This window comes from Acanthochromis polyacanthus, chromosome 13 (genome assembly GCF_021347895.1).
Source record: "Acanthochromis polyacanthus isolate Apoly-LR-REF ecotype Palm Island chromosome 13, KAUST_Apoly_ChrSc, whole genome shotgun sequence".
NCBI lineage: Eukaryota > Metazoa > Chordata > Actinopteri > Pomacentridae > Acanthochromis > Acanthochromis polyacanthus.
Window position 1 is genome coordinate 8602764 of NC_067125.1, and position 144179 is coordinate 8746942.

General features: G+C 42.5%; 1 protein-coding gene across 3 annotated transcripts; it reads left to right on the forward strand.

The window, feature by feature from the left end:
* Positions 1-21385: 21385 nt before the first annotated feature.
* epha4l (eph receptor A4, like) lies at positions 21386-84787 on the forward strand. 3 transcript variants are annotated; one of them, XM_022222527.2, is made up of 18 exons: positions 21386-21666; positions 23437-23504; positions 25942-26605; positions 48053-48208; positions 55543-55878; positions 62166-62290; positions 62411-62570; positions 64847-64958; positions 67649-67707; positions 68210-68323; positions 68911-69096; positions 72552-72613; positions 73791-74000; positions 74145-74294; positions 74701-74897; positions 77741-77899; positions 79303-80527; positions 83107-84787. In XM_022222527.2, the coding sequence occupies exons 1-17, from the start codon at positions 21570-21572 to the stop codon at positions 79415-79417; spliced, it is 2970 nt and encodes a 989-aa protein (XP_022078219.1). In that variant the 5' UTR covers positions 21386-21569; the 3' UTR covers positions 79418-80527; positions 83107-84787. The 3 variants fall into 3 exon arrangements, with proteins under 3 accessions (XP_022078219.1, XP_022078226.1, XP_051813822.1); XM_022222534.2 differs by having other exon boundaries at positions 67652-67707; XM_051957862.1 differs by lacking the exons at positions 79303-80527; positions 83107-84787 and having other exon boundaries at positions 21486-21666; positions 77741-77903.
* Positions 84788-144179: the final 59392 nt, after the last annotated feature.

Here is a 144179-nt window from a genome sequence, read left to right on the forward strand (position 1 = left end):
AAATGTGTGGCTCAAAAAGAGATGTGCTATGTGAAGTTAGATAGACTTCAATTTCAGACTTCCTGTCAGCATTGCTAACGTCTCACATGGTCCAATTGTTTCACACCAAGGTTACACTGGGCCCAAAATTGAGAAATGAGGGCCTTGATTTAATGCCATTTTTGTGGGGACATTTGTCATGACTCCGTAGGTTCCTACCACAAATGTGTGGAAGTAAGATATGATCTGTCCCATGCCTGTTAAATTACTTTTCAGGCTGATGTTCCATACTAAAGTGTTGGGTGTATATTTTAATATATTGTCTTTATTAGTTATTGCTTATTTTAGTAGGGGAGGTGCCTCTAAATTAGTTCAGTTACAAAATAATTCCTTTTTTAAAAGATCTTTCACATGCATTTCTGATAGTTTCCACTTATTGCTGTAGTCATGTGATGTCCATGTTATTTGGATTCAGTTCTTGTTTTAGCTCTTTTTTTGATTGACATGGTGGTTAATATGCTACATGTATCAATAAGCTTATATTCAGTAGATCTTCTCATCAGTTTTTTGTAAGATATTTTTCTGTGTATGAATGCAGACATTATTCCTGTCAATAAGCTGAAGCCATTTTGTTACATATCAGCATGTCTGTATGTTTGTCTGAAGAAGAGTGTTTATGCTTCAAGCATCACTATGAGGGAGTCATTTATTAAAGGCTCTTGCGAGCATCAGTGCTCGTGTGAGGACCATATTTTTCCAGATGTTGACTCGCATATATTTTACCATCTAGAACTCGTTGCCTCGATGTCCAAGCTTTTAGCTACACAGTCCCACATTTAGCTTGTTGGGATGTTGCCCTGAAATGTGCTTACGGAGATGCCAGACGCTAATGCTAATGATTCTGCTGACTCTGGACTTGACAGAAAGGCATCCCCACTTTGACTGCCAATGACTTTGGACTTCACTTGGATGAAGATTAAAAATTAAATGATAGAAGCGAGTGCAGAGAATCAATACTTCATTTTACCAACAATGGATCAATCAATCACTCAGCAGCAAATCATGCTCTGTGACCAGAAGGGGAAGCTCCACTGACAGCAGGAACTAGCAGCCAGAGGACAGATGAGACCTCAGATTATCACATTCAGATGTAGAAACTCTACTGTGGACAACAACAACAACAAGTTTGCTTAATGAATAAAATGTTTTGCATTCATTATAGTTAGAAATGGACTTAACTTAACCACCAGTTATTCTGCCTAAAATCACATTAAATTTGAAATAAGGTTGCATAATGTGCGAGGTGCATTTTGGATTTATCTGTAAAACATATAATAAACAGTTATTTTGGTTGCTCAGAAATGTTGGTCATGTCTTCTTCTTGTTGATGTTTTAGTTTCTGATTCTTTTGTTCAGACATCAGGTGAATAGATAGATGTTAAATACCTTACTTGACAGTTTCGGCGAACACTCCCGCCGAAACTGTCAAGTAAGGTATTTAACATCTATCTATTCACCTGATGTCTGAACAAAAGAATCAGAAACTAAAACAGTTGTTTTGGTTTCTGCATCAAAGTTCATCGAGGAGGATGGCCTGAGTTATGACTCCCATGTATAACATTAGTTAAATTACAAGGTTTCTATTGCTCAGACAAAGACCTTTATGCGTATTTTACCTGTAATGAAATATGTCCCTTTTGGTCTTATGTGAGATGGGATATTTACTTTATCACTAACGGACATATTAAGTTTCACTGTGGCTCACTCAGTGATGTCAGTCACTGTGAATGTGGTCATTTGAGAAAGGTTGCTGGGTCATGGCTGAGGGGAAAGGAGCTGAGTCCTATCTCTTTATCACCCACCTGCTTAACCTGAGACAAACATTAGCCTGTCACTGATTAACCAGCTACCGTTTACTTGTTATCATTTGGCAATAAGTGTGGACGATGCTGCAAATCAGGCTGTTGCTACCTTTTGTTACTTACCTAATAACATGATGGGGCAATATGTTGTTTGTTAGGTGGATGGTTCATTTATACGGTCGTTATACAGCATCTGTCATGTCCACATTTTGTTTTTAATTCAGCTGTTTTAACTGTTTTCAACTGCTTGTTGGGTCCCTGAAAGGAAAATATTGCAGTGGGACAAAAAGGGTGTGACTGCAGCCTGAGAAGAAGCAGGCCTTTAGACACTACTCAGAGCTGTGAAATTACTGCACGCTCCTCTACATATGTTCTGGTACGTTGTGCCCATTCACCTTCAGGAGGCTCTTAAACCCTCAAATTCTTCAGATTTGATGGGTATACATATTGCTGCAGCAGGTATTGTAATGAGCATTAATAGGTGGCTTTGCACTGCAGGAACTTGGGGTAGGTGTGAGATGGCACAAAGGTTTACAGGAACATCTTCACTATCAGCCCTTCCAGCTTGCACGTTTCCCCATTGTTAATTTATAGTGCGCCAAAACAACGACAAACCGTTACGGGACATAACTTCAGTTATCTGACACATCCTCTACTGTTCCAAAGTTTGGGGTCACATAGAAAAGTCCTTATTTTGAGAGAAAAGCTGTTGTTCAATGAAGATAACATTAAATGACTCAGAAATCCAGTCTTGACATTATTAATGTGGTAAATGACTATTCTAGCTGGAAACAGCTGATTTTTAATGGAATATCTCCATAGGAGTACAGAGGAACATTTCCAGCAACCATCACTCCTGTGTTCTAATGCTACATTGTGTTAGCTAATGCTGTTGAAAGGCTAACTTTCAACAGCTAACCTTTTTAGCACGTGAATAAAAGTGTGAGTTTTCATGGAAAACATGAAATTGTGTATATGACCCAAAACTTTTGAGCGGTAATGCAAGGAATAGAACAATGAAAGGTTCGTTTTACTAGTCTATGTGATGAATGTTACAAAGAAGACTGTGATGAGGGTATTGAGATTCCTCCTCGTCAATGTCAAAGCCCAAAAATGACTGGAGTAGGTTGTAAAGGAGCAGCTCTTGCTCCAGGCTGGCCTAAAATGTCCTGCAAGGTGCCTGCAGTAGAATACAGTCTGCTCATACAAAATTTAAAACTTTACTTTACTATCTGTATCTAAAACTGACTGGCACACATAGACTTCTCTTTCTGTACCAGTTGTTCGGTTCCTTCCAGCTGGAGAGCTCTGTAGTAACAATGAAGCCTGGCCTGTGAACAACTGTTGGAAAAACCAGTCAGCTCATCAAGTGAAACCATGACTTTAACACTGTTACGACCAATCTTAGGTTGGCTTGATGTGTGTTGCTGTGAGCAGCTAAGTTATTGTTTGTTCCCCAAAAAGTTAATGTGGCAGCAACACAAAGGCTGTAATGCAAGTAGAAGGAGAACATGAACTTTCTTCACTTAAAAATAAGTAAAAAGTAACCTTCCATTAGCATTTTCTTGTTTAATTCTTCCGTTATTTGCAACAGCACACAGCAAATACTAAGTATTAGCCTAATAGGATATGCCGTACTGTTAACGTTTGACTCCTACATACAGATCAATATTTTTTTTCCAGTTCAAGATAAAAATGTAATCTAATCTATGCTGAGAGTAAATTTGTACAATGAACATTCTGACATTGTGCCTCCTGGAACAAAATGAAGACATGGACAGAATGTAGTATTTTTAAGAGCCCTTCTGGGGTCAGCTGAGGAAAAAAATAATCATGTGTAAATCTGTACTCTCGGTTTATAAACCAGGCTTTCAAATTCATGCTCCACGCCCACAGATTTATTAAGCATGTGCACGGATTTGCAAACGACTTTGTAAAATGCTCCTTTTCCTTGTTCTGTGAGTAAAGAAGCAGATTGCAAATGAGTGTGTATGGATTATGAATCTGACAGCTCGGTTTATAGAGAATTACACATGGGTGTTTTTCTCTGAGCTGAGGAGAACTTTGTATTTTTCTCAAAACACTCTAACAGGGGCCAAAGATAGAGCAATGAAGAAAGGGACAGAAGGAAATGTATTTTTTTTTAATGATGTATCTTATACTAAACTGTTTGGTCTCTTATGAAAAACTTTTCAGCTGTGTTATTCTATTCTTGTTACCTGGCTTATGAGTGACATGTTTTTACAAGTGGCATGTTTCTACTCCGGTGAGGAGTTATGTGATGATCAGTGTACGTCTGTCTGTCTGTCTGTCTGTCTGTCTGTCTGTCTGTCTGTCTGTCTGTCTGCAACATTACTCAAAAATGGACAAACGGATTTGGATGAAATTTTCAGGGAAGGTCAGAAATGACACAAGGACCAAGTGATTACATTTTGGCAGTGATGTGGCTTATAGTCTGGATCCATGGATTTGTTAAAGATTTCTCTATCGCAGCAAGATAGCAGCATGGCGTCACTGTAACCATGACAACAAGTGAACACTACATCAGCCGCCTGCTTACAATCGTATGATTGTGATCCTGCTACAAATCCACAGCTGCAGACTTATCGATCGGAAATGATACAAGGAACAATTGATTAAAATGTGGGGGTGTTTCTGAGTCCATCAGTTCCTGCCGCCTGCTACACACTTAGCTCATGTGATTTGTTATCTGTACATAACACATGCATAACACACCTGTGCTCAGCAAAAGGTCATTTTTCTTACAGATTTCATCCGTCGGAAATGGTACAATGACTGAGCAGCCTCGGTGCTTTCGGAGTGCTTTTCTTGTCTTCAAGTCCTGTAATCAGTTCCATTCCAATCTGTTATATGGAACATTGATATCAGTCTATAAACCCAGCCTCCTCTGTTTATGTACAGGGTATTCCACATGTGTTCTTCTGTACATATTTGGCGAAATTAAGGTCTGATGAGAAATTGAAGTCATCGTCCGTGTAGGATGTTATTTTTCTCACATAATTATTGTGAAATAGAATCTCTCTTCTCTTCATACGCAACAATACACTGTGAGAAGCAACTCCTCGGGATGTATTTTTTTCAATAACAAAGACATTTCTATTCCAAATGTATGGATCTCTTTCCCTCGTTCCACTAGACTGAAAACACTTGCAATCTTCTGCCTTCACGACTGCACACACAAACGCCTGAACACACACACACTCTACTGCTTACTTCATCACCATGCAGATAAACCTCCTCAGCACACACACACATATACACACACACATACATACTGTCATTCTTTTTCAAATTGGATAGAGACACTGCCATGCTGATATTTACATAAGTAATAACAGGCGGCTCCGGGGGCCAGCGGCTCCTATCTCACAGCACAGGATGGGTAATTGCTATTTTGGCGCTGAGGTGCCACCTGTATGTGTGCTTAACTCTGAATGTGTGTGTAAGAAGGGATAATCTGAATAAGAATCAAAGTATGAGTGGTGCATTTGTTAGGGGATTTGTGTGTGTGTGTGAGTCTGACAGAATAAACCTCTTCCTGTTCTTCTTCTCCTCTTATTTGCAGCACATGTCTGGATGACTGTTTGTGTTAGTTTGGGTCCAGTGGGAGACAGCAGGCCGCCTCTGTAGCCCACAGCTCCTCGGCTTGATATTTGGTGTTGGGCTGGCGCAGTTTGTTATCAGCACATATTGTCCCATGCTGCGAGTGTGCTGCTGTGTGTTTTAGACAGTTCCCACTGCCTCCCCAGCTCGTTCGTTGTCTCTCTCCTCATCTGTGTTTTTGAATATATTCATTTCAAGCAAATATGTGGGCAGATGTCAGTTGCTCTGGATTCCTCTGTTCCTCTGTGAATTTGTGTATTTTGAATGAGTCTGTTTATTGTCTCACGATGTGTTTTTGAGCATGGACTGTGCGCTCGGCGTGTGTCTGCTTCCCCAGCATGCGTGTGTTGTCGCACTTCAATCCTTGTGAGAACCACTTGAACACCAACAGACGTTTTTCAGAAAAGATGCATTATGCTAATAATGGTTTCTGTTGCTGTTAAATCTGGCTTTGGTTCAGGTTTAAAAGTCATGTCAGAGCGTTAATGCAGCTAATGGAAGGTCTCCACAGGTATAGTGAGTCGCACTGTGTTGTGTGTGTAAATAGGTGTGTGTATTCCTCGCTGCTCTCGACAGCTCGACAGCTCTCCCCTCCTCTGTGCAACTCAATAAGCTCTCGCTGCTGTCACTGTGCAGCGACGGGACGCCATGGCAACCAGCCCACCTTTAGGTGATTACCATGCTCAACCCTACCTCACCCGCCTCCTCCATCAACACCCATGGTGCAAATACGGCCCACCCCGAGGAGGAGGAGGAGGAGGGGGAGGAAGAAAGAGAAGGAGAGGAAAAGAATAGATGGTCTGAACTAAATATTTCACCTCAGCATCTCTCCATCTCTGTACAAGATTAGATAGGCTCCTGCGTTGTAATTTTTACAGATATCCAGTATCAGGGGATGTCGGAGAGTAATGATGCTCAATTGCGTTTGTTTTGGAAACTCTGAAGAGTACAAGATTAAGGAGTAGACAACCATCCAAACCCTTTCCAGACATTTATTGCTGGGTTCATCAGTCACACCTTTATGTTATTCACACATAGGTTACTTTTACATAAATGTTCCTCACGGCTTAATTCAAACTAACCCACCACAGTGACAAAGAAAACCACCATATGCACACAATCAAGTGATGTATAAATGCTTAAGAATGCACCAGTAAACAAAAAACTAACCAGAAATGCACTCAGAGAGGGCAGTACTCCACCAAGGCTGCTCAGAGCTCAGCTGCATGTATGATTTCTGATGGATAAGTCCAGATAAGTCCACAGCGGTGAATTTGTAGTCGGATCACAATCGTGTGATTGCCAGTAGGCAGCTGATGTAGTATTCACTTGTTGTCATAGTTACAGAGACGCCGTGACGCTTTCTCACAATGATACAGAAATCTTTAACAAATCCATGGATCCAGACTATAAGCTGTATCACTGCCAAAATCTAATCACTTGGTCCTTGTGTCATTTCTGACTTTTCTTGAATAATTTATCCAAAAATGTCCATTTTTTAGTAATGTTGCGCTAAGACAGACAAACGTAGGGCCATCGTCACATAAATATAAACTAATAGGAATTTATCAAACTGTCCAAATGACCATCAGCACACTTTAGTTCATAAACACTATTGTTCAGACATTTGAGGTCACTTAGGAATGTGCTTCTTTTTGAGAGAAAAGCTGTTTTTTTCAATGAAGATATTAATTGACTCAAAAATCCAGTCCGGACATTGTTAATGTGGTAAATGACTATTCTAGCTGGAAACGGCTGATTTTTAATGGAATATCTCCATAGAGGTACAGAGGAACATTTCTAGCAACCATCACTCCTGTGTTCTAATGCTGCATTGTGTTAGCTAATGGTGCTGAAAGGCTCATTAATGATTAGAAAACCATTGTGCAGTTATGTTAGCACATGAATAAAAGTGTGGGTTTTCATGGAAAGCATGAAATTGTTGGGTGACCTCAAACTTTTGAACGGTAGTGTATGATGTTCGTAACACTGAAATTTCTGCTACTACTTAAGTACTACAGCAAAATAAAAATATCTCCACAGCTGTGATGAAGCTCAAGTCTCAATCTGAGGATGGACACTAACAAATGATTTCGACGCCACCAGTAAACTATTTGAAGTGAAGGAAAATACACATTCAGACTTCCTGTCAGATCACGATCAATCCTGTCTCTAAATTGGGGGATAATTTCTCATTCTAAATATTTGAAGTTGTGGCTGTTGTTGCAGTGTCTCCTGTTGCTGTCTATTGGTGCAGGTATTTAATAAACTCAGAGGAAAGACTCCTAAATGGCTGAAAGAAAACAAATGAAACTTCAACTTCTGTTAATATTTTGTCCAAAACCTGGATTAGAGTCATTACTGGTGACTCATTAATATGACCTGTTACAGATCCTGTTTTCAGCAAAGTAGAGTTTAATTTCTATGGACATTTCAGTGTGTAATAGAAATGAGAAAGGCGGTGTGTGATTTTGCCAGATTTTTTTGTGCTATCTGAGATGTTTTTGGATCATTACTGGTGCTTAAATGTGAAAAGTCTTCTCCAGATTGCTTCACAGAATTCATAGCTAAAGCCCTATTCGCACGGATTAGCATTACCTCGGGATGAATGGTGATTTGTAATAATTGTGGAGGATGTCTGTGAGCTTAATCTCGTGCGAATGTGCCATGTCCGTAATTTGTAAAGTAAAAATTCCACCCAAATTACCCACCATATTTCGCTACACACTGACATCCTGTCATAATATTAGTCCCGTGCGAATCTCAGTGCATCTCGGTGATTGCGGTGTATTTTAATTGTTGTTTCTATTATTCTGCGTCTTTTTCTACCTCTTTTCCGGTTGAATTATGGAGGCTGTGGTGGAAATGCAAGAGTAGACCTATAAACACAGGCCTATGGACCATTCGCAGAAACGGCAAAATCAAACCATCAAGAAGAGTGAAATTTCCGAGGCTATTGAAATAGATGTGTAGCAGCATGTGGTAAGAAACATTTTTCTCGGCCTATCTTTCAACAGGTTTAATTCAAACCTAACAAGACCCTGACAATAGCGCTGTTACAGCATAGGCTTTTAACAGTGACGTATAGGCCTAAGGGTTTTGGAAAGCACAAATTATGTTGTCCTGGCGACAGTGTCGGTTCAGCATGTTGGACAGAGCAGGTATCACACCGTATTCTGTGACAACAAGCGGATGTTGCGACGTGCGGATTTGACGTCATAGCCGGGCTGTAATGTCGGTAAATGCGAGTAAAATACAGACTTCTCTTATCCTGTGCGAACGCCTTCCAGTAAACACAAACGTAGGGGGTAATTCACAAATTACCAGACATCCCCAGGTAATGCTAATCCCGTGTGAATAATACATAAGGGAGAGGAGCTGCAACAAGTGTTTGAGACAGAGGGTGAGAACAAGTGCTGCAGCAGTGTACAGTAGGAGAAAGAATAACGTGTGTTTGAACAAATGAAGCATGTAAATATATTCCATTAGACCCCAGAAATATAATTATGTCCTGTAAATGAGCATAATGTGGGCGTAAAAATTTTCGCACTCAGAAGTTATGACTGAGGCTGAGAGCCAGAGGTGGTGGAACATCTAAAGCCTCGTCCTGTTAGCTCTGTATCAGATACAGTGTCTAAATATTGTTTACAGACCAGCAACACCGAGGGCTTTAATTCCTTCTCAAAAAAGATGAGGAAAGTTTATATCTGAACGTGCATGGAGTAAATACTGAATGAGAAACACACCCAGTATATTTTAAAATAATCATCAGTTACAGAAACAGCTGACTGATCATGAGCACCTTAGCTGTTACTGAGATGGAAGTCTGTCCCTTCCCACAGTGTGCCATTCTCTGGGACTGAGAATACAAACATGTGTGAGACACTGTCCTTCATCTGAATCGTTCTTTCTCAAGACTTGGAAGATGCCCCAGCTAGTAAAGTGAGATGCTTCTTGGCTTGTGCTGGATTTTGTTGCGTTAAAACGCAGACTTGGTGTGAAATGTAATGTCTGTTAAATCTTTACCGTCAGCCAGGACAGGAGGCTATACTTCTCCTACAGTAACAGCCAGTTAATTAGCGTTCTCTAACCACAGTAAATTGTAAATGTTTGCCATCACACAGATGGAGAGCGATTTCTATGTGTATTTCATATCAGCATTCCTGATACCTGTGCTAACACAGCAAGCCAAAGTGGAATTGAATCCTTATTTACATTTTTATTTTTTGTCATTTGAAGGTTTGCTCAAAGACAGAGCTGAAACACAAACACAACTGCCAGGTACACAACCCAACAACCAGGACAATTATTCAGATAAATGTTACAATTAGTTGCAATTTGAATTTTCTGAAGTAGGAGACAGAAACGCTGCCAATTTTCAAACTTATTATCACAAAACAACTTTAAAAAATCCGACCATATATTGTTGATTTTTTTTTCTGTCATTTTCCTGATCATCTCAGATGGAGAGACTTTCTCACATGTCCCTTGACCTAATTAAGATTTATTTTTTTGTGTGGACACCATTTGCACCAATCTCTGTAATGAATATGCAGATTTATGAATTCAGTCAATTAAAGACAGTGCAGTATGTGTCACCATTTAACATGAATAAATCTCCACATTCATTTACTGGCCTGTTGCCAGGTTTGCATGTTACTTCTTGCAACACTGACTTGGATTTGACAGTAAAATGTGATTGCTTTATGGCTGCAAACAGGAAGAAGGGGCTGTCCTGTCACCACAAAAGGACTGAAAGCCGTTTTTTTTTTTTTTTTTTTTGACCAACAACAATCTCTGTGACTGGGAGCCGCTGGAAAATGTGGCCTTAATTTAGCAAACCACTTCTTTTAACATCAGTGACACCACTGGCATGCAGTAAAGGCTGCTCACTGACCAGGAATTGATTTGTTTACGATAATTACACCGAGGCACCACGGTTCTTCACATAGCACCTTTCATTTGTACCAGTTTGTCTGAGAGTAACAGCTGAAGGGCCAAATGCTCATTGTGTGCTTACAAACTCCCACCGCCTTCTGTGCCTTCTCCTGATTCTCACTAAGTTAGGAGATGACATCAGCTGGAACACAAACTCCATCACCAAATCACACCGTCAACTTCCATAGTTCAGCCAAATGTCAGTTTATGCGTTACTGTGACGCTCGTGTCTACATCTGTGCTCTGAGTTGTAAACTACACAATTAAAACAATATCTCTGACTGGAGGAAGGTTTGTACAAGACTTTTATTAATGCAATGTGTACATTTAAGCATCAAAAATCTGTGTAAATATTCATATATGTGTGGTAATGTCCCTTGTAGAGACATACAAGCCTCTATATCTTCCACTTACATAAACTCACCTTCATTGCTGCACCTCCTTCCTCAAGCATGATGCTCCCAAGAGTCTGACACCGCGCCATAAAATAACTTAGAGACACCTTAAATCATCTCCCCTGGAGTGCTTATTCCCTTTTGCTGCTGCCAAACGTATTTTGCGTGTAATCTCTCACATAAAAATTCTAAAGCTGCCGAAAATTGGAGCTGATTTGTGGCTTGTGTTGATGCTTTAAGCACTGAGCGACTGCTCCGCTACAGACATCTAAATGTATCTAACGGCAGCGGCTTAATCTGGCAGCCAGATGAGTGTTTGCTGGATCGTTACCCAGCCCCCTAACAACCAAAAATGATGCCTGTACAACAAAACAGTAGGATAAGTGGGTTTTCATGGGGTTACAAAGAGTAATTTGTGACTTTGATATGACTTCGCTACCTTTACGCCTCATAAAACAACGCACAGCAACTTGTAAATCATACACCTCAGTCACGGCTTCAGAAATAAAGGTTGACATAAAATGTGCATTTCTTTTACAATTTCAATTTATTTCTATCAGGCTTTGCAGAGGAAGGCATACAACCTCGATAGGTCTTGATCAGAGAAGTTATATTACAGCGTGGCATTAGAGAAACGCTCTGTGTGAACAAATACCTCCCGCTGCTAAGTCTCAAACCAGTGGCATTTCCCACAACAACAACTCAGGACTGGAACATGAAGGGTGGTAAACAACAGGGCAGATACAACAACGGGCCGCTTTGAAAACCCTCAGGTAAATCTGAAACGACACAAAGGATCTCTTGCCGCTCGGTTGCATTTCCACAACCGCAGAGAGAGCTCGCGCCTGCTGGGCCCGACTGCTGGACCTGCCGTGATACTTATTGATTGACACGGTGCCGTCAGGGGGTAAAGAGCTGGGTGGCAGGGGCACGAATAGGTCAGAGAACAGACAGCAGCGTGGCGTGGGGCATTCAAGGGGATGGATGCTGCACGGTGGATGGCTTGCGGAGGGGTTGCAGAGTTAGCGTGGCAGTGCAGAGGAATGATTTCTTTGCGAGTGGTGGTGATCTTTACAGTCAGCGGTGACACTGGTGGAAACGTGTCTGTACATGTAAAACGTTTGCATTTTTGCCAAACGACTATTCAATTAGCCTCTCTGACAATCAGTCTACTGTCAAGGCGAGCATTTCTCAACATGCTAAAGAGGTGGAGCTACAGTTATGGAGATAAAACTTGTTGAAATGCACAAAGTCAGTCTGTTGCCACTTTGTTGCTTTTTCTCTTTACGGAAGCAGCAGATTTTATGCAATCAAACTGCCTCCCATGCAATGCCTGTAACCATGTCAGTCATGGTGGTGTACATAAAGATATAGGAGGTGATGACTGTATAAACAAGTTTGTCAGGTCCAAACTCAAACATTTACCTTCAGAATGCATATTTTCATAATGTATATTTCCATTATTTACTCTTTGCTAAAAATATCTACATGTTCATCTGTGAGATACAACAGGAGAGGTAGATTTTCTCAACAAATTCAGATTTTCACCATGTTTTTACACTTACAGTGCACATAAATGACATGCAGTGCTGATTGTAGGGTTCATTTTGTTTTACTTTGTTTTTTAACTTTATATTTTTTAAATTTAAAGATTGTCATGTGGCTCAGTGTAGAAGTGTTTGGGTTCTCTGAGGGAACTCCTCCCTGAGGGATGTCAAAACTAGGTTCCCTGAGTTTTTCCTTTTTCTTCTAACCCAACTCCAAAGAACCCTTTTAAAGAACTTAAAAGAGCCACAAATGGATTCTGTTTATCTGATCCAATCTGCACAACTGTGGCCTCTTAACTAGCTTACTACCTATAGCAGTTAGTGCGAGTACTAAACTAGTGTTTATGGTCTTAATATTATAGTTCTGGGTTTATAGTTTTGAAAAATAATAAAGGCTACATCCTGCCAAACCTAACCAAACTCTTACTTACTTACTCATGTCCCTCTTCTCTTGTATAATTTAAGCCCACATTTTAGGAATATAAATATTATATACAAGTATGAAGCTGCACCTGCATGGGTGTGATAAGCCCTGCCACTATTTTCTCTCCAAGTGAGGAAATAAAAAATTCACAGGTTGCAAAATTCAGTTGAAATTTATTTATGTTGTTTTTAAGTGCTTGAAGAGTCAGTCATCATTAAAGGATACTGTAAGTCAAGATCCAATAAAACCACAGGGAATGGTCAAAGTTGTCCTGACATTTAAGGTGTGTTGATTAATTTACATCACCTCATGCATTAAATAACACACAAGAAAACATTCCACCTCTAAAGTTTTGCTGCCAGTATCCTTTGAGCAGCGCAGTGAATTCAGTTATTTTCTCTGCCTGACTAACTTTAAACTAGAAGATGAAAGATGAAAAGGAGGCATAAAAATTCATCATTTACTCTTCTGACGCTTTCTTTATTTGTGATGCATTTGCAGGGAAACATTACAAAGCCAGCCTGTTAAACTTGGACAGCTTGTGCTGGATCCACAATGCCAGCAGGAAATGAAAGCTTGCTTAGATACATTTTCATAGTGCAGCCTCTTAGAAGAGCTTGGCCTCTGCCTGCGCTGAAACTTCTCTTCGGAATGGATATTTTGGATGCGGCTTCATTTGAACAGCATAAGTAAGTACAGGGATTCATTCAAAACACTGTTTGTGTTTATTCACCTATAATGCCACATTCATCACAGCCTGCTACATCTAAGATATCATTCATGGTGGTGAGTTTGGCTGTCCTCGTGTTGGTCTCCTGAAAGCAGGTGTAACAGGTGATGGATGGAGCTGACTGGGAACTAGAGGACAAAGAAAATCTTCCCTGATTTGATCGTCCACATAGCTCAGCTCTGGCTGAGCAGGTGACCCATAAAGAGGGGCTTTAGTCCCCAAAGCAGTGGCCTGGGTTCGATTCCAGCTCATGGCCCTTTGCTGCAGGTCTTCTCCCTACTTCCCTGCCTGCTTGCCTGCCGACTAATCTGTCTAATAAAGCCAACAAAAAGGCCAAAAACATACTTTGATTTATCGCCTATTTTACTCTAAGTGGGACTATAATATACTAAATGAACATCATGCTCTATTAAAATAGTCTTAAAATTAGCTGTCGTAATCATAAACACAATAGGAAAATGTTTACTGGGGTGACAAATCAAATGAGAAGTAGTGCCATTGTCTCATAAACTTCTACATAGTCAAACTTTTTTTAGCAAGCAGATGAGGCGCCCCCTGCTGGCTGCTAAACATACCTTATGTTGTTTACTACAAGTTTTTTTCTTTACTACTTGTTTGAATCACTTTAAATCACTGTGCCTTGAAATGTGTAACACATTCACTTTAGTATTTCTTAAAATTAGCAGTTTTTGTCAGTGTTAAGGTTTAAAACTCATTGTACTGTTTTAAAGTTTATAGTATTGTAGAGCATGCCTTTTAGAGTATATACTGACCTTTAATGTCAGTGTTTACCTTGTTACTAACCTGCCTTTTTTATTCCGTCAAGCAAAGGCAGAGTTATGTGATGATCAGCGTATGTTTGTCTGTCTGTCCATCCGTCTGTCTGTCTGTCTGTTCGCAACATTACTCAAAAATGGACCAACGCATTTGGATGAAATTTTTAGGGAAGATCAGAAATGACACAAGGAGCAAGTGATTAGATTTTGGCAGTGAAGTGGCTTATAGTCTGGATTCACGTATTTGTTCAAGATTTCTGTGTCATTGTGGGACAGCGGCATGGCATCACTGTAGCTCTGACAACAAGTGAACACTATGTCAGCTGTCTGCTGATGATCACATGATTGTGATCCTACTACAAATCCACCGCTGCGGACTGATCGGGATTTATCATCATACAATCATACAAGGGACAGTTGATTAATGATTGATTGATTTCCGAGCCCCATCAATTCCCGTTACATATCTAAGTCACACAATTCGGTATCCATACATAAAGTACACGTGCAGAACACACGCCTGTGCTCAGCAGAAGGTCGTTTTGTTGGTGGATACATCCAAATTAAATGTTCACATTCTATGATTTCTGCCACAAATTCTTTCAAGATTTCTGCTGTCTGAAATGATACAATGACTGAGCAGCCTTGGTGGAGCACTGCGCTCTCTGAGTGCTTTTCTTGTTGTTGTATGTAAGCTGCTGAATACTTTATTTCCCTCGGGATTAATAAAGTATCTATCATCATCATAGTACAGGTTTAGCACTTTGCAGGCTTCACTTTTCAGATCTGGAGTCTTTTTGGATGCTGACTTGGCTTCAGACTTGTTGGTTTAACTTCACTCTTTTATCACAGTATGATTTAGGATTTATCGTAGTCTATATTTAAGACCTGTTTACAGAATTGTGGTTTTAATGATTAATCACATAAAAGTTTGTAAAACTTTGTTTGGTTTTAGGGTTTGACACCACAGCTGATAAAGACTGACTGCAAGACTCACTATTCTATCATTATGTACAGTAACTAAAGGGAGCCAAACTCGGCCAACTGTCAGTCTCCTGCTCTTTTAGGAAACGGCCTTCAGACTGGCAGTGCTGCAAGAGAAAAATGGAGAAGGGAACACAAGGAGAGCAGTCCATCTGACTGGCTCCCAGCTTTTACCTTTAGTTAAACTGAAGGTGTTGCTTTAGCCGTGAATGCTGAGCAGGTTTGTAAATCGTTTTGGATAACAGCATCTTCCAAATGCCTCTCGTTTAAATGTAAATAGAGGAAGAACGTGGTCAAGCAGCAGTTTGGAAGATAAACACAGATATGATGCAAGTCAACATAATGTTTCACCACCGTTTCCAAAGGCTGTACCGAGGAGATAAAGAGCAAACAGCTGATGGCTGTTATGAGAGTTGTGACTGTGAAACAATAGAGGAAGCGCCAAGAAAAAGAAATGCTGGAGCTTAAAATGCTAACAATAATGTTTGCATTGAAGAAGAGACTTCGGTAAAGTATACAGAGCTCTGAAGGTAACTCAGTAACCCTCATTACAGACTACGGATCATTGCTAATTAACATTATCACATACACTTAAAATGAGTTGGCAGAAATTAACGGGAGATTTATGCCACTGCCTTAGGAGATTTGGATGATCACAGGCAAAGTAAAAACGAGCCCCGTCATGATGGATTAACACAAAACAAGTGTGTTTATTGAGGTCATAAAGTGTGCAAGTGTGTATCCATGTGTTTGTGTGAGCAGTATTTCCAGTCCAGTGGATTTGATCTCATCTCTGACATTCTGGTTGAGAGCTGCTCTCCTGCTGCTACTTTGATCCATGGTTCCCTTTTCTCTTCTCTTCTCCTCTGACTCCCACTCGCTCTGACCTCCAGGGACCGTCTTCCTGACTGCGGGCCGAGGAACACCGCATGAAGCAGGGGATCCGAAGGTGGTGGGCAGGGCCAGTAGCCTGAGGTCAGAGGCCAGCAGGAGGGACTTTAGATGGAACAATGGCCCCAACTGTAGTTAGAGGGGTGGCAGAAGATAATGGAGGGGAGGGGAATCAATAAATGTGTCACGCATTCACCTAAGATTGAGATAAGTTGCTTCTATGTGTTGGATTCATTTGTTAAGTTTCCGAAATCTGGCAGAAATAATTTGCGTTTATTTTTAGTAGATACAGCACCGTTCAAAAGTTTGGGGTCACTTAGAAATGTACACGAGAAACACATGAGACTAGATGGCACACAAAGGTAGAAATGAAGTATTACTGTTACTGTCTTGTCTCAGTGTGAAGGGAAAGCAAACCAATTTCCAGACATTTTTGCAAAACACTTTAGCTTGTGATGTTATCCAAAGAAATCCATTACAATTCTTCTTTTGAATGATGGCTGTGATAAGTTGCCAGCTTTATAAAACACATTCTCAGCTGTCATGATCGGAGGGTACACTACACGCAAAAACGTCCTACATACACTGCCATTCAAAAGTGTAAGGTCAATTAGAAACATTATTTTTGAAAGAAAAGCAGTTTTTTCCGTGAAGATAACATTAAAGTAATCAGAAATCCAGTCTAGACATAGTTAATGTGGTAAATGACTATTCTAGCTGGAAATGGCTGATTTTTAATAGAATATCTCCATAGGGGTACAGAGGAACATTTCCAGCAACCATCACTCCTGTCTTCTAATGCTACATTGTGTTAGCTAATGGTGTTGAAAGGCTCATTGATGATTAGAAAACCCTTGTGCAGTTATGTTAGCACATGAATAAAAGTGTGAGTTTTCATGGAAAACATGAAATTGTCTGGGAGCCTCCAAACTTCTAAATGATAGTGCAATACCTGATTCTCAAGGTGCAGTTTCGAAAGAAACTTCCAATCGCCATGTTACTAAGAGCAGATCAGAGCTGAAGCTTCAGTGGCTTAAATCAGCTCACTTTTAAATTCTGTGTCAGTTGTGCTAGAACTCAGAAACCGTGGTGCCATGGCACTGATGAGGTGTTTTGGATTTCCTACTTTTCCCATTTGTGCTTCCAGTTGGCTTCTTCTTCCCTGGAGCAACAGCAACCAAGACTCACCAGCTCTTTGGTACTTCAATCCCAACATGCCTGTGATGTAGGAATCATTCTGATATTAGACAGTATTACAACAATGAACGCCCACATATAGATGAAGTATTCTGAGAAACACACACTAATGTAATAGTATGTTACCATTAAGACTATACAGCAGCCAGCACTGTGCCAGCATTTTTTATATATAATGTTCATATTTTTACTCAGTTCTTTTGGGTCATTGTTTGACATTTAAGGTTGTAAAGAGTCGCCGTTTGGGGAAAAAGGGGCGACTGATATCACTCACTTCTCTGATATATGGAGTATGTCTAATACTCCATCCATTCTCTATACACCGCTTAATCCTCACTAGGGTCGCTGGAGCCTATCCCAGCTGACTCGGGCGAAGGCAGGGGACACCCTGGACAGGTCACCAGTCTGCATATACAGACAATCACACTCACACCTACGGGCAATTTAGAGTAACCAATTAACCTCAGCATATTTTTGGACTGTGGGAGGAAGCCGGAGTGCCCGGAGAAAACCCACGCATGCACAGAGAGAACATGCAAACTCCATGCAGAAAGATCCCAGGCCCACCCCGGGATTTGAACCGAGGATCTTCTTGCTGCAAGGCGAAAGTGCTAACCACTACTCCACTGTGCAGCCCTGCCTCATGCTCTCTCTGAGTAATACATATTTGAGTTGTAGTTAAAGTGAAGTACAATTTTGTAAGAAACACATTTATCTTTCTGCTGTGGTGATGACAGTTGGGGATTTAATCAAGTTGAAATCACACTTTGTTCCTTTGCAGAAAATGTGGAAATAAGGTTTACTGCTCCTTTATCGTTGCATCTGTGTTGTCATGTTATCCACGTTTCTTCAAAAAAATTTCTGCTGCAAGTCAACCACCATTTCTTTGGTTTTGATTAAAGGGTAACATGTTTTGTATTTTATATTCGGAGAAAGCAAATACTTGGAAACTAAAAGTTAACTTTCCCTAAAATTAAACTGCAGCAATTCCCATTTGATTTAAATACATCTAACGTAAACCAGTGAGAGTAATATTTTATATTAACTTAATTTGGATAAACTTAATTCACTTATGTGTTACTTATTCAACCATTTATTTTAAGATGGTATTTAATGATGGTCTGTTTATTTGGTTTGGAGAACTTATCTAAATCATGCAGCTACAACTACTAGATATTTGAAAGGCCACTGCCTCTGTATTTTTTGTAGATATGGCAGTCCTAAATGTTACACACTATTCTAAAGATGGTATAAAATCAGGTGCAATGTAAGGAACAGCAGCAAGCAAAGTACAAGGAGTAGTTTGTTGTTACAGGATAACATATTTTGCATATTTTGTTGGATTTAAACCATTTTTTTTTCATTTTCAGTCGTACATTCTGAGTGAAAAGTTACAACTTTCTTCCAAGATAATGGACTGATCTCTAATATTTAACAAATCCGATAATGGCCTGACTTATCAGTAAATCTTTCTGTAACACAAGTGAGCAAGTGAGTGAGCTCATGTGTGTGTGTCCGTTTGTATTGTCAGGCGCAGGATTTTGGAGTCGGTGTGCGTGATTGGCACACAATGCAGATGTGTGGGCAGCAGATGCCATCTGGAGAAAGCCGAGTGGGCTGGTAGAGGGAGGGGAAAGGGGGGAGAAGGGGGTTCCTCCACCGCTCCCCCCTCCCCCCCCCAACAAAAAAAAAAGCCCCTGGTTTGACGGGAATATAAAGGAAACGATGGGAGTGTAATCAATCAAAAACGCTGTGACTCAAATAAAGGGAGACAAGAAACACCGCCCGCCCACTGGCACCCCGTCCCAACCACCACCGCGGTCCGTCATCATCGGTTAAAACTTTGCTGCTATTGGTCAAAAAAAGAAAGATCAAAAGCGCCCCTCCAGGTTCCCCCCTCTGGCTCTTTAACACTGCCAGGCTTGTCATCAGGGGAAACAAGGGGAAAGTGGCTTTCATCTGTGGATGTAATTTTTAGAGCAATTGATGTTTGGGGGTAGTCTGGCCTGTTTTGATAGAACACCAGATGCTTTGTCAGCTTCATTACGCTGGAAAAGATGCTTTCACAGGAGAACCCCATAAAGACACATCCCAGGAGATCAACATAAACCCACACACCTCTCCATCTCCTCATTCTCTGCTATCCAAGATCAGGACTCCGGAGCTCCCCTCTCAGACCAGTCATACATTAAAAAAAACACTCTACTCTCTGCTTTTTGAGTGGTATCTGTGAGGAGGGGAACAAAGCCACTCTATGTCTGTGGAAGCATTTGAGACAAAGGCAGGTCTATTCGCGATGAGATCACCCGTGTCAGAAAACTCCGAGATGTTTCCTTGTATGGGCAGAAACAAATACATCGTAGCCAAGTCTTGGAAGCTTGAGGTTGGTGTGACAGCTAGAAAAAGGCATGGGAACTGGAGCGCCTGGGATCTGCCAAAGGTGGATGCTAGAGGCTAAAGATGACTTTTCAACACAAGCACACATTCATATGTGTATGATGCTGTAATGACACAAGCAAAAAATGCATCCAGACACCTGCTGAGCGAGAGAGCATTTCTTATAGCTTTAGCCCTCATCGGCTTGCCATCACAAACAGGGATTTGAATCCAAATAAAGCTGCCAAAACCCAAAACACTCGCCGCTTCATTTAAATTGTAAAGATACCAGATTTCACATTACAATATCGAGATACTATTCCGATCCGTGTGATCAAATTTTGTTTTGACTTTGCAGCCTACGAAAGAATCCGCAGCCCGACTGTTGATATGGACAGAGTGACTTGCCCAAGGACACTGAGGCAGGGTGCGTGTTTTCCAACTAAATCACTGAGCATCTAATCTGTAAAAGGTCATATTCCACTCTGAAGGAGACACAGTATTCAGAAGGTGCAGGTTGTGGTTGTAAAAAGCCGGTCTGTGGTCAGTAGCAGCAGCGTTTGGTGGTGCAGAACACCCTAACCTGCCCACACAGTCACAATCTCCTCTGCAGATCATTGAAAGGTTGCCTGCCAGCCACAGCAATGGTCACATCTCAGGGGAGCAATAGAAGACCTGTGTAGGAGGACATGAAAGAGACACAGCTGCCTTTTCTCAAACAGGAACAATGCAGCCTTTATTTCAAGAAAAACTGCAGAAGTAACATCAATTCCTGCGCATCACTCCCTCTTTTGCAACAGCAGCACCAGCAGCACAACAGCAAGGCCTGTGCTCTGCAAGCCTGCACTGATGGATGGACCTGTGCACACGTTTCATCATAAATACCCATAAAGCCTTGATAATATTAGAATAATAGCAAGTGACAATAATCCAATACAAGCTCGCCACCGATTCCAAAACGGGCATTGTCAATTTCACAAAGTGCAATACCGTGTAATGTTGGGGAGGTCATGCTCATGCTTGTTCTTTAATCCAATTTTGGAGGCAGAACAGGCGACCGGATCTCCGCTAGGTGGCGACCTTGGTCTGATGCGGCTCACCTCGGACGGCACTGCGCTTGACTGGAGCCCCACTACATGCAGAATCAGCACAGGGTTCTGCTGAGGAACACAGAGGACACAAAGAGTGACGCATTGCATTTCACTCATGCACCGTGCAGTTTAGGGGCAGCTTGTGTTGTTCAGTTCAAGTTAAAGCAGACGCCGGTGTTTCCCTGCAAACTCTGCGCGCGGCGTGTGTGGAATCCAAGCTGTGCGCGCACAAACACACTCTCAGCTCGTTTTCATGGGTGACAAAAAGGAGATAAGTCCTCCAACACTTTGTTTTTGTAATGTCAGTATGACACTCGCAGACACATGGTGGCTTTCACCTCGCCTGTGTACCTGCATGGGAAACGACTTGGAGAAATGCCACCTCCAGTAATCACCACCTCATCGTGTGCGTGTGTGTGTGTTTGTGTGACTACGGTGTCCGATGGTAAATGAGACAGTGGGATGTTTTGGGGGTGCCAAGGGGGGCAGTTAATGATTATTTGCCCCCCTCTTTGTCCATTCCGTTTCCTATATGGATTGACGGGGTCCGCGTCAGAGCGCACAGAGTAGACCCGCCTCCTGGCTGTGGAGCCGAGCGCTCGGTGCGTTTCTCTCCCCCTGTCCGCTTCAAACCCATATTCCGCTGGGAGAGAGAGAGAGAGGGAGAGAGAGGGAGCGAGTGAGAGAGAGAGAGCAGGACCTGGGAGAAGAGCAACGAAAGAAAAAGAGGAGAGAAAAACGGAACAACGACACAAATGGCACTCATGGCAGGGATTTTGTTCACGGCCACCTTTCTTATTTCTGGGATTTCTACATTTGTTTCGTCGGCACGGATATACCCCCCAAATGAAGGTAAGGTTGTTGGGAGTAAAGAACTGCCGCGGACTTGTGACTTCATCCCCGCTCCGTGTCTGTGCCTGTTTGCGCCGCGGAGCCTCGTTCCGTGGCCCCTAGTCGCGAGTGCGCAGAGCCACGATGAGTTTAACGAAGGAAAACACCGGCGGTCACCTTTACGCAGCCACTTTTGCAGGGTTTTTACGCGAACGAAAGTGGAATGAGAAGTGGCTGTCCAAATGCGCATCGGCTGTCGTGCTCTCGACTCAGGCTTGGATCGTGCCAGCTGCCGAAAGACTGGGAATACTTGTAGCCCCGATGCGTTCTGGTTTGTCTCGGAGAGAGAGAGAGAGAGAGAGCGAAGGTCAAGACGATCTTTGCCCAGAAAGCAATTTAATGTTGCGAAGCATTTACATAAACGGACACGAGTCGAAGAGGAAAAAAAGTGAATTTACAAGTCAGAGGGAGATACGCAAATCAGACACACATCCGACTGACCGAGCAGCTCTTAATCCATCAATTTCAGAATTGTTCGCAGTGATCGCTCCTGCTGTCACATTGTGTTGTCGTGGAGGAATTCGAATTTAAAACCAATTCCAAAAGTTGAAATGTGCTGCTTTGCGCACCACAAATACACCGAATTAGAGAGTCTTTACAACCAGTCAATAAAAGATTTCGACTATTCTCTGTTCTATGAATGTTTAGGAGACAGAAAAGCATCCAATAATAAAGAGCAGGATGTTTGAAATGTCCGAGCCTGGTGTGTCCTTCACTAAATAGAGCTCGGAGGGTTTCGGGACTGGGGTTGCCTGCACGGAGTCCCGGGGCGCAATGAAGGCGATCCAAATACGAAATGTTAGGCCCACTATAGTTAATATCTCACGTTCTATTGCAAACAGTAGTTAACTCAATATTTAGTTTGATTTAAAACAGCCTCATTAGATGCATGTCTGCGTCCTGCAGAGCTGTGCTTTTTCTGTCTGTCCTGCTCGGCGGAGCAAAGCTGTTTGAAAAAAGTCCCCAGCAATGCACCACGGGCTCAGTTTGTACATCTCTAACAAATATTTCAGTTTTCAAATCGAGTCTGCATTGTTCCTTATAATTTATTCTATGGCGTTAAATATCGGACTTATTTATTTATATAATCCTATACTGAGCAGTTCATTAAGGATTTTACGCGCACCGAATTCAAAACAATCCTAAAATTTTCAAGTGCTCTGTGCAATTTACGTTTAAATTAGTCAAAAATATTTTAAATTCATGCCTCACATGAAGAGTATTTTACTTTTTCTCTGGAGATAATTGTGTATTATTGTCCCTGTATCGGAGCTATCTTACATGCTTTTGTTCTTTAACGTCCAAGTTTGCGCACAGAGCTCCAATCAAACCCGCTTAAAGCCCATGGTGAGCAAATGGAAAAATCATTATTTGAAAGACACTGTTGGAAACGCCTTTTGTCATCTCTAGAAAATCGTTTTCTTAACGAAAATCAATCAAAACGACGTCTGCAGGACGCAGCGGGACATTACGCAGAACAAAACATCTACAAATACACCGTTTAAGTCTGTGTGGCCTGTAGTTTTCATTCTCTCCCTGCACTGATATTCATCATAAGGATATTTCCCTACTTGATAAATCGCTTTAACTGCTCTTTCTATTCATTAAAAAAATAGGAAGCCATTTTTCTCCCTCAGAGTGTTAGGGCCTAATTGGATTATATATGCCAATGCGGATGTTGTGTGGATGGTCTCAGACTGCATGCTCACTTCTCTCATTCTTGTTTTCCAGTCACGTTATTGGACTCCAGATCTGTACAGGGGGAGCTGGGATGGGTCGCCAACCCGACAGAAGGAGGGGTAAGTTCTGCAAAGAAGTGTCCCCTTGTTAGGACGCATGGTCCCCTATTGAGCAAAAATAGAGAGATAATATCCATTATTGGCAGGAGCTGTGGAGTGAACCGCCAAATAGATACACAGCCCCCTTTGATAAGATTTTGTCCTGGTGAGCCCTGTATGGGAATATCTTTGTTGATCACTTATTGTGCATGTGTCTGTACCGGAAGGATGTTAGCTCAGGGTGAAATAATTTCTTCTACAGTACACTAAAATATGGATGAATTAGAAACAGCAGTTTTGTTGTACATAGAGGCCCTCTGGAACACCCTCCAGGACCCCATGGGGTCCCGGAATCCACTTTGAGAACCATCAGTGTATAGGCACCCCCTCACCCCCAACCCCTGCTCCTCTTTCTCCCCGCTCCACTTCTCTCTAACCACTCTGTAATGGTCAGATGCAGGGGCCGATACTGCAGCGGGCGTCAGGTTTCCTGAATAGACGGTGGATTGAATCGGTCTTTGTGGAGAAACTTTATATCCCTTTCCACCATTGAGTTGCACAGAAAGAGGGAGCGGGAGAGAGAGGAACTTGGCAGCTGAGAGAGGGTCCTTTGGAATGGATGAATAAGGGGGAAAGTGCAGCGGGTTTCAGCTCTCGCTGCAGGACGACCAGCTATAAAGCAACAGGGAATAGGGTCAAGCAAATGCGTGATCTCTCAGCCTAATTGGGGTATCTACAGTAGTTCTGATAAGAGAAAGAATATGGGCTGCATTGGGTCTCACAGTGGCCACAGGCATCAAATATAGGGAAAGGCTCAGGCACATGTCGAGCCTCAGCCAAGTCTAAATCTGATCCTATAGAACGCCTGAATTAATAATTGTCACTCAGCAATCACTCCTCCATTTGTTCTACTTGCACAAATGTGATGATGAGCACAAGTGAGCCTTTCAATGTTTTATGAAAATTAATACAAATTAGCAACAATCATGTCAGCTAATGAGTATGAACCCAGAGGGACAGAATTTCACCGTGTGCAGCTGTTGCAGGCGCTGCTTGCAAGCCTTTTCCGAAAAGAACTTGGTCTGTGCTGCAGTCAGGTTCTCCCCTCAGCCATTTTATCACAAACAAGTGATTGACAGGGTCCTGGCAGCCCCGGCAGGCCTGCATTCACCCTCTCATTATGACCAATTGGCCTTATTCTCCCTCTTTCCTGCTATCGGGGAAAGGTGCAGCCTTATCTCAGCGCAGCTTGATTTCCACAACAAAAGGGGGGCTAAAGGAAGAGAGCAAAGTGGAATGGAACAGCAGGGAATGATAGACATTTTGTCAAATCATACAGCCACAGCTATGTTTAGCATTATCCCACTCTACTCGGGGGAAATAAGGCTTTAATCCAGATTGTTTATGATAAGGCATCAAGTCAGATCTGGCAGAATAACCCACATCTTCCATTGTCCCATTATGGGTTTTTTTCTCACACAGTTTTCTAAATGGTTGAAGCTACGGCAGCCAAAGGCCTGTCTGCTCTTGTTTACAGCTGAGCTGAGTCAAAGTCTCTATTTAAAACACACGGTTCAAAACTTAAGGGAACACACTGCTTTGAGCCTCTCAAGACATGTTCGTATTTGCTCAGCGGTGCTCTGTCGAGAGGGGAACTTTATCATAAGTAAAACAAACATTCACTCTCGGCAAAAATAAGCCAGGCCGCGCTGGATAACGTAATCCATGCTCCATGTCTCCCTCTCTGCTGTGAGCTCATGCTAACATCAGTGGACATGTGTGCCTCTGTTGCTCAGTCCAGATCATGTATGCCGATGGAAAGCAGACACGCATTAGATCATTAGCATTTTACTCGAGACTCTTTGCATCCGCTTTATCCCGTCTTTGCATTTGCTCGTTTTCACCTACTCTAATGCCCTGAACCTTGTGGCCCTGTCAGTGTTTGTGAAGAGGATTTTGCATACCACTCCTCAAGTAATTGAACTGTAGGCATCCGCGAGGCATAGAACTAATTACACATTTCCTCTCTCATAGTGGAGGAGAAGTGATGAATATTAATATATTTATGATTTCACATTAGGACCTAACAAGTCTATTAGGTGTCATTCATAAAATATGCATTAACTTTAGCTTTCAATTAATTGCTCTGCTGAGACCCAGATATTGACTGAACTAACAAAATGCTCTTTTGCGCTGCATCGCTCATTCTTGGCCTAAATCAGCTCCCAGTCATGTGTAATACCTGCATATGCCATTTTAATTAGGAGGCCATTTGTTTCTGATAACTCTCAGATGTTGTTAACCTTTAACAATGTGGCTGTAATGCTTTAATACCGTTTTTTTTTTTTTACCGTTTCTTTAGTTATGACTTGGGACATGAGTAATTCAGTAAGCAGACTGCAAATTTAATAAAGTTTAAGGGTATGCTTGTAACATTTTTAATGTTTCCTTTCCCCAGTGGGAGGAAGTGAGTATTATGGATGAAAAGAACATCCCCATTCGGACGTACCAGGTGTGTAATGTCATGGAGCCCAGTCAGAACAACTGGCTCCGCACCGACTGGATCCCCCGTGGAGGTGCCCAGCGTGTCTACATCGAGATCAAGTTCACCCTCCGAGACTGCAACAGCCTCCCGGGAGTCATGGGAACCTGCAAGGAAACCTTCAATCTTTACTACTATGAGTCCAACAATGACAAAGAGCGCTACATCCGTGAGAACCAGTTCGGCAAGATAGACACCATCGCTGCAGACGAGAGCTTCACTCAGGTGGACATCGGCGACCGTATCATGAAGCTGAACACTGAAGTCCGGGATGTGGGAGCCTTGACCCGCAAGGGTTTCTATTTGGCCTTCCAGGATGTTGGAGCGTGCATTGCGCTCGTTTCTGTCAGGGTCTTCTACAAGAAGTGTCCTCTAGCTGTGCGTAACTTGGCCCAGTTTCCAGACACCATCACTGGGGCCGATACTTCCTCGCTTGTGGAAGTTCGTGGCTCATGCGTGGATAATTCAGAGGAGAAGGAGGTTCCCAAGATGTACTGCGGGGCTGATGGAGAGTGGCTGGTGCCCATTGGGAACTGCCTGTGCAACCCTGGATATGAGGAGCGAAATGCAGAATGCCAAGGTAAAGAACTAACATTTGTTTCTGTGTTTTTAGTCCCTTCTTTCTCCTCCAATTTTGCCTACCCTTACAATATCCTCCCTGTGTAATTTCTCCCCTTCCTGTCTGTTTCTTTGTCTTTATCATCCTTGTTTTGTTCTCTTTGTCCTTCCCTCTCCTCCCTTCCTCAATTCACCCACCTTGCACTCTGTTGGATGTTTTTATCTCCTCGCTCTCCCACTCTCCACAGTCTTCTTTCCAGTGTCTGCTTGGGTGATAGAGGCAATGATGACTGTAAATGGAGTAATTAGCAGGCCCACTGGGAGGTGTTGTGCAATGGGATGCATCCCAGGAGAACTGGTGACACCAGGAGAGGAGGGTAGAGCTCCAACTGGTTTGCACTACCGCTGTGTCTTTCACCCCCCCACCTGCTCTTTCTCTTGCTCCCAATGGAGCCCAGAGCTGGGAAAAGAGATAGACAGCTTTAAACGAGGAGAAGGGGAGAGAAAGAGTTTATAATTCCGAGCAGGTATGAAAGGAGTAAAAATACACAGCTGTGAGATGGGGTTGAAATAGTGCTATTTGGTAGTGGGGAATGGACCTATGTGGACGATTATTCTCGTCTCGGTTTGCCGTGATCCTATAGGAGGCTGTTTGATGAGGTTTTAAGGTCACTGCAGAGCACCTCCTTCCACAGGTTTTTCAAATCAGGAGCAAGTTGGTGAATTCAAAGCACCCAGTAAACGCTTGCCAATAGATGCTCCTGAATGTCTTATTTTAGAAGTTTATAGCTTTTGCTGTTGTTAAATGGCATTTGTTTTTGTTTTTTTTGCAATTTCTATTCTAATTTAATTTGCTTGCTTCATTGCACCCAATAGATTGTACGTTATGTATACAGCACGGTATTGTTACTAGCTTCAAGCAGCATTCACCAGCTGTTTTGTGGATCACATTCAGCCCTCTGCAAAGCCCGGGCACAATTGTAAGCTGGCCAGATGAGCGGATGCCAATTCTGCCATGATAGTTTATTGGTAAACTCCACCCGCCACCCACCGCCATCACACACAAAAAGCAGTGGGCCGCAGCAGCGAGGGGTCAGAGGCTGGGCACGGGTGATTAACAAGGGGACGGACCACTACACCTCTCCTAATTTACGAGGGAGCCTTTATCTCGGCGCACTAATTGCGTGACAAACAGGGCTGGTGATTTAAGGGTACCACTGGCTGCTTGGGGGTGGGGAAGGAAAAGGGGTTCAAGTAGTCACAGATGGGTTTGTGTGTGTTCTGCAGTGCGGATTTGCCAATAAAAAAACAACAGTGCATCAAACGACATAAGAATACTGCCATGTCCTCTGTTGCTAGCTTCAGATGGATCTGGCCACGTTCTGTCTTTGGGGTCAGCTTCAGACAAGCAGACAGAAATTTAGGGTTGAGGGACAGAAACCACAGCTTACTTAGCTACAGACTTTAAGTAAATCTCTGTTTTTCTACTACACAGTTTACTACAGTAACCTCTCACGATTCAAACCAGAATGAGAACCCTGATCTCATACTGTATATCACAACGTCAGCTCCTTATATCTCCCCTTTAATTCCTGCTGAGATAAATAGCTGTAACCCTCCACAGAAGGCAGGAAAGGATTTGGTAGCCTTGATTTTATATGACTAATGCAGTCTCTGAGTGTTTGCCACCCTGGCACTGCAACTATTGCTTCTCAAGCCAATATATCCATTTAGCTCAGATATCACTGCATCTCCTGGGGTTTGTTTAAGTTTGCAGTGCCAGCAGAGCCACTCCATTCACTTTTAGCTACAGTTACACTCTTTGTAGTTTTTTTTTTCTTTTTACATTTCACTTGCAGTTGGTGGCTGCATAACATGTATTGTGTTCACACTGTGGCGTCATCGTGGTTCAGCTGCAGTGACTCAAGGGTTAAAAGGTGCTGGCCACTGTTGGTCTTCAAGTGCACTGATGAGCTGGTTAATATTCCCCAATGTGACAGGCTCTATGGGACCCCTCTATGGCCATGCTGACCAAGGCCCTTAAACAGAAGCTTGTTTTGGGGGAAGGGTGGATAAAGAGGGAGTTGTGGTTTAGATGTGTGTTACTATTTTTTGACATATGAAAAAGTTTCAGCAAGCGTACTAGTGTGAGCCCATGCTCACACTAGGTGGCTTGATAAAGTTGAAGCCCCTTCTTTTAAAGTTTCTCTATGCAGCCCAGTTGTGTGAGTATGTGTGTGTTAGCATGCCTGTGTGTCTGTTCTTGTCTCGTGTACGTGCGGGGTTACAAGGGCGCCTTGGCCCCTGGTTCCCAGCCCAGGATGAATGGGCTCTCCTCCATCATTGTTTGGGGTGGTGATGTTTGGGGGGAAAAGAGGTAGAGGGGGAGCCGGCGGGGTACGTAGGAGCTGTATTCTCCACCCCTGGCAGGGGTCAGGGGTCGTCCCCTTCTGCATCCATCTTTCTGCTGCGTCTGACAGGGTCGTGGATCCAGGATTGATTAAGACGTCAGAGTTTTGACAGCTGCAGTGGGGAGTGTGTATGTGCATCTGTGCTCGATGCAGACCAAAGGTGGCCAGGGTGTAGTCTCAGGGCCAAGGCAAGAGGGACAACCGGGGCACTGAGGGCCAAGGGGCCCCCCTGATCTAAAGCGAGAGGGGACTCTGTTTGCAGTTGGGATCCCTTTCCCTGTTAACTACTTCCCTCCTGCTCTGTAGGCGAGGTGGGGGTCAGGGCGTCCTCTCGCTCCTCATCTGGTGAGGGGTTAGCTACTGTTGGAGGTGCAGGAGTGTTGATGAGGTGGTGGGAGGGAGAGATTAGTGAGAATTATATACACCATTATGGGGAAATGATAATTACCTTAACTGCTTTTTTGTCACTGAGTGACCGACAGAGTGCTCCGGCAGCACTTTGCCTCCACAGAGCGATGAAGTCCCTTCTCAAGAAAATCAGCACATTTCAAGTTGTGTGTGTGCGTGTGTGTGTGTCTGTGTGTGTGTGTGTATTTCCGTTAAAGTGGTATTTGTTGGTGTGTGTGTTTGTTGAGGATTTAGCTTGGTTGAAGTGTGAAGCCGACAGACGCTTTTGACACTGCCGACTGCTAGCTCATGCTTGAGCTGTGAACCAGCCCCCCACCACCCCATCCACTCCTGTCACACATGCAAACATGTTTGTACTTCATAGTGAGCCTCCTGCTGACATAATGCATTTCCAAGCTGCTTATCATAACCTCAACTGTCACAACTAAATGCCTAAACCAACCTCTAACCGAAACCAGATTCTAGCCTCAAACCTAAAACCAAGTCTGAACCCCCAGACGACCCATTTAAAGTGGATGATAATTTCCATTGTTGTTTAATCTGTTGATTATTTTCTCTTCACTTTTGTTGGTTTAAAAATGTCAGTGTTTCCAAAAGCACAAGATGATGCCCTCAGATGTTTTGTTTTGTCCACAACCCACAGACATTCAGTTTACAGTCATAAAGGTGGAAGGAAACTAGACAATATTCATATTAAAGAAACTGATATCAGAGATTTTTTTTCTGAAAAAATTGACTTAAACTGACTAATCCCATAGTGATTGATTTACATTGATGGTTGAAGACCAGACAAAATGCAGATATGGTCAAAAAAATAAATAAAATAATTGAGGCTTCAGGGGACATTAAATGGGCTGACATTGATTTAACAGGGACTTCCCATAACCCAAACCACTATACTAGATTTTCATACTAAAATTTAATGATTTATGTTATGAGAATTGCTTTTTTGTTTCCAAAAGAGAGGCGGGTTCCCACAATGTGACTGTAAACAGATTTATGTCGCCTTAACATGAGTAATAAAAGTACAAACACACACACACACAAATCTTATTGTGAGCAAACATTTCTTCAGAAACTTAAGCAAACTATTTTTAAATACTTTTCCTTCAGTATTTCTGTTCAGTTTTACATTAAAATGAATTTTGTATCAACTTTTGTTAATGCTTATGCACAAAAACAAACTATGCTTAATGTAAATGTTACATTACAACAACCCAGAGAGGAACAATATCTGCATTTCACTTTAAGATTCCATTATCTCAACCTTAATTTTCATGATAGCCACGTGTATTTCCTTGAAACTTGTTTGTGTGTGTGTGATTGCTGCAGGACTGTGATGTCAGTGTGTGATCAGTGTATTTTCTCACCTGAGGGTCCCTCCCTCCCCTCCTGCTCTATTCCCAGCAGTCTTTGCTGAGCTGGAAACTCTCATTGGTGTTGGATTAGGAGGTTTTAGGGATGAAGTTTCTCTCCGGTGCTCCTCTCATTGTGTCTGTGAATCTAGGTCTCCCATTCTCTCTCCCCCCTCTGTTGACAGTGTTAAATATGCACTTGGGAGCATCATTCTAAATTCACCACGTAATTCTATTTAGCCCTCCGGTCCCCGATGGCTTTAAATACACACACACACACAGTCCCTCGTTTTCCTTCTCCTTCCCCCCTCCTGTTTTCCTCTTCCTCCTCCTTCTCCTCTGCATATACACAAATTAGGTATTTGCATCTCCTTTTAGGTCTTCTCCGTTGCTCACTCGCTTGTTTATTCTCTCTCTTCAAAATTTCCTGTTGCTTCGGTGGCTCTTTATGCATGTTTTTCTCTTTTCATATGTCACTTTCTCTTTTTATATCCCTTCCATTTTTACTGCTTAGTTTCTGTTAGCAATTTTCACCCATTCACACTGTCTTGTTTTCTCTCCTCCTCATCCTTTTCTTTCTTTCCGCTCCTCTCTGCGCCGGCCGTCGAGGTGGTTAGTGTTTGTCAGCCTGACTCTGGTGGCAGCAGCAGGAAGTGGGCTGAATAATGAGATTACCTTCAGTGTTGGGAGGGAGGCGGCGACGAGCTGCACACTAAACATCATCACCCGTCAATCCCCCCGCAACAAACGCGCACGTGAGCGTGCACACAAACCCCTGCAACAAACACCCAGGCGCACGCAGAGGGACATTTTAGGAAGCGACGCGCCCGTACCGCCTCATACACATGCAGACATTTGTACACGCTCAAACTGCTTATGCAAGAAAACTCGAATATCTGAGCACACACACGTGGAAAATTACACGTTAAGTGATGGCCTCAGAATACACAGATATATATGTGTGCAGCAGATGCTACACACACACTCACACTCACTCTTTAGTATGCTTTAGCAGACACACTCCCTGAGCCGAGCTGAGCAGAGTGCAGCAGAATGGAGGTGAATATACTCATCACTCTGCCTGCCACCGGAGAGGCTCATTTTGTGCTGCTGAATAGAGACGGAGAATCTATTACCAACGGAGAGCAGGAAAGAACAACAGATACAGAAAGAGAGGACAAAATGTCTCACGAGCAATCCTCTGCCGCCCTCCCCCTCCTGCTGAAGTAGTCACTTAAAGCATTTTTTAATGTTCCGTTCTTGTTTTGCTCCTCAAATGATGAAGAAAAAAAAAGTCCTCTCAACACACGCAAATCTTCTGGCTGGGGGGGCGGAGGAGGGGAGCTGGTGGCTGTAATTCAGTCGTCATTAGCTGAGGTGCTGAAATGTTTTTCCTGCTCGGGCTGCCGTCCTGCCCCTGTGTTTGTTCCTTTTGCAGTTCTCAACACTCATCGCCCCTCTTTATTTCCCCTCACGGTGCCCTGTTTGGGGCAGGAAGCCGCCGGTGATCGAGCGTGACCCGGGCTGATGGTCGTGGTGCTCCCCCAGCGCCAGCTACACCGCAGCGTGTGCGACTGCGCTGCCACAGACATCCATCTTTAAGTCATTTATCTCGTGTGGAGTTTTGAGCCCTCATTTTTCCCTATAAAAATCAAGTCAGAATTTCCTGGTGTGCCTCGTTTCACGGAGTCGACACTTGTTGAATGAAAGAGCTGTCAAACTGTATTTGAAATAATGATTTCAACTTCAGTTGTTTAATAGGAAATATGATTTTAACGCAGGGTATTAGACTAAATAGTATGTGAAACTGTCAGTGGAATGACATCAAGGTAATATTTCTGAATAGTCTCACAGACGGCTAACAAATTATGGGGAAAAAACAACATAAAGCACCTTAACAAGGAAATGCGCCACCAGAACAGCTTTAGTCCTCCTTGGCATTGATCCTCCAAGACTTTGCAACTCTACAGAAGGATAGAACACAATGAGAGTCCATGCAAACCCCTTTGTCTACCTGAAGGACAGAATTTCTGGCCTACTACACTACAAGGGCAGTAGTGTCCATGTCTGGAACATGTAGATTGTGATTTACAGTATATATATATATATATATATATATATATATATATATATATATATATATATATATATAGAATGAAGTCCTCCAGGCAATCCAGAAAGAAGTATAATTGCAAGAACTATGCGTCAGTAGTGTCCGCAGCTGCGCAGCCACAAGGGAGAGTATAATCAAGGCTTAACAGAGCCACCGGATCTCCTCACTGTAGGGTTCAAGGGTTCAGCATTTTCCTTTAATTTGTCACCTGTCTGTAAATAGCAACAGGTGCCATTTAAATTCCCCCAAAAGGCTAATTTACATTGGTAAAATGATCCCTATCTTATCATAATTAAAGCATTAACAGATTCAAAGTTGTTTTCCAAAGAAAAGACCATAAAATCAGCTGCAGTCTGCGCTTTATTTGGTTTCTTGATTATGCAGCTTAGTCACACAGGAAAACTGAGAAAATTGTGCCAAGTGTTGCTAAATGAATTTGACTCTTACTTTTGCTTTTACATGGTAACAAAGCAGTATACCGAAATAAATAAATGAGCTAAAAAGCTGGGAAAAAAATGAAAACTAACTGTGGCAAGTGATGTGACAGTTCCAGGAACATCTTGGAGGAAAGAAATGAATAAATCCATGAAATTTTGTGTTCAGTGTCCAAATGTAATAGTTGTCAGAGTGCCCAGCATTCGCAGGCTGTTATCAATTGCTGCATATCTTGCACAAATGTAAACCATGTATCTCCGGTATGTCAACTGTTAATGGAAACTGGTTTTAACGTTGAAACGATGCATTTTTCAGATAATCTGCTCCGTTTTTGAACTCTTGTTTCCAGCTTTTAAAAGAAAACTCAGCATTTAGTTCATCTTTCAAGTTCTAAGTTATATAAATTACAGGTGCAGGGTTTTATTTGAACAGCAAAGATACAGTGTGCTCTGTTTTTACAGTGCAGCTAACATGGTTGTCAACTGGCATTGGCGACATATGTGCCATGGAATTGTTAAAAAAAAAGGCAGGTTTAGAAGGATAACATTTCCCTCTCCTCTCCTCTCCTCTCCTCTCCTCTCCTCTCCTCTCCTCTCCTCTCCTCTCCTCTCCTCTCCTCTCCTCTGCCCTCATCTTTTTGAAAAGCATCCTCTCTTTGAAGCCCGCGATGGGAAGAGGGAGCGATTAAAGCAGTCAGCAAGCAAATTAGCATGTCAAAAGGCCCTGAATCAATACCCCAGCTCTCTACCAACACAACCCTGCAGTCCTTTCACCCCCCTCTCCTTCTATCCATCCCTGCCGTTCCCCCATTCCTCCGACTGTTTCCCTTCTTCTCCCTCCATTTTCTCCTGCACTCCTGCACACTCTCGCTCTTGCTCTCTTGCCCCCTCGCTTTCTCCTTCACTCACTTCAGATTTCTTTTCCTCCGCACCGCCGTTTTCTCCCTCGGCTGGCAGGCGGACGGAGAGAGGAGGCAGTGTTTGTTAGGGGAGATGGACGGATGTATAGGCATAGAAAGACGGATAGGAGAGGGAGGAGTGGACAGCGATCAAGTGGGCATGGGTAGACTGTTTTGGAGAGAGAGAGAGAGAGGTTATGAAAGAGAAAGAGGGCCTCTGCCACCTTCTTTGTGCCGATAGAGAGGCAGAACAGACCTCTCTCGCCAAGAGGAGCGGAGGAGATGGAGATGAGGAAGCAGGGAGGGAGGTAGGGAGAGAGAAAAGAGACAAAAAACACAGGGGGGAAGTGAAGTGGAAAGAGATTTAGTTCCAGTCTGGCAGCCGTGCTTTTTCTGCACTTCATCCGTCGGTTCACCATTGCATGGAAATCCCTTTGATCTAGGGCAATATGTTACTGATTGCGAGGACTGTGTATGTGTGTGTGTGTGTGTGTGTGTGTGTGTGTGTGTGTGTGTGTGTGTGTGTGTGTGTGTGTGTGTGTGTGTGTGTGTGTAGACAGACATGAAGTATGTGTGTCTGAACTATTATCTGTCCTATATTTATTCTGTGCATCTGTCTCGACAGGCATATCGCATGCTGTATCATAAACTTCTATTAACGTTCCAATCTCGTTGCGCGATCTGAGCCCCGAGACAAAGCAGCTCAGCAGCTCCTCAGATGGACGGCCAGCTCTCCCTCACTGTCTGACAATGGGAGGCTGATTGCAAACACCTTGAAAATGTTTTATCTCTCCCTCTCTCTTTCTCCCCACTGATTTCTATCTTGAGCTCCCTCCATCCTACCGGGCCAATAGTAGGTGGTCTTTTCTCCTCCTTCGTCGTCATCCTTATTCTCCAAGGGTGCAGAGTTCAGTGGCCAAATCAAAGGCTGCTCCGTAGCAATCAGTTAGGGGTTATGACAAAAAGCCTTGCAATAAAGGGCCGCTGTGTAATCTGATGGGCCCTGAGACTGGCTGCAGTGCCCATTTTAATGAGCTGAGATCCCTCTTTTCTAATCACGGTGGCGGAGGTAATGGCACACTGGTTCATTCTCCCTGTAAAAACACACACACACACACACTTACAATGTGTGATTTGAATCTAGGAATACATGCAGGTTGTTGCAAGGAAGCGGTTTTGGAGACAGCATGTCCATGAATTACAGTTGTGATTAGTGGGAAGAGTGAAGCGGGCATCTAGGATTGTGGAACTAAAGCCGTGTTCGATATGGACATTGCTGGATGAGTTGGGTGAAATGGACTTACAAGTGTCCTGGTTAAATCAACAACTCAGAAGATGAATTGATGCATTGAGATGAAAGTAGTTTGTTGATAAAGAGATAAAAGTTGAAGCTTGTGTACATAAAAGCCTGAGGAGAGGCATCAGCTATGGCTTAAGGTCAATTTATGGTTTCTACATGACGATGTTGACTTTAACAGAGCGATTCTTTTCATTCTACAATACGTGCATGTTGGTCACATTATGGATGTTTTTGAAAGGCTAGCTGTGACTGCTTACAGATTGGCTGTAGGTCTGTGTCAGTGTGATTATTTCTGAGATGTGTTAACTGGGTGAACATATCACAGATTTCTGGAGAATTTAGTGCTCCCTACTTTGTTTGGGCTCTGTCAATGGAACCTCCAATGACTTCTCAAGTTATGAATGACTGAAAATCTCTTCTCCTTGTCTCTCCTCTTAAGAAGCATTTGTTTTGTGCTCCATTTGTTTCCTGGCGTGTGCACCATCTCCCAATGGCCACAAATTTTGGAGAGGTCCACATGGACCATTTTGTACGTAAGTAGATGACCAATTTTAGGCCCTTGCAGATGCACAAAACATGAATTGGCATTTAAAGGTGCACTTAGGTTGAAAACATCTAAACTACATCCAGGTTGAATTGTGCAGGGCTTGGCCAACTCTATAGAAAAAGAGTCCTTGATTTGTCACAAATATTTTACAGCACAGTGGAATTTTTATTTTTTTTTTTTGCATATCCCAGCACAGAGTGAGCCATGATAAACTGCCCCTGGGGAATATACGGTTTAGGACCCCGCTCAAGTGCCCCGCTCAACACTGGGGCTTCTGATCAGTAACCCAGAGACTTAACCACCAAGCCATCGCTGCCCAGAATTTAATAAAGGCAGTTTGCCAAGCTGGCACATCCTTGGCACTGGAATATGCTCCAACAGCAACACTGTATTTATGCCCTTTATCAAAGACTATCCACTTTGTCAGTAGTGACAGAGCAATTACCGTAGCTTCAAGGTGGCAGCTTGGCCAGCCACTGAGTGTTTAGGGCACATAACACATGAGTGCAGTTGCCTTCAAGCAGTGAGTCCTTGGTTCGATTCCTGCTAATCTTGGACCTTTAAGGCATGCCATTCCCCACATTTCCTGTCTTTCTCCACTGTATCTATCTAATACAGTGAGCAATAACTAAAGTGTTTTCTTTGGAAAAACTTGAAAATATGTTCAGCTGTTAAAATATCTTCACTTTTGGTTTCTAGGTCAATTTTGACTGAATTCTGCAACTGTGACACAGTGTTTTGTTCCCAATATCAACCATGAAACAAATGTGTTACTGACTGGCTTCTTCTGAGTAGCAACAATGGTAGAACCTCAGGGGTTTTGTAATATTTAGAAGTATCCACGCTGTGGGAAAAAAAACTGACGTAGATCTGTGGCATTATTCTGTTACCGTGGTCTTTCTGTGTTAAGAGAGAATATCATGTTTGTGTTTCCACAGAACCATATGCCTCCCAGAAATCTGTGCTAAGCAACAGTCCGGTACATATACATTGTTTCCAGTGTTTATGCTAAGCTAACTGGCTGCTTGTTGTAGCCTGATATTTAGCATATAGACATGACAGCAGCACTGATCTTCTTATGTAACTCTTAGCAAGAAAGTGCATTTCCCAAAATATCCATCCTTTGACAGATAGGAATTACTTGACACCTTTATTGCTTTCAGCTCATAACTTTGAGATCAGGTAGCAGACCTCTTGCTGTGATGCGCATGCACACCGAAATGCAAACTCACATGTGGATCAAACGCACCATGGCGTTGCCTGTGAGGTGTAACCTCTCTGCAGGAGAGCTGAAATGTAATTTGGGGATGTGGACATCTTGCAGCGCCAGAGGATCCGAAGCTGCAGATCTCCAGCCAGAGGCCGAGGTGTGTCCGTGCGAGTGCACGTCTCTGGGATTAGAAACTTTGATCCTTCCTGATCCGCAGCGAGTAGGCAAATACTGCTGGAAGGAGAAGGAAAAAAAGACGTGATCCCTTGAAGGCTCACACCGTGGAGGTATGTGAGGTGGAAGAAGAAAGAGCAAGAGAAGAAAACAGAGAAAAACATACAGGATTGAGACTGAGAGAAAAGAAAGTGATTGAAATCAAACGAGAGAACACAGATATATCCAGGTGCATGTGTGAGACGGAGGAAGTGTGTGTTGGGAGAGCGGAAGATGAATTGATTTCTGTCAGTGTCACTGATAAACGGCTGGAGATGTGAAAGGTGAAGTGGGGGGGTTGTGGGTACAGACGGTGATGGCTCTTTGAACAAGCCTGGTGTGGTTGTGTCACGACCTCCGGCAGCTGTGGTTGATATTACAGTCAATCTCACCTCTGTGTATTGTGGAGCTGTTTCCCCTGACTTTGAACTGTTTTCACTGGGACTGCAGGGAGTATGGGGGAACCGGCCCTCTGAGCAGTCCATTGAGATAGAGGCTGAGACTGCAGAACTCTCTTTGGCAAAGAAAACTGGCTCTTGCTGTGCTAAAGGATCATGATTTGCTGTGATAATCTTTTGGATTTAGTGTGTTGAGATGTGATATTGGTTAGGCAAGAGAATGAACAAAGTATGAAGAAATTTTTGGCAGCTCTGCGAGGCTCTGGTGCTGCTTGACTTACAAACAAAGCTGCCAAATATGGATCATCACCTTAAGTGGTGATAGAAATGGTACAGATAAGAGGAGATAACAGAAAATGTAGGAGGAGCTGTAGACATACTTGAAATGGATAAAGATGAAGAATCCAAGAAATGCAAAACACAAGACACAATCTTCACTCTGGCCCTCTTCCCGCAGTGACCACACAGTTACTTCAAAGCTGGCTGTGTATTTTAACCTTCCCGTCCCTTTGTTTTTCTCTCGCCGTCATCGCTGTGCCTGTGTGTCTGTCCTCACATCAAAGCTAAAGGCTAAAACACATTAGCAGAGTAACCCTGTCGAAGCAGCAGCCATTAACCCCAGGCTCCTGTTACACCCCAACCCCCAAGGCCAGGTTCAACTAGCCTGGGGTTAGAGAGGGCAACGCCTGCACCCAGCAGCAAAGTTTGTGAACACACACATATACACTGCTAGCTTAGGAATGCACACACACATCATGCCAAGCCATTCCATATGCACAGGAGTTGACACAGTTTCAAGTTGGGGGGTATCACTTCCACGACAGCAATGACCTCTTCTGTTTTGACATAGAGAGAGAGAGAGAGCGGAGAGAAAGTGGTCTGGATGGTGTGAGGCCTGAGTGACACCAGGAGAGGTCAGAGGTCAAAGCAGTGACAGCCACACTGGAGACCAGCAGACCGTCATTGGGCTGTCATGAGCTGCTGAAGAGCTAGTGACCCAAGAAACTTTTGTGTACGCTCGGTGCACACACTCTCACACATCCACACACAGCGCATATGACTGCATGTAAACGCGCCCTCGATGCAGAGACACAATAGCAGCGCAGCATTCTCAGGGACACACACCCTCACGTGCACACACATGCACAATAGAAGGTGTTTTGAGGCCCCAGACAGGCTGTCGTCTGAGAGCTACAAGTAGATTACCTAAACAAACAACCTAAAAATACCTTCCTTTTCACCCCTAAGTCGACCCCTGCCAACCCCTCCTCATAACTCGAGGAAAGCTGCCTCTGAGAAGCCTTCAAAGTTGATGTTAAACTTGCCCCCGAGACCACAGACAACTAGGTAATTAAAGTTTTGGATGTGTGTTTCTACACGCTTAAGTGTTGACAGATGTGTGTGTGCTTTCAGTTGACATTGTACTGTATGTCACATGTGTATGTTGCGTCTTTGTAGTCTGACTTGCTGCAGCATTGCAGTAGAGCCACCTTAAGTTACTTTTCAGCTTAAAGTACATTTTTTTTGTGGTGAATTTATCATTATGGCATCATTTTTTGATCATCCAAAAGGCCACATGCTAGATGTTCATCAGGGGTAGCGGGTAAGACCTCTTTGTTCTTCCACAATAGTGAAAGATGAAGTAAACCATCTGTTTCCCTTAAAACGGCAACCAATTTTAATTTTGGGCTGTTTGTCTTTTGAAAATTCCCCGCCACAGGCGATGGTTAAAACCTTGTGATTTCATATTTATCTGGATATCAAGCTACCTACGTATTATGGAGGAAAAAGATTTATTTTTGCTTTAAGCTATTTGCAATATTGTTCCGTGGTAATGACATCATACTCCAAAAATTTTCCAGGTGCAACGTAACCACCTGAGGTCACACACCTGTGGAAAACACGTCAGAGAGGGTGGATCTATGGGTTATTTAGGGTTATTTAGAGCTGTGCAGTGAACCAAAGTTTTCAAATGATGATATTGTGATCATTCACTTTAAATGTTTGCATATCTCAGTTTGCAATAAATGTTAATAACCAAGCCCAAATGCCATGCTTCATTAGGGTAAGGTCATCTAAAATACATTTTTAAGTTAGTTAGATCGCATGGTCCACTCCTGCATTTAGCTTGATACTTATTTGATCTAATATTGGTCTTTGCAGGTTAAATGTCAGTGTCAGATATTGAGGCTCTAGTGTACGACTATTTTGGTCAACTGATCATTTGCATAGGTTTCTCTTTTCTGACATTTAGCAGGTCTGTCTGTGTGTGTCTGGATAGCCCGTGCAGGTAGATGAAGCCACTCAGCTTAGATAATCAGACATTACAGCATCTTAATACATTTTTTACAAACTCGAAATTTTTTGGTCACACACCTGTCTAAGTTGTGTGTTCTGCAGCAAACCGAGTGGGGACTGTTTAGTTAAAGTACTGGTGTGTACAGGAACTGACAAAAGGGAATCATGTGTCTTATTCGATGGCAAAAGGAGCAGTGCACCTCAATTGAAGAAATGAAGAAATGAAGTGCTCTACTTCAACCAAAATAAAAAAGTTGGTCTGGAACCTTATATATATATATATATATATATATATATATATATTCACTGATGTAATTATTAATAAATTACTGGAAATTACTGCCTTTTTAAAACCATACTTCCTCATTTTGTATTGAACACGTGATATAATAGTTTCAGTGCCTCAGTGCTCCTCTGCATTGATTCTCCAAGTCTCCTGAACTCTACTGGAGGGATGAGCACCATTCCTCCGAAATATATCCCCTCATTATGCATTTGGTGGAGAGTGCTGTCTAACAAATCACCTATCTGGGTTGACATCTGGTGACTGTGAAGCCCATAACAAATGATTGACATAATTTTCATTCTCATCAAACCATTTAGTGGCCCTTCGTGCCCTATGGCTGAATGTATTGTCATCCTGGAAGAGATCACCTCTATCAGGGAATAATGTTTCTCCATCGGACAAAGGTGGTCACTTAGAACAACCCTGCATTGATTTGTAGTGACTTTTCTGTCAAAGAGGACAAGTGGACTTAAATCCATGTCAGTAAAATGCCCCCACAGCCTAACAGAGCCATCGAATCCTATTATTGTAGGGTTCAAGGGTTTAGGCTCTTCCTTTCATTTGTCACCTGTCCGTATAATGTGCAAGAATAACTAAATGTGCAATTAACACATAATAAGTCAACAAAGCTGTGCATTAAGTGTGTTGCATTGTGGGGCTTTGCAGTGATTAGTTATGTATTTGTCCTACAGAGCTACATGTGGTTTACACTTGTTTACAGAATTTGCTATGAGGCCCCATTGAGACTGCTTCCCTATCGCTTCCTCTTCCTTTTCACCTATTCTTAGTGTGTGTTTGTGTGTGTTCTCACACATCCTCCCTTTTCCTGCCCCATTCTCCTTGACTTGCCGCAAGTAGAATACTTTAACTCCCAATTGTTTAGCGGTGTGTGCCCATGTGAGTGTCCCCTCGCACAACAAAATTAGCATACTCCCCCACCTCCCACGCAACTACCAATTTTTTTTCACCTTTAGATAACTCAATTGAAATGCAGCTCTTTTCATTGTAAACAATGTCAGGAAAGCATGCTAAATGCACACACTAGCAGACACACACGTCCAGCATGAGACTCGAGCCCCTGCAGACTTTGAGGAACTTGGACCAAGACAATACGAGTGTGTTTACCTCCCATCGTCCCTGCTGCGCTGCTGTCCCCGTGCTTACAGCGCTCACACAAAGCCTGTTTGGTGGATGTCTGTTTGTGGGTATTTGCATGCACGATATTGCAAAGTGCATCTGTGTAGTCCAGAGGGCCTTTGAAGGGCTTTGTGCTCCTACCTGAGAGTGTGCAGGTGTGCAGAGGTTTGTAAGCCTCTGTTTGTATATATCTCTGCCTTGTTTGCCTTGAATTATAGTCCATTACCCACCTGCTGTGTGAATCTTAGGTCACAAAAGGTCCTCAGTCAGTTGGCTCAATGCCCAGCTTTGGGTGGTGCCACCCTTGGCGGACCTGGCATGGGTGCAAAAGTGGAATCTGAGTAGCTCCCACCCAGCGTAGCCAAGTCAAACAGTGTTTCACCAAACAAAGATGGATCTGTTTGCCTGCACCTCTCTGTTCTGTCCATCCCTCTGCTCTTCTCTGTCCATTTTCAAGTCCTGTTTCTCCTCTTTGTTTCTTCAGTATTCATCCTCTTCTCTTGCTTTTTTTTTTGTCTCATTCTTTTTCATACATTCACCTCCAGGAGGTCGTGTCTCACTTTTGAAGGAGTGGTCGTGTATGTTCTGAAGTGGTTGGGTGGAATACTTTAGATTTTTGAGATATAACCATTGTGCTAATATTCCTTCTTAAGGCCAGGCCACAGGAGTTATGGAGGAAGTTGAGGCCTACGTGTCAATAAGAGCGCACAGACCTTGGTCTGCAGGAAGCCTTCAGAACAATATTTCAGTTTTTCAGTTATGCAATCCAAGCAGTAACAATATAGGTGGCACCTCAGTGCATTCTTAACAAAAATGTCTCTTTATTGAACCAGGAAATGGTTAGACAGAAACCATGCTAGTATGCTAAGTGAAAGGTCTTGTACAGTGTTAGCAAAATCCATTTGTGACTTGTTAAATCCTGCAAATTATCACATTTCCGGTAGCAGTCTGGTGTTTAATTTGGATAAAAGGCCAAGAAATCAGCATGAGGGAACAGTTTGTTGTATTTTGATGGCCTCAGAATGTCACGGAGTATAACCTCTTTTGTTCTACGGCTCTACTTTTGTTGTAATTTTCATTTTAACAACGCACTTTGCTCATCTGGTCCTTGGCTGGTGCTCGAATGTGTTAGGTACAGACATTTTAATTAGGGCAGCGTCTTGGGTGGCTCCTGGGTGATGGATCGGTGCTGCTGGAAATACAGTTATAAATCACCCGGCATTTGACAGACAAACTGCTGGCAACTCCTGCACCCCCTGGCACTGGCCACCATTAGCAAAGCTGCGGTGATTGTCAGCAAGGTTGGCTTGTGTGTTATTAACATTGTTAGCCTCGATGGCTTTTGTCTGAAACCTTCATTAACACTAGCAAGGGTGTCAAGCCAGATGTCACTACCCGACTTTTTTGCTTTTACATTTTAAAGGATGTTACATCTAGTGCAGGACCTTTTCCCCCGCCAGGTCAAGGTCAAGATGTGTGTCGAGTGTATGTCATCAATCTTGGTGATCAGTTTCGGTGGCCGTGTGTCCCTCATCCATCACACTGATGTGTTTCGCTGGCCGTGTGGCTGCGCGTCGCCGTCAGGGCCGGAGGTAATTAATAACCTCCAGTGACAGAATTAATGAGTTAACCTGCTCCACTCTCCTGCTGTTCCAGTGACAGATGCTAACGGCCAGCAGCTAGTTATCCCTGCTAATATGCCAGAGGCTCAGGTGTATAGATATGGATGCTCTTTTATTATCTATATTCACATCTGAATGGGGATAGGCAGTAAATCCAGCTTGTGGCTGCAGCTGTGGGGTAAACAAAGCACTGTTGGAAGTAATCCTTTCTAGTAGGAGTCTCACCTGCGCAACAAACTGCTTTCCACAGGGAGAAAAAAAGAGACACAAAGGCAGAGTGATATGGCAGAAAGGCAGGTTGAATAGAGATCGTTGGCTCCTCAAGGCGCAGGAGAAGGAGAGACTCTCCTTGCCCTCAAGTCCTGAAAGCTGATCGCTCCGTTTTTTGAAAGAGCAGCTTTGTGAGGATGCCTCAGACCGCTCTTCTGAAGAGCGCTCACTGTCTGTTATGTCTAAGAAAGAGCGACGAGTTTTCATCACCAAAGAAGATAAAGCGCGGCCTTGAAAGGAGGGAAAATGCCGTAGTTTGAACTTAATTCTCTTTTTTGATTACAAGAGAGGCATTGTTCTGCCTGGGCAGGCCTCGTTTATTGTGTGCCGTGCGCTGGGTGTTGCATTCCCGGGTTTTTGGATGGCTATTGTAGTGCAAGTTTGCTCTCATGCTTTCAGTCCCCAGTGGATTGGATACTTTGTTGTGTAGGCTGCAGAATAGCTTGCCTATCAGGCTTTGCATACAGGTCACTCAAGGTGGGCTGGAGTAGGTGGGTGTGTGGGTAGATGTGGTTTTATTTGGCGGCGATCTAGGAGCATCGACGGCTGTTCAAAGCCTAGTGTGTGGGTTGTTGCCAGTCAGAGGAAAACTTAGCCGAGTTTTAGTTGGCTCGCGTGTGGGTAGCTATCATTGTATCATTAGCTTTTGTACACTCCTATTTTCTACAGATGGCTGCATTGATGGTTGTGTCTTGAAGAGAAGTTCCCGTTTTCCCCTCCCCTCACGCGGCGCAACCAATTCAGCCAGCAGAATCCCCACCACATGGACAAAACTACTCATTAACTCCCACAACCCTCTCCCTCCACCCTCATTGCCCCTTTTACTCTAAACGTGCTTTAGCTCCGAGACAACAGGGAAAGGGATGGGCAGGGGAAAGACTGACAAAAGGGAAAAAAGACTAAAGCCAGAGAAGAGGATGAATGAGTGAAAGAGCTTGCTGGGGAAGAAAAGGGGAAGAATGCGATGTCCCAGTCTATGAGGGATTCCATTTTTTTGCCTTTCTAGAATAGAACAGTAAGTCACCAGTCTCTTTGTCTGCCTTTGATCTCTCAGCTCAGGGATTTGGCACCTGACAAACCCCTCTCTGTCTGAAAGAAGGCCTGCCGAGAGAAAGCCCTAGGAGAGTGGGAGAGGGAGATAGAGGGCAGAGAGAGAGTCAGTAAAAAATAATAAAGGAGAGTTAGAGAGCGACGGGGGAGAAAACGGAGACACTAAAAAAAAGATGGTGTGGAAAAATTGGGTTAGACTTTTGAGAGCTGTATGAGAGGATATGATGAAAGCTGCTCAGCTCAGATCCCATAAAAACTAAATACACATGTGTTCATGTGTGTCTGTATTTGCGTCTATGAGTGGTTTGCCACGGCTGGCCCGGACAGTGATAAATCCAACGAGTCTTAGGGAGATTCCTCTGTGAAGCCACGGTCTCTTGGACCACCCACTACTGTGGTCTCTTCCCTCACACTCCTAATAGGAAGCAAATTCCCCAGCTTTACTTGGATATCGACCTCTCTTTTCCCTCAGTCGTTCCTTTCTGCAGGGCAGTCGCTGGTATAAACAAGCCCTCATATGTTGACATCATATTTCAAACACAAGTTCTGAAATGCAGTCTCAAACGCAGATGAAGATGCCAGAGCACATCTATAGCAAACAGGGATTTGGAGTTGTGCAAAGAATTTTGGGACAGCCTGGGAGGACTGTGGGGTTAGCCTGGGACAGCTTAGTAATTGACAGGCGCAAAACTCATCAAGCGTGCACAGTTTGAGGTAGCCTGCTCTTAGACTGTGTCTTTAGACTTTAAAGAGGCTCAGGCCCAAAAGCTGTGAAGCATGGGACTCAATTAACTCTCCCTACAGCTTTTAGCATGCGGGCATCATCTCAGACAGCTGGTTGACCCCACTCTCAACTCCACCACACTTTCCTGGTCAGCGCACATGTACAAACCCTGAAAGCAACTTTGTGTTTTGTCACCTGAAGCGGTCGCAACCTCTTAAACAATACCCACCACTCCCAGTGTCCTCCTGCTTCCAGTGATGAGACCGGCCGTTGAAGGATTGCTTCAGAGATAGAGAGATAACACAAAGCGCCTCCCAACTAATCTCTCCTCCCTTTTTTTTGCAACTGTGAAGAGAAGAAATGGAGGCTTCATGCACCCCTGCAGGCTACAATCAATGAGGCCCTTAGCTTAGCATTAGCGAGTGAAGCGACAGGGATTTAGCCCTGACTGAGTGAGCGGGAATGGGCAAAGAATGGCACAGCAGGTAGCAGCTAGCCCCGGCTCGGTTAACGCCACGCCACGCTAATCCAGCTGCTAGGCTGCGGGGTAAAGAGCCTGACTTTATTAGGTCCCCAAAAGAGGGATTTCCTAGTATTTTAGGGGGTTTGTGGATTTCCTCTGCTGTTTGTATGTGTGAGCATGTCAGTCGGTTGGTAGAATGTGTGTTTTTGTTGGAGGACGGACTTCCTCCTTGCTGCGGTGTACGTGGATAAGCACTGATTTGATTTCTAGTGTGGTGAGCAGATGTGGGAGTTTGTTTATGCGACTCTATGTAGGGTCCCCTGATGTATTTATGACTGTGGCATTGAGATCCAAATGCCTTTCAAATGTACTTGAGATCTGGGTTGTGTGTGTGCTTTTGAAGACGGCCTTCATGTGCATGTGTGTGTGCGCAGGGAGGATTATTTTACTCCTGCAGACTGTAAGTGTGTAATTATCTAACTTATATTGGGTATGAATTCACCTATCCGTCTTCAGTGGGTGTTTTACATCTCATCAGTTCCTCTAACACAACCCAAACCAGCCCTCCGTCCTCCGAACCCTTCGGCGCCCACTGCCGAGCACACGGCAGCCTCGCTGACTGACAGGTTATTTGGTCCAATCGGTGTTGCGACTGTCTGCGCTGCACCTCTCAGAGAATTGTTCTTTTGTCCTCGTCTTCTGGTTCAGCGCTCAGGGGGTGAAATATAACCCCACTAGGCTTCCCCAGCCATTATAGAAACGGATAGACGAAGGAGAAACTCCTTGAAAGACGAACCCTCCAATCAAACTGTCAGTCAAAAGAAAAGCAAGCACTGTCGCCAAAAGTAGGAATAGTGTCACTTAGGTTACCATTTCAGACTGGGGTGTGTGTGCGTGTGTGTGTGTGTGTGTGTTAGTGGCAGTAGAGTGAAAACAGCCGAGTGAGAGTGACAGAGCTCCTGGTGTGCCAAGTGTGGTGGCATTGTTTGTTAAATGGTCTGAAATGCCAACGGCTCTGGTTTCATTGCAGCTCCAAGGCTTGCCAGCGGAACATAGCTTAAATTTGTGAGAAAAGACAAGAGGTAGTTATCTGATCTTCTCTTTTGTCAGAGGAAATAGCACCCTATACTCCTGTTCTGTTGTTTTTGATAATAGAACGCAGATTCGTGAGAAAGGTGAAAAGGGAGAAAGCATTGAAGACGGAAGATGAAGACGAGGGGAGGAGGAGGGATTGGCGAGTGAAGTAATAGCCTCTCGGCAACACATTGTTGTCTTGTTGCTAATTGGGGTGAAATGGTCAAGATCACAGCATTCTCTTCTTTTCTTCCACTGGAAACAAAAAGGATGTCAAGTGCAGTGTTATGGCAACATGTATTATAACTAAAACCTTAGACACTTAAAACAACTTCATTTGTGCTTCATGTACTTCAGTTATATTTGCTCCTCTGTTGGTTAGCCAACTACTTTGGTCCTGACTGAAATATCTCAACAACTATTGGATGGATTCCCAGACAGTTTTTCCAAAGACCTCTATGGTTCCTAGAGGATTAATGTGAATACTTCCCTTACGGTTTTACAGTAAAGGCAGTGAGCCTGTCTATATTTGAAAAAAAATGCACTTCCTGTTTTTCTAACCATTTTCTAACCATCTGAGAAACAAAAATGTCAATTATGCTTGAGTAAATATAACAACAGTTAACAAAACTGTGTTTTTTTCCGAGTTCTGAATTTGCATCATTTTGGCACAGGTAGTTTTCCTTTCAAATCTCTTTTGGGATGCCAAAATTTTCTCTTTGCAGGAAGAACTCCCGTTCTCTAGAACCTAAGTTTAAACTATTAAGTATAAACTGGTGATAATCCTTATTTGGTTGTCTTACCCTGTTGACATATCCATGTCTCATTACAAATGGAACAAAGGAACCAAACCTATCACCTGTCCGAATAGGGCTTTCTTTATCAGTCTATTTCTTCAGAATCAGTTTCCACTTACATACAGAACTTGTATGGCTGAATTATTTCAGTATTGCAACTTACCATCTTGTAGTCTAGATTTACTGTGTTTGCGCAGAGTTGTAGGTGAGATTGTTTACTCGAACTGCTGTAAGTGGCAAAAGACAGTGTAGAGTTGCATCTATACCACTTTAAGGCATGATAGTATTTTCTTCATGGAAAAACTTCTGTAACATTGATACACAGAGATGAGTTCTTATACGTTTCATCAGTGACTGGAGAGGAACTATACTGTTCTTGTATTTCATGTTAAAGCAATACCCAGGTGATGTTGCATGTCGACACATCTAACCAACCCACCCTTCTCTGTGTTTCTTTCAGCCTGTAAGATTGGTTCCTACCGTGCCCTGGCCACCGATGGCTCCTGTTCCAAGTGTCCACTCCACAGTTACTCCGTCAGGGAGGGCTCCACGTCCTGTGCCTGCGACAAGGGATACTTCCGCTCTGAAACGGACCCGGCGTCCATGCCCTGCACCCGTAAGTACACCCATATTTATCATAGCAACACATGACAAACACTTATAATACCAGTGACCCATGACAGGCTGTGGTTTACATTGAGTCTAACCTATCACTATTGTGGAAAAGAACCCTAATACACATACACAGATGGACCACCTCCGTCTAAACATGGGCATTGATTCTATCTGTCTCTCTTGCAGTGTCAGCCTGAATTACCCCATCACACACACAGACAGTCCTCCTGCATGAACATAAAGCAGGCGGCTGCTGGTTTAATGGGTATCTTTGATTCCAGGTGGTACTTAGTGATCAGTCATGGTGACATAGAACTAATGAGGGTATAAACCGCTGCATCCCAGATTCAGTCTTCCGCAGAGAGACTGCGAAACAGCAGTGGTTGGCGAGAACAATGGGAAAGACAAATAGATAAAATGTTTGGGGGAGGTGACAGAAAAGGTGGGAGAACAAGCGCAGGTGGAAAGCTGGAGATGTGTGCAGAGAATGAATAAGATGCGACAGAGAAACGGGGTGAAGGTGCCAAGGAGAAAGGAGAAGTTACTAAATACAGCCATGCATCAAGCTGAAGGAAGGTGTTCAGTGTGTGTCTTCACTTTCCTCCATCCGGGTGTGAGTCATCGCCCGGTGATTCTGCCTCTTTCAATCCTGCCCCCTGACTCACCACGTCTGTGATAACAAATATTGCTAACAATCCTTCTGCCTAATGATACCTTTTCCCTTTCTGAGACCTCAGTCCCTCTCTGACTCATGGAACTGGGAGTTCATTCTGGTAGAAAGATACACAAACAGGGAGCGAACAGAAAAAAGCCGCATAATGCACGAATCCCTACACTGTCATTTCCCAGCAAAATAACAAGATTCATGCTTACATGTGACAGACGTTTGTGTATGAGTGAGTATGTGTCATAAAGCAATTTTAACAACCAAAACATCTGTTTAGTCGGTTAGCTCATAGTTGGCCTGCCGTTCTGTCAAGTTCCTGTGGATTCATCACTCAGCAAACAGTTCATTGAATCAGGCGACGAGATGAACTGCCCCCCTGCCTTCCACCAAACTAATTATTCCCCTGTAGCGCAGTATGTGTGCAAGATCAGAAACAATGCTCTTTTGTAGAATATTTGCAAGCTCTAAAATCGTTCCATTTTGGCTACGTCTTTGGTGCTAAGTAGCGATTCCTGCTGAGTTTTGCAGTGATTTCCAACTGTCGCCAAACACGCAAAGAGTTTACTTGGTTCAGCAAAGACGGTAGAAAAGTTTTTATGTAGTCACTGGACTTGTGTCAAATACTCGGATACAAGTCAGAAATAGAAAGCAGCAGAATGGGTGTTTAGTTTATGTGAAAATGTCTGAGGACGTGATGGAACAGTAACAATGTAGAGCTGTCGCATTACTAGATTAAAGCTGTAGTCTCTGATTCTGGAAAAGACTGATATTTAGGTCACACATGTAGATTTATAGCCAGGGCTTTGCACAAACGCCAGATTTCTTTCAGTGCCAAAGTCAATTTACAAGAAACAACCCTTCCAGCTTTGTGACTGTGCTTACATTAAATTTAATGGATGTCTTTGGGTTTGGGCTGTTTGTCCAGACTTTGATGTTACTTAGATTTTAAGAAATAATTGCGACTCAAAAGATTAAGCGATCAGTTGAGAAAATCACCAGTAGAATAATCAATTAAAAAATATAATAAAAACTACCATTCAAGAGTTTGGGGTCACTTACAAATGTCCATGTATTTTTGAAAGAAAAGCTGTTTTTTTTAATGAAGATAACATGAAATCTACAGTGTAGACATAGTTAATGTGGTAAATGACTATTCTAGCTGGAAACAGCTGATTTTTAATGGAATATCTCCATAGGGGTACGGAGGAACATTTCCAGCAACCATCACTCCTGTGTTCTAATGCTACATTGTGTTAGCTAACGGTGTTGAAAGGCTCATTGATGATTAGAAAACCCTTGTGCAGTTATGTTAGCACACGGATAAAAGTGTGAGTTTTCATGGAAAACATCAAACTTCCTGGGTGACCCCAAACTTTTGAACGGTAGTGTAAATCAATATGAATCATTATTCTAAAGCATTACATAGTGTCATCCAATTCAATATTTAAACACGGATTATGACAAACAACCTGATTTCTAATACCCTTGATAAAATGTTTATATTTCAACATATTCAAAAGCTGTTATGTGTTTTCTATTTTTAAAGGACGCTCCTCAGTTTGTAATATTGTTTTCAGCAAACAAGCTACATGTAGGTTTTCATCTTCCTGTAATAGAAATTAAAGAGGAAAACAAGTAGAAAAAAAAAGCAAGCGAGCTGTTGATTATGAATCCCTACTACTGTGCTGCAATTTACATTTTAGAGACCTGACTTGCAGGGTAAAAATACCCTGCAATTTTATATTGGTTATTCTGTAATATAACCGTGAACTGCTTTTAATACTTGTTGAACTTTGATATTTAAGTAAAATTCCTAAATTTAAAAAAATGAAAGTACAAACAAGTCTGCTAGTCCTTCCTCTTGTCCTCTACCTGTTTGTCTACATCGCTGCATTTACTAGCCTGTTTATGGACAAGCTGGGAGGTCATCCCCGTTGTCTTATTAGTCAGCGCCGCGTTTCACGATGGCTGCTGCAAGCAACAGCTGTCGAAGCTCATTACTTGGCTGATTTATAGGACCCTGTGCTGCCATCTCCGCTACATTCCTGAGTCCATGGTTAGTAACTGAACATTAGGCCGACTCTCACCGACCTCTGCCCCTCCTTGTCAGCTGGTCAACATTTGATCTTTGAACCCTCACCCCGTCTGTCGACTGCTGTTTTCCTTCCCCGTGCATTTTTTCCCCCCTCTTTTGCTTCTCACCCACATGTTAGAGCTCTGTAATTACGACTGTCACTCACACATCCCTCCTCATCCACATTTTGTTTTCATTCTCTCCCTCTCTCTTTCTCTCAGAACCCACTCAGAGTTAAGAACGCAGCAGATGAAGCAAAAAAAAGCTCTTAAATTCATTTCCCAGTTTGCCTTGCTGAAGGTCAGGCTGGGAAAGAGCCAGCATCTCTGGTAATTGGGGAGCATGTCTGTATGTGTGTGTGTGTACGGGTAATTGAAAACGCTTTCCCCCTCTCTTAGCTCGCGGTTCCAGCGATGCAAGATGATGATTAAAACTGGATGTTGTGTAATTCCATCGCTGTGCGGCCGTTTGTGTGCAGCGCCGGTTCTCCTGCCATATTCTAACTGTCAGCGTCTGTCTTGCATCTCCGCTAGTTTGCGGCGATTGTACTTTTGATCGAGCGTTAATGTGAGCTACATTTGATTTCCAGATTAGAAATGAGAGCCAGTCTGTTCCTTTTCCTCCCACTCTTTGGATCAACCTGCCTGAGGAAGCTGGCAGGATAAATGAGTTATGTCACTTTTTAAAAACAGAATATTGGAGATTTTCTTCTTTCTTTATTTCTTCCTTTTTGGGGTATATTTTCAAATGTCCTTGTTTTGCTTCAATTGTTTTTGCAACCTCTTTTACTTTCCTTTGACTGCTTTACACTTCGTATGGCGGTTTCTGTCCTGTGTTTCATTTGTCTATATTTTTCCTAAAATTAGGGCAAGAAGAAAAAGTTTTATTATTTTCGCTCCACATATTTTAAATGCTAATATTTATTAGCATGATGGATTCAACAGGTAGGAAACATCGCTCAACACAAGAAACAGCTCAACCAATTCATACAGTTTAGTCTATAATATTAATATACAGGGAAGAAATAGGCATTACTCCGTATGTGAGCATAAATACACACCACTGGGCAGTAATGAAGACCAGGGACAGACACCCATGGGAGCTGGTTGCTCCGCTATGTTCAGGTTATATGGAGGGGGTGCTCTCCAGTTTGGGGTTTCTGCTGGCCCTTGATGTGTTTCTCAGATTTTTTCCCAGTTTTCTTAGTGGCGGTTTTGTGGAGGAAAAGGGAGGGACGGAGTGAGGAATGAACGCAGTGCAGCGAGGGCTCGAGGGGGGCATTGAATGAATCCCAGCCGGATGGTAATAGCAAGGTCGATGCTCTGGCCAATTTAGCCAGTTCTCTAACTGGTCCTGCGCAACACTCGGCGAACAGTTACTGATAGAAAGAGACAGAAAGAGAGAGGGGTGAAAGAAGGAGAGGGAGGAGAGGGAGGGAGGGATGGAGAATGGGAGTGGAGGAAAAATGAGAAAGACAGATTAAAGGGAGAAATGGAAGCAAAGGAGGGACAGGAAAGCAAGAAGTAAAGCTCTGAGCAAATTGCAAGGCCATAAAAGAACGGAAAAGAAGAGGAGGGAGACTTTTTTTTGAAGAGAAACTTTCTACGTCTCTCTCTGGGTTTCTCCCGTAAGAGGAGGGAATTTTAAGGCCATGTTGAGCTAACGTTGTATGAAGGTTGCACGAGCGTTGTGCTCCCGTCTCTCCCTGCCATCCAGGATTAATTACCGGGTGTCAGTCACAGCCGACGGCTCTCCCACGCTCCCTTGCTCCCAGTGGTGCATTCTGGAGAGCGACAGGTACAGCCGAGGTAGTGTGTGTGTGTCTGCGTGTGTGTGTGTGTGTGTGTGTGTGTGTGTGTGTGTGTGTGTGTGTGTGTGTGTGTGTGTGTGTGTGTGTGTGTGTGTGTGTGTGTGTGTGTGTGTAAAACGCAGGACGTGGTGGAATGTGTTTAACCATAAAGTTATATAGTGCCGTTGCCTTGTTTGTCATAGCAACAAACAAACAAAATAATCTTTGCGAGGTGATTACACACACACCTGCCAGTGCACACACTCTTACTGAAATCTGTTTTCATGACTGTAGTACAGGACTTGTTTAGAAGTATGCTTATGTGGTTTCTTGGGAGAGTGAGAAGAGAAGATTGGTGCCACTTTAATGTCTGTATCCTAAATAAATAAGAGGATCCAGTTAGCTTAGCATAGTTTATAGACTGAAAGCAGAGGGAGCAGTTGGCCTGGCTCTGTCTAAAGCCTATTTATTAACTCTCTGAACCTCAAAACCAACCCGTAGATTTGACTGGCTTGGTATCTTTGAAAAATCGCTAGAATTATTCTATTTATCATACATACAGAAAGCTTTCTCACTCAGCAGTAACCAACAGTGATGTAACAGCAGTTCTGTGTCTTTTCAGCTGAACTGCAGGATGTGTTTACGCAAAGCAGAGAGGAGATAAGTACTGAGAAAAACATGTTAGGAGTAAAACATCTGGAGTTATCATTTTTTCAGTATTGATAACACATGTGGCCTTTAAAAAATGCTGTTCATGTTGATTCCAGGTTTGTTTAAGTTACTGTAAAATAAAAAAAACCCTAAATTGTTTTCCTTTTGTTGTGATTTGTGGCATGATGACAGTATACACGGCACAAAGTACATTTTACCCATGGTTGGGCTGTTTCCACACAGGTGTAGGTCTTTATACTGCAGTGAAAAATGAGCCCAATGTGAGTAAAAAATGTGACAGGAGCAACAAAACACTGCTTGGGGTAATGCATATGAAAACAAATTGTGAGGTGTTTGTAAAAGGAAAACAGTCAAAAAATTACATAAATGTACAATTACTGCTTTAGGTCCCTAAACCTCCTGCACCACAGGCTGTCTATCACCTTTGCTCTGCTGTGTTTATGACACCTGAGGTCCAGATAACAGCCTCGGACAGTGTGCTATTAAGTATGAGTGCAAAGGGAGTAAAGGTTAGTCAGAGCCAGCACACAGAGAAAGACGCTATTATAGTGACGGTTTGTGTTGGCACCTTAATTTAGAAACCTCATCTGTAACTCGTTCCCATTGTCTGAGAAGCAGATGGTGGGGAATGAGGTAAAAGAGCAAGAGAGGAGAAGTGGGTGAGGAGAAGAAAAAGCAAGGGGAAAAGGGGGGCGATGGAGTCCTTTATCATCATTTTTAATGGGAATTTATTAATAGATTTTCATCAAAGGGTGCAGTTGGTGATATTAACACAGTCTTCTCTGTATCCTTTCATCTAAAAGCCTGTGTCCTGTGCAGTTCAGCAGACACCCTCCATCTCTGTCCCCTCCATCCCTCCCTCCCGCCCCCCATCCACCCAGACCTGCTCCTTCCATACTAATCAGTGGCTTTCTGGACGAACAGACGGTGTTTGTCTTCTCCTTCTGTCCTTCTCCATCTCCTTCCTCTCAGCCTCTGCTTCCCCTCGGTGTTTGCTCATTCACTGCTATCTGCCAGACTAATGCTGCCGTGCAAGTCCAGTCCACGGCGTCTTGCGAAGACACACATGTCACGGGTGAAACTGTGCTTCCTCGCCTCCATTAAAACGGCGACGCTCGCGCACAGACGCGCACTCCTTCCTCCTCGGGCGTCCGTGTGCGCACACTCCTACACACTGTCCCCTCTGCTGCTCTCTGCGTCTCTGTGAAATCACTCATTGCCACTCTGCTCCTCCAAAAATAACACTGATAATTAATTTCCGTTGTGAAATGATTCGTCTGTGGACTGACTAGCTTTCATATTTCACCCTGCATCGATCCCCCCAGTCCGCTCGCGTGCGCTTCATTAGTCAGAGGGAGAGAGCGAGTGAGACGGGGAAAACAGAGACGCAGGGAGAGGGAGAGAAAGGGAGAGTTGAGTCAATTACCGCCGCTTATGTTTGAAAGCAACGCAAAAAAACACATTAATTACAACGGAGCTGACATGTAAATTGGGATTGATGCGCTGGGGACTTTGTGTCGCTCGTCTCTGGAGCTGCTCTCTTATAAAAAGCCCAGAGTGGAGGTTTTACATCAGAGCAGGAACTAAATAACAGAGTCCAAAGCAAACTTTGTCTAAAGTTATTGAGTGGGTGCCATGAAGCCGTGCTGTTAGCAGTGGGTTCAGGCGCTCCGCCACCTTCCAGCTGATTCGACATATGAATCTGAAAGATCTCTGCTGGCCTATTGGATTTCATTTAACATTCTGAATTAACTGAGGTGAAATCGGATCCTCCCACACTGTAATGGACAGGACATTAAAAGGGAATTCAAGAAGCCTCAGCTCTCAATAAAGGGATAGCCCTGTCAATTACACGTTCACATCTTTGTTATATGCACATGTATGGGAAGAATCAATTACCACAATCACTCCAGACTCAGTTTTTTGAAGCATACGCCAAGAGATACTCGTATAGCTGATGAAAACTGATGTGAAGACAGTTGTGCTATCTCCCTCTCTGCTCCATTTTTCATCAGTAACCACAAGTAAATAGTAATGTAACTCTGTACCTGCTTTGCTTTTGGCACATTGCTGTTTATTCTGACCACCGCCGCTAACAACATCATCTCCTTCCTCTTTCCACCTCCTCCACAGGTCCTCCATCTGCGCCGGTCCACCTCATCTCCAACGTGAACGAGACGTCTGTAAACCTGGAGTGGAGCCCACCCCGGAGCTCGGGAGGGCGCCAAGACTTGACATACAATGTGGTGTGTAAACGCTGCGGGCCGGACGGACGGCGCTGTCAGCCCTGCGGTAACGGCATCCACTTCAGCCCGCAGCAGCTGAGCCTGAAGGGAACCAGGGTGTCCATCAACGAGCTGCAGGCCCACACCAACTACACCTTCGAGGTGTGGGCGGTGAACGGGGTGTCGCCTCAGAGCCCGGGGCCGGAGCAGGCCGTGTCCGTGACCGTCACCACCAACCAGGCCGGTAAGACGACCAGAGTTGATGATGAGTGTATGGGTGAGAGACTGTGTGTTTAGTTTCAGTGGTTCTGTTAAAGAAGCTATTAGCCACAGAGGTAATGTGACTAATGTGGGCTCTAAACGGCCAATAATAATATTTTTTGTGAGAATCCAATACCTCGTGGAAGCACCGCAACAATGAAGGTTAAAAGTTGCCAATAGGTGAAATAAGTGATAGGTCCAATATATTGGCATATTAACATATTTTTCTAACCTGTTGACAATAAAAAAGGATTTAAAGACATATTTAAAATGACATCTTTAAACCTTCTAGCACCAACACCTTCTGGCAGGTGTGAAAGGCCAGTTATTTTTCCAATAGTCACAAGAGAAAAATTCAGGGGCTTTTCAAATAAACTGGGCTGAATGAAAAGTCGTATTTCCACAGAGAAGATAGAAGGCAAGTATGGAAAGTAATTAAAAATATATGCTATAAAAATATATACAGTATGTAGAGTCACCATTTTTTCCAGTACAGCTAGCCCATGTGGGCATATGGAAAAATGTTACACACATTCGTTTAAGGATTTTCCACTTTTTCTAAAACACACAATGAAAGAAATTCAACTTCAGCTTTTGCTTAGTTTGATTTTTTTAAAGCACAACTTTCATTTCTTCTAGCTGTGTTTGTGCTGTTTCCATAGAGGTTCTGGACTTTAGGCAGCAGTAAAAAAAAAAGAGTCCATAATGACCTATAATGTAAACATAAAACGGACAAAAACTGCTTTAGGGTCAAAAGATTAAACCAGAATCCTGGTACCACATAAAGAAGGTCATAAAGAATGCAACTAAATAACACTACTTGTTTTTATACCAGGCCACATAAAAACAGTATTTATGACTGCAGTTCTGGTGTTCATTCATGTAATTTATTAGGATCCATTAGCATATTTTTAATGCGCAACATACTATAATAGTTCCCACTGGGAAACATCATCACTATAGTAACTTATGGCTATTTTAACAGACATTGCTGTTTATTAAATGCCATTCACAACACTTAAATCACTCATTTTCCTATATTATAAAACCTCCTCAAGTTTGCTTACTGAACTGATTTCTGAGGGATCTCCAGTGGTTTATTTCCACTTACCTGCAGATCATAAAATCCAAGTCAGAATTGTGTCTCGAGTGTTGGCAGAAAGTGTGTGCTGGCGTATGCTTGATGCAGAGCACAGGTTCGTTACACTGAATGCCTGGAGTACTTTTTTGGGGGCAATCTGCGTGTCAAAACATGTTTATTAAAGTTGTGAATAATTTGGGTGAAGGCTGGGTGATTACTGAGCAGGGTGATGGATTCTCAGCGGGGGGAAATGATTTTCTGCAATATTTCACTGGAGTTTTGCATAATTAGGCATGAGAAGCCTAGGCTGCAGATAGGGCCACCGCGCTATATTTAGCTCCCAAGCTAATGAATTAGATGAGTTGTATTGATCTGTGGAGGCTTCATTACAAATGCTGTTAGACCGTGTGTGTGTCTGTGTATGTGCATGTAATTATTCTTGTAGAATACACCCGTGAATTCTGTCTCTCCTGAAGAGCTGGAGAAGGGCCCTCTAGCCTTGGGGTGCGTTCAAAGCCTCCCGTTGTTTTGTCATTTAGCCGCTTTGTAACCGGTTGTTGTGCAAATGGATTTTATGACCCTGGTCCTTTCTCTTCATCCCTCCCTTCTCTCCTCCGCTTATAGCCGATCATTACCTTGGTCTTCTTTACTGCTCTGCTCTTAGGTGGCAAGCTAAGTGCCTTTTTGTGCCTGTTTTTTATCACTAATTTCCATCCATGGGAAAAGCGAATATCTTGAATGGGACTCGGACTGGCAATTTAAGGACACAGTGGCTTGATTTATCAGCTGGGGTCAGGAAGATAGAGATGAATGGGTGTGCTGCCTGTGGGAGAGCTGCGAGTCCTGCCAGACAGGCATGTGTGGGAGCTGTAATGGAGCACACCCCGGAGTCCACACCGAGGGCTCGTAATAGCATGACTGTACGGTCATAGATGCACAGTTGCACAGAGACTCCAAGGTGCACACTTTCAGACATGGATTCATGCAAAGACATCACCACACACACACACACACACACACACACACACACACACACACACACACACACACACACACACACACACACACACACACACACACACACACACACACACACACACGTGTCCCCCTGAGGTTGCTCGAGGCTAATCTGCTGACTTGAAGTTGCAAGATATAGATGATGTTGCCTTTGGCTCGTCACCGGTGCATGTTTCACAACTGTTCCCCCGATTAGTTATATGAAGCTGCAGCTGGAAGCTCTACTAGCGTGGACGTGGGAGGGACTGCATGTGCGGCTAAAAGTACGAAAATGTGCGACAGAGAACGCTCGTGGATGGAGATGATCTGCATTCGCCTCTCAAACAATGTCATCTGTGTGACTCCATGTGTGTGTCAGTTCTAATTTGTGTGCATGTGTGTGTGTGTGTGTGTGTGTTAAAGAGAATAGCTCCAGACTGATTGGATTTCTTCCTGCTAATGCTCGGTAGGGGCTTTGGAAGCTCTGGTTTCAGCCGCTGGTAATCCAGCCAGTCATCTGTGGCTGTCCCTCTCTCTGTATCGCCTCCCCTCATCCAGACACCGTGGATTACACATTTATTATGATAGATTTATTAGGATTTATAAGTGCTGTGGAAAAGACACCCCCCCGCCGCCGCCGCCGCCGCCGCCTTCCCATAAAAGTTCAAATTTCGGCAAGAAGGGAAGAAGTGAGGTAGGCAGGTTGGAAAGGAAGGAGGACTTGCGTGTTTTTGCGTGATAGAAAGGAAGAAAGTGCAGTGGAGACAAATGATCGGCAGCAGATAAAAATGAAGACATAAAGGTGGTTGATTGCGTGTGCTGTGACCAGGCCTGCACTTGTGTGTGTATGAGGAGGTCAGATTCCAGGTGTCGCCACGAACAATTCCACTGTCGTAAATCAGCCGGGGTGTAACCCTTTCACCCGGACTGCATGGCTAACGGGAGGGGTGAGGGGGGGAGATGTCCAAGCTTTGAACTGACCCCTGGCTGTAAATGGATGTTTTCTCCCCCTTTATTGGATCAAGCACTGTTGTGTGTGTGTGTGTGTGTGTGTGTGTGTGTGTGTGTGTGTGTGTGTGTGTGTGTGTGTGTGTGTGTGTGTGTGTGTGTGTGTGTGTGTGTGTGTGTGTGTGTGTGTGAGAAAATGGGATCGAGAGTTGGAGAGTGAGGTGTTTATGTCTCGATACAAAATACTTGGCAGGCTTAGGTGACTAAAAGTGAATTAGTGCATGAGAGCCTGTGTGTGTGTGGGCACGTCTGTCAGAGCACATGTGTGTGAGTTTCCATCTCTTTGGCAAACCGGACAGACGTGCATGTGGAAATGTGTTTTGAGGAGGTGGAAGTGGGGGTCCACAGACGGAGGGGTTTGGTGGGATTGGGGGGGGGATCTTGTAAGCGGGAGCCGTTTTCCCGACACCCTGAAAAACAGCTCCCTCCTCGACTATTTTTCCTTGGCGGCAGCAAAATGGAGTGACTCAAATCTGGCAACCAGGCTCCAATCTGGCAGCCACATGTGCACCCCGGCCTCTGTCTCTTTTAATGTCAAACTGTAATCGACCGCATATTCGCGCAAATGCTCGCGCCGACCACAGATGCTCCTCGCTGCACAAATACTTTGTGATGAACATGCTCGCTAAGACAAACTCACTCACTGAACAAGCACGTAGACACAAAACCTCACAACTGTCTGCAAACAAAAAAAATAAATCTGCTGCACTATTCTTCTGGGAAGGTGATATACAAATCAAGCCAAACCCAGCGTCTCTGCCAGGTTTTTACTCATTATAATGTATGCATGGATGGCATGATTGGGTTTTTTGCTGTCTGTGTGAGATAATGGGACTAGGTGTGTTTTTCTATGTGAATTTCTATCTTTCTGTTTGTGTAATGAGGTCCTTTGTGTTGCGCCGTATGTGTGTGTGTGTGTGTACTGGTGTAGCAGGCTGTGAAAGAGATTTTTTTGGAGAGCGCAATTCTGAAATGAGATCTGAATATTCATTGCGCCTAACACTTATTATTCCACCAGCGTGTTTAGCCCACGCGTTCAGGAGGCAGTAAGAAATTACAGACCTGCCCCACATATTTAAATTCATCTACAGAGGTGCCAGCAAGTCTAGCAGGGTCTGCCCAAATCGCAGCCTCAGGTGAAACGTTTCCCTATTCAGGACAGACATCTCAAATTTAGTCTTGCATCAGCTGTGTGTAATTTGTACACACATGGTTTGACAATATTTTAAATTTGTCTCTGTGTCAGTTTGCTTTTAAGGCATTCGTCTGACTAATTCATTTTTAACAAGTCCTAAAACTCGGCCTTGATGAATGACTTCTACTTGGCTGCTGTGTCATGTAACAAAACCTGAGAGGGGACCACTCAGAAAATCACTCATCTTTATCCTCACATTAGTCGAGGGAAAAATAAAAACGCAACAAGAGCAGCAGAACACGATTAAATCGCCATATCTGTCATCTTTGGAGGAAAAGATGGATGTGCGGATTACCTTTGGGGAATGAAGGCCTGTGACCCTTAAGGGGTTTTTCTTTCGGAGTCGGAGCGTCCTTGGTCAGCCCCAGGAGGGCCTTCAAATTGGCTCTCGCTGCCGGGTATGATTGATCGGAGGGATACAAATGGCCACCATCTAATTGTTTAACGGAGACGCAACACATTAGGCCAACAGGATGACACAAGCTTGGGTTAATCTATTTACTAAGAGATGTCTGCAATCCCATCCCTCTCCGTCTCAATCTCAACCCCCGCCGGTCACAGACCCTCTGCCCCCCTCCTCCTCCTGCAGCTTCTTCACCACACTGAAACTCAATCCATTGCTGGTGCTTGAATTCCAGGCCCCGTTTGAACTCAATCCGCAGCTAAAAGCAGGGTTTTGTTAGCATTAGCTCAAAGGCTAGGCTCCCTGGAGCCCCCGCTCAAAGTGATGAGAATGTATATAATGTCATAGATAATCCAATCATAATCGGTGGACCGCGAACCCCTCATTAATCATCCCACTGTAATTTTTTAAAAGGCAGATGGCCTGGAACGAGTAAGGTTACAGTAATCACCGAGGAGCAGAGGTCAAAGAATCGCTCCTTGTGAACTCGTAAGAGCAGATGCCGTAAAGAAATGCTACCTGGCATCAGTGGAAATGTGTTTTTGTGTGTTGCTTTGTTCTCTCTGCGTGGAGAGTAGGTGAGTGGGGTTGTTGGGCTGTTGAGGGTACTTGTGTGAATGTAGAAGGGGTTTTAAACTCCTACAGGAATTTTGCTAATGCTAGAACACCAAAGCACTGGAGATGTGAATGTCTTTGTGTCCCATATTTTTTTGTCTCTGCTCACTTGTGTGCCTTTTTGTTCACTGGTCTGCGGCTCTACCTGCCATATCGCGTTGTCTGCTCAAAACTCAATCCATACATAAGTGTTTCTCTGTTGACAACACTATCTACCCTGTGCCTATCTGTTTCTCTTTGTAATGTCGAGAGTATGTATGACCTAATTTTAGTGTTGTCACACTCCCTGAAGATAGGGGTTTGATTTGTGCAGAGGTGACGCACTGGAGGGAGGGGACGGGTGTAAGCCATTATCTGTGCTTTAACCTTCACATGTTAAAGGCGTCTCAACGCAGATAGCGCGGGTGCTTGAAATATGGCCTCATTATCAGCTGCAGCAGAAAGGGCTTGGAGATAAGATCGCACACAGCAGCTTTAATGAAAACCAATTGATTTGCTCTCTTGACGAGAAAAAAAAACGAAAGGTGTAGAGCTCATTTAATTTCATTCATACACTTTGTAGCAATGTATGTGCCCAGGGTGACCTGTGAATCTGCACAAAATGAAGTTAAGGAAAGTGCCTGACAGGCACTGAGGTAATCTTGGATCAGTTTTATGGATGCCAAGCATTAGATCAGGAATAGCGTATTGCCCTACTCTCCAGCTGTGGCAATTCAGCTGTGTGACCATATAGTTCTGTAAACGCCTTCAATTTTGAATGGCAGCCAAGTTCAAAGACAAATGGAAGTGATTGCCTCGTGGCCTGGCCCACTGTTTGACTTTCTCAGCGGGAGCAAAGATTGGGGGATTTAGGAGAGCAGCACAAAACAGACTCAGTGTCTCCAAAGCTGAAAACAACATGGAGGACTGGGAGAAAGCAGCAGGCTAAATATTTTCTTTCTTCTTTTTCTCTTCCTTTGATCATCTCACTAGCTCCCTCCCCAGTGACTTCCATCCAGGCGAAGGATATCACCAGACACACCATCTCCCTGGCATGGCAGCCACCAGACAGAGCCAACGGGGTCATCCTGGAGTATGAGGTCAAGTACTACGAGAAGGTGAGGGGTGCCGCAGGAGAGTCTGCACGTGAGATGCAGTCAAAAACATTCAAGCTTTTTGGAGATAGATTTGTTCTATAAGGCACAGAGTCAATGGAATTGTCTTTCTGTCTTCCTCAGGACCAGAATGAAAGAAGCTATCGAATCATAAAAACCTCTTCTAGGAATACCGACATCAAGGGCCTCACCCCGCTCACCTCCTACGTGTTCCATGTGCGAGCTCGTACGGCGGCCGGCTACGGGGAATTCAGCGGCCCGTTTGAGTTCATGACCAACTCCGGTGAGTTCAAAAACAGCGCCTCCGCTCAGCTCGAGCCGATGATATCAGCGCACGGCACAGCTAGAGAGGCTCGATGCCAGATCTTTCTCTCCTGTTTCTGAAAAGGCCTGCCATGATAGAATCTTTTATGATTTTGTCTCTTTCACTGTAGAGTCATTAATCAAAATAGCTGTCGACTGTAAAAGATAAATGATATTGTGCTCCAGCACCTGACTGGCAACTGGAGTAAGTTCCATTATTCAAGTGTGAGTATGAGTCTCAGTAGATGTGCCAGCCAAGGTTCAAACTATATGGGTTTTTGAGGAATGATACAGTTTTTGACATTTGTAGTTGGAAGCTGCTGTTAGATACTTTTTGCTTCTCATCAATGTTGTTAAATTTGATCAATGTAAAGCCAAAAGAAAATCAGTAGTCACTGTTTCCACCAGACTCTAAAGCGCTAGAATGATAACAGCCTAAACAGCGACTACGTGGGTGGACTCTGATCACAATTTCAAATTAGCCTCTCAAACCCCGCTGACCTGCCAGGGGGTCAGTCAGTACAATGTCATGCCGTGCAGCCAAAACTCGCTCAGGTCCACATTTTACATTCAAGTCGAGATCCCACAGTTTTACAAAGATTTCCATTTGATGGAAATGACCAGCCACAAAAAAAACACTTCAGTCTTGGGACAAGCTGTTAGAAAATATATCTAATTACTGTCAGACGGAGTGGAAAAACATGACCCTAAAGCTGCTTGTGGGAAATGAAGCGGGGAAAACTAAATGTGAAGGAAACTGAATTCAGGTGAAGAGCCAAGACCATATTCTTCTTATATATTTACAGTCTGGTTTATGTAATTCCTTCTAGTTCAAAGTACATTTTCTCTGCCTAGCTTTCACAGAACATCCATTGGGTCCCTCCTCCGGCGCATTTCCTTTTCTTTCTTGCCCCGTTTTGGGAGTTGTATTTATCTAAATAAATCTAAATAGGCCAGAGGAAATCACATATGTATGGATTCATTTAAGGGAAATTTATCATTTATATCAAGGGTGTCCAACGCATTTCAGTTCAGGGGCCACATTTAGATCAGTTTAATCTAAAGTGGACTGGAACAGTAAAATCATAACAAAATAACCGATAAATAACAACAACTTCAAATTTTTCCCTTTGTTTTAGTGCAAAAAAGTACATTCTGACAATGTTCACATTTAATAAACTATCTTATTACAAAACATTGTGAGCAACTTGAAATTTCTTAAGCAAAATAAGTGAAATTTTAACAATATTAAGCCTTAGTTTATCATTTGTGTATAACACCTTACAGATCACCGTGTCTACAAAGGCACAAAACATTTAGTCGCAGGTATCTGGAACTGAACAACCTCGTATTTTACAACTTGTCAAGATCTAGAAATTACTTTAAATGTCCATTCATTTCCACATCTGTGTAGTAATCCCTGACACATCACATCACACAAACTAAAGTGGGAACTATTAGGGTAGAAGGTTAAGTTGAATGTATAAAATGTTTACATAAAGAATGCATGAAAGTTGTGGCAGTGCATCAACAACAGGGTTTAACCAAACTGACACACATTATATTGGAGAATGACCAATGTCTTTAGATATTTCCACAGGAAGTATTCATTTTCACCTCTGTCATTTTTACACTTTGCAAAGTTACCCTGCAGACCGGATTTTGGCCCGCGAGCCTTATGTTTACATGGTAAATGGTTGTATTTATATAGCGCTTTTATCCAAAGCGCTGTTTAACACCCCTGATTTATATCAGTACATTTAACTTGACTTTATTTGACTAAAATATGGTTTCTCTGCACTAATAATATGTGACCATTCAAACTTAACCGTATTCATCTAGTTTTTCTTGACATTCAGATCTCGCCTAGTAAATATTATTCCACCTAACATTAACAGTTAGTTTGATGCACAGGGTCGCAGGGGGACACTGTAAGCCCAGGTGTCCCCTTTGTAATGCAGATAGACACAGCAGCGCATGATAATGACATGGTCAAGCACCCGTCCTAATGGGTCGTCATTGTCCCTCAGTGAGGCACACAGAAGACTTTATGGGCAGAATTGTAAAATGGAGGGAGAGGGAACAAACACTGTGTGTGGACAGACGCATGTGGAGGAAGTGGGAGGGCGATCAGTTGCTTTCACACACACAGAAAGTACACCGGCTCTTTCATGTGCGGCGACTCGATCGAGCATAATGATATTGACTTTGCTCTTTGTCTTCCCCCTTTTACCCCCCTTTCCTTTTATTTCACAGTCCCTGCTCCCATTATCGGCGACGGGGCCAACTCCACGGTGTTGCTGGTGTCGGTGGTGGGCAGTGTGGTCCTTCTCATCATCCTCATCAGCGCTTTCGTCATCAGCCGAAGGTGAGATCCATCCCATCCCTCTTCCTCTGCGTCCCTTCTGCTTTCTGTCTCTCCCTCTTGCCTCCCAGATGAGGGATGTCTTGCTTAGTACCGGCAAAGTAGCTGTCAGGAGATGGAAGTCTCTCCAAAAAACACACACAAACACACACACACACACACACACACACACACACACACACACACACACACACACACACACACACACACACACACACACACACACACACACACACACACACACACTGAGCCAGACAGCCAGTGCAACTTGCTCACGTCGAATGAGTGATGACTCGCCACACCGGAGACGTGATTGACAGCTCCGACAGCTGAAGAGATGCAATCAGCGACCCTTCGCTCCCCTGTCCTCTGCATCCATCCTCCCCCCTCCTCCCCTCATCCGTCTCCCTCTATCTCCCAGCTAGTGGCTGTAATCCTGGCCGCTAGATATTTTCCCCCGCTGTGGCTTGCTGACCGCCGTGAAGAAAATGAGAGAGAGAGAGAGAGAGAGAGGGAAAAAAAAACGAGAGTGAGGGAGAGCGACAGGAGGGTGGACAATGAGATAAGCGAGCAATGAAAAGTAGGAGATAGAATACAGAGGAGTGAGACAGAGAGGCATCAGGTGGATTTGCAGTGACCCAATCTCAGGGTGTTAACCAGCAAGCAGGACAAAGCACCGTCACACAGATGGGATTACATGCAGATGGGGCTGCCTCACCTCAGGGTGTTAACCACACTCCCCCTGTGTGTGTGTGTGAGTGTGTGTGTTTGTGTTTGTGTGTTGGGGGTGCAAGTGTGCACAAATCACGAGAAGAAGAAGTTTAGTAAGTGTGATGGCAGTGGGGGAAGGGGAGTGTTAATGCCCTGTGTGTGTATATGTGCCTGTTTATATGGAAACCAAGTCACTGTTTCCATGTGTGTGTTGAGGGTGATGGGGAGTGAAGGGGGCTGCTGATTGTGTTTATGTGTGTGTGTGTGTGTGTGTGTGTGTGTGTGTGTGTGTGTGTGTGTGTGTGTGTGTGTGTGTGTGTGTGTGTGTGTGTGTGTGTGTGTGTGTGTGTGTGTGTGTGTGTGTGTGTGTGTGTCCTCTCTTTTCCATGTGATTGCCTCTCTCTTTCTCTCCAGCCAAGCAGGTGGTTGTCTCAGCCTTTTTTATATGCATGTGACGGCCACTGTCATTGTGCTGCAGCGGCCATCCTGTGATTGTGGGGAGGGACTGTAATCATGTAGCCGTTTACCGTCATTATACAACCATAGAGGAGGACAATGTCTCGCACATCTGGTCATTTCCACCACTGACCTAACGCATCAATATGAGCACAGGTGTCAGGCCGCCTCAGGGATTTGGAGGGATTTAAGTGCACTTTCTCTTGGATTGATTTATAGCTTTTATACCCGCCTGGCTTGTCGACTCGGTGTTGTTGTTATAGGCTCGGTGCCCTTCAGGAACCTTCAGTGCTGGAAGAAAATCTTACTTGACTTTGAAATAAAAATGTACCTATTAAAACTAATATCTGCAAAGCATCAATAAAAGTACTTCTGAGGTAATATATTAGAAGTCTGGAGCTCGGCTGTTGTTCCTGATGCACTGATGGTAAAGCTAAAAGTGAAACTGATTTATATATAAAGTAATCTATAAGTAACATATTTTTAGAAAAAAAATCACATGCTTTGTGTGGAAATTCTTAATATATAACCTCAAAGGCTACTATAACTGTTAAGTAACTGCAGTTGGTGCTATTTTTTTCTCTTAAGTGTCGTCAACTGTCTGTTATATGAAGTCTGAGTAAATTTGGTATCTTGTACAAATAAAATCTTTGAATTTTTATTGTGATTTTTAGCATCTGTTTGCGCAAACTAGGGAACTTCTGTGGTGACACAGGCACAGTTCAGTGTTACTCTGTGTTTTAGCCTAAAGCAATTGTTTGGGAATTTGGGAAAGCACTTAAAGACACATTTTATATTTCTATTTTGCATTTACAAATGCGTTTACTAAACAGAGAGCTTTTGAATTTCTGGTAGGAGGTTTCCTCACCTTTCAGCAGAGCTATGCTTGCTATGCCCTCCATTTCTCGTCTTTATGCTGAACTAAGCTGACTTTAGCCTGATGTCTACGACAGACATTAGTGTGGTGTCCTTCTTCTCTTGAAACTTGCGGCCAAGAAAAAAATATGTGAATTTCCCACAAGATTTAACTATTGTTTCAGAGCTTTTAATAGCTTCTTTAAAAGTAGGAGCAAATATCAGGAAAAAGATGCCACAAAATGTAATGAAATACAATGCAATCAAATACAATATCTTTGTCTTAAGCTCTCTGTAATTCCCCCATTTGACAAACGAGACACAATGCAACAGAAAAGTAGTACTACTACTGGAGCTGGGATGTCCAAATATGGAATGAGTGGAAAATGGTTTTTGTCAGGGGCGGGGAGGCTGGCAAAAGGATAGCAGATTGAAGTTTCACAGGGCTGTTGATGTTGTACAAATAAAATAATAGAGATGGTCATTTTGATAAGCATCTTTCTTCCACAGTGTATTTTGTCCTTCAGTTTTAGTCTTAATTAGGAATTTGTGAATAGTATCACTATCACAGATTCTTGTTTCTGCTTAAGATGATTTGCTTTGCTGTCTGACCCCTGGCTGTCTGACATTTGATCCACAGTGACTGACCGTTCTGTTTTTTTTGCCCCCAGAAGGAGTAAATACAGCAAGGCCAAGCAGGACTCTGATGAGGAGAAACACTTACATCAAGGTAAATCATAATTAACACTCCACCTACACACTCTATAATTGAAAAACATTAGTGCTGTCAGGTGTGTTCATGTGCATGCACTCTAAACCGCAAATGAAGCCCATAAAGTGGGGGGAAAAACAAACTATTCTCAAGTTAATGCACTTGCATCCTAACATGCTCCAAACACCTCATTATCAAGTCATCAGCGCTGTTATTTGCGTGCCCCAAAAATTTCAAGTTAATGAGCTCCGTCTTCATCGGAGTCAGCCACAGTGACATGAAAAGCAACAGAGTCAGACAGTGAAGTGAGGTATGGAGAGAAGAAAGGAGGAGGAGGAGGAGGAGGAGGAGGAGGAGGAGAGGATCCATAGAGGAAGGCGGTGTAGCCTGCAGCACCGTGGAAATAAGGAACAGATGGAGAGTAGTTGCCAGAATGAATTAACCTTCATTATTTTCACTCCCTTCTCTCCCTTTCTGGGTTCTTTCCTTCCTTTCTTTCTTTACAAACATCTTTCCTCAGGAGTGAGGATCTACGTTGACCCCTTTACCTACGAGGATCCCAACCAAGCTGTCCGTGAGTTCGCCAAAGAGATCGACGCCTCCTGTATCAAGATTGAGAAAGTTATTGGCATTGGTGAGGAGATAAATTGTTTTGTTTTTAATCCAAACTCCAGCCATTTTAAATAGTTTTGATAAATGCGACTTGTATATGGCAACGTACTTAGGATAAAAGCATCTACCCAATGGAATAATAGATACTTATTTTCATGCAAATGCTCTGCTTCCAGCATAGTTTTCTCTTTGATTCATGTTTGCATGTGCCTCTATATCCTCTCATGTGCACTGCTTGAGAATAAAACCCATTGTCTTCCTGGACAATGCCATTTGGTATGCCTCTAGAGAGGTCAACAAGTTAAAAAAAAAAATCCGGCAAGGATAAATATGTTGTCCCTGCTATTCCTGTGGCCAGAGAAAAGTCATCCAATGACAAAATAATAAAGAGAAAGAATCAATATCCATTTCCCTCTTTCTCTCTGCTCCAGTGGGCGAAGGGGAGGAGGGAGTAAGGGATTAGAGACCCTGATCAATGTTTAAAGTGGAACCTGTATAAACCACACACACACAAGCACACACACACTGTTTGATTTGATTTATAGTGCGTGGATCAGACTGCTTGTGTATCATCTTTCCGCATTTTTCATCGCAACGGTGTGCTTTCAGGGGAGTTCGGCGAGGTCTGCAGCGGCCGCCTGAAGATGCCGGGCAAGAGGGAGATCTGCGTGGCCATCAAGACGCTGAAGGCCGGCTACACGGACAAGCAGAGGAGGGATTTCCTGTCCGAGGCCAGCATCATGGGCCAGTTCGACCACCCCAACATCATTCACCTGGAGGGAGTGGTCACCAAATGTACGTCAAGTAGGACATTTTGTTATATTTTTTCTCTACAGAAAGGTGCTTCACATAAGCAGAAGAAACTATTCTTCCGAAGTGAAATCACTACAGAATGTTGCACTAATGCTCAGCTCACACACACACACACACACACACAAACCCGCTTACACACACAATTACTATCACATTATAATAACACAGAAAGGGCATTCATTTCTGCTGCCTCCGTTAAAAAAAATGTAACAATAAATCACTACAAACTGCATCTGCGGTTATGGGTGACTTTGGAGAAAGGTGAGCATCGAGACAAACCAATCTTTGCTACCCCAAGGTGTGCATTTACGTGCTGGTGTGTGTTTTAATGCTCACTTTTGTTGCATAGGTTCTTGGGTAACTGATTTCGCACATAGAGATCGTGCTTGTTTTTGTGCTCAAGTGTTGACCGGACGTCCCATCCGGGGTATCCCCAGGTGGGTTTAGTCCAGATGGAAGGGGTCCAGCATCGGTGGGGCGGGGGAGGTGGTGTTAGAGGTAGCTGGGCAGTTGGGGAGGGGGTCTAATGGGTCCAGGAACAGGCCCTGTAGCACGCCACCAGACTCATTAATCATAGTGTCAGCTGTAAATGTGTTTGGGGTTAGGGAGTGATACCCTATCCCTCCTCTATCTGCTGCTGCGTGGCCACAAAACACCGGCCAAACCTCTCTCCCTCTGCCCTTGGCACTCTCTCTGCTGTCTCTGTGTTTCTCTCCCAGTTTTACACCTACCCCCGATGTTATTTGTTAGGTTAGATATGTGTGTGTGTCTCTGTGTGTGTGCACATGCGAATGTCTTGTCAGCACATGCAGACATACCTTTGATTGCATGCGTGTGCACGCGAGTGTTACCAAAGCTGATGGCCAGCCTCGACTCAGGTTAGATGGATGAAGTGCCTTAATGTGTCGTGACACAACAGCCCGGCCCTATCTGCACTAGATAATACCGTCTCTCTTACTGTTGCACACACCGCCTTCACACACACACACACGCACACACACACACACTTAGCCCAGCCGGAGCTGAAAGTGAACAGCAGCACTGGCAGAATTGCTTATCACCTATCACACCTCACACCACGGGGAATGACCTCTCAGACCTCACGGAGACAGAGTGGGAAAGACGGAGGAGAGGTGGACAGATGGACAGGAGGAAGGAAGGGAAACCAGAGACAAGCGGCAGCCAGGGAAGGTGCAAATAGAGACGCGGAGAGGAAGAGACAGGAAGGCGGTTAGGAGCTGATGGATTAGAGGAAAGACAGAAGAACACAGACGGAAAGCTGAGGGTAGTGGAACCACTGAACCGAAGGCTGGAGAAGAAAGAGCCAGAGCGAGACAGGGAGAGGAGAGAGAGATGAAGGAGACGTAGACGAGCTACGCAGCAGTGACAGGAGCCGACATGAAAGGATGGTGAGCCAAAGCAAGAAGGGCATCCGATAACTCCCACTCCACCTCCTTCCACTCTTACTCTGAGAGCTTGACACAAGGTTTGGGCAAATTAGTCCTTCACACTTGAGTGTGTCAGTGGAATCTATTAAAAATCCATTATTTGAATTGCACTCCACTCTCCATTACAATCAAGTTAGAAGGAATTCTCAGTCTGGCCTCAGTTTGCTGGCATGTCCAACAGAGCCAATTAAGGCTTATTAATTATGGAGGAACTCCAAATAGGCACTAAAATACATAAATGTGAAAAAAATCTCACACTGAAGAGTGCTGGCTGTAGTCTGCCATCCACAAGCCTGTATATACTTAATGTTTCTATCATGCTAGTGTGTAATTAAAATCTAGCTTCCATTAGAGCTTGAAATCAGACTTGATATGTTTAACGGCTGATTTACATAAAGTAAGAGCACGCTAATTTAAAAAAGATCCGTTTTTAAAAGCCAGATCTTTGTTTGCTACAAACGCCGGGGCCTCCGGAGAACATTTGCCCAACGTTCCCCCAATATTGTCCCCCTGTTGTGTTTTTCCCCATCTCCCCTGTTTTGTTGGCAGGTGATAATCGGCACACTGGTGGGGCCCTTGCCCGGAGTTCATTGCCAAAGGCGGCAGGGCGTATTCAGTAAACAAGGAATTAGCATGCAAATGGGCTAGAAGGAAGAGGGCGGGGCTGGGAAGGCGAGAGTTTAAGGTCGCAGGTCAGACGCTCCTCAGACTTGATTGCTGAGCTGTCAATCAGCCGTGGCCCTGGGGCAGAGGCACGCAACAAAGGGAACAAAGATGGCTGACAAAGAAGGCCCCCGCTCTCCCCCAACTTTAGCTCCACTTCCTCTTTTTGGGGCATCGCCGGAGCGCCCTGTAATTAATGGAGTGCCAATCACGCGGCGGGTAAGGCGGTGACTGACGGCCTCTTGGCATGGCGAAAGGCCTGCTGTGGAGTGGAGGAACTTCACCTTCAAGACCTCAGCTGCCAACCGCTCGGCTGGCTCCCGGCAGCTTTAGGCATTCTGCTGGAGCGCACGAGAGATTTTGCACAACCTCCCCTCAAGGCAGCAGCTTTAAGTCAGCACTTCTCTTCAAAGCAATAAGCTTTTAAGTCCACCTTAACTGTGCCACTTGAAATGGAACACAAAGAACAACGCTGTCCTAGGAGGAATTTGTGACAGCACTTTTCGGCATGTGTTGTTGCCATGGCTGGTTAGGCACCAGCTTGCTGCCGTTTTGGGACAAAAACAAGCCTGCCGCCCTTCCCTTCCTTCTTTTTATTTTCTACCCCTCTCTTTTTCTCTAGTCCTCTCCTCATGCCTGCGATCCCCCCTCATCCTCAGAGACAAAGACAGACAGAGACCCACCAGGGAATGTCCACCCTCCCCTCCGCCGGCCCCGGCTCAGATAAAGACACAGACGCTCCCCCAAGAGAGACGGAGAGGGACGGGGTGAGAAAGGCCACGGAGGAGTGGCAGGGATCGCAGGGAAAAGAGAGAGAGCGAGAGATAGTATGAGCGAGGGAGGGGAAAAAAGAAAGAAAGAGAGAGGGGCTAGCAGAAGAGTGACAGATGCGTCGAAAGTTGGCAAAGGAGAAAGAGGGCAAAGGGACAGTGAGCGACATAAATAGCGAGTCAGAGAGATTCTGGGTGGGTGACTGTGATGAGACTTTGGATAATGCGTCCAACGTCAGTTCATATTTGCATAAACACAAGATGGTGCGTGTGTGTATATGTGTGTGTCGTGGTGTTTTGTTTCAGTGGAGATGCCTCTGAATGTGGAAGGAAGGAAGGGGGACGTCAGGGCAACCGTAACACTGAGCTAATTAAATCACTACGGGACAGAGATGGATGGCCCAACATACTCACACACATACACACTCTCATACACAGATTCCCTGGAGAACGCCCCGCTGTGTCGAGCTGTGATGTGCATCGTTTACCTCCATAATCATCTGCCTTTCATTCTCTCACTCTCATCCCCCCCACCCTTCTCTCTTTCTCTCTCTAGGTAAGCCAGTGATGATTATCACAGAGTACATGGAAAATGGATCACTGGATGCATTTCTGAGGGTCAGTCATGCGTTTCTGTCTGCGCAAATGTGTGCAAGTGTGTTTGTGTGCGACACGGCTGCAGCGTGCTGATCCCATCTTATCTCTGTAATGTCATCCGCCCAAATTACAAGCGTTGGTTCACAAACATTCGCCCTAATCTTTATCCTCTCCTTGATCGACTTGCTGTTTTTTCTGACAAGGAGGTTGGCGCAGGTTTCACCTTTGTGTTTCTCAGGTTCACTGCACTTGAGGTTTTAATAATGCTTAGCAACCTGATCCAGTAAATACGTGTAGCGTTAGAGGGAAAATACGAAAATTAAAGCGGAATGCACAGTACTTTACTAGTTGTGTTATCTTAGGATCATTATTAGTGCACAAAAACAACCTGTTGAACAGCGCAAGACTCTGCGAAGTATCATTCCTCCTGTAATGTTACATCAACATGTTGGAACAAAGTTTCAATCCTATAATGATTAACTATGTATGATGTGTGAAATGTATAAGTTTTGATCATCAGTTGTAAACATGGCCATGAAGGCTTTGCACAGGTTTATAGACAGTTAACAAGTTAATACTTTTAGAATTGTCGGCAGCACATGTAGCAGAGCATCTATAACAGATGGTGGTGTGGAGTCAAATGTCTCACAGTAAGTTCCTAACTGCAAAGTTGGGGTCAGCCAGGCAGTTTCATGTTTTTCATGAAAACTCACTCTTTTATTCATGTGCTAACATAATTGCACAAGAGTTTTCTAATCATCAGTTAGCCTTTTAACTCCATTAGCTAACACAATGTAGCATTAGAACACAGGAGTGATGGTTGCTGGAAATGTTCCTCTGTACCCCTATGGAGATATTCCATTAAAAATCAGCTGTTTCCAGCTAGAATTGTCATTTACCACATTAACAATGTCTACACTGTAATTCTGATTGATTTAATGTTATCTTCATTGAAAAAAAAATGCCTTTCTTTCACAAACAAGGACATTTCTAAGTGACCCTAAACTTTTGAACGGTAGTGTATTTACTGATACATGTCTAACAAAACAGAACTGGGAAATTTAACAGAAAATCATTATATAAATACTGCGACCAAGTCGAAATATGTTCAGATGCATGTTAAACAAATTTGTAAATGTTTCAAATGACAGTAAGACTTGGATAAACGATATTTAAACCTTTACTTTCTTTTCTGCAGAAGAACGATGGTCGTTTTACAGTCATCCAGCTGGTCGGCATCCTGCGCGGCATCGCATCAGGCATGAAGTATCTGTCAGACATGAGCTACGTTCACCGTGACCTGGCAGCTCGCAACATCCTGGTCAACAGCAACCTGGTGTGCAAGGTGTCCGACTTTGGCATGTCCCGAGTGTTGGAGGACGACCCTGAGGCTGCGTACACCACCAGGGTGAGTGTGTGTGTGTGTGTGTGTGTGTGTGTGTGTGTGTGTGTGTGTGTGTGTTGGTGAACGTGTGGTCGACTGAGTCAGTGGTCTGCTTGCCTGTCACCTTACTTGTCAGCTTTCATAAATCAGCCTAACTTTCAATTACAGGGAGGGAAGATCCCCATCCGCTGGACGGCCCCAGAGGCCATCGCTTATAGGAAGTTCACCTCGGCCAGCGACGTGTGGAGCTACGGCATCGTCATGTGGGAGGTGATGTCATACGGCGAGCGACCATACTGGGACATGAGCAATCAAGACGTAAGTCTAAGGAAATGTAATTATACACAGACAGTCATTAATAATACACAGCTTTAATTAGTGTGTGATAGTAGAGCAGGGTTCTGTCAAAGAGTTTTAAAAAAATGCTCCATCATTTTAACGTGGTTACATAATCAAATCCTGCAGAGGTGGTAAAACACCAGCAGTATATTCCCTTTCCTCATTACACACTGAATTCACATTTTCAGTTCCACTACTAATGATAAGAATTTAATTTATTCTTAACCAAATGTCTTGCATGAGTGCCTCAAGTAAGGTAATTAAAAATTAAGTTATGTGTTTAAAATTAGAGGAAAAAACACTGTCAAACCGCCTACAGTTTTATTACAGTTCAACTCAAACTCAGGATCAAAGTGGCTTACAGCTGCACTAATCTACTTTATAGGTGATCAAGGCTATTGATGAGGGCTATCGGCTGCCCCCGCCCATGGACTGCCCCGTGGCGCTTCATCAGCTCATGCTGGACTGCTGGCAGAGAGAGAGGGCCGACCGGCCAAAGTTTGGACAGATTGTCAACATGCTGGACAAGCTGATCCGCAACCCCAACACCCTGAAGAGGACCGGGGGAGAAACCACTGTCAGGTGAGAGGGCAGGACCGCAGGCAGACGATAAATAGATGTGATGTTAAGATGATTTGTAGTGCAGATGTGGAGTTCAAGAGGAAGAGAGAAGAAATGACAAGATTAATGAGTCCACATTTAATGTTTTCAATGTGGAACCTCAACTATACCAGAGCAAAACAGAAAAGAAACTAGAAAAAAGCATATTATTGGCTTCTCAGAATTGTGTAAAATCTCTAATTCCATAATAACAATATTATAATAATGATCATTTTACCACATTATGCCTCTAAACATTGGATAAAATAAAGCAACAGATCTTTTTAGCAAGTGGGAACAAGGGCTTGTAGGACGATGATGCTAGTAGCATAGCTGGAAAATACCATTCCAGATAGAAAAAGCCAAGAAATCTGAGGATTTTTTAAAAGTAATTGATTATTATGCAAGGTGATACCACTTAATCTTTGCAATTTAGCTTGATTTCATTGCTAAGCTAGAAATAACAATTCAGAAAAAAATACTAGTGTGGTCCCCAATTTTACTGAAGCTAGAATTTTTCATTAAGTTCACATAGAGAAGCTGCAAACACATTACCTTACATTGAATGCTTCACACAAAGAACAGCAGAATGGAATCTGTTGGTGCTATCTAACTGGTCACATCAACACAAACACATGCACACATCTGCTATTCTCTCTCCGGTGTTTACATTCACCATTAAACACTATCTACCGGCAACGCGTGGCTTTTTCAGCACAAATACCCTCCGTAATGGATTTCTCTGCAAACTAGCTTTAATGGTGCTGTACAGTCAGGAATGTAGCCGCTCTAACAGGCGAGGGGAGAATTACGATGTAACGCCGAGTTAAAAACAAACATGACCCTACATCTCCGACACCATTACTCTCGAGCGGCTAAAAGTCTTAAGAATGACCTATGTGTGTTTACAGACTCGACGCGGGCCGGCCGGAGTCTGTTTGAGTTTAACAAGTGTGTGAGCGCATGCGAGCGGGTTCCACACACACACACACACACACACACACACACACACACACACACACACACACACACACACACACACACACACACACACACACACACACACACACACGCTCACCTAATGGGACACAGCAAGACTGAGGGGGGAGTCCTTGTGGAGTAATTAGCAGAGCTGAATCCTATAAATGCAGCTTTTACAGTTACAGAAGTGAAGGAGAATGTAGAGTGTGTGCAAAAAGGGATTCCTGTGCATAATCTTTTCCACGTACTAAGTAGAGATGACTTAATAAAGGCTCTGACACTCCGCTCTCGCAGCTCTACTCAACATCCTTTTTAAAAAGGAGAGTACGATAAAGAGAGATTGCGAGAGAGAGTCACCAGAGCGGGACGACACCGCTGCCGACTCAGACTCACCGGCCCCCTGTAAATGTTTCATGGCCGACGGCACTGCTGCAACAGAAAGGAGGGGAAAAAAAGCAGTGAAAAAAGAGGGAGGTAAATCTGCTGATGAATATCTGAATGTGACTCCACCGCGCTGTAAAACTCACCCAAGTGTGCTCGGGTTGTGTGTTTTCTGTGAAATAAGGATTAACTAACTGTGTCGGTCACACCGAAGAGGAACTGTGTTTGACTTGGCTCACTTTATAGTAGGAGCTGCACAACAGGGGCGCAAAAACAGAGGTGAATCTGACCAGTGTGCTGATTCAATCAAGGAGGCAGATGTGCTGATTTGATCAAGGGGGAAAAGCTTGAGAAAAATGTAGCATGTAGCAGGAAGAAGGAAACTAATTCCCGTAATGCTGCCGCTGCTGCGGTTATCATGAATCAGTGGCATTCCAGATCATTACATTTCATGTCAAAAGTGCTTAAACAGAATGTGACTTTCATCACCAGTGTGCAGACTGTTGCACAGGTCATGTTGTTGGTGCAGCAGCTTCAAATTCTGACTGTAAATACAGAATTAAACTGACAGCTGAGACAACATGTGGGTCATTCCAGAATTGGAGGACATTTGGGCTTCAAACTTTTGAAAAATACATTTCTCTCTTATTAATTTCTGCTACATATTCATCAATAATAGGTAATAAACTGCCAAAGACTTGGCTCAGCTTACACATCTCTCAATGGTATCATTTTTATTCCATGTTTTATTTGTTGTTTGCTGACCCTAATCGCAGTAACAGGGTTGCTAATCCATGCTAATGTTAGCTTTTTCTCGGCAGTAGAAGCTAGATATTTAGCTAGCTGTTACTGCTGACCAAGAGGACAAACTGACTGATGGAAATAAAAAAAGTAAAGAATATGCATAACAGGGTTACGAGGTCGAGTGAGACATTCAGTCAAGGCTGACAATCTTATGAAAATCTGTAAAATAGAAGAGAAGACATAGCTTTGCTCTACACATTCTTCAGGAAAACTGTTTGACGTTAATTCCATTGTTTCATGTGATTCACTGTTTTCTTCTTCTTCTACCAGCTATAAAGGTTTTGCTAACAGGGTTGTTGTGAGACACATGTTCCATGCATAATAATTATTATTTAAAATATTGTGTTTATTAAAAAAATCACACAATTCAATTTGGTCATCATTGGGGTGGGACAAGAGAAAAATGGCATTTTAGGGTGTACTCCAGATTTATTTGAATAATATTTTCAAACGTTCTTTTCTTCTATTTTTTTTTTTTTTTAAATGCTCTCCAAAAAAGTACATTTACTGAAAGTTTTAGTATTTTGCTCATGGATTATTTGTAATTGATGGGTGGGACATAAAATGTCCTCTAATTTTGGAATGACCCATATGTAGGACTCAAAGAAGTTTCAGTTCATGAAATGAATTCTCTAGTTTTTCCCCTCCACCTACTACAGGCCCAACACCACCCTGCTGGAGCCTGGGAGCCCCGAGGCGTCGTCAGCTGCGGGCACGGTGGAGGACTGGCTGCAGGCCATCGGCATGGAGAGATACAGCGACAACTTCACTGCTGCCGGCTACACCACTCCAGAGGCTGTGGTCCACATGACGCAAGAGTGAGTAGGAGAATATAAAGGAAGAGGAGAAGGAGGAGAATAAATGATGTGACAGCAAGAAAGCGCACATTTTTTATTGAAAGTGATAAAATTTTAATGTCAGTCAATGTTGAATAGTATAAGAGTTATTTTACCTACATTTCTCACTGTTTTCTGAGTATTTTCAGCAGCAGAGCTCATTTATTGATTAAGTGATGTTGTAGGTGGCTTCCATACAAGCTACATTTCCCCAAACATTTTGAAATAAAAACTGAAGACTAGACACCACTCATGTCCATACATTTATATGGTTTAGCAGTTAACATTAGCTAGCAGCTTGTCAACAGCTATGTACTTGCTAACTAGCTGTTTTCACTGTACAAAGACAGAAAATGAAGAAAATGAAGTGTAAAAAGTACATAAAGTAGCTTCCCGTGCAGTAAACTACTTTTGTTGTGTTGGTATAGGTTATCTTTGCTACTTTTCTTTGGTTGTAGTGTAACTAGTTAGCACAGCTCACTACACTTTTCAACTAGGCTAACCTTCCCACAGTAGTGTCATTTAACAGCTTTAGAAATGTCAGTATTACACATAAATATTCTAATTATCTCATTAGGTTTGACTTTATAAGTTCAAACGCAATATGAATATGCCCAGAGATAATACTTGTGTTACAAATGTTATTTTCATATGTCTTTTTTTGTTGGTATTTGATTTATTATTACAGCTTTCTAAGAAAATGTCACAAAAAAAGGAGCTGAAGTACATTTCTCAATACTTTGATATACCCTAATGCAAAAACAAATGCAATGTTCTCTTGAAACAAAATCAAAAAGCTTAATTTAGTTGATTAACGAGAGCTAAAAAGGAAGATTGATATTACTGTTGTATATAATAAATATAAAGCTTCATCCAGCGGCCAGCTAGCTCCGCTTAGCACCCACAAAAAAATAACTTTTAATGGGAAAATAATCAACCTGCTCTGTGCAAAAGTAACAAAACATGGTGTATCACAGAAAAACAACACCAACAAATGTTCTTTTTTCATGCAGACCTTTTGTTACAAAAACATAAATGTAAAAAAGGACAAAAACAAACTGGACACCTGCTGCCTTCATATTAGCATACATTGTTATTTTTAGTTAAACTAATCTGCAAAAAGCTAAAAAAATTTTTTAAAAAGAAGCAAAAAAAAAAAATGTCCCAGCCCTTGTTGCTTTTCTGTAATATTTTCATTTAGTCCAGTTAAAATTACAGGATTACAGAATTGCTGTATTGGCAAGTGGAACTCCTTAAACAGCAGTTAAACTGTCAGGCCGGTTTCCACTGGAAGGCTGTAAAATTCATCATGTGGATCAGGCCTTCGTGTGTTTGTTATTGTTGTCTTCGGTCCTAAAAGGCCTCTTTTTCTCCATCCTTTTCAGGGACATGGCACGCATAGGCATCTCCTCGGCAGCACACCAGAACAAGATCCTGACCAGCGTCCAGGGAATGCTGTCCCAAATGCAACAGATGCAAGGCAGAATGGTTCCCGTCTGAGAGATTCAAACAAAGAAAAAGGAAAAGGAAACAAAGCGACTTTTGTTTCTTATGAAAAAATTAATAAATAACAAAAAAGATAAATGTTAAAAAAAAAAGAGACAGACAAACTATGAAGAAATAGTTTACCTCATCCATGCACTTTAAATTGGATCTAAAAGAAAAGAAGACGTTGATGAAGAAGAAAAAAAGTGGTGAAAATGGCACTTTTTTCAAAAATCAGACCTTTACCTTGCCCTTTTTGTTGTTTTGGAGAGTGGGACGCTTCTGTCTGCAGCATTTATGGATAGATGGAGGGACGGCTGGAAAAGTGCTTCCGAGAGGCCAATCTGGAGTGCCTTTAATGGTCTGGAAGGAAAAGTGAGCGAGAGGGGAATCGTACCTTTCTTCCTCCTTTTGGGCAGAGCGTTGTTTCTGGAACTTTCTTTCTGGAATAATCCGAGGAGCAGATTTTTTTGATTTCCTGTGACTGTGTTTATTGTACATGAATTATTTCTGTGGGACTCACAGGCTGCCCCGGCCACCATTGTTCTCTCTCTCAGCTGGATCTGTTTGATATCTCCCAGGCAAAATGGAGGATCCTAACCGTCAGATATAAACAGTGAATCTCTGAGAGGTTGAGGGGTTGGGGAGATGGCGGTGCGGGGAGGGCTTATTTTAAGGAGCTTTTGTGTTGTGTGCTCTGTTCTGGCCTTGTTTTTCTCCCAGAACGCTGTATTTTCTTGTCCTCAGGACGTTGCTGAGAATGTCTTTGATCTTCCAGAGGAGCTTTCCCACTCCCCTGTCTTCCCCCCTAAAAAATTTGCCCTCCTACACCTTTGATAAATACACAATTTGGATTCTTCCATTCATCTCCCCATCTGAATCAAAGCTCCCACCCCTCACACTACTGCAGGACCAACCAGCTCTTCCTCACCTCTTTTGATGGACACCTGTTTGGACCAGTTCAATTGGCTTCACAGACGGGACGAAAGATGAAGGAATTTATTGGCGAGACTTACCCGGACAAAAAGGCAGCGTGGATGCAGAGTGAATCACAATCATCAGCATCATCTTCGCCAGGAAAATAAACAAGAAAATACACGGAGGATTACTCAGCCCGTCATCAAGGTGAGGATCAATAGTCTTTTATCATTCTGTTTCCAAGTCTCAGCACAGAAACAGCTCTATTAAACAAAGCAAGTAAAGAAATTGGATTAAACCTCCCTTCATTATCACAGTGTGCTTCTAATATCAAGTATGTCTAGCCACAGAGTGCCTATAAGAGTCATTAGACCCCCCCGACACCCCCATCACAGGCCCCACCGGCTCTAGAAACTGTTAATTAACAAGCAGGTTGGCGCCACCCAAGGCAGCAGGAGCAGATCAATAGCCACTGGTCTGTGATCAGTCTGCGGGCCTGATGCCTCTGGCATATTAATGAGAGGAATTAATCAGCGGCTGACTCCCACTCAGCCGAACAGCCCAGCAGAGCTCAGGAAGGAACGAAGGGAAGGTGCTCTTAGGTGTACCTTCAGAGCCAGCATCGACTGAACTGAGGGTCTTTATTTATTTGGTTCATTGGCTTCTACACTAAGGTTCTCTTTTTGGGTAACCCTTGGCCTTATTCTGTTGGTTGAAAACCGTAATATATGCACGTAAATTAACACTTGCCAACAAGATGGTAAAATATAGATTTAGCTCATTCAGCAAGTTCAAGACTGATCTCTGCTTACATAAGTAGTCTAATTAATGCAGCAGTATTGATTTCTTTGACACACTCAGTTGCCAGTTAATTGTGTCGTGCAAAATTAGCTAAAACTATCACAGTCTAATAGAAAACTATACATCTGTGAGGACTGAACCATTTAATTAAAACTGTCTGAGAGGAGTTGATTCAGTTTTATGGTCATTTTGGAGACTCTACTTAGTGCTGTTTATAGGTCTGCAGCTGATGAATATTTCCATCATGATTCGTCTGCCTTTTATTTTCAAAATTTTTGTCTATAAAATTGTGAAAAAATTATGTAATAATATCCCAGAGCCTAAGGTGATACGTGCTAACACCGCTCCCTGAAAATATTTTATTTTTTTATTAATTTATGACAAAGAATCCTTTGACTTTCTCGCTGATTAATCAACTAATCATTTTAGCACTATGTGTGATTTGTATGTCATTGCACTCAGTGATGTCTCTAATAATTACCTCCGCCAGGAGGTTATGTAATCACCGGAGTTTGTTTGGCCGCCAGGCCATCTCTCAATTGTCCTTCGACCTTCAAAAAATTCCTGCATCCAGACGGTGATTCGGATCACCTCCAAAATCTAATCGATTCTTACTTGTGCTCTTCCGGACATCCTGTAAAAAATTTGGTGAAAATCCGTCCATGACTTTTTGAGTTATGCTGTTAACAGACAAACAGACAGACAGACACACACACACACACACAGACGGACAGACAGACAGACAGACAAACGGCATGGCGGAGGTATGCGCTCTCCGAGTGCTTTTCTAGTTTGACCATGCTCTTTGGATCAGTGTGCACAGGCTAAAATGTTAAAAACTGAAGTCTACTTCTTGTCCGGAAGAAAAGATCTGCATATTTTCCATAGATGATCTAAAAGGGCCACAGTGCATTGAGTGCATTCCACCTGAAATTAGTATTTTCAGCATACAAAGTCATTCTTACCTGGTTGTTTTATTCTAAAATTATAACACACCAGCGTGTACCTGCCCATATTCATATGATTCCTGACAATAAAAGTGTATCAGCTTGTAATCCCACAGCGTTAGCTACTGAGGAATATAATGCAGATAAATGAATCTCCTGTTTTTGTTGATATGCCATGTTGGCTGATAAACTGTCTTATACAAACTGCTTTTTTCTGGAGTTTACACTTGACCTTTTGGCCGTCTGTTTGAACAAAATGTAGCCACACTGAGGAATGATGAGTTCAGACCAAGCAGTCTCCATTAGGTTGGACAAATTTAAAGATGGAGAAACACAAACGGCGCTTACAGGTACTCTTCTCCTCCAACTGCCAAAAATAACGGAATAATTACAGACGGCTTACCTCATAAAAATAACACGGACAACAGTCTGATCGATGAGACTTTGGTCTGATGCACATCAACCGGCCAACCGGTTGATCTGGATACTTTGGCGCTAATTGTTACATTTAAATCATTTATCTCATTTAAAAGAAAAAAAAAGTACATAAAACAGAACCTATGATAAATATTGATAGTTACTGGGCTGTAATTTATCATTATTCCTGCCGAAGGAATGCCGACGAATTAACAAAGGATTTATTTCTGTTGGCAGATAAATCCTGGTGTAATACTCCTGGCCTTACAGCAAGCATTCATCTAATACACATGCTCATTAAATATCTATTGGTGCGCTTTTGATGTGTGCCAATAAGTCAAGGGCATGTTTCAGAGAATATGTACACACAACAGCATGTGGTACGCAAAAGTTAATACACTGCCGCCACGAAATCCATATTTTCCCCCTGTAGGCCGGCCGTTCACAGTGTCTGGATGCTCTGGTGTTGGCGCTGGATTGTGTTTAGCAGATGAGTCGAATGTTCCATGGAGCTGGAGAGCCGCATTGTTGGTCAGAAGTGGATGCCAAGCAGAAATTGTTTACATTCGTAACCACCATGACTGATGCAGCCTCTCCCCCCGCCTTTTTCTTTCTCCACAGCTGCCGCCGTCCATCATAAACAGGATCCCGGCCTCGCTCGCCATGACCAGAATTCTTCCCGCTCTTCCTCTTTGTCTTCCTCCTCCTGCTTACCCCTCCTCTCCTTTTGGGGTCACCGAGATGACAAATCCATCCCGCCAAGCGTCTGGGGCGTCCGCCGTCACAACACGTCGACTTGACAGACTAGTCACCCTCCGCTTGTGGCCGTCCAGCGATGTGCTGGAATTACTATGAATGATTCAACAGCATAAAAAAAGAGACAATAAGAAGAATGTAATATAATCGAGAAGCCCTGCTCCAGCGGATAATGTACTTTTTTTTTTTTTGGAAAGTTTCATTTTATTTTGTTGAGTTTTTTTTTTTATTGTTCTGTTCTGTTTGCATGTAAAATAACAAGGATTTGATTTGAGCGTGCGAACGCAATGATGTGTGTGTGTGTGTGTGTGTGTGTGTGTGTGTGTGTGTGTGTGTGTGTGTGTGTGTGTGTGTGTGTGTGTGTGTGAGAGACAGAGAGAGAGCAAGTGTGTAGCTCTATGAGTGACAACGTCTTTGAAGTACTATCAGTGATTGTGTCTGTTTTCATGCCACTGTGGAGGAGGAGGAGATAACAGAGTTGTATAGTTTTTGATAAAAAAAGAAAAACCCTGGACTTTTGTTTTCTTCTTTTTTTTTTTTTTTTTAGTTTTGGGCTTTTTGTGTCGTCTAAAAAAAAACAAAACAGTGTAAGGTGTGTTGCTCACGTTGTGCAAACTCTACTCAGCAACAGCATTTATTAAACAGCTTTCTGGAATGCAACCCATCTCTGCTTTGGCAGTAACAGCGGCTTGCGAATGGACACACAGAGACGCAGCTAAGTGTGACTAAAAGCCTCCTGTGCATACAAACACACCAAGCAGACTGGAGTTTGGACTCTCTGAGCTCATGACAAGTCGAGGAGGAAATATCGGAACCGTCTTTCTCTATTCGGTGGCGGACGCAGTTTGAAATGACATCCTTGTACACAGAAAAGTGAGGAAAAAAAGGTGTTTAAGAAGGGAAAACTGTGGGTTATTTTTATTTTTTTCCAGAGCACATCATACAGCTACAGGTTTTACCCAATGGACTATATTCCTTTTGTTCCTTTATCTTTTAAAACTATACTTATGTGAATGTTTTTTGAACTCGTAAGCGACGCTTCATATAATACAAAACCACCTCCGTCCTTAATACAGCTCTACTGCTCTTTCCTTTTTTGGCAATGGTTTTTTGGGGTTTATCTATCGAAAAGGACCTGTTTGGAAATATGCAAGACGTGTTGGGAAGGAGAAGGAAACCAGAATGTACTGTAAAATACTTTTTTCCTTTACTTAAATGTCGGATGATTTGAAAAGACAAAAATGAAAAAATATTAACAAAACGCAAGAGTTAATGTTTGTCATTGTATGCCTTCCGATGCCATATGATCTAGCCATGTAGATCTAACATTCTCTCAATCTTTTTTTGTATTTTTTTTTTTTTTTGGACATGATCATGATTTTTTTTTTATTTTGCATTGTTTTGTTTTTTTTGGTCGAGGAGCTCTAGGTACATGTAACTTATGTCATTTATTTATGTCCTTTTATATCTAGTTTGTAAAATAATAGCCTAAAGTGAAGAAAATAAAGGGGTGCCAAAGTGCATTCTTATTAAAGTAGAAACTATATGATGATCTCCGTGCCTCTCATTCACACACACACACACACACACACACACACACACACACACACACACACACACACACACACACACACACACACACACTGCAATAAAGGCAATCAGCATTTTCATCTGTTATTGCCATCATTACGTCTGTAGAGGAGGGCCGATTACCTAACTACCACACATTGATTACCACATTATATGATTGTATCTAATGGAGGGGTTATGTAACAGAAGGAACTGGCCAATATAGCACATGAAGCACTTTCTTGGCCTCATCTGCGCTTTCTATTTTTCACCGTCGCTCAAATAACTTACACACACACCCGCAAAATGATTAAAAAAAAGGCCTGACTTTTGGCAGTTTGTCCCCTCCGCTGCACATGTTCAGCAGATATCATGACTCCGAACTGAAAGCCTTGGCCCTCAGCTCCTCTCAGGCCTTGAGGCAGCGGCGAGCGCCACTCACTTGGCACGGTGTGTGAATGTGTGTGTTTAATCAGAACAACATCTGCTTCCTGCATTCATTTCCAGCAGCGATAAACCGCTGATTGTCCCGAGTCTTTGATAAGGCCCGGGGAGCTGGAGGAGGAGGGGAAAGAAAGGACAGTTTTAGAAACGGAGCTTGTGCAAACGTTGAGCCAAATGGTGTTTTACACATTTCCTGAGACATCACCAGCACGAGGCATGCATGCATTAAAGCTCTGTAGTTTGCACTGGGAGATGGTTATCGGCCTCAAAGGGAAAGTATGCCTCCTTTACAGACTGTTGGCAAGCTTTAAGGGGAACCCAGAAGATTAGTGGAGCTGAGATTGATAAATATCCTCCAAGCTGAGAACATTTATTTTTTAGTTAGATTTGACGACTTGCCATAGTATTTGAATTCAAAAAAACAACTTTAAAAAAGGCAAACAATGCTTGTATAAAGTATGTAGGGTCATCATTCTTGACCTTGGACACTAGCTTGACAAATGCTCTTGTCTGAGAAACATAAAACTTTCACACATTTTTATGAAAATCCATCTATGGGGGAATTTATCCCCAAGAGAGCTTGAAAATCTGCAGCAGATTTAAAACCACTCCATACAACACTTCAAGATATTTCACTCTGAAACACAACTATAAACCTTGTGGTGGCACAAAAACAGAACTCGGGATCACTAGAATCATTAAGAGTCATCTTCTGGGGATCGTGAATGTCTTGAGTAAACTTTAAAGCAATCCACTCAATGTTGATGAGATATTTCAATCTGGACCAAAGTGGTGGAACAGTACAGCGAAAATCAAGGTGTGATGCTAAAAAAAAAAAGAAAAACGCATTGGCAAAAGCAACATGACAAATGCAGTTTTAACTGAAAAAGAAAAGTAGGACAGAAGAGGACAAAGTGAGGTGGAGAAACCCAGACAGGGAGAGTTTGGGAGTGCAGGAAAAACTGGCCGTCTGCTGGACTTGGCCAACCAAAGTAAGCTAAGTCATGTTGAAAGTTCAGGTAGTGGCCATGATTTGACTGGAATGCTGCCGTCCACTTAACAAAATCAGCACAATCCAACACCTCTGTCAGTAAAGCTTTTCTTTTTGCTTGGGTTTCTCAAGGAGACAGCCCAAGAAAACTTTTCTTCCAGGTACTCCAGCCTGTGATCCTTTTTATGGGTAGAAATACAACACAGATGGCGGAAAAAAAAGGCCATGCAGTGTTTGGATCTTTGAAATTGAAATTCCAAATAAATAGTGGTAATGTGGCTTATGTAAGCCTGGCATTCTCCGACTTACATCTATATTGGACAACTCTGAGGCTCAAGTTTTACTTCCAGTGCCAAAATTCATGGTCAGTGGCGAAAGCAGTGTTGCCCTTTGTGTAACAAGACGTAAAGCATCCAACCACAATCTTTTTCTAACCTTAGCTGCTCTGTGCAGATGCTGTAGAATGCATAAATTTGAAATACTGACATTCAGTATAACCCAGAGTGATGCAATGTGGACATTTTTGCCTGCAATATGGGTTATTTATTCACATTATTCATAAAAATGAAATGGATCCTCTTGAACCTTGTCTCAGCTGTTATGTCTCAATCAAGCCTCACTCCAGTGAATCTTCTTGCATATACAGCATCACAAAGGGGGTAAAACGATGACCGAGTCACAACCACTTCAGACCCTCTTTCACACACACACACACACACACAACCCCAGTGCTTTTGTCAACCAATCTAATTAAGGAACCTTTAGGTGAAGTGCCAGCCCTTCAAACAGGCTTAACCCCCTCAGCTCCATACCGTCACTGCTGCCCCTTTCATTGGGTCACTTTGTTTCATAATTCAATTTCCTGATTCGAAAGATAAAACCCCTCCTGGCCTGTTCTCTAAGCCACTCACAATGGGCTGCAACCCCTCACACCGGCATTATTACTTCGTCCTTTGTGTTGTCATTCTCAAGTGCATCCCTAAATCCAAACAATATTATAATCCATAATCCAAACACTTCAGCGTTAATCCCCAGCTGCTTCAGCCAATTCAGACTTTTCTTCTGCTAACTTTCCAAATGATCGGTTGGCATTTTTTGTTTAGGTGAAGGACAGTTTAGGAGGAAAACTGAGTGGTGCTATGACGTACGAGGAAATGTCTGACGAGGGGGGAAAAAAACAGCGAAAAGCTGGGGGAAGAAAACAACAAGAGCTGAAAGCTTCAGTGGGAAAATAGCTGGCAGAGCCTCTAAAACGTCTGAGCATATTGATCGAGAGGCTACCAGCACAGAGTTGACCTTGTGTCTGGTCTGCGAGGCATTACTTGTTAGGGCTTTTGATGGACAACACATACGTAGCAGCAGGGCCAAAAAATGCCAACGTTGGAAGAAAACGGGCAAATTCTGGCAGCGTGACAGAGTGTGTCTTAATTTAGCTGCGTTTGAAATCTCTCAGTTCACAGTCAAATGCTGTCTGTGTAGTCGTCAAATGCAGCTTTGGTTCAGCAGACAGAAACTATGGCAGACAAGCGCCCGACGACATGAAAAAGCACTTACGGGAGAAGCACCCTCTCTTGGTTGCAACCCTGCCTAAAGGCAACTTTTTTCTCTCCTGTGAGTAATGGAAATGAGCAGGAGACGAATGAGAATCAGAGAGCAAAACAAACACAGGAAAGCAGAGATCGGAGTTGGTGGAACAAAGAGAGACAGCAAAGGGAGATAAAGGAGAAGGGAAAAGTGAGTGAAGACTGATAGGTGACAACTGCAGGACAAAGCTCAGAACTGCAGTCAAGAACTTCAAAAGTAATTCACAACACATCTGAGAGCTTTTATTCAGGCATGCTTGAAAACAATAAAAATATATATTTACCAGATGTCTATATAATAAAATTGAATGCAGAAAGCAAAAGAGAATTCTGCTTTCTTTTAGAATCGAAACTTGAAGACAGACAAAAGAAACAAACAATTCAACTCTAGAATGTTTTGGTGTCTATACATCTAGAATTTTCACAATTTCTTATTTGTGCATTTTTATCCACACCAAGTAGCACGACTCCTCTGAGGGCAACATCAGTCTGATGGATGATCTGTCAGTCCATCACTTTCATCCAGACCAAAATATCTCCGCAATCTTGTATGGATTACTGTGGAATTTTGTGCAGACATTCATGGTATCTTGCCGATGAAATCTAATGACTTTGGTTCACCTCTTGCTTTTCCTGACAACAGCAGGATGGATTTCCATAAAGTCTGGTCCACACATTCATGTCTTCCACAAGAAGAATTCTGCTGGCTTGGTGATCCATGCACTTATCCGTCTGGTGCCACTAGACACTGACATGACATTAAATTCATCTATTCATCTATTAGGCTGACAGCAGTAAAATGAGATAGAAACTTTGTACAGGTCATCGCCTTCCATCTGTTGTCATCACTGGATCCAAATTTGAATTTACACAGTATTTTGGTTCATGGGCTGCATAGTGGAGTAGTGGTTAGCACTTTCGCCTTGCAGCAAGAAGATCCCAGGTTCAAATCCCGGGGTGGGCCTGGGATCTTTCTGCATGGAGTTTGCATGTTCTCCCTGTGCATGCGTGGGTTTTCTCCGGGCACTCCGGCTTCCTCCCACAGTCCAAAAATATGCTGAGGTTAATTGATTACTCTAAATTGCCCGTAGGTGTGAATGAGAGAGTGATTGTCTGTCTGTCTGTATAGCCCTGTGACAGACTGGCGACCTGTCCAGGGTGTCCCCTGCCTTCGCCTGAGTCAGCTGGGATAGGCTCCAGCACCCCCCGCGACCCTAGTGAGGATAAAGTGGTGTACAGAGAATGGATGGATTTTGGTTCATGACCAAATTGCTCAAACCACCACTGGGTCTTGGCTGAGCCTCAGAGACACCCTAGAATGACTATTGACTCTTAGGCTACATGCACACTGATACATTTTCTGTCAGAGCCCTCTCTTCTTCCTGTCCCTATCTGGCGTCCAATACCTTTTTCTCTCATTCTTCTCTCTTTCTCTCTCTCCCCCGCAGCAGCCAAGCCGAACACGGCTGGCTCTGCTTTGACAATCAGCTGACTCGCGGGAGCCTGGGCAGCTGAAACTTATCTCACTGATCACCTACCTCCATACTTAAGACCGGCTCACATCGTCATTCTTCGCCAGATTGTTGCACTAGACTTATCGTCAGTTCTCGATCCAGCCGTTGTTAGTTGCTACACAGTGTTTGTAGACTCCGATTAACGTCCTGTCTCCTTTTGCTTTCACTCAGAACCAGCTGCCTGGACTCCCGCCGGTCGAACTCTGCCTACCGTCACCGAATCCTCCGGACGACGTCCTGCCGATCGTGTTCAGCCCAAATCCGTCACAAGACCTCCTGGACCACGCAAGCCTTCCCCGAATTCCCTCTCCGACCCCCGGCTGCCTGGCATTCTTCTGGAGCCCCAGACTCCATTCAGTTCGTTCTCTCCTCTCACTGTCTGACGTCAGCGCCCGCCGTCACCTGCCCTCCGCCTGCTCTAAAGAACTCCTTCGCCGCCAGGGATCCAAGTACCGTCAAGCGTCACACTCGACTCCCCCCACCAGACCGGCTGCGGCCGCCGATCCCCGGCACCTTCTCCCCCCGGAACCAGACCCACCTCCAGGTGAACACAATATCTCACCCCGGACTCATTAACTCTCAGTACAACATCAGTCTCCAATAAAACTTCCTTTAAACCTTTCGTTTCTGCCTCGGTGGTGCGTTCCTCTGCTCAGGTCCAACCAGATTCTGTGACATTTTCATTTTAAAAACATAACTTCTGCTACATTTACACCTTCCATCCACACTATTTTGGAGTTTTAGGACATCTAAAATGGAGACTTTTGGAAATCCTGCTGGCCTTGTCTTAGTTTGGATTTCATTTTTGTCAGAAAAGGCAAAAACTGAGACTTTTAGAAGTAATGACATGAATGTTCGCTCACTAATTGGGTGAACTACTATTTGTTCCCTGACTCATCATGTTCCTATCTCATGAAGAAAACAAAGACATCAGCCTTAACTACCACCGATTTCAGTAATGTAGATGATGAATTCAGCTACAGATGCTCCTGCTCTTGTTGTCTCAGCTATAAGCTGTTGTGCAGCTAAGAAAGTCTCTAGTATAGCTTTTCACCATGCTGTTCTTCTTCCTTAGTATTTTCTACAACTTAGCAACCAGCCTTCTGCTTCACTTTTACAGTAGTCAACCAATTATTTTGGAAATTGAGATAAAATTGTTGACGGGACGAAGAAAGTTTGTCCTTAAAGTTTGTTTTAAATAGCTAAAGCGTTAGCATGGAAGCGGGCCTTGTCTTTCTGTAATGGTGTGGACTGACTGTGGGAGTTTAGTCCAGCAGGACATGGAGGGAGGATAAAAGGAGTTCAGGGGAGATCTGGATGAAGAGGCGGAGACGTTTCCTCTGTTTATGAACTCACTGTTCAGCACCTCATAAAGCATGGCTGATTTCAAATGTGTCACTCTGAACATCTGTCTGAAGGTTAGAAGGACAAAACTGGAAGACATATTTGCAGCAAAGCCAAACTATGTGCTGGTTGAAAATGCGACCACTCAGTCACTACTGCACCTGCTTTTCTGGGCAGAGGAAATCTATTGTTTGACTGTGACGACAGCAAACCTAAATTGGTATGTTTTTGCTCAACAAAGCATCTCTCTCCACCTGCTTTGTGTGGAAACCATCTCTCTCCGGGAGCATAATCCTGACTGATTGTTGGCCTGTTGGGAAACGTGGAGCTTTATCAGCCTCACCAGGCTAATCTCACCTTCGGGCCAAAGGGCCTCGGCGGGTGGCCTGTTCCCAAATGAAGGCAAAGGGAGGTCACTGACTTGACCACTCAATCGCTTCTTATCCACATCCACTGGCCACACTGCTGGTCCCACCTGATAGACTGACTTTTGACCTTACTAAACACACACATGCACAACTCGACCAAATCTGCACACGCAAACATGCTAATCTGAAAAGCAAAACACTTTCTCTCGCCACCAGGTCTCATGTCTTGAACTTCTCAGCATGCAAACTGGAAGGTTAAGGAGGAAAGTCAGTGGGTGGTAAGGATTTGGCTTCCATCGCTGCCAGCAAAATGAAGGTTAATCAAGTCAGCCCCTGCCCTCCTCTCTCTCCTCCCCCCCTGGATCTGGGTGACAGACTGATGAAGCTCCAGCAGGCTATCAGCTCCAGCAGAAACCTGGTTATCACAGTGAAAGCAATGTTCAAAATCCCCTTGATAACTGTCCCTGATAGACTGAGATGGACAGACAGGTATGTATATATAGAAAGACAGAGGGAGAAAATTGGAAAAGAGAAGCGAAAAGAAACTTGTTGATGAAAGGAGAAATTGGGAGACGGCCAGGTGATTCAATTCAAACTCTGCAATTTGCCCCCAAACCTGTTTTTTTAAACCTTATTTTATTTTAAAAGTTGGAAAAAAAGTGAAAAAGGAGAATGATAGAGTGGAAGAAAGAAAGAAAAGGCACCTTGTGACACAGCAGTCATCCATCATCTGCCGGTTTGATCCCCATGCTGAGAAAAAGGATTTCTAGATTAAAAGAGGCAGAGAGCTCGGTAATGCTGCTCAGAGTCGGGCTCTGGGATTTTCTCTGTTCAGCTCAGCTTCGGCCTTTGGACCACTGACAGCAACAAGATTCCTATCACTGCTCGCATGTGGGCTACAGCACATCAAGCAAGTGCACCCACACATGCACAGAAACACATGTGGACATTTACATGTACACATGGCAGATTCTTTAATCCTTGCTTTTCATTAGGTTGGAGAATGGAATTAAAATAGCAACCATGCCAGGAGGATTATGGTACGACAATATGTGATAGGTAGAGAAATACAGTATGCAACAGCTCAGCTCATCTGTATGTGAGACTTCTTTCATGCCTGGCTGGTTTTTGTTAAGGTGGCATACATGTGTTGGTGTGATTTAAGGTAATATCATTTTGGATTTCACATGAAAATGACAACTTCTTCAGTAGCACTACTGTAAAACAACACGAGTATGGTTTGCTGTGGTTTTATTGAGTAATAAAACAACAAACACTTAGCACACTTGTTAGTATTTTAACATAGATCATGAAACATGGCCAAGTGAAAATGAAAATCCATCCATCATCTATACACCACTTAATCCTCATTAGAGTCACGTGGGGCTGGAGTCTATCCCAGGTGACTGAGGGTGAAGGCAGGAGACACCCTGGACAGGTCTCCAGTCTGTCACAGGACTACATATAGAGACAAACAATCCCACTCACATTCACACTTACGGACAATTTAGAGTTAATAATTAACCTCAGCGTGTTTTTAGACCTTGAAAGGAAGCTGGAGAACCTGGAGAAAACCCACGAATGCACAGAGAGAACATGCAAACTCCATGCAGAAAGATCCTGAGAAGGCTGAGACGCGAACTGAGGATCGTCTGGTTGTGAGGTGACAGTGCCAACCACTGCACCACAGTGCAGCCAAAATGAAAATCAAATAAATGAAAATAAGCTGTATATACATTGGCTGCACTGTGAACAGTTACCCAGTAATCTCCTACACAGCTGTGGTGCACATCAGGAGATAATACTGAATAGTGATTTGCAGGATTGTCCTCGGCCACTAAAATACATTGAATATATGTAGCACTTTGAAAAATCTTACTACTGCATAGTCTCTAGACACTTGTGTATATATTACAGAGTAATTTGTTATGAAGTACCATCAGAGAACAGCTGACAATATTGGCAATATTATCAACAGATGAGTGCATAATATAACAGATGCAATGAATGAATGTAATTAGTAATGAACAATGTAACGAGCAATCTGTCCTACAATAAGAATCCTCACTACCAAAGGATCCTCTGTCCCTACACTGTATGGACTTTTCATACAAATGATAAAAAAAATTAACTAGTACTATGTAATTAATTACTGTTTAGTAGGAGCAACAGGACACGAGTGGTTCTCCATTGTTATGTGGACCCTGTTATCCTTTACAGCCTCCTCATGGCCTGCCTGGGAAGCTGCAAAATGGATCATGTAGAATCTCTTTTGGAGGGTTATCCATACAGAGGACTGAAAAAGTCCTTTTAGACATGTACTCTTATTATTCCGCCAAGAAACGGCAGAGTTCTACAGTTAGCATCGGATTACATTTATCTGTCTGTCTGTTAGCAATATTCCTCAAAAACAGAAGAACAGATTTGGATGAAATTTTCACGGAAGGTCAGAAATGACACAAGGACCAACTGATTAGATTTTGGCAGTGATGCAGCCAATAGTTTGGATCCATGAATTTGTTAAAGACTTCTGTATCCTTGCAAGATAGCGGCACAGCATCACTGTAACCATGACAACAAGTGAACTGATTACTGACGATCACATGACTGTGATCCTACTACAAATTGACCATTGCAGATTTGCCGGGACTTATCCATCAGAAATGAAACAAGGAACAGTTCATTAAAATGTGGGGGTGTTTCTGAGTCCCATCAATTCCCGCCACCTGCTACGTATTTAGGTCACATGATTTGGTATCCGTACGTAACGTACACATGCATAACACATGGCTGTGTTCAACACAAACTCATCTGTTTGTGGGTACATCTATATTAAATGGCCACATTTTATGTTGTCGTGATTTCTGTCACAAATTTTTTCAAGACTTAAGTCATCGGATACAATGACTGATAGTCTTGTTCATTATTTGATGGCATCTGTGCATTGTCACTTGTAACATTTCTCTGAAAGTTGCAATGGCAATCTCAAAGGTCAGACCTAGTGACATTTTTGTATCACCTTCAACACAGCACAAGTCTAAAATATTTGCTGTCACATAAACAGATAGACATGCGCACACCATGTAACTTAGAGTTGTGAGAAGGGATTTGGGGAGGGCCTTTTCAACATTTCAACACTAATATTGGGCCAAGAACATCACAGAGAGCTTAAAAGATACAGTTTGCTGCCAAAATAACAGAACATTCTTCTCATTCACTTCACTCTACAATTTCACTTCTATTACAAACTGAAATGTCCATACAAAAATAAAACTTTACTGCAATAAAAACATCTCAGATACGCATCAATAACGGATGTGATGCTGGCTTTTCTTTCTTTTTGACAGAGTGTTAACAGGAGAGGACGTTTAGTTTGTTGCTTCCAGCTGTTTGTTTGAGCCTTTATTCTGAGTTTGTTGGATACCTGCAGCAGTAGAATCCATACATTCATATTCATGCACATGGAACAATAAAACAGCAGTCCTTGTAACGTAATTACTCAATAAAAGGATCGATCAGGACCTTACAGCAAGTCACAGCGTGTGCATTTTTTTCACACCAAATAGGTAAATTGTCCCACATAGACAACAGTTTATAAGCTGCAGTTATATTCCATGTTACATAGTGGTCGTTCTCAGGATGAGTCCTGAGCTCAGTTACAGCTGTCTGAATGACGTCGTGAGGAAGATGAATGTAAAAGTAACCTATGCCTAAATGACATAACAGATTAATGAAGCAACAGTGTTGTATATCCCATGTCTGAAAAGGCTAAAGGCAGGCTCTCTCAGCCAGTATGAACCGTCTTTGTGTACAACATGTGCTATGTACTAATTAAGCTTAAACTAGATTAGTCTTTCCACATATTAATTAGGGTGCATGCTAAATCAATTCGATTGATCTCATGTGAACTGACGCTCAGGTTCAGCTACAGCGCCTTAAGCAAAAAGTTTTACCTGAGGGAGGAAGTTGTCTTTGTTGAATCATTACCAACAAATCTTTTAATGGAGCACTCACCAGTGTGGGTACCTCTTCATGTTACTGGCATTTGGATTCTCCCTGGGTTTCCCCAGTCCCTGAACAAGCAAGTTAGATTAACTTCAGGCTCTAAATAGCCTGAAGGTACAGTATGACCTATCAAAGCTGCCTGATGCATGCTGAGATTGGCTGCAGCCCCTCAGTCATCTCAAATAATCCTAAGAAATGAGAGGATTAATGACTGACTGAGCTGCGATGGTATTTTCTTTTTTCTTGCTGATTAGAAATCAACAGAAACAGCTGAAGTACATAGAGATCACAGAGTGATATAATGTGATGTGAAGCAGGAGTATGTTTTTCAGAAATAACAAAGCTCAGCATGTGTTCTTTGGACAGTGAAAATGGAGTACTCAATAAGGCTGTATAATAAGGCGGGCTGCTGGTGCGCTGGTATTTGCCTGCATATTTATTTACAGTTCTCTCATCCAGCCTCGCTCAGCTTGCCTCCTCACATCCTATTTAAGACATCATTCAATCTCTGAGCTCCAGCCCCCACCATCCTGGCTCCCCCCCCCCCCCCCCCCCCCTTGGAGTGAGGGATTCTGGGGCCGGTCTGAGTTCTTCACCCATACACGACCCCATCGACTGAGCTGCTCTCCACCGGCTAAATGATTGATACTAGCCTTTGCTAACTAGACTCCTGAGTCCAAAAACAACTAAGGCTGACTGGCCAGTCGGCTGCAATGTGTGTGCGTGCCTCTTTCTCTGTATGTCTGTGTGTGTGTGTGTGTGTGTGTGTGTGTGTGTGTGTGTGTGTGTGTGTGTGTGTGTGTGTGTGTGTGTGTGTGTGTGTGTGTGCGTGTGTGTGTGTGCATGTGTAATCAGCCCAGGAGACTTTGTAAAAATATATGTGCAAGAATGAGGCACAGTGTGTTTGTGTATGTTTGTGAGAAAATGTGCTTGTGGGTATAAAAGTTTAAAATAGCAAGCCTTTTGAGTAGTTAAGGTGTGTGTACTGGGGGAGTGTCTGTGTATTTCCAGCGAGGGAGTGCTTGTGTAAGGCTTAGCACAGTGTTACCTTTTCAGTTTCATGTTTGCCCTTGAATCCCAACAGTGATCGTACGTTACACGAGCTCTTTAGTGTGTGAATGTTTTTTGCTTATGAATTTGACTTCAATTCACTGAGACCACACAGCATGTTCTGATGGAGACAGGGCCTCGTCATAATAAGATTACCGCTAGGCTAATTGAATGAAGTGGTTCGTGCTTAGGCTCACCGGTTGGCCTGCTAGTGCTTTTTGAACCCATGACACTACTCTTACAGTCCATTAAGAAGCTATAAAGGGCTAACAGCAAAGATGGCAGTGGTTAGACAACAGGACAAGTAAACCTGGAAATGTAAGGGCACAACGCATTCCAAGTGACAGTAATCTACCATTCCCTGGACAGTTAAATTTTGGTTACCAGGACGGTAACCTTTATTTTCAGCTCAGCTCTGTATCCTCTACCTATTAATAACTCTAATTGCTGTATCTTTGCCATCGTTACTGCAGGTCAATGGACCTATCTAGGGAACTTATGGCTAGACTATTACCATGGAAACCAAAGTTTTCCTCTCATTAATTGGCAATTAAACTGGGTCAAGAAACCTTTCTTAACAAATCGCACAGGTCCAATAACTTAAATTTCGTTCTCGTCCAACAGGCGCGCTCTGTCTCTGGAGGATTGGTGATATTACTAAGAGAACAGAGGAGTCAACTGCAGCTCTGCAGTAAAATGTGGTAGCAAGGTTTAGATTTCAAAGAGTGGAGAAAAACCTAAGGAGTAACGGGGGGAAGGAAAGAAGAAAAAGTATAGATATATCCATACAGTTAAGTAGAGGCTAATTAATTGAAGATAAAAACTGCATCACTCCACACTGAAGGACCTTGACACTGACTTACACTCAGCTGCTGCCTTACCCCCATCAGACATACACAAACACACACACTTAACACTAGACTGCAGACTGTTGCGTCAGCTATTTGTAAGTTGAAATGTAGCTTTGTTAGGAAAAACCGGGCCGCACTGTACAAGTTGGTCACAACACAGAGGTAGGATATCCCTTAAAATTTACACCTTCCTGAGCAGTTGTAAGTGATTCCTTTTAGAACTGTTGTCAGGGCAGAATAGTGAAATATGAGCGGGACTAATCATAGCAGAGCCAGGGAAAACTTTCCTTATTTACACCAGGATTTATGCCACGTTCACTTGAGATGGGATTTTCTGCTGGCACCACTTGGTTTCTTGTAACAGAAACTTTGAACTGTTAACTTCAGTAGAAGGTTTTCACCAGGATGGAAATTTTCCCCAGACTTCTCTTCCCATTTTTGTACTATTTCTTTCCATATTTAGGTGTGATACAGTCAGTCACACTTTAAGGTGAGGGCACACAATAGATCTGTTTTTTTTAAGTTTATGAAAAACACTGATCTGCCACAACTGAATACCACCTGTCTTATATTGTGTTGGTCCTCCTCATGCCGCCAAAACAGCTCTGACTGTATCCTTCAGTATCAGGCAGTAAAACACTGGCAGCAGATCCTTTAACTCCTGGAACAAATGAGGTGGCTCCTCTACAGACTGGACTTGTTATTCCAGCGCATTCCATAGATACTTGATTGCACTGAAATCTGGGGAATCTGGAGGTCAAGTCAAGACTTTGAACTCTGTCATGGTTCTCAAATTATTCTTGAGTATTGTTTGCAATGTGTCAGAGCAGTATCTTGCTGAAAAAGGTCCCTTTCCACCAGGGAATGTCATTCTCATGAAGGGATGTGCATTAATGTTGTAGGTGATATTTGTCAAAGTAACATCCACATGGCAAGACCCAAGGTTTCCCAGTAGAATATTGCCCAGAGCATTGCACTGCCTCGGCCAGCTTGCCTTCTTCACATAATGCATCTTGATGCCATTTCTTCACCATGTAAACAACACACCCAGCTGTCCACATGATGTACAAGACAAGGGGATTCATCCAGTCAGGCCACTTTCTTCCATTGCCTCATGGTTAGATCTGATGCTCACCATCTCATTGGAGAGGCTTTTTCAGCAGTAGATGGCTCAGCTGGCTGACTCAACATGACGCACTGTTTGTAGTCAGCCTTATGTTTTCAGTCATTTCTGCTGGGGTAGGCCATTGGTGGGAAGACTTGGGCATCGGTCAACCTTGTCCTTATCTCCAGTTCCTTCCTTTAACCACTTCTGAACCCAGTTGTCTCATCAACACAATTTGCCCTCACCAGAGTCACTCAGATTCTTACATTTGCTTGTTTTACTGCTTCCAACACATTAACTTCAAGAACCAACTGTTCATTTGCTGCTTAAAATAGACCGATCAGGCATAACATTGTGAGCACCTCCATAATATTGTGTTGGTCTCCTTTGTGCAGCTAAAACTCCTCTGACCCAGTGGGACATGGACACAGGAGCTCTGGGGATGTCCTGTGGCTCTGGGATGGTTGCAGTGAATTCTGTGGGTCCTGTGGGTTGCAGTGTTGGATCTACTTAGATCAAGCTTATCTCGGCACATCCCACAGATTCTGAGTAAGATTTGAATTTGGAGAGTGTGGGACCCAAGTGCACACTTTAGCTCTGTTGTGTTCCTCGGGCTACTCCTGAGCACTTTTTGTGGTGTGTCAGGGTGCATTATCCTGCTACGGGGGGCAACTGGCATCACGGACTGCTGTTGCTATGGGGGGGTTGCTTGACCTGTAATGTTTAGGTGGGTGGTACATGTCAAACATCCACATGAATGTCAGGACTCAAGGTTTCCCAGCAGAACATTGCATTATAACAAGATGATCAATGCCATTCTCTTCTCCTGTCAGTGGTCATAATGTTGTGACTGCATATGTTGTGGCGTATATAACACCCAAATTCTTGATGCCTTCTTCCTTCTGAAGTCTGTTCATTGTTGGTGCTAAATACTGTCCATGTCTGTGTTAATAAAAGAAGTGTTTCTGAGGGATTTGCCGACAGTCTGCTTTAAGTAATCTTCATTTCAGTCACTAGGTAATCTTTTTCTGTTCCATTTTCTCAGAAAAAAGCAGTGTATTCATGCACAGGTCTAGAGTAATTGTAGGACTGGACTAAGTGGTGAGTTTAGGATGAACATGACTACAGTAATGACTTTCAAACTCATGATCAGAGTTGTGTTCAGCAGGTGCAGCAGCCTGCTGCTCTCCTTTATGAATAGTTGCATAAATGAATGGATTTACAGCAGAGTGAACCTGTTGATGCCTGATCAGCTGTGTGCATGGTTCTGCTGTCCTGCAAAAACCTTGTAGCCGAGGCTCTGCTGATTTTCAGTTTCCACTTTATTTGAAGGATTATGCAGCTGCTCTGTGGGTCAACAACAGTCTATGACCCTCCAGCTTTGTATCTATGTCGGATACACTCAACTAAATCAGACATGTTTTTCTTTAGGTGTTTAAAAGTTGACATTTGAACATTTTTAAGTCGGAAACTACATACATTCATCTGAGTGATGAATCTTTTGCTTTTTTCCAGTGCCTTGCGCTGTCTCCCCAGCAACCCCCTCTTCTCTCACCACCACCTCTGCTTATTCTCTCTTTCTCCCTCACTAGTCTAAATAAAGTGTCTGCAGGGGTAGCTCAGTCCCTGAAACAGAGGAGATTAACGTATCCATTGGGGACAACAGTGAGTAGAGGGAGAAAGAGAAGAAGATGGTGTGCTCACTGTGTGGAATTCAGTTCACATAAAAATAGACCTCTGGCTTCTTTCTCTGCAGTTTTGCTTGAGGGGCACAACAGCCGGGTGGTTTAAGAACTAGTACTGCACCTACTCTTTTTTGTATTAGCCAGGTATTAGGAGGAGTCATGCACTGCCAAGACAACGGAAGCCAGAATCATCACACTCAGCTTTAAAGCTCCTCTTTAAGAAACCTTGGGTGACAGGAAGGGTTCATCCATCTTTATATACAATCAATGACCCACACAATTCCTCACATCCATATTTTATATTAACACGATTGCATCTTGAAAGCTGGGCTGCTGTCCAAAATGACACTTTACACATTCCAGGCAATGGTGTTGGAGGACGTATATAGATTCTTAAACTGCTGGACTACAAATAACAGCCCTTCACTGAAAATGTTACCCAGGTATGTTAGCATGATGAGGGAAATATACCAAATGTTTTCAAAGGATTCAAGGCAGGAATATTATGATTGGGACTGTTGTTGTGCTACATTTTCTTAGATTGAATTTGCTAACACATTGATGTAAATGTAAGTAAAAAGCAGCACTGTACTGTTGTAGTTGGTTGAGGTACAGATGATTTAACTATTTTGTAATTGGGCTGCAGCTAATGATTAAAATAAGGACAAATCTGGGAATTCTTTGATGTGAAATGTCATCAACAGTTACTCAAAAGCTGAACTCACAACATCTTGAAGCTTGTTTTATTAAATCAACAGGGAAAACCTTAAAATTATCATCAATAAATGAACACTATTCAAAGAATAGAAAGGTCGGCAAAATTATCATGTTTGAATAGCTGGACTCAGGAAGTATGGAATATTTTGGAATAAAAAAAAGTAAAACTCATGATTATCAAATAGTAAAAAATTTTGTCAGTCAGCTAATCAATGTGTTGATTAATCATTGCAGCTCTGCTTGTGTATACAGCTGAGTAATTAAACGTTCTAAGCACTTTTTAGGTTTGGTTTGCAAAATCCTTACATTTGTTAAATAAGTCAGAACTAAAGTTGTCAAATGAATGTGGTCGGTTAAAAAGTACATTTTCTCTCTGGAATGTGGTGAATTGAAAGCATAAAGTACATTTATCTAAGAGCAATGCTAACTTCAGTCAATGTACTCAGTTACATTCCACCGCTGCCAAGCATTAAAAAGCAATCAGGATGGGAGAGGTGGTCACCTCTGAGCCAAACCTTCCCAGCCATCCAAGAAAATCAAATAGGCGGCCTGACAGACAATCCTCCAATTTATTTAGCTCGCAGCATGCTACCGGCGGAAGGCGAAGCTAAAATGGAAACTCAGTAACTGACCTTTAATGTAATACGGCGCCGATGGCTCACCAAAGAAAGGCTCTGGAGTACCGGCTGCTGTGTGACTCTGTGTGTATGTGTGCATGACGAAGTGTGTGTGTGTGTGTGTGTGTGTGTGTGTGTGTGATGAGTTATGACCAGCTCTCATGTCGGCATTTGGGAAGTTGAGAGCCAAAGCCAGGTGGATTAAGACAACTCGCCTCTGTGAGAACGATGAAAGTGGGTTTCAAAAGGAGTGTGTGTGTGTGTGTGTGTGTGTGTGTGTGTGTGTGTGTGTGTGTGTGTGTGTGTGTGTGTGTGTGTGTATGTGTATGTGTATGTGTGTGTGTGTGTGAGACCAGAAATACACGACAGAGGCAGAGGCATAAAAAAGCCGCCTTAAACAAAAGAAAGCAAAATAAAGAAGGCAAACCACGGGCACTACACGGAAAATAAAGCATGTAAAAAATAAAGCCTGACTCCATCCTACTGAGGAAAACAAACCCAGGAAAAGTAAACAGCGGTTGCGTGGGCAGAGGTTTGGTTTGAGGCACTGAACTGACGGATACACACTTCCTCTGCCCCTTCACTTGCAGGTCAGGACCTCTCTGACCTCCAAAACAGGTGTGTCGGCGAGCCCTTACTGAGCCTCTTTGTGTGCTGGCAACAAACACTCATAAACACTGCTGCGATTTCAGAAACAAGCACAGGAGGCTAATGGGGGTGAAGGGGGAAAGAAGTTTCCATTTGCAGAGCTCATACAATGACTGACCTGAGAGCATGTGAGGCAGAAAACATATTCAAATTCAAATGTACTGATGTTAATTTTATTTAATGTTGACATTTATAGATGTACAGAGTCAATGCAGCTGAGAACGTTGTTAAAACACTTCTTTAATGCAAATGTAGTTAGGGAATCCAACAATATCCACTTAAATTTCAATCATTTCACATCTCATTATTTTTAAACAAGTACATTGGCATAATAAAAAACTTGCTAACTGCATAAACAGTAACCTGTGAATTTCCTGTATGCCTCCTCTTGATACGGTTGGTGCTGGAAGCTTGGTAACATTGCCGTACACTCGCCACTTTCACAACCTGCCTGTGAGCAGGTGAACCGTTTATTTTACAAGATGTATTTGTATGGTTATCTGCAACTAAGCCACGCTCTATAAACCTCTCCACACCACAGCAGTATGTAAACCGTTAAAATGAACATAATGGCCCTTATTTTGCAGTTAGCAGCTCTCTGGTCCATTAAAGGACAGCACAGTCAGTAGAGCGGATTCACATGTCACCGAAGTTTATTTTTGTGTGAAAATTGTGGATGTATCGATCCACAGATCAGAGAGTCCACAGAGGAAAGAAAGTCAGAAAATAACTTTTAAATTCTAGTGTGAACTATCACATGAATGCAATACAAAGAAGAGTTACAAGTTCTCCAAGAGCTGCACTACCGTTCAAAAGTTTGGGGTCACTTTGAATGTCTATTTTTGAAAGAAAAGCAGTTTTTTCAAAGAACATAACATTAAATCAGAAATGCAGTCTCAGCATTGTTAATGTGGTAAATGACTATTCTCGCTGGAAATGGCTGATTTTTAATGGAATATCTCCATAGGGGTACAGAGGAACATTTCCAGCAACCATCACTCCTGTGTTCTAATGCTACATTGTGTTAGCTAATGGTGCTGAAAGGCTCATTGATGATTAGAAAACCATTGTGCAATTATGCTAGCACATGAATAAAAGTGTGAGTTTTCATGCAAAACTGAAGATGACATTATCTGGGTGACCCCAAACTTTTGAACGGTAGCGTACATTCTACTGAAATGGAGATTTTAATTAAAACAAAAAACTTCTAAATGGCATGTTAAATATAAGGAAAATGCTATAAACAATGACAGCTTGTGACCAAGCAGCCCTGTCTCTAAAAATATGCTCTTAAACAATTACCCTGCACTCTCAATTAGTTTTTAAAAGAAACTAATTTTCTTCCGGAATATGCTTGTTTGTAATGTATCACAAATACATATCTCTTCAACACATCTTTGCTCTTTATTAGGCTTGTTCAAGCCTGAAAAGCAGACTACAGTAGGCGGCTGCAGCAAGGGCCTGTTTCCAGACTGCAATGCACAGCAGTCGTCCTCTCCTTCACATCAGCTGCACCAACTTTTCACTGAGAATACTTAATGTTTCTGTGAGCAAAGACGAACAGAACAGTCTGACAGATGCTACCTTGAAATGGACAAATGGCTTCAAGTGTTCCACGAGATGCAAGCAAGTGTAAAAGTGTGTGAGGTGAACAAAGACTGTGGATCAGAAGGAATATGTCAGGAGCTGCCAGGAGCTGTTGGGGCCTGTCAAGAAAAAGACAAAAAAAAAAAACTTCTAGGAATGATATCATGTGAGTGATAACAGTAATTAGTGTCTAAATTAAACCTTTTAGCCTTGGTTGTAATCCAGAGATCACACTGTTATTACAAGCCATTACATCAGTCGTTCTCCTTGCAGAGACGCTTTCATAGAAGAAGAAAAGAAAAAGAGCAGCTTGTGCCCTTCTTCTCCTTTAAGAAGATGAATAGAATTTACTTATTCATCTGTTTATCCGTTCCTAGCGACACATGAATAGATTCATCAAAGCTACCCTAATCCTGTGTTTTGCTCACATGTGTTTCTGTAAGCGCGAGTGATGTTGGATTGGTAAACACTATTATCCCAGGACGAGGTGCAAAAAGACAGTGAGACACAGAAAGAAAGAGAGGGAGATGAGGGAGCTGCTTAGGGGAGATATCATTTGTGTCAGTCGAAGTGAACACCTATCGATTTACATCCAGCGCTGCTCTGCGCGCCACAATGAGACCTCATGTATAATTCATGCGGGACCTATGAAAGAGCCATAAATACAGTCACTCTGCTCGTCAGCATAGCACACTCTCAGCACTTATGGTCACCCAACACGGCTAGTTAGCAGGGGAAGTGCGGAGATGCAGGAATGAAGAGGAAGAGAGGATGTACTTGAAGCAGGAATTAGGATGATATAATGCTCTCTGTGCTCTGTTCCCACTCACTGCTACAGATTCACATTCAGTGCAGATGCTGGTGCACTGCATGCAAGAGTGGCCTGCCCTTTCACAAAATGTGTACCTGCGGGGGGTCCTTGATGGTTCTCGAAGCAGGCAGCCATCTTTTGTTTGGAGTTGTACCCCAGAGTCGCGGGGGCGTTCTGCAGCCCGGCCGCCCCTACTTTGACGACCTGGAGGATTTACATCCCGCTCTGCGCCGTAAAACAGCCACTCGCCTTTCATTCCTTTCACCCCGCCTTTACGATGGAAAAGGGTGGCTGAGTTATGGGCTTTGTTTGGGACAGAAGAAAAATAAAAATGCTATACGGCCGCGCTATGTCAAAGATGTCAAGGAGGATTGTCTGCTTCACATGTGTTGTGAATTTAGAGGGAGCTGACCAGGGAATGAGGTGTTCATGTGTGTGTGTGTGTGTGTGTGTGTGTGTGTGTGTGTGTGTGTGTGTGTGTGTGTGTGTGTGTGGTTTTCATCAAACCGTCATTACGTCCAATTAAATCGCTGAATAAATCAAGTGAATGCAACACATGGGCATGATTCTGAATTGAAAATCTGAGCTGAAAATCATCATGGAGATGGAAACACGGATGATAGACTTAGTAAAACTGAACCAAGGCTGATTGGGAAAAAGAGGAAAGTATGAAGAGAGGTCTCTACTTTTCAACACAGTACACACTCTGTTTGCCTTCACAGCGGTGGAAAGAGTGCTGTCTAATCACTTGAAATACACACCACTCCATTCCTCAGAAGAGCGTGTTGCCTTTATACACTAAATCTCCACACTACTGGGGTCATCACCTCACAACAGTCGTCCCTCTCTCATCATCTATCTCCTCGAGCTCCGTGACCCTCCTGCCCCACCTGCAGTTCACCTTCCCCCCCCCCCCCACAAACACACACAAAGTAGAACAAACCTTCATTTCAGCCTCTCCACAGTAAAGCATCAAACGACTGCTCCGTCCTTGAACGTTAAAGTATTGAGGAGACAGACGAGGCAGAGGAGGAGGAGGAGGAGGAGGAGGAGAGAAGCCGGGGAAGGAAAACAAGGTAAAAGAAAGGGCTTTTTCATAATGACAGTCAGCTTAATGAAAAAGCAGTTAGGGCTCGTATATCTGCTGGCCTCAAGGTTCAGCCTCCCTCTTCCTTCCCACACCGGTGGAGCTGCCGGGCTGAGTCTGGCTGCATTGCAATCGGGCCCAGCTGGGCTCAAGGAGGTCGAAGTTTGAATGAGGTGGCTGGTGAGGGTCCACAGAGGTTGGGGAGGGTCAGATTGACATAATGCGAGCTGAGCCGGGCTAAGGAAGGCGTCAGGCAGGAGAGAGCAGAGCTGGCCTTGAGAGCAGTGCAGTCAGGCACATCAATCCAGACAGGCGGACAGGAAGGACGGGACATCAGTCACCGGAGCTGCAAACCGCAGAATGCAGCACGCCAAACACACAGTTACACGCATCGAGGAGCTCGTACACACAGACGCCGTCATGCACGCTAACACAAATGCTCCTTTTATTTTCTTTCTTCCTTTCCAGCTTCAGAGCTCTGGCAGCTTTGCTCCCCATAACACTCTGCTCTTCCAGTAACTGATGCACTGCAGAGCAAAACACATAATGTCTAATTAGCAGCAAGCAAATACATCAAAGACGTCACCTTCACTGGACTGCGCTTACGAGTTATGAGCTTTTCTGAGTCTGCTACCACAGTGTGACTTCACAGTCTGATGCTTGGGGCTTGTTTCTACCAGCTGTGTGAATGATGCATCCTCTAATGTTCAACAACACGTGAAACGGCCTACATGGCTGCCATACTGACGTGCATGTGATGAGCTGCGGATGAACTGGGCCAAGGGTATCTGCTAAAGTCAGATGAAAAGCCATCCTGTACACAAGGGAGCCTCTACCCACAGAAGAGCAAACTCATTTCTAGGCCAAGAAAGTTGTTGGTGTGTGCAAGGGAAATCGAGACAAGGAAAGCTGCAGCAAGACATAAGGTAATGAGGAACTATACAGGAGTTTAAATCAATAAAGTGCATGTTTGAGCAAGTGTGGGGAGGTCTTAATGTGAGGTTAGAGGGGTAATTACGACATGCAACAGCCAGTCTAAACAAATAATGCAGTATATCAGAATATACAATGCCTCTCTTTGGCCTTAAAACTCCAAGGACTGAATCCATTATGTCAATGTAGCAAATCTCAAAGGTGTCTCAGCCCTAATACAAGGTTGTATTAAGCCAAAAGGTCAAGAAAGCACGAAGACTCCTTTGATCAGTAAAGTAAATTATATAAAGCTAATGGTTATGGTAAGAGAGGAAAGGTTTTTCCATGCCCTTGGATACTGCTCTTTACCAGAAGCATATCGTTTGTGGGCAGCGAAAAACAGAAGCAAAGTGAAAGGTGGCAGACAGATACGTCATGGATGATTGAAAGAAAATCTACTTTCTGGAAATTATTTATCCATCCATCTGTCCATTATCTATACACTTATTCCTCATTGGGGTCGTGGGGGGCTGGAGTCTATCCCAGCTGACTTATGGTGAAGGCAGAAGACACCATGGACAGATCACCCGTCTATCACAGGACTACATACAGAGACAAACAATCACACCTACAGACAATTTAAAATCCCCAATTAACCTCAGCATGTTTTTGGACTGTGGAAGAAGCTGTAATACCCGCAGAAGATTCATGAATGCACAGAGAGAACATGTAAACTCCATGCAGAAAGATCCCTGGAAGGCCGGGACACAAACCAGGGATCTTCTAGCTGCAAGGTAAAAGTGCTAACCACCAAGACACTATGCAGGCCAGAAATGATCTATTTTACCTTTACTAAAAATCCATGTGTGAAGATACGCAGATTAGTCACAATATTAAAACCAACTGGACTTGTTCTGGCACATCTTGCGGATGCTTGACTGAACTGCGTTGTAAGGTGTTAAGAGGTTGGGTCAGTATGTTGGGCTCTTTGTCGTGCTCCATGAGTTATTCCTTCTGCTGCTGCTGTACAGGAGTGCCATTGCCATTGTTTGGGTGGTTGATACATGTTAAAGTAACATTCACATCAATTTCAGGATTAGAATGATGCACTGTAACAACATACTATATATAAAAGATGGACATGGCCTCTGTGTCTGGAAGTGCCTTAAACCTGCATTCCTTCCAACAAGGGTAGAATCCTCTGGTTACAATACAAAATCCAACTGTATGGAAAATAAATCTACGTCTCAATTGGTTTGTTGCCTAAGTAAACATTTTGTTAAGGAGTTTATGCTCACAATCATCGGTTTCAAGATTTTTGCATGCAGTATGGTGTTCAATTTCTAAATTATAGGCTTATTTAGAGTAAAACAGATTAAAGTAAGCATGGTATGTTTTAGTTTTTGGTTACTGTGTGATAGACAAGCCACTACTGTATGAGCATGCATAGTGTCTTTCAGTTCTCAGCAAGATCCATCCCACAGCCAAATTCTAAACTCCAGGCTTCAGAACTGTATTTCATGAATCACTGTGTGATGTGAGGTAATTTACATCTTTGATCTATGTATAGTCTAAGACGTAGAGTCTTGCAGTGAGATGATCAATGTCGTGTACTTCACCAGTCGGGGGTTTTAAAGTTGTGGCTGATCAGTGCAGTCCTGGTGTGGCAGTTGGAATCAACAAACTGAATTTTACAAGTGATGATTAAAGTTTCTTTGGAAATTCTTAAAATTTTACAGCAGCATGCTTTCAACGATCAGGTTTTGAACAACTGTGGAGTTTTATCTCAGGTTCATTCTGTTTATGTTGTGTGAAACTTTGAGTTCCAGTTGGATTTGGGTGCAGTTATTTTAAAATTTCATGTCCTTTTCTTCTTTCTGTATTCATATTTGTCAAGTGTTGCAGATTGATTTGCAGTGCCAAGTGGGATGAAAGAAGTCGTCACATTGGCCTGGCATGGTAAGATGATTAAACCCAACAGTTTAGTCTTTGCTGTTGGATTTCTTTTTCAAATGCATCAAAACTAGAAAAATTTATGAAAGAAAAAACCATTTCAACAAATGCCACAGCACAGTGTAAGTTTCCTTTGAATGGATAACAGAAAAAGACTCGTGTTGATGATGACCAAAAGAAGAAACAGTGGGACATTGTTATAAAGCCAAAAAATCAGCAGACACAGGTGGTTGGTTCTTGCTTTGGTCAACAAAATGTCAGACTTGCAATGGGAGACTGTTGTTCACTTCCTGTTTCCTCACTCGGTGTTGGTTTCTTTTCAGTGGTGCAGAAGAGATTGGTCTTCTTCAGGTCTCAAGTTTGACGAAGACTCACTAAGGTCAAAATGTTCTGTCAGTGAGTATGCTTATGTGTGCATGAGTAGCCTGATTATGATCAGGTTTTTAGACAACGGACATAGATACTGTTACCTGGAAAAATCCAGCACAAACCATGCTCAGAGCTTTTGTCTATGTTCTTAAACATTCTAGGAGCTGAGATGGTGAAAAATGAAGACACAATTGCTCACAGATTATATAAAACTGGGATCTGGTGCCCTAACGAAGATTAAGTGGTGTATGGATGATGGATGGATGGATAGATAGAATAAGGCAGAAGAGTGTAGGTAATTTTTTTTTTAAAAAAGCTTCTTTTTTTTACCATTACAACAATTGTTCCACAACCTTGACCAAGCAGTTATTATAACTCAAATGATATTTCCCTACTAAACCAAGCCTTAACCACAGTGGTTAATGTTTTATTTTTTATTATAGGAAAGACAAATGATATCTTTGAATGTTTTGTTTAAATTGGAAGAATTGTTAAGTGCCACTCCAGTTCAGCGAGGCCGTCCCTAAACAACAGGGCTGGTCCGGGTCTTTGGCCAGTGCAGAATGCCAGGCCCTGCTACTCTGTATAATCAACATCTTTTATTGGGGCTATTTCTTTATTGTATCATGGTGTGGAGTGCAGACAGACTTTTTGGAGACATCTAAAAGTCTGAAAAAAAGCAGATCCACATGGCGAGATACCACTTATTGAAAGACATAATTTGCTTTCAGTTTTTTTCATAATTTGGTTTAGAAGATCCTAATGTTTATACCACTTTTCTCCTGCTTTTCTTTCTCCTCTCTGTCTCTGCCCTGCCTCTTTACTTCTGTTTATGTGCCGGGAATGTCAGCAATGAGTTTTCCATGCGTACCCCTGCCTAGCTGCCCATTTAATAAACACTGAATTTCAGCCTGGGCCTTTGACCCATATGCGAGTTATGAAAACGTAGGAGTGTAATAATATGTAAGTGCACAATAATAAACACTGAGTACATGTGTGGGTTTATGCGCTGCTACTGACCTCGAAACCTCAGCGTGTGATAAGACGTAATGAATTTCTCTGGCTTGACATAAAACATAGCAGTGACTTAGTGTTTACCCTGCAGTGGAATGCCAGATACACGGAGTCGTTCTCTCCTCAAGTCTGCACTGCTGCTTATATCGGATGACCACCGTCTCACACAACAATAAGGGCTTTAAATTCATCGCATTTTATTTATACTTTTTACAAGGCTGTTAAACTGAGGACAAGGTGTCTGGGTATGTGTGTGTACATATGGGTGTGTTTTTGCACTGTACATACAGTAAATGCCTGCGACTTTGCTTCCTTCTCAGGAATTATTTCTTTCAACCTTTATCTTTATTGTCACTAAATCTATTTGTCTGTGAGCCGACCTTCAGAATTTAACTGTATGTGGTTTTCCCCTGGTGCCAGGATTGATAACTGGATTATAGGCTCAATATTAAGTACACAATGGGCTTCTTTGATAAAAGGAACGCAGTCAGAACAGGAGGCAGGGAGGGAAAACTGTGCCTCATAGAAACCGCTGTGGACTACTAAATAAAAGAGCTATAAAACACAGGCCTTTGGCTCGAGCAGAGGAAAGCTTATGCTAACACACAGCGGTAATGATTTTAATATCTGCGTTTAGAGCGAGGGACCACACGCTGTAAATTTCAAATGCACCTAGTGCTGTGAGATACACCCCTCTACTCCGTCTGTCTGCCTCTCCATTCCTGCCTTCCATCACCTCCCGTCTGGGGCTTTTTCTCCACTTTTTGAGTGAGAAATATGCAGAATCAGCTCCTGTGTTTCACTTTATTGACACAGGCGCAGATGATCTTCTTATTAGTTATGATTTCTGCACTTTGGAGCCAAATGAGAATTTCTTCTTAGTAATGAAGTCAAGAAAGTCTGACCTTTTCTTGTTTCATAAACATCAGTTGTGCAAAGATTTGAAATTTAATTTGGTGTTTCTGTATTAATGTCCCCAATGAGACCTCTTTGTTTCTGCCCCTCTGATCAGAAGCATTCCTGGGAAAATGAAGCTGTTTAAATGTTGAACGCACAAGGAGAACAAGCCTTATCATATCCTTGAAATTACGGGTCCGCTCTGAAAGCCATTCAGGCTTCTGGCAAGTCACATCAAAAGCACTTCGAGTGGTCCAAATGTTTTGTTCCAAGCCGTGTTCTATTAGCGTGCAGTTTTGCCAGAAAATGATAAGAAATGGAATTACAAATGTTAAAAACATTGCCTCTGCTCTCTGCCCTGGATGCTCGGTCTGTGCATCTGTTCACTGTTAGTCACATAATGATAGCTGTACCCTTCCCCCATTTACACTCAGATTCTTAGCCAACGTTGCTGCAATCCAACCGTCCGGGGCATTTTAAGATTTTCTCGTGTGGTTGCACTGCCAGGTTTTATGCAAATACACTTCAAACAACATGTTCACATAAAAATATCAATTAGTTAGCACTGGAACGATGTTTTTTTTCATCTCAGGAGCCATTTGCCATTTATACACACCTGCACACAACCAGAATAATAAGTCAGTCTCAAAAACATTTTCATATAAAATACTCGTTATGGTTGTTATGTTAGACTTCAACTTGTTTGATTTTGCTTTGTGCCATGCGTCATGTAATTATTGTTTTTCTCAATTATTTCACCGCATATTTTCCTAATGTAATGTGAAAATACATTTTGATATTTCGCTGCGTTCATTAATCATCCAAAAACAACAATGGTTGCCTTTAATGACTGTAAAATATGTCTAAAATCCATTTTTCAACAAATAAAACTCCATTGTCTGGTGGAGACTATGAGGTGAGGTTGAAAGCACCAGAAAAAAGTAGTAAGTGTTTGCCAAACAAATTTAAATGCATTTTAGAATGACCAAATTCCCTTTGAAAGGCAAAACCAACCATAGTGTTTCATTAAGATTACATAAAAGGACTCATTAACGTTTTTTAAGACAGTAAAACTGAATACAGCCTGAATAAAGTTTTACAACAGAGTGGGACTGGGCCCCATTCTACATATGTGATGAATAAAAGCTGATTTCTGCTTTTTGGTGTTTAGTTTTGAGTCTGGGGACGGTGAGAATATCTGTCCTGGGCAATCTGATCGGCTCATAACTAATACCATGATACATGTCAGAAATAAAACATAATATAATCTTGTGCTTTATCAACCAACAGCAACATTTTTAAAACAAAACCTTTCACAAACATGAACCAGTGCAAAGGTGAGAGCTGGAGGGAACTGAACCACTCTGGTGGTCGTAATGAGGATTTTGGCAGCAGCGCTCTGAATCCACTCCAGCTGTCTAATTGACTTTTTAGAGAGATAGTAAAGGCAGTATTAGCACAGGCAGATTCCTTTATAATGAACCTTTCATAAACAAAGGCAATCCATAGTGCTTTACAGAGAAAACAGGAAGAACCGCAAGAACAGTTAAGATAACTACTCCCTCATTGGTAATATTCTGAAAATAAAAGCAGACCAATTTCTTAACAGTCTTATTGTGAATGTAAAAATTTGAGCCTCAATCTACACCACAGATTAAGGGCTTGGTTTCTGGCCTTCAAACTCTCTCTCCCTAAAACTCACTAAATTCTTTTTTTCATCCAAATTAAAATTACATAGCTGTATCTCTACACTGTTGCAGATCTGTTAAGTCACCATCTGATGCTTGCTGCAACTCGAGCACACCAGCTCACCTATGACTCTGCTCAAACATACCGTCAAACAATGGACATCAGAGAAATTTAACCAAACATATACTGGAACCAGAAACTGATGCTGATGAAGAATAATGACACAGAAATCTCCACCTTCACCTCCTGATTCCTCAGGAAACCCTGCATGTCTGATTCTGTGTGTACACTGCAGTTTGAAGGTGGAAATGCTCAGACATGGCATTGACCGCTTATTTAATTCACGATGTGTCTTTTAGGCTATGAAAACACCAAATGGACATGTTAACAAGGTAAACTACTTTACATACTGGACACTATCTACACCTTGTGTTAGTCTTGTATTTTCTGTTGATTTGCTCTTTATTATTTACATATACAGTACTGTTCAAAAGTTTAGGGTCACTTGGAAATGTCCTTTTTTCAGTAAAGATAACATTAAATTAACCAGAAATCCAGTCTAGACATTGTTAATGTGGTAAATGACTATTCTAGCTGGAAACAGCTGATTTTTAATGGAATATCTCCATAGGGGTACAGAGGAACATTTCCAGCAACCATCACTCCTGTGTTCTAATGCTACATTGTGTTAGCTAATGGTGTTCAAAGGCTCATTGATGATTAGAAAACCCTTGTGCAATTTTGTTCGTACATGAATAAAAGTGTGAGTTTTCATGGAAAACATGAAATTGTCTGGGTGACCTCAAACTTTTGAACGGCAGTGTACATTTTATTTCGCCTTCACTTTATACCTAAATATTCTGTGTTCTCTTCTTGTTTATCCCTTTATTGAATATCCATGCTGCTGTAACAACTTAACTTTCCTCTGGGGATTAATAAAGTCAGTCCAAGTCCAAGTCTAAAACACTTGGAGAGAGTCTTCAACAAATTGTGCATTACATTTAATTTATTCATCTTTGACTCCAAAAATAAGTGATGAAAAATCATTGAATGGCATCACCATCAGTCTGTTGGGTAAATGATTCTGCATAACTGCTATACTTATTGATTCCTCATAATTTTAACTAGCATAGATAACTTTTATTTACTGTCTGAATGCGCTCTGCAAGCTGCCTGTTGAAAAATAACTAAAAAAAATAACTCGCCTCAAATTCTGATCTAAATCTGCTCTTGTAATTCAGTATAATGAGTGAAAAAAAATAAATCACTGCTAAAGATGTGAAACCTGGTAAAAAGCTCTGGAAAAGTTAGTGGACACTGAGTTCTGTTTCCAAGGTCAAAATCAACTTTGATGTGCAACAGAGGATCAGAATTTTGGCAAACACTTTCTGCTTTCCTTCTTATTGTCGGTTGATGCATTCACACACACCCTCCCACATACACACAGACGCAAACAGACACACACACTGGCACACACAGCGCGGCCGTCCTCTGGCTATATCTGTCGGTAGTGGTTTATAGCAGGAGCAAGGCACCTCATTAGTGGACAGCTGCTGCTGCACCTCCTTCCATACTTCACATCCTCCATCTCTTCATCCTCTCCCTCTGTACGCTGCCCTCACCCTGAACCTGTCCTGAGGGGGAGATAGGGAATGAGGGAGGAGGAATGTGATGAAGAGAAAGGAAGAGAGGAGGAGGAGGAATGAGCCAGAACTCTACATGATCACTTGGTTTCATTCAGGGGGGATGTTCCCTTTTTTAAAATCTGTCTTTGTGGGTGAAGCTCTGTTGAAGTGTGATGATAAACTATCTGTATTATGTCTATTTCTCGCTGTACTGATCACAGATGAGTCTTGTCACAATGCTGTCTTTCCATCAGACCTGGTAATCCCCTGTGACACACACAAAGAGAGGACAGAGAAATAATATATAAGATCTGTAAGTTACCTTCAGAAAGAGAGAAACAAACATGACCTTTCTGATATGAAATATTATATCAGCTGAGCATCGTGTTTCCAGCTACATCCATCTAACAGAACGCTTATCTGTCCCATCTTGGGTATCTTTTTCACTGCTGGAATAAATCCAAGCTGTTCTGCACTGAGAGCCTTTCTCCAAAATCCTCCCCTGAAGGGCCGGCATCGGGCCCAGCTCCTCTTTCATGTCTAATCGACTTTTACAGGCCCCCGTCTCTCATAGGTTGACGTTTACAGCTCCGGCTCCTGATTGGCCGGAGGGCTGAGAGCGGCCCAGCGTCACAGGTGCAAAACATTAGTCCTCTGATCAGAGCCAATTACAAACAGGTGTGTGTGCAGCAGGAGGAAGGTGACTTTTAGACAGAGCAGGAAGCAGCTTCTGAAGCGGAGGGATCAGGACATGACTGAGCACACGAGCGCTTCATGAAGCCAAGCGGCTCGTTTTAATAAGGACTCAGGAGGAGATCTGAGGTGGCTGAGGGTCGCCAAGCTACTGGTGTTCCTGCACGTTAACCCTCTGAGCCCCAAAACCTGCCAGCTCTTTTAAAAGATGCTTTCTGAAAAATAAAAAAATCACCAAATAACACCGTTGTTTCTCAGATGATGAAGAAACTTCTGCTGACACTGGCTATGCTTGTTTTGCATAAAAACAAGTTAATTGCAAAGAAGACCAGCATCGTTTTGGCACTATGGTCTGACTCAGAGCCAAAATGAGTCTCAGTTCAAAACTCACTAATATATGTTTGTGTATGGAATCTTCTCTTAACACATTTTCATCAGTGACGGGTCCCCACTTCTCCATACAAGGTGCAATAATTCCATTACATCCAAAGCACAGGGACCTCTCCTACCTAAACATTTCCAGAACTTACATCAACATTCCAAAATGATTGTATAAACATATCTAGAACACCATTCATCAGAACCAGATCCTGCTGTCGGGGATCAATGAAGTATTTCAGATTGTCATTCTGATTTTGAAAAACAGAAAGAAGCATCAGATTTTATATAGTTTTCTGACAATCCTTCAACGTATCATGTGTGAGGTATGGTTCTGTCAGAGACAGTATCGAAATCTAAGGTCAAAATTCTGATATTTCATCAAAATCCCTTTGTTCTTCATGCCTCATTCAACAGTTCACCAAAAATGCACAGTTTGTAACAGAACTTTTATGCTCCTCAAAGCAACTGAGAAGCCACGACGGACTCAGCTGTGACATTTTAAAAATTCTGAAACATTTGGGTGAACTGCAGACTGTGTTTACACAGAGCAGAGACAAGATGACCAAAGAGATTACGAGGAAGACAAAACATACATGATCAATGGCATAAATCCAGCAAAAAAGGTACACAGAGGAGTAGGCTTTCAGCATGCAGTTGGAAGATATATTTAGCACGGTGAAATATCTTTCTAGAGACAGATTCCTTGTATGTGTACACATACTGGGCACTAAAGCTGATTCTGATGTGCCAAGTATTGTAAAGAACTCCTACTTTATAGAGGCTGTAAAATTAAAAGTTATAGCATGTGGAGGCCCTGTTTTTTCCAGCGTTTGTAACACCTGTAGGCACTTGGGGAAAAAATGTTGTACATAATAATTCAATTTTGTTTCATTTCTTTTATACAGATATTCAAAGAATTTCAGCTTATATGTTGTGTATTTTTTATGATTTATGGCATTGTAACTCTATTATACTCCACAGAAGACATTTTTGAGTTCCCTCTACTGTTTCCATAGAGATGCAGGACTCTATATTCCAGTGAAAAGTAAATTGTGATGAAAGGGTTAACATCATGAATTAAGAATCAGACAGAGTTCTACACTCATGTTCTGTGAGGCGTGGTGAGTTTAAAAGGTGATGATAGCATGGGAGAAATTCCCAACACAGGCAACAGCATGGATGGATTTTAAAACTTTATTTTGCCATTGAAGCTTTAATTTGGAGGCAGCCTTGATAGTCTTGACATTCTGTCAATATCCAGCCGTAATAACAGCCGGTGGACCAACTGCACTGAGCTGCCTCCCAGATTGACTGGCTGGCAGCTGCTGGCATAAATACTAATCACAGGATGTGTCTAAGTAATAACAAGCACTTTTTATTGACATTGCCTTTACCTGTCCAATTGCTTCATTATGCGTAAATGTTCAGAGCCTGCACTGAATGTCTTTTGAGGCATTGTGCAACCGCCAATTATCCCATTTCCTCGTTTTTCTAAACAACCCAACGTTATTGAACCAGCTTTGCACAATAGCAAACAAGTGAAAATACATTGCTAATTCAGAATCTATAGAAAATGCTGTTTAATTAATGATGCTATTGACTGACAGTCACTCAGGGATGACTGAGAGGACAGACAGAACCGTCTTAAAAAAATAAAATGAAACAAAAAAATATTGTTATATTTGTTCGCAGTGAAAATGTGTTATTTTAAAAGAATCAACGAATGAATGAATGTTTTTATTTTGGACATTTGAGAAAAAAAACAGCAATTACAAATCAAAATGTACAAAACAACAGAAAAGCAAAAGCAAAACACAAAACAAACAAACAAATCAAAGCAAGAAAAAAAAACCCTAACATTTCCAAAAAGGAGTAGCAAAAGCTTATTTCCTCCTACCCCTTCTCCATCTCCATCAGTCACTCACTACCCCACTCCAGTAGTTATTATGTACATATTTATGAACAAAATAGAAAATGAATGATATCAAGAAGCAAATATTAAATAATCAGTGATATACCCATTTCAAAGCCCTTCCCTCTACCTCATGAAAACCATGTTTGTACTGCTTTTTAAACTGGGTCGTGCTTGGACATTGCTTGAGCCCCACCTCCAATCCGCTCCATAACCTCACTAATCTACAATTTATTATTAAAAAAATGCTTTAAAATTATAAGGTTATTGCATTTTTCTGGGATTAATCTTGGGGTGGAAGTCATCACCAAGCATTGTGCTGTGCGATAAAACTGCACCTTTCAGAGTGGCCTTTTATTGTGGACAGTCTGAGGCACACCTGTGCACTAATCATGGTGTCTAATCAGCATCTTGATATGGCACACCTGTGAGGTGGGATGGATTATCTCAGCAAAGGAGAAGTGCTCACTATCACAGATTTAGGGGCTGTTTACACGAGGACCATCCTAACAGAAAACGCAAAAGTGGCGTCTTGTCATTTCACGCTGAGACGAGCGGTTTTGAAGGAAATCTGCTTACATACGGTGACTCTACAGTGTGTGGAATTCGATTGGATATGCATGCCAGGCAGCTGGGTGGCGCTGTGATAAAACTCTGCCATGTCTACGCGCATGCGTACTATCTCCCTTTTCGGATCTCCGCCGCGGTAAATGCTCATGAATGGAATCTGTACAGATTCTGTACGTTTGTTGGTACGACTCCTGTAGTGTACATAGAGCTGCCAGAGTTGCTTGAAGGTACGAAGGATGGAAATAATCACACATCTTTGTTTACGTCCTTGTACCGGCCGGCAAAACAAAGCACCGGCGCACGTATGCAACGTAATCGCGTACGCGACATGGTCAGATCTCGGCAAAGTTTTGCGTTTTGCTGTTTAGACGGAAACGTAACGGCGGAGCGTTTTCTGCTTTTCCACTCTGGAGGCCGGTTTCAAATTTTTGTGTTTTCAAGCCCCCAAAACGCCGTCCTCGTATAAACGGTAGGGCGTTTTGTTGAAATATTTTGCCGTTTTTACCTGCAAGCGTCCTTGTGTAAACGACCCCTTAGACAGATTTGTCCACAATATTTGAGAGAAATGGTGATATGGTATGTGGAAAAAGTTTTAGATCTTTGAGTTCATCCCATAAAAAATGGGAGCAAAAACAAAAGTGTTGCGTTTATATTTTTGTTGCGTGAAGAATCACTAATTAATCTCAGCAAGTTTTTGGAGGGGCTGCACAGTGGATTGGTGGTTACCACTTTCAATTTGCAGCCAGAAGATCCCCGGTTCACATCTCCGCCTTCCAGGGATCTTTCTGCATGGAGTTTGCATGTTCTCCCTGTGCATGTGTGGGTTTTCTCCAGGTTCTCTGGCTTCTTCCCACAGTCCAAAAGCATGCTGAGGTTAACTGGTAACTCTTGTCTCCCTGTGATAGACTGGTGACCTGTCCAGGATGTTCCCTGCCTTCACTCTAAGTCAGCTGGGATAGACTCCAGCCACCCCACAACAATAATGAGGACAAAATGGTGTATGCTGGATGGATGTTTTTGGACGGTGGGAAGAAGCTGGAGTACCCGCAGAAAAGTCACACATGCATAGGGAGAAGAAAAGCAGAAAGATCCCAGGAAGGCGGGGACACGAACTGGGGATCTTTTAGCTGCAAGGCAAAAGTGCTGACCATCAAGCCATTGTGTAGCCTGCAAGACAGTATATTCAACTTTATAATGATGAACTGAAGATGGCATGGCCGATGGAATAGTTATTAATTTAATTGGACTTTATCTGCTCAAATATGAACAAACTGACACAAGTGGAAACCTCTGGGGCTGCAGTTCCATGAATGTCCACTTGGGGCTGGCTCCAGAACTGAGTTCATCCACACAGACCCCCATGTTAAAATGTCCAACTTAACAGCTGAGTTAAACTCGTTTCCGTCTGGTGGATGGGTGGCATCAGGTCCCCCATCTTTAAACACAGTGAATGAACTGACAGTGTTGGATTTTATGATTTTATTTTACTACACTGATACCGTATGCTGACTTGTTTAGTGGTGTTCGGTAAAATTTGAGTTTTGTGTTTAGGTCTGTAAATAACATTTATCTTAACTGAATATCAGTAAATCTGCTTTTTATTTTTCAAAGTTAACTGATTACGTTTTGAGTCAGAAAATGTCCATCCCAGAGTTAACAAACAATCCAAACCTTGCCAAAAATATTCCTTTTTTATGTAAAAAAACAACAACAAAAAAACAGGAAAGTGTTTCATTCAAACAATACCAAGCTGCATTTTTGCTACTTTTACATAACAAACTCCTTTAACAACTACTTTTATCACCGAAATAGTTGCTGTTATTTTCAATCAATCCATCAACACACTAATTGTCACAGGTCTTAATGTGTTCATGAGCCAGGTGAATTATGTTTTCAATGTCCCACTGTGTTCCTCTTTAATTAATGACCATTGCGACGGACGCTTGTTCCTGTTTCTCACAGAGAGTCTGATGCAATTGCATCTGTTTCATTGTTTAACTTTACTGTATTATAAAGTCCAGCAGTGCAGAAGCCCTGACTGACTGACTGACTGTTAAACTGAGACTCTGGGCCAACTCCTGTTTCCTCTAATGCTGACTGTAAAGTGTTTTGCAGGATTTGTTCATTAGTTCGTGCAGTTGGCATGAATGAACAGAGAAAATACAGGGTACGACTGTGAGTCAGAGTATTACTGTGCTTCATAGTTAATAAATCAGATTTTATTTTCTTTGTGTATAAGAGATGAAGACTCAGATATAGTAGAATTATTACAGCAGCTCTGAAGGCTGCGTCCTGCTGCTGCAGTCCTCCATTAATCTGACAGCATACAATTCAGGCTTATGTCAAACTCAAAGTGACGGTCCTCGTCAGACTGGCGTCCCGGCTGCATGTCTGAAATGAGATTAATGAAACGGGCATTTATCACAGCAGAAAAATCACAGGTTAAACTAGTAATATAAATAATGACTCCATCCAGGAACTAAAGCAGCGCAGTGCAGCAGTTAATGGTATTAGATAGATGTGTGTTTAGTCCAGCCTCACTCCCATCTAGTCGCATACTTCCACTTTTTCAACTCCCACTGAGTCACATTTAAATGTACTTAATGTGTAGGTTTGTCTGAAAGACCTATAAAAATCTGTGGAGGTCAGAAACGCATAAGACCATGTCCACAGTGATTCTACTTTTGCTGTCACCATCGACCATTTACAAGAAATGAGAAGTTTGGTTTCTAACATGTGCTTAATGTTGATAAAAGGTGGATTTCAAACCAAACTTAGGCTACGTTCACACTGCAGGCCTTAATGCTCAATTCCAATTTTTTTGTGAAATCCGATTTTTTTTGCGAGTTCGTTCACATTTCAATTAAATGCGACTTGTATGTGATCTCCTGTGTGAACCTCACACGACCCAAAAGTGTCCCGCATGCGCAGAAGAGGACACAACAATGCCACATGTAGAGAGCGTGTTCAGTGTTTACGGAAGTAAACATGGACGCTAACAGTAGAACATGTCTGGCCATTTTAAAGTTGTTGTCCAGCCGGAGCCAGCATATTCATAACTTAATCGTTTTAAGGAGAAGGTCAAGAGGGAAGAGAGCCAGGATTTTGGCCCTGGTGTTTTGTGGGGCAGTGGCAGCAACGTCTGTCCAGAGATGGTCCTGCTCCACGGACAGCAGTCGGCGGAACATGCACAGGGCCTGTATTTTTGATTCACCCAGTTTGCGTCCTGTGCTGAGATCAGCAGTGAACTTCATCTTTATGTCTGGCAGCGGCTCACATCAGGTAGTGACACACTTAACTCCAGTAATGCCTTAATGCAATGCAGTAATGCATTCTGAGTCAGCACAAAAAAACCATTCACTGACATCACCAACTGACTGACAATGAAATTCTTTGGCAACTAATTTGGTCATCAGTGTTTGTTGACTGCTTTTATGATTCATTGCACCTCCACTAAAGAGTGAGTGAAAATTGAAGTTATGTCACGAAATCAAATGAAGCTAATTGAAAAAAAGAGTCAGTCCAGTACAGGACACCATCAAAGTCCCATGACTTTAGTCACCTCCACCATACCACTCTAACATAGTTATGAGGTACTTTAAAACTGGACAAACACCTTTACATTAGTGTTGTACACTGATACAGGTTGCAATGACACCAAAGTATCCCTGAAACACCAGTGGTTTTGATAAAACAGCAGTATTTGACACATTGAGAATAAGAATGACAACTGATGATAAGAGCTATGGTAAATAACCTTTATTTTCTTATAGTTTGTAGTAGTTTAAACTGTTGATAGACTCCAGTATCCGCCTTAGACCTAGCATCCATATACACTACCACTGAAAAATTTGGGGTCACCCACATAATTTTATGTTTTCCATGAAAACTCACGCATTTTATTCATGTGCTAACATAACTGCACAAGGGTTTTCTATTCATCAGTGAGCCTTTCAACGACATTAACTAACACAATGTCGCATTAGAACAAAAACAACCATTTCCACAGTGCCCCTGTAGCTCAACATGTTGAGTGGGAGACTCATAAACAGTGGCTATAGTCTCTAACACAGTGGCCATGGCTTCAAATCCAGCTCATGGGCCTTCCTGCAGGTCCTTCCTCATTCTTCTCCCCACTTTGCGGTCTCTCTCTCACTATTGTCTGTCAATAAAGCTGGAAAAAGGACAAACAGTTAACTTAAAAAAAAATAAAAATCTGCAGCTAGTCATTTATCACATTAGCAATGCCTTGGCCTTTTGATTGATTTAATGTTATCTTCATTGAAAAGAAAATGTTTTTCTTTCAGAAATATGGACATTTCGAAGTTACCCTAAACTTTTGTGATCAAATGTTTATTGATTTTTAACAGACAGCAGTTAAGACAGATGAGAAAGGAAATGGAAAGAAAAGAAAATAGACCCATCGCTAGGGTTAGCATTGTAGCTTACTGCCTTTGTTGTCTGTGAATTTCTCTTTGGAGATTAATAAAGTATCTATCTATCTATCAATCTATCTATCTATCTTGTTGTCTTTGTTTTCACCCGATTAACACCCTTCCCCCCACCCTACTCCCGGTTAGCATATGAAATGCACAAAATTGTTCAAGCAAAATAAAATAAAATAAAATAAGAAAATAAGAAAATACATGTCTACACAATGAAGGGGCAGAGAAAAAAAACCTAAACTTTTGAATGGTAGTGGATATAGACATAATTTTTGGTAGTGTCTACAGATATGTACCCGTACCCGTAGCCTGTGGCCTACGGATACGGCACTTTCCATTTGCCAGACAGATACGGACCCGTATGCGAGTCTCGCGAGTCAAGAAGCTGCTAACCACTGCAAACTGTTGAAAGGTAAGCAAAGGTTAAGGTTAGGGTTAGTGTTAGGGTCAGGTTTAGGGTCCGTACCTGTAGTACCGATGGTACGGGTCCGTACCGCTAGAGTCTACCGGGAGTCACATGACCAGATCTCGCGTATCTGATTGGCAAATGGAAAGTGCCGTGTCCGTAGGCCACAGGCTACGGGTACGGGTCCGTACCTCTAGCAACAACCATAATTTTTTCCCCAAAAAGAGCGTATTGTTAATAATAATAATAATAATAAATAAAATGTAAATAATATAAGATCTAATAATCAGATATTAGTCTGATTATTATATTTATTGGTTACTCCTTATCCCAAATAATTAGAAAAAAAATCTAAAATGCAAACCCAAACAAAGCTCAGGTCTTAGGAGGGAATTCATTTCAGCAGTGAGATAACTCCTGATGTGCATTTACATCAGTGCTTCAAATGTTTACACACATAAGTGATACTAAAACTAAATGCAAATAAAGTGCTAATTACAATGTCGGACTGGCAACTTAAATCGGTTCATTTCCACTGCATCAGTAGAAAATGTAGTCGAGAGCTGACTGTCAGTGAACGTCCCTGCCTCTGCTGATGGAGATCTAATGTTCCCGTCCAACACTGGTGCTGGAATATTTATGAACCTGCAATATCAGTTCATTTGTTCTGCATTCATTTGGGACACAATGTGTGCTTTTGGCGGTTTGTGTCATTGATAATTTGAATTAGGTACTACTGCTGCCTGCTTTCAAAGTGAAGTAGCAAAAACCAATCAACACTGAACTGTAGAGGGCTCAGCTTTAATCAGCAGGCTCCTCTTAGCCTTCAGGGTGAATTATAAGGGCTCTCAGTAGTTCTTCTATGGGATATTTCGACATATATAATGGAGAAAACAGGTAGAAACTGTAGGGTTCACTTAGCAACCACAAAATATCAAGAAAGCATGACATAGTGTTTTTTTTTTGACAATGTAACAAAATAAGAGCGAGCGCCACATCTAAATATTTGGCCCAAAAACAACAGACATTTATTATTTATTTCCTTTTTTTTTTACACAAACAGTGCTTCCAAATGTCCACTGCCAGCGGTCCAAACTAGCAATATATTTGTGTAATCTGCAAATTTAGTTGAGATGGCCAAATAGTGGCAGAAAGCTGCCAAAAAAGAAGATGTACAACATGTTCCTTTCAACACTTTCAGCCTGGAATGAGACAGTTACTGCTCAGGGACGGAAAAACTGTTTATTTTGCTTTTGGACTGCATTCAGACTAAAAGACAAACATGACATGAAATCCAGATGTAAATACACTCAGGATGCATCAACGTAGCCTAAACAAAGTCAAACGCTTAAGTGGCCATTGATGGATTTGATGTCATGTAAAAGGAAATCAGTTTTGTCGTGTGAATCCAAGCAGGTGACAGGCAGCTTAGCAAGTAAAACATCGCAGTCAGTAATGGATCGTTGGGATAAAGTAGCAATCAAGACAAGGTGTTTACTGGCACTTTCACTGCATGTAAATATTAAGAGTAGGAACGAGACAGACAGAAATCTGCTTCACTGAGGCAAAGAAAAAATCTGTTTGACTCTGCTGGAGGCAGATTTGAACGTCAAGTGAAAGTGTAATTCGGCTTTACCAGACACAATCCAGACACAGCGTAAGAGCTGCGTTCATGCCAGATTTCTCAGGAAGGAACCTCAAGACACAGACGTATGGGGACAATCTATTATAGTTTCATGGCCATCATACAGACCAACCACAATGCAGAGGGTCTATAAGCAACCGCTGAGCTTCACCTCTTCGCCTGTATGATTGGTGGAGCTTTTCCAGCCAAGAGCAGCCTGGAAGGAACATTTGCAAACACTAACTAGGCCTCAAAAAGGTCAACCTCCTCTACAAGTTAGATGTGTTATTGTAATAGGCTCCTAAAAGCTCCTAGAATTCATGAGCAATCAAGGCAAGAGAAGACAAATTAATTTGTACAGCATGATTCCTACACAAGGCAGTTCTAGGTGCTTTGCAATGGCAAAGAAATACACTCAGAAATTTAATGATAAAGATGATTTAAAAGTAATCATTAAAATCATACATACAAATCATAGAAATAAAACATAAAGGTGCATTAGAAGTCAAGTTATAAAGATGATTTAAAAGTACAAAAGTGCATTCAAACACAATGAAACAGACTGAAAGCTGCAGTAAACAATATGGTTTCCAGGCCTGATTAAAAAGAGCTGACTGTTTCAGCAGACCTCAGGTGTTTCAGGAGGTTTGTTCCACAGGTGAGGAGCATAATAGCTGAATGCTGCTTCACTATTCTTGGTTCTGTGTTTTATAACACACAGTAAACCTGTCCCCGATGACCTGAGGGCTATGGATGCTTCATATGGAGCTAATAAGTCCAGATGTATTTTGGTCCAAGATCATTCAGTGCTTTGTAGACCAGAAGTAAGATTTTGAACTCTATCTTCTGACTAACAGGAAACAAGTGTAATGATGACCGGTAGCCTAGCCGCGCTAGACCCAGGTCTGAAGACACAAGGGTCTAGGAACTCTCAACAGGGAGGGAGGCGGGCTAAAAGGTTGTCTTTCAAATCACTCTGCAGCAATCGGGTAGGTATACAACCAATCAGCGCAACGAATAGGCTGACGTAGTTCCAAGAGCGCTGGAAATCAGAGGATGAGGGAGTTCGGTGAAGCCTTTTTATACAGTCAATGGGTGAAGCTCAAGTATATTACAGACATGTTAACAGAAAGATTATTCAGAGTCGGTGCTAATGGAGCTCAACGGCTGTTGTTGTTTTTGTTGTCGACCCTGGCAGAGAATTAAATTCGTTGCCGTGGGTTGTCTTGTGCGGCTAGGCTAGAAGACCGGTGTAATATGGTCTGGTTTCTTGGTGTTAGTTAGGACTCTGGCAGCAAAGATGTGGGTAAAAAAACACTGTTTTTTCTCTTTAGTCCTAGAGGCAAAAACATCACATCATGCATTATTATTTTTTTCACACATTTGTTTCACAATCCCATAGTCTCATGCAAAGTTTACATTCATCATGCAGGTTTAGCTGTGACATAGATGATCTACAGAGGAGTCTGTTTATTTGTTTTCCAATTTATTCAATCTAGATGTGATAGATGTGAGATGTGTAGATTGATCTAGATGTAAGAGACAAAACCTCAAGATGTGAACAAGATGACATTTTATTTACACTTATTTTCTGTTCACTATTATATATTTTAAACCAATACTGAGCAAGGAAAAGCCTTGCTCCTCTGGGGTAGACAACAGTGTTGATTATTTAAAGCAAGTGAAGAATTGACATTCTCGGCATCTAATCTAATTCGTCAGTCTTCACAAAAATCTCTATATAAATCTCCTGTTTTGTAGAATTTGTCTCAGCACTGGTGTATTTTTTGGGGGGAAAAAAGTAGTTCCTCATAACACAAAGACAACAAGCAAACACTTGGGGCTTAGACACAAATGTTTCTTTGAAATTTCAAGCTTTTAGTAATTTACTTTTTTTTTTTTTTAAAGCCATGATGTTTTAATAGCGAGAGCACAGACTGGAAAGAGCTGAGATTGTTCATCTTCACACTGCAGTTAGCAAAACAGCAACGATCTACACTACTTCCACTTTTGCTGCCCACAGTGTTATCATGAAACGCTCCAGCTGGAAGGAACCAGACAGCCTAAACAGAAAAGAGAGTTTATGTGTCCCTGTCAGACTGAGTTATCAATTAAAAGATACAGAAATGGGGCTCTGGTATTTAAATTGTTCTATTAAAGCTAATTATAACACCCACAGGGAGAATAAAAATTTAGAGGGGACTCATGGTCCCTCAAGTTGAATGCCTCTGTAGGCCTGTTCCATGTACAAATAATTAAATTCATACCTATCCTACTAATGATTGTTTTTTCCATGAATAAGTATAAAAGGTATAACGCTGCTTAAATGTGACGATTAAACCTTTTAAAGTAAAGCCAAATGCAAAAGAAAAAAAATGTTGAATTTACTATTAGTTGGCAAAAATAACGTAAAATAGAGTTCTTGATTTGCACTAATACAGGTCAGAATAAACACAAGGACATTTTAAAGTTTAAAGGATCAGAATGGAAGCTGATCAAGTAGTTGTAGACTTTTTCTGCTGACAGTGAGTGAGTGTGACCAGAGACATTATAAGGTGGCAACTTATCACTTAAAGAATCCTAAATAAAAATCTGTAGGAGGATGAGACAACCCCAATGGTGGCAGTTGTCTCACACATGTATATCATCCTTTGCCCCAATAAGATCAGGAACTATGAAGCCAATCCTGTTGTACTGAAGCATTTGGAGGCTGGCAAAACAAACTCCATCTTGATCCAGAGGTCTAACCATGACGGCTGCCAGGCGACAAGTGGATTCTCTAAAAGGACTTTGGTGTCAAGACAGTGTCGATTCCACCACCAGGTGTGAGCCGCGGTAAAGATAGCACCCAAAAACTACATGTTTATTGCCTTTATAGAATAATAAGAAGTATTTTCTGAAGAGTAGGGTGGAGCTCAGTGGTACAGTCATTTAGGCACTAACCAAGCACTTCATTAGGAACATCCTGCTATACAGAGTCAGGGCTCCCTTTCCTAACAAAACGGCATATTGGTGTCATGGATCCATAAGATGCTAGATGTATTCCTTTGAGATTCTGCTCCATGTCGACATGCTTTCATCATGCTATTTCTGCAGATTGGTCAGCTGCACATTCATGCTGCCAGTGAAGCTTTGTGACATGGTTCATTATCATAATGGAAGTTGACATTTAGGACTGCACAGTGATGTATTGGTTAGCACTTCCGCCTAGCAGCAAGAAGATCCCCAGTTCAAATCCCGGCCTGGGCCTGGGATCTTTCTGCATGGAGTTTGCATGTTCTCCCTGTGCATGCGTGGGTTTTCTCCGGGTACTCCGGCTTCCTCCCACAGCCCAAAAATATGCTGAGGTTAATTGATGACTCTAAATTGCCCGTAGGTGTGAATGTGAGTGTGATTGTTTGTCTGTATATGTAGCCCTGCGACAGACTGGTGACCTGTCCAGGGTGTCCCCTGCCTTCGCCCGAGTCAGCTGGGATAGGCTCCAGCTATACTACAGTTTTGTGTTCACTTGCTGTTGAGTTAGATTTAAGCCCCAAAACTACTTGGCTAGGTTTCAAAAAATACCATGGCTTTGGTTAAAATACGACCCTTTTAGAAGATGGTTCAAGCTTCTCCTCCATTTTCTCGGTCACTGGTCAGATGAATCCCTACCATCTAATTTATTACTGGTCGGCAGAAAACTAGGGACACTTTGAAAGCATTTTGTTTGACCATGTGTGTGTTTATCTTGGTATGATGCTGAACTGAACTACCTGCACACATGAGAATCATCCACCAGTCAGTACATCTGTCCCCGCTCTTCATTTTTTGTCAGACACCGGTGTACTAACGCCACAGTCAACTCCTCTCTCTCTACAGTTTGCTTTCATTCTGTTTCGTCAACTCCTAAGCAATTCTCTGTGCTTCAGGTTCACTCCCTGTCTTCTTTTTTTTTTTCCCAAACACTACCCAGCACCAGTCTACGCTCAACAAGACCCAGTCGTTTTGCACCAGCTTCTTCCTGGGATTTCCAATCAAGCCAGCCTCCTCCACGTGGTCCAGCATTTACCTCACGCCAACCAGCTGACCGCCTGATCGCCCTCTGCACTCCTCTTCACCTGAGCAACTACCTGGAAAAAAAAAACAAAACAGCAACTATTCCCCTGTACAATAAACTGTTTCAACTGTTATTCTCCGTCTGGTTTCTGAGTTCTGTGCTGCAGTTCCAAGTATCTCAAAAGAAAGAGCATTATTTATAAGCTTCTCCTTCACTCTTTCTTTCTCTCTTGTTTTGAAACCCCAAACCATGGGTCTACCATCCATCTTAAACCAAATCACTGTAAGTCAAACAAGGCCTATAAAAGCTTGACTTGTGAGTCACTCTGGCTCAAGACAACTTGAACTCAGACTTGACCATTACTTAATTAGATGTAGAAGTTAACTGCAATTCATTATGTAGCCAGTGTTAAATACTTTCCAGTCTTTCAGTAGAGCTTATGTGAAATCAAACAAACAATGCAGTGAGTCATTTGCTGACTAAGGCCCACTGCCAAGTGAAGCATAAGCGGTTTTACCAGATTGATTAATTCTAATTCCTTCACCCTGATTTGACTGGCTTTTAACTCAGGTTTTACAGCAGATTCTTACAATAGTGAATGATGTGAAAATGAAAGCTGCAGAAGTGTGTGTGCGTGTGTGTGCGCGTGTGTTGCTGCTGCTGCTGTTTGTAAGGCCAGCGGAGGACAGTATGCTTTGCACAAAGACCAAGCCTGAAACTTGTATAAACAGAGCAGCAGCCACAAGGACTCCCCTGCCAAACACTGGGTTTCTCATCAACCTCAACTAACCACACACAAACACGAGCGCACAGACTCACAAACAAACGCACGAGGACAGGGAGACAAAGTGAGAAAGCAAAGCGAACATGCTCCTAAACATAAAAATAACTAAAAAAAATACACAAAAAGAGCCCCGCGCACAATGTGAAATAGACAAACATTCATACGCTTGCAAACTGACCTTGTGGCTCACATCTCATTACGTTACAACAATGTGAGATGTAGCAGAAGCCGTGCAAATCACAGTCAGACTGCATCCAAACTAAACATGAAACCACATCTCCCTGTGACCTTCTGGAGGGGCCATCCGAAAGGAGAAAAAAACAAAAACACATAAATATACACAGATCCAAATGTCAAAATGATCCAATCTAGTCTCCAGTTTGCACATATTGATTTCGACAAAGCAAACCACAAACACCACAGCTCTAACGGGGGAGAGCAGGTCCAATACAGATGTGGGTTCAGAGTGAGAGGTGGAGGGGTTTCCCACATGTGAGCAGTAAAATATGAGTGTGCATTGAGGGAGGCAGTGAAAAGGAGGATGGGAAGGAGGGAGTTGTTTGGGCGATGATATCCATCCAGAAAGTTCCTGGGACAGGAGAGACGAGTAGGGAGTTGGAGGCTGGCCCTCCTCCACCTTGACAACCATCCAACTGCATCCTGGCATGGAGATCAGAGTGAAAAGTAAGGTTGGAGGCCCACAGGCGAAGGCTGAGCGAGCATGGCCAATGTTTTGTGCTTCCCTGTGGGCCTGATAGCTGGAAACAGTGGGGGTTACTGGAGGTGGAGGTGACTGTAGTTCAGAGCAGCGCTGTCTCCAAAAGATTACGTTCTAATACAACTAACTAAATGCTGACTGACATTTTGAGCAAAGGGTTGCACGGTGGGTCACTGGATAGCACCGTTGCTTTACGGCTAGAAGATCAACATTGTTCATGTGTTTTCTCTGGGTACTCCAGCTTCCTCCTACAGTCCAAAAAAACATGCTGAGGTTAATTGGTGATTCTAAATTGTCCATATGTGTGAATGTGAGTGTGATTGTTTGTCTCTATATGTAGTCCTGTGATAGACTGGTGACCTGTCCAGGGTGTCTGCTGCCTTCACAGTCAGCAGTCAGAGTCCCCATGACCCTACAGAGGATAAAGCGGTGTACATATATTTCTCTTTTTGTTTGTGACATATCACAAATATGTTTCAAATCAACATCTTTGCCATTTATTTTATCATTTTACTGTTGCTTGTTTTCAGCCAGGGTGAATTTTAGTGTCCTTGGAGAAAGTCCTGTTGTTGACTTCTTCCTCCACCCTCTCCTTCTCCCTCCACATATAGACTTTATGGCTCCTTCATAATCTTTCCTATGACGTCACAGTCTTATCTTTAATTTTCAAAATATATTTCTTTCGAAACATAAATTAGAATACAACTTAACTGTAGACGAACATAATATTTGGGAGTCAGTGTTCAGTGATGGCCCTCATCTTGCATTCTTCACTTTTGCTCTCTGATGTTCCCCAGAGGGATGTTTGCACATGTGTGAGCACAAGGTGTGTGAACTCTTTTACAGAATAATAAAACATTCTGATGTTTCACTGTGCATTGTGCCAGGATAATAATGATGATGAATGATGACTTGGATCGTTTTTGCCATCATCTCTCACTTATGATGACAGTACACTCATAAAGGAAATGGCTGGGAAGAAGCAAAACAGGAAAGTTGCATTGCTAAATATAACAATGCTCCAACTAATGTTCAAAGTCACGGAACCATGATTCCATTGTGGTGTTGCATTTACTCCATTACAGTAGAGTGACCAAATGTCATATTGCTACATTTATTTTAGCTTAAAGAAATTATCAATATGTTCTGCATCAGCCTGTCAAAAACAGACCCAGCCAAAGTAATTTTAGACAAGTCTCAGCATTCTGCAGCCATCTCAGTGATACTCTGAGCAGGACCAGACCACCCTCTGACTGAATGGGATGGAGTCATAACTGCAATTTCAGTGGTTAGTGGTACATTTAAACTGCATCCATATAAAATCACCAGTCAAGTCTAGGCCAGAGCGATAAAACAACCGCAATATACACCAAGTGATAGTGATAGACATTTGATAAAGAGCACTAAGACACATTCTACTCTATTGGATGCTCAATAGTTTTGCTTACATACATTAGCTACATACAGTCATGAAAGCGTGTAACAAAAACATAAAGTTTGATCACATACTCCCTCCAGGGCTCATAAACAGTCTATCATACTTTGACAATAAACCCCCAAATCTTGTGTTGCTCTTCTTGTGGCTGCTATGCATTCGTCCACAGCTGCTTGGGCCTCTCCTCACCCCCATCCGTATCTGCAGACCTCCCCGGTGGAGGCTGAGGCTAGTGGGGACCAGCAGTGGTCCATGTGAGATGGCCTTTGTGGTCTCAACTTCGGTGCTGCTCTCCTGGCAGCCTACGACGAGGTCTGACGGACGGGTGTACACCAGTCATACTCGAATCTGATCAAAACTGCTCAAACATTTGGTGACTTTGCACTCAAAAAAGGTTGTAAAGCATTTTCCTCGACAGTTAACCCTTCTATTATGCACACTGTTTGACCACACTGTGCTTGAGTCAGTGCTATAGCACACCTGGTTGCCTGTTTCCCTGTTCTGCTGTTACAAAGCAGTCTGTTTTTGGGGCGCAAAGTGGGACATGTGTCATCTGACCACCATCTTTGGACTTACAAAATTCTTGCATAGAGTTCTCAAAAAGATTTTTTAAAGTAGAGAGTCCCTCCCATTTAATGTCTCTGAGCCAACTCTGTAGAGCCTGCTAGCAGAGTTGCAGCTGATATACTCTGCTGTCTGCTCTATCCTTTTGACCTCCTACTGCAGATGAAGTCAATCAAAAAAGCACTAAAACCCACAGTATACTGCTGCAATGTATGTTGAAAGATAAGAGGAAATGAGCGGTGCATGTAGGCCACCAGGGCACACTGACACTAGACATTCTTTGATGTGATCAGTGTGTTCAGCTTGTTGCTTTTGAATAATTGTAGTGTTTCTGCAGTTTAACTCCAATGAGGGGTAGCTTGTAGCTTCACCACAGCTCCTCTTTAGAGAAGCTTTCCCTGGCTCAGACAACCTCGACCAAAATCCCAACAATTATGTTTGTTAGAGGATAAATCTCTCGTGCCACTAGGGCTTACTAAAACAGAGTTTGGACTGGCAGCAACAGGTTTTATTGTAGCAGCCAAGCTTTTTCTATGCAACTTGAAGAGCCCACATAGGCCAGAGCGTGCAGAGTGGCTTAAACTCATGATACACACTGCTGTCTTTGAGGATATGATTGCCAGGGTAAATAAGGTCCAAAGCAAAAGCCAGCCAAATCTACAAATGTTTCTGGCTTACATTAGAGGTGCAACATCTTAGGGAGGATACAGGGTGCTAGTTAACAGGATATAAGGGATTACTGGGATGCCAACTTGGTTCTTTTTCTGCTGCTTTGTTATTTTTTTGTGTGTGCGTTATATTGTTTGATAACTGACTGTGATTTTTTTTTCCCCATCTGTATTTTTATATAACATAAAATCATTTTCTTTGAAGACTGAAGGGGACACATTAAGTGTAGCATCTAAGGTCGTCCTTCAAGAAATCTTTTTCTTCAAACGCTTCATTTCCGGCACTGTGGTGAATTTTCATGTATCAGTTTGTTCCTTTCATGCCTCTATCTGTATTGTTCCGTCTGTTTGGAACATTACAGCAATGTTGACAGAAAACAAAGTCCTCTGCTGCTTTCATGGTGTAATCGAGGGAGACAAATGCATCTTTTCTAAATATTGAGGAGGATGTATCCGCTGCGCCCACCCCGGATTATACAGCCATGATTAAAAGGCTAAAATGAAAGGATAAATAAACTTTGTACAGTTGGCAGCTTATGTAATAAAACAAGTGCTGACTTCATTTTCTCTTCCAAATTAGTTTGGTTGACCAAGGAGAACTGTTAACAGCCTGTAAAATGGACTGATTGCTTGTGTGTTAGCCGGTTCTGCTTCTTTTTTTAGCAATATCACTGCATTACCGGATCCCAGCAGCTAACGTGTTGAGTACAATGACTTTTCAAAATCCAAGTTCTAAGGTTCCTCAAAAAAGCAGCAAAATAACAGAAACATCAGAAAATGATCAGAATTTACATGATGAATGATGACACAACATGGTGTATAAAACCCAAAATAGTGGCGTTCCATGCTTGTACTTCTTTAAACCAATCACGGTTGTCTTGGGTGAGGCTAAGAGAAGGACAGTGTTCATTTGAAATACTGGTGGTGTGGTTTGGGCTTCACCGTACAATCCAATTCTTCTGCAAAACTTGAGAAATTTTCAGTGTGCAGGTTGAGGCATTGTTGCGGTTTCCTGCAGCCTGAGAACGGAATAAAACACAAAGATAGCAGGAAAGGTAAAAAGGCTGTAATTCAAGCATGATGAAATAAAAGCATGTAAAATGGCCTCTCTGTGAGATCTCATGAGATTAATTCAATAAAAGAAACAATGCAAATAATTTCAGCCATCAAAACATCCATCCATCCATTATTTATACCCCGCTTAATCCTCATTAGGGTCGCAGGGGGCTGGAGTTTATTCCAGCTGACTTAGAATGAAGGTAGGAGTCACCCTGGACAGGTCACCAGTCTATCACAGGCCTGCATATAGAGACAAACAATCACACTCACATTCACACCTGTGGACAAATTAGAATCACCAATTAACCTCAGCGTGTTTTTGGACTGTGGAAACCGACATACTCAGAGAAAATCCACACATGCACAGGGAGAACATTCAAACTTCATGCAGAAAGAAGCTTCCAGGAAGGCAGGATGCAAACTGGGGATCTTCTAGCTGCAAGGCAACAGCGCTAACCACTGTAGCCCATCAAAACATCCAGTTAGGTATACATTTTAAATCTGTAATAACTGGTGTATTTACTCCAGTTAGCCACCACATTGATCATCTTGTTATAATGCAACGTTCTGATGGGAAACCTTGAGTCCTGACATTCATTTGGATGTTTGACATGTACCACCAACCTAAACATTGCAGGTCAAACAACTCCCTAACCCCTCCTCCCCCATGGCAACAGCAGTCCTTGATGCCAGTTGCCACCCTCAGCAGGATAATGCACCCTGACACACCACAAAAACTACTCAGGAGTGGCCCAGGGAACACGACAGAGCTAAGCTGTTCAGCTAGGTCCCACACTCCCCAGATCCAGATCTTATTGAGCATCTGTGGGATGTGGCAGGATAAGCCTGATCTAGGCCGATCCCACCCTGCAACCCACAGGACCCACAGAATTCACTGCCAAAATCCCAGTGCCAGAGGACATCCCCAGAGGTCCTGGTTCCATGCCCCACTGGGTCAGAGGAGCTTTAGCAGCATAAAGGGTAACAACACAATGTTAGGAAGGTGCTCATAATGTTATGCCTGATCGGTGTATATGGCAGATATCTTTTATCGTTTTTTAAAAAAATTTTTATCTGGGACCATTCATTTTAAACTGTCTCCAGTGTCACTTGTTGTATTGAACAGCTACATGTTATTGCCAGTGTAATGCTTGGAAAATGTACTTTATGACCATATATTACATGCTAATCAAAACTAGCAGGGTTGTGATGTAAAATGGAGAACTGTTGAACAATCTACTACTCTTCCTCTCTCCTCCTTTTCTTGGCAAGTTCTGCCTTCTCTCTCTCTCTCTCTGTTTACTGTCTGTCTCCCCGTCTTTCTCTCGCTTTGAGTGGTGGCAGGCTGCTCTCAGAGGAAGTGATGCAGTCCATCTGGGGTGGTCGTTAACATGCTCAGTGGAGAGCAAACGTTTGGCAGGGGACACATGAAAACATCTTACACACTGAATCCACAGCAGAACCCAGGGGTGCATTATAATGGGGAAAATCATTTTGGGGGAAAATGTCTGGAAAGACAACAAAGCTGTGGGAAATGTTACTGAGACAACCGCGAGACTGCTTTATTTTCGTCTGGTTAGTTTCAGCAGTCCGGGCTGGAATTGCTCATGGGGAAAATCTAATCATTCATAAAGTTTCTTGATTGTCTTTCTTTTGTCTATGAGAGTAAGAGACTTAGATGTTTACTTCTGTTTCTTTCTCTGCTGGTCAACCTGATCTACTTATACTCTGCGACAGATGCACTCAGCGTGGCTTTTTGGTACAGTCGCTCTACGTCACTGGACCGCAATAAAACGCCTCCAGACTTCTAACACCATCCCACTGTACCATTCAAGATCAAATGACATAATGATGACCAATTTACAGTGACAGTTACAGAGGCGCACATAATGTCATCCGGCTGACTAAATCCAGTCAGACACTTCTGGAAAAGTGATATATGATGAGGTTATACAAGTTCAAGTTTCCGTTAATTCATATGCAGATTTATGCTTATTAAATGGAAGTTTGCCTAAATAATGAGCTCAGCCGTGTGTCACGCTGAGTGCCGGTATCTGCCATCATAAATCTAGCGCTGGTCTATAATGAAAAAGCACTGTGTGACATCGCTTTCAACAAGATGTGATCTAATGCTAGATGCTGCCACGTATTAAAATTCAAACCCTGCATAATGATTCACTTTCCGATGAAGCCTTAACTTGTTTATTCACTTTCCTGAAGAGAGCCAGATGAGAACATGGACTGTATACAGAAGATGGGCATAACCTCCAGGTCTGAAACCAATGTGGAAGTGACATAAGCCTAATTTTTTTCCAAAAAAACAAAAAACAGCAGGGAGTGACTCCTCTGGTTTGAAAAAGAAGTCAGATTCTACTGCGAAAATGACTGTACTTCTCACTTCGCTTATTACCTCAGTAAATATTTCCCTGATGAGTCTATGGTCTCAACATCTAGTCTGAAGTCTTCTAAAAAAACAGCATGATGTTAATTTAGTAAATTATGGTCTAATTTAAAATAAAACAGACATCATTGCAGCACGTTTCTTGGGGTAGAGCTACCTGGTGATGGACAGTTTGCAACTGCATTGCCATGTGTTGTTTATATACTTTTATATTTGTTTGTGTTCATATATTCTTCTCTCTTCTGCCCTAAAAAGTCACTTATATATATATAATGTACTTCCTAAAGTGCATTATATATACATATGTTAAGTCATGGAGCTAATTGATGCTTGATTGTCAGTACTTTCTACCTAATACTAGGGATAAGAGCCCTGATTTGTTTTCCTGCAAGTGTGCAGTAAATTAAAAAAGAGAGCAAATGATGTGCATTAAAATATACAACAGACTGGAGTACCTATTTATACGGGCTAAAGCAGCTGTAACTTCTGGCTAAGTGATTCATTAATACCTCTATAGTAACAGCACTTTCTTAACCCAAGGGAATGCAGTAAATGTAACATAAGCAATGTGTGTGTGCACACGCCAGCATCCACACATACACACCCACATTCTCATTCCACAGGAGACACATTTGGAGGTGTACAAATTAACCTCAAACTATCATTAGTCACAAACAGCACATTTGTTCAGTGCTACAGAGAGCACTTGCTGATTAATTTGTTCCTTCCGTCAGAGTAAAATATATAGGTAAACACTAAAGAGCGAGGCTGTGGGCGGCAGAGCCGGTAGAACAAGAAGAATCATCCTCCATACTGTGTACTCCCAGAGGAACCTGGTTGAGGCTAACGTTAATGGGCCAAGTTATCAGTGTCTACTCAAGGCTAACATTGCTACTACGGAAACTGTTAAGAGCATAAATAACCACACATATGTACGTATGCAGTGAGTGCAGAGGAGTCTGGAACAGAGGTGATGTTGGGATCCTGAATCACTGGAGGCTCAGCCCAGGTCAAACATCTTTCACAAGACGACTGCACCGTATTTAAGCTATTTCAGACACTGAAAGAATCCAAACAGGTGGATTGGCTGGCTCTAACAACATGAAAGCACACAAATTAAGTTTAATTTAAGTTGTCATTAAACCTTGCTACATTTTTTTGTTTTTCGCTGCAGGATTAAAACCCTAAAAAAGAACTGGATAAAGTTAAAGGAATGTAAAGAAATTGATAAAGTTAATTAAATGCTTAATTGCAACCCTCTGCTCATAGCCTCTGCCTCTATTGTTATACTGTGTTAATTCCGTGTGATGCCTATTTGATACCTCTTCTTTTCTTCTTCAGTTGTTGCTCTTTCAAGTTCTCTCTCTGTGTGGAATACATGTTGCAATCAGTTACAGAGAAGCATACATGTCATACATATCCTTCAGAGGAAACAAATTGGGCTTGAAGACGAATCAATTAGACTTTTAGTGCAAAGTAAGATCCTCCCACTGTCTTCCTTATTATCAGCCCAGATTCTACATTAATGAATGGTTAGTGCAGGCCAACCAGACACAATGGTGTGATAATTTATACAGCTATAAGCATGTAAAATGTGCCTTTGGTATACTTCTTTTAATGAAGTGCGTACCTTGTGTCAAACAGCTTTGAAAACTACTGAGTGTTCAATTTGCATCTTGAATGAGACACAGTGGACTCTACTGTTCAAAAGTTTGGGGTCACCCAGGTAATTTCGTGTTTTTAAATGAAAATTCACACTTTTATTCATGTGCTAACATAACTGCACAAAGGTTTTCTAATCATCAATGAGCCTTTCAGCACCATTAGCTAACACAATGTAGCATTAGAACACAGGAGTGATGGTTGCTGGAAATGTTCCTCTGTACCTCTATGGAGATATTCCACTAAAAATCAGCCGTTTCCAGCAACAATAGTCATTTACCACATCAGTGATGTCTAAATTGTATTTCTAATTAATTTAATGTTATCTGCATTGAAAAATAATGCTTGTCTTTCAAAAAGAAAAATATTTCTAAATTACCCCAAACTTTTGAGCAGTAGCTCATTTTTGATCAACTACACATTATCTTTTTTTTTAACATTTACTGCTTTTCTTTAAATGTGATCTGGGGCTTTTTATAAAACACTCACAGCTGCAGCTCTGAACACCCAGGCCTAACAGCGCTTACGGCCCTGGGTTTTGACAGGGGATCAGAACATAGCTGGTTCAAATCCCCGTACCAGGTGCAGGGCTGGATTAACCCACTAGTGATGCCTTGGGGTAAAATTGAGAAGTGGGCTCCATTGACCTCCACTCACTAACCCCCTCTCCCACTGACCTCACTTCTAAAGCTGGATTTATACCTCTGTGCTAAGTGGCTACGCTGTGCCTATGGCGGGCAGCTGACATGCACCTCCTCAGAAAATGAACAGCACGTCGGGCGCCAGCATTGACGAGGGCAGCATGTGGGACCTGCAAGACCTGTGATTGCTCAGCGTGAACTTTTTGTATTTTCTCCTTCATGTTTCTGAGAGGCGAGTGGTGAAAATGAATCAGTCATTTAGGAGGTGAGGAGTCTCAGTGGTCGTCTCCTTTTCACTGACATTTATTTAACAAAGACATTACTCTACAACCTTACTCAGACACAAATGAATGCTCTACTACATCATCTAAAAAATAAAGCTTTTAAAACATTCCCTCTGCATGGTAGGATATCAAGTTTTGGGAATAATATCACAGGATCTGCCTCAAAGGCCTTCAAAACCTGTTTTCTCTATCAGCCTCTTACTGTGAGTAATTGGGCCCTGAATGAACACACGGTTTTTGACCAGAGTTAAAACACTTTTGATTCATTGCAGGAAAAAAAAAAAGGTTTACTCTTTATAGTGCTTCCAGACTGTTTATTTATACCTTTCTTTTGTGGTATTTGTGGCTTAATACTAAGTTCAAATAATCAAACCAAATACAGGGTTTGGGTGGGGACTCACTTGTTTTTTCTATGGTAATCGTTGTTCTAAAGGAAAAGAAGAGTGTACAATGAAATTGTTCACTTTCCTTTTTCTTTTAACAGTACAGTTTAAAAAAAAAATTCCTCCAATTCATTTATTTAAATTTCTTTTTTGTATTTAACTCTCAGTCAGTATGATTAAAGAAATACTAAATACAGTACAAGTGCATCCTAACTGCAATACTGAAACCAATAAAAATGTCATTATTAATAAAACTTTATTTTATTTACCCTACTTCTTAGCACTATTTATTATTGTGACTTTTAAATTTTATGTTTTGATCCTGTTTTTCTTCACAGAGATTGCATTTATTCCCCTAAGGTTTTTTTTATTGTATTTTATTGTGTTTTGTTTTTATTTATCTTATCTTTTTACCTATCCTTGCTGCTATGTTGGTGAATAGTGGAACACTGAGCACTTGAAGTGTTTTGTCTCGTCACTCCATCAAATACCTGCCTGTCAGGTTCAATGTCTGTTTTGCAATAGAATGCCAAATGCAATCTTTTTTTTTTTCTGCAATGCAAATCTACCTACAAATAAAGTAATCTTGAACCTTGAACCATAAAAACAAAGGTGGGAACACACCTCTACTACAATCATAATTTGGAAACATTTCAGATATCTTTTAATAATGAATATTATATATTTCTAATATTTATTTGCACATGAAAATTGTAAGGGGATATGCATATAAAAATACATAATATACCACAGTATTGCAGCTTTAATTTGCTCATGCTTGTTTTTCTTTCATGCATATTACCAAACCAATGTGCAATCAGTCCTGACTAGGTGTATTTGTTCAGGCAGAGAACAAACAAAAACTCAAACAAACAAAAACCTTCTCACATCCACACAACCAGACCAACATTATGTCCACAGAGTTTTAGCTAAAGTAACTTTTTTTCAGCCTGAACAAACACACTCCTCTCGCTTTGGGCTGTTCTGTTGAGTTTTCTTTTTCATTTTTTTCCCTTCGACGTCAAGCCCAGCATCTTTGCGGCACACTGGCTTTAAAGGAAGAAATTGAGAGGAAAAACTTCAACCTTAATTTTCTACTTAGCCTGTGTCACATATCCTTAACCAAATCCTCGAGCCTCCGTTTTGTTTCCCCCTCTGAAACAGCGTCCACTCCCCGCATCCTCCACAAATGGTATCATTTTGTAAATCCATAATAAAGCTAGAATTAGTCTGTCTTTGTTTTGAGCACAAACATGACAACTTGAATTAAATCATCCTCCAGCCTCCTCCCGTTCTCACTCCTTTTCCCCGAATGTCTTTGTTAGCTTTTTTTTCCTCTCTCTCTGTGTTTATGAGTTGCTGCACACACACCCCAGCCCCCACCAGATTCACTGTGAGTTCGATAATCTGCTTAAAAACCTCTGGGCTGTGCTGTCTATGCAGTGCGACCAGCCATGGCCAAACGCACCGAGACAAGGGAGAAGAGGGCGAGGAGAGACTAACGGGGGTGTCTGAAATGAATCTGGATTTGTGCAAAGTAGGAGAAGGAGGGGGGTGCAGATAGATTTCCATTTAAATACGTCTCACTCACAGGATTTGGCAGGTTGTTCCCATGGCAACAGTGGCCCATCTTCGGATTGTGTGTGCATATGTCTTATTGTATGTGTGTATGAGTCGTGACCTCTTAGCTTGACACCTTTAGCCGGTTAGTTTCGCTGCAGAGGCCGGGGCCGACCAGTCGCTCTCATTTCTGAGGAGATCTTGCTGTTGCTCTTTTCCCCGACATTAAACATTACTTCTACCCTGTTGAGCTCCCAGGTATCCTCTGAAATACTTTCTTCACTGCAGTCAGAGCAAGTACTTACTGCTTTCACAGCTCCTCTTACTTTTTTTTAACTTCAAGAAAAGCAAAAAGGTAAAGGCATCACTTGGATGTGCCAGAGGATTATTTTATCATAGGGAAAAGCCAGCAAGTGTTTCAATTGGCTAAGCTTTAATAAGCCTCAGAATCCAATCTGGAGTAACTGTATACAGTATACTTACAGAATGTAATTATCATAAAACTCAGAGCACTGGTGGCACCTTCTCTTTGCAACAGTTTTCCTCTTTCATTTCCTTTTAAGTATCTTTAAAGCTGTTGCATTACAATCATTTTATTCCTCGCTGGCTCGCTGTATAACCTGGTCTCACTAACAACTCACGAACAATGCCTACATGAATGCCAGAAAGAGGCGTGATGAGGCCGTAGCCAAGTGTTCTCTGCTGTCACTGTCACTCACTTTGTATAGAGTGGATAAACAAAAGGGTGTTCAAGAAAAGACAATTTTGCCTTCTAATAAAGGCCGATTTCAATGCAAACCACAGTATTTTCTTCACTTCACTGAAGAATAATACAACAAAAAACATCAAATAGCTGTCAGCTGCCCTTGATGACAGTCTTTCGTCTCTCTCAGCCTGTTCCGACTCTTCATTAAATCTATGATTAAGCTAAAATGGCTTCAACGAGGTTTGGATTCCTATTAGAAGTTTGAACTGACAAACACACAAGTGGGACACTGCTCGTTAAGAATTTCAAAACAAACCTTTCCTCACGTTAACTAAGTAATTTCTCTGTATAATCAAACTATAAAACTTAACCAAAACTGAGTTTTGCTGAACATTTTTTGTAATGGTCATATTTACCCCAGGAACATTGAAAAGAGCACTACTGGAGAGAGCAGGATATTCAAGTAAATTAAATAATTATTATTGTTTGGGACATTAGTTGCTCATTTAATATCAATTTTGGCTACTAGTTATCAAGACATACACTGCCATTCAAAAGTTTGGGCTCACACACACAATTTCATGTTTTCCATGAAAACTCACACTTTTATTCATGTGCTAACATAACTGCACAAGGGTTTTCTAATCATCAATGAGCCTTTCAGCACCATTAGCTAACACAATGTAGCATTAGAACACAGGAGTGATGGTTGCTGCAAATGTTCCTCTGTACCCCTATGGAGATATTCCATTAAAATCAGCCGTTTCCAGCTAGAATAGTCATTTACCACATTAATAATGTCTACACTGGATTTCTGATTCATTTAATGATGTCTTCATTGAAAAAAATCTGCTTTTCTTTCAAAAACAAGGACATTTCTAAGTGACCCCAAACGTTTGAGCAGCAGTGTACATATCCCTTTGCGGTAGTGTATCTCAAACAAAGCACATCAAAAGTAGAAAGCAAGTGTAAAATCTATACTGCCTTAACAATCCCTGGTTTGAATAAAATGTTTGGCGCTGATTATACACATAACAAGAATAACAGTCAGTCAGCAGATGTCAGAGCATGAAACAGAGATTGACCTGGCTTATTCACAGCCGTGAGTGAAAAGACTAAACCAGCCGTGCGCTGATCAGTTCAGCCCCGACGCCTCTTAAACCCAACATCATGAGACTCTGCAACAGGGGCAGGAGGGAACGGAGGGAGGGTGGGGTGTCGTGATAAAAGCATCGAAATGGAGGCCGCGTGCACAAGCTAAATGGATTACTTCCCCTCAAATTGAGAGATCATTGTGTGTCAGGAAACTGGGACCCCATGCTGTGCTTCGGGCCAGGGGGTGCATTGAGGGTTGGGGTGCGGGTGAGCGCTTGGATTCACTCATTTGCAGACGCAGAAGGGAGACAGACTGCAGGAAGGCAGCGCTGGGAGAGAGAGCAACCTGACAGAATCTCTCAAACAGAGGAGCAGCTCATAGAGCCGGCGCTGACTGAAAAATCCACAGATCCCCCTCCCCAAACCCTCCTGCTGCGCGGGTGCAGCTGTGGCGGCGCATGCTAAAAGACCGGCTAAGAATCGGGGTGGGACGGGGTAGGTTTAGGTGTCAAAGGGAATATAAGACGAATGTGAGTGTGAATCAGGGTGTGTGTGACTGAGCTCACAGTACCAGAGTGGAGTCTTACAGGACGTAGCATTGCAGCGTTATCAGTGCCTTCCCCAGTGAAAAAAGGACTGCAGCCGGCATTTAGTTCAATTTCAGTTATTGCATTAGTTTCAGATGTGAAAAATGGCTTGTGACTTTGGTTATCATTGGCTCTAAATGTCAAGCTGCAGCTAAATAACCCCAAACCATGTCCTACTTTACTGCTTCTTATCTGCTCCGTCCCTCATCCGATCTGATCTCATCTCTCATTATGCTCAGATGAGTTCCTCTCTTGAGGTATTAGGATTTAAACTATTTTAATTTGGTATAAGGACTCCCACTATTTCAGCGTTAGGCAAGATAGTTGAAAAAAAAAATCAATTACTCACTCTTAGTTGTATAAAAAGTAATTAGATTATAGCTCTGAGGTATTTCAGACCTTTAACAGCGAGGTTAATGTCGGTCTGGAGAAGCACGGTGATGCTGCAGGGTTCACACACCCTCCAACTTTAAATATAACTGAGCTCGCCTGCCAGCTAATACACAACATGGAGATTATGCAGCTATTAAGATACAAGAAGGTTTTTTTCTCCTTCTTTGGCACTGAAGTTCAGTCCTGTTACCTCCACATCCTGCTGCCCCATAAATGCCAGTACATGGTTTCCACATGACGGTGCAGACCTGGACAGCAGGTGGACACGCAGTTCAATTCATGCTGTAGACACATGCTTTGTTCCTCATATCAATCACGAAAACACACACATGGCTCCCACTGATGAATCTGAAAGGTTGAATTTTGCATTTTGTTACAGATGAACTCTTACTGTGATTGTTCCCGAGTTATGCCGAATACAGTGGACAATCACAGAACAAGATTCCTAGAGAAATTAGGATTTCATCATGAGTTTTGCTCACAATCAATAGAAAGCACTGACATATCAACGTTCTTCTAACGTCCTCTAAAATCTGTAATGATACATTATAAAGGTGTGGATGAAGGAGAATCTTTTTGTACCGTTTCCCCTTAAGAACAAGCATTTGCTTTAAGCACCATTTGTTTTCCTGGCACATTTGCAGTGTGGACAGTCCTTACGGTCACAAATTTTGGTCTGCAAGCACTTGCCTGCATGGGGGTTCATGCAGACCTTTGCAGACTTGGGCAGATGTTACCCTTGGTACCTTTGCAGACATGCAAAGCAAGAACTGGTCATCAGGGTTCCAGTGTCATGACATAGATGAATGTATTACAGTTAATCAAAGGAGGATTCCACTTGGCTTGGTGAAGGTGGTTAAGAAGTTTAAAGAAAGGTCAGTGTCATGGACAAACTCCGTTCTGGATGACCAAATGTATCAGCCGAAACTAAAGAATTGGTCATGGCTCAAATTCATGCCAGCCCCAAAAAATCCCTTGCTTAACACTAACCCTAACCCTATCTTTCAATATGTCTATCCTTTATGTCCACTGAGAAATACCAATTCAAGTCTTTCTTCTTCTGGCAAAGCCGTATTTAATCTGAGGAGGCTATATAAATATATTAATTAGATTACCTATGTGTCCAGACTTTAGGGACACCCTGCAGAACATGCACATTAAATTGCAATTTGAAAGTGAAATAACATCGACACCCCATAAAACGAGCCTTAAAAATGTCTACACAGAGCACAGCTTTACTAATGTTAGTAAATAGACATAACTATTTAATTTAAAATTGATATACATTTATCTGTACTGAAACAATGTAGTAAGCAATATGTTAATGCCCTGCACACGCTGTCAGTCTCTACTTAGAATTCAGCGAGTACAATGTGACACAAGGTCGCTGTTTGTCTTTCCAGCAGTTCCTTCCTCTGAAGTATTACATCATCTGACCTGACAGCAGGCCTCTGTGACTCAGTCCACCTCCACTCCACCTCCGCTGATTGACAGGT

What these genes read in the sequence shown, in the direction of transcription:
- epha4l (XM_022222527.2), top strand. Translation starts at nt 21,570, where the DNA reads ATGGCACTCATGGCAGGGATTTTGTTCACGGCCACCTTTCTTATTTCT. An exon ending in CCAACCCGACAGAAGGAGGG is followed by an intron (nt 23,505 to 25,941) that starts GTAAGTTCTGCA and finishes TCCTTTCCCCAG; the next exon opens with TGGGAGGAAGTGAGTATTAT. An exon ending in GGAGAAACACTTACATCAAG is followed by an intron (nt 67,708 to 68,209) that starts GTAAATCATAAT and finishes ATCTTTCCTCAG; the next exon opens with GAGTGAGGATCTACGTTGAC.